Consider the following 142690-nt stretch of genomic DNA (forward strand, 5'->3'; position numbering starts at 1 on the left):
CTCCAGCCAGGGGGAGCAGCCAAGCCTTTCCTACCCAGAGAAAAAATGAGATTTTGGACACCAAGGGACCTTCTTAACACTGGATTCCAGAGGAAAGCCAGAGCTTTCCACATCATCCCTGCACCTTCAGAGGAAACTGCACCTTCTCCAGGAGCACTGCTCCAGCTGAACCACATCTGCCACTGCAGGAGGATGCAGCCACCATTGAATGGGATTGCTGCCACCACCCTGACTGACTGACGGGTATCAGCTTGGATTCTGACTCTGACAGGGTTTGGGATTGTTCTTTGGAATACTGCATTTCTATTTTAATTTTCCTAGTAAAGAACTGTTATTCCTGTTCCCATATCTTTGCCTGAGAGCACTTAATTTCAAAATCATAATAATTTGGAGGGAGGGGGTTTCCATTCTCCATTTCAAAGAGAAGCTCCTGTCTTTATTGGCAGACACCTGTCCTTCACACAGGGCCCAGGGCAAGCTGAAAGGAGCACACACAGAGCAGGTTTCTGGGCTCTGGTGGCCCTGGCCCCAGCAGCTCCTCAAGGAGGAGCAGCCCCAGCACTTCTGGCAGCCACACCAGCAGCATCTGTTTCTGGGGTACTTTTGTTCCCAATTTATCCCCTGTCTCCTGGAGCTATTATAAGCAGGTACAATCTGCATTGCCATTGTTATTCAGATGATGTACAGATAATTTTAACCTTTCTGTTCCATTTGTCAAGGGGCTTTTTTTAGCCGGTGCGCCTGCCAGGTGGAGCTCTGTCTCTCCAACAGCGAAGGCTCCCCATTTTGCAGCACCAGTTTCCCTTGGGAGGGTGAAGCTCTGCCTCTGCATTGCTCTGGGTATCTTCTTCATGACTCCAGATATTTTAGGGAATTTGGGGAAATGTGGCAGAGGTGGCCAAGCACTCGAGTAGCTGCATTCACCACTCATCCTCATACGAGCATCCAAGGTGGGGTTCCATGGGATGCCCATCAGAGACCTGCACACTCCAAAGGCTTTCAGAGCTTTTGGAGCAGCTCATATTTAAAACAGTCACTTCAAGGAATGTTAATGCAGCACTTCTGGCCCACACAGGAGGACATCCTCTCCTCAAACTGCTTCCAGCAGCACTGCAAAGTCCTCAGTGCTGAAAGTGGCATCACCACCCTGCAGAGCTTTCCCCACAGTCAGGGCTGCAGATCATTTTTTTGGCTATAAAATGGGAACTTACTTCCCAGCCTGAAAAAATGCTGGGCTGTCATTGGATTTGTCGCCTCGGGAAGTGCTCTCAAAGCTGGGCCATCTCCTGGAGCTCTACACTTCCCACTGAAAACTTTTCATCACTTCATGAGCCAGAGAAGTGAAAAACAGATTTGTCAGCATTTTGGAAATAAAGGGAAATTCGCACAAAGTGAAGGGCAGGATAAAACCAGTTCCTATTACAGGTCATTTGGGCTTAGTCCTTGGTGGCACCACACTTGTGAAACACACAGGGTAAGCTCAGCTCAAGGTGGTCCAGAGAAGATGACTGCCTTCATCCTTCCCCGAGCTCTTCTTGGCACAGTACTGGGTAAGAAAGAGAGTGTTCTTGAAAAGCCATAAACCATCTCTGTCACCTGAGCTCAGCCTGGAGGCTGCCACAGGCTGCTGCCTCACCTCTGGCTGCTGGAGAAATTTTCATACTTCAAACACACACACAAAAAAAGGAAATATAAGGCGTGACTGCTTGACAACTCACCCACGAGCTTTGAACCAGACAACAGCATCTGCATCCACCTGGCATCTCTCGAGTGCACACATGGAGGGGTGGCCAAGCTGTTTGGATGCCCCAAAGGCATGGGTCCCATCCCATCCCATCCCATCCCATCCCATCCCATCCCATCCCATCCCATCCCATCCCATCCCATCCCATCCCATCCCATCCCATCCTTTCCCAGCTCGATGGTGCTCCCTTGCATTTCTCCAGTGATACGATGTCACCGTAATGCTCTTGGCTTCCCCAGGCCAGTTTGCTGCAGTGCCACCACTAACAGCTCCTCCAGCTCCTAGCCCTGGCTCTCAGCTCCCCCAGACCCCAGCACCCCTCAGCCCATGTGTCTGGAAGCAGCCAGCTCCAAGCCACAGCTAGCCCAGGATATCTCTATGCCCCTCTCCTCCACAGCCCCCCACCCTGCGTGGGGTTGCAGAACGCCCCATCCCAAGTGATGGCAGTGCCAGCACGGGCTCTGTGCCTCCCCTCCCTGCCATGGGGACCTTTTCAGGGGTCCATGACTTTACCCAGAGTCCCCACGGCCCCACCAGCATGGGGGAATGTCAATGAGACCAAGTCTGCAGCAGTTCTTTACAACAAGGTTTTATTTTTTTCTTTCCTTTTGACAAAAAACATTGAGGAGTTGTACATTGTTGGTGGTCAGCTCGGTGCCCCGTTTGGGTCCAAACGAGCACATTATGTTACAACATCCTGCCCCAGAGCCTGGGGGATGAAGGCAGAGCATCTCCCACCCTCCCTCCCACAGCCCCAGGAGACCCCAGCCCCACACCGGGGGGGCTCTGCCATCCTGTGGGGACAGGAGGATGGTGCTGGGACAGCCAGCCTGAGGGGACAGCGGGGCTCTGTGTGCCAGGGCTGCCACGCCTATCCAGACACCCACCACAGCTCCCCCAGGAGATTTGCAGGGCTTTGAGTCCAGTCCCAGCACCGAACTGGGAACCAGTTGCATGCTACTGGTGAACTCCTGCCCGGGCAGGGCATGTCCTATGCAGGCAGAGGTTGAAATTCATCCCCCTCCCCATGGGCACGGCCAGCAGCCACCGGCGGCGAGTGTCTTGGTGTCCGGGAGGCGGAGGAAATGTCCAAAAATCCACAGAGGAGAGATTGTACAGCAGCAAAGCCGAGTCCAGCGCCTTGAAAAGCAAGGCACGGCTGCAATGGTGCCTTCGGGCTTGCCTCCCCCCTCGGCACAGTCCATCCCGTGGTTCTGGGGGCTGTTTTTGGTTTCACAGACGCTCTGCAGAGGTGCCACCGTGTCCCCGGGGTCCCTGTCCTGTCCCCCGCGGGGGCTGCTTCACCAGTGGCAGAACGGGGCGTTTTCGGACCCTTTCCGGGTAAAAAGGGGCTCTGTTTTGTTCCACACAGTTTCTGTATATTAGTTAAACACAGGGCTGACATGCCGAGAAGCTCAGGTTCGGGCACTGCAGCACGAATGCGCCCCGGGGGCTGTGCCACCCCTGCGGAGCATCACCAACACCGCTCGCCGGCCCCGCGCCGGAGTTGAGGAAAGAAAAGCGCCCAAAAAGCTCCAAACCCGCATGAAACGTGCCCCCGCTTCGAGAGCATCGCTGCCTCCCTCCCACCCGCCAGGCACAGACACAAAAAGCCGCCTCCTCCCCTCCCCGCGGGCTCTTACTCAGAGCCCGGCGCATTGTCAGACACCTTTCCGCATTTAGAAGGAGACGATGCCGACACCTATATTTAGAGCAGGTACGGCATCGCCTTCTCGGCCCCCAGCAGCACCGTGTCCCTGCTCCCCGATCCCACGTTCCCTGCCGGACCCGGCTCTCCCAAATTCCGCCACAAGGAATTTGCAGTTTCGGGGTGAAGCCACAAACTGCTCACGGATGTTTGGAAGGAAACGGGTGATGCCCGTGCCCCCAGCCACCAGCAGGGACCTTCCCCACGGCTCCATGGGACACGGTTTGTCCCATGGGGGAGATGCAGCATCTGAGCCAAAGCTAGAGGGGTCTGCCTGTGGAATTTTTGGACCAAAGTGTCTGTCTGGGAAGCAGCGGGGACAGCAAAGGTGCTCCTCACCATCAGGGGCCACTGGAAGCAGGAGGAGCTTTGGGCCCTGTAGTAGGTGCACTGAGGGCACTTTGGCCATTAGAAAGAGGGGGTTGGGTCCATGCACGAGCCCTGGAGCAGGAAGCCTTCCCTTCGGAGGCACTGGGATTTGCTTCTGACAAAGCATAGCTCCTTGGGGAGCTCGCAAAGCGATCGTGGCAGGCGCTGATCTGCACATGCAGGAGCAGGGCAGTTTATGCATCTCTCGGGCACGAGAAGACAGGAGCTACCCAGCACCGAAGCAAAGCCTGGCCAGAGCTGCTGCTCAGCTGGACAACAGCCCCAAGGACCCAGAGCACAACAACCTGCAGCAAAGCAAAGCCATGGGCGGGAGGAAGGGCAGGGCGAGGGCTGTGCTGCCTTTGCCTGCCCATCCCCACGTCCCATCCCCACACACGCCCGGTCCAAACACACCGAGCAGCCCCCAGCCCACAGAGCAAACCCATCCCTGAGGCTCCAAAGGCACAGCAGCCCCAGCCCCCCAGGACCACGCTCGGGCTGATGACAGACACAACTCACGGCAGAAACACACCACTGGTCACCAGGGTGAGGCACCCAGCAGCACTGGCCACCAGCAGCACCTCCCCGGGTGACAGGCACAGCACTGCACCCACAGCGTGGGTCGTTGGGAGCACGTAATTAATTAATGACAGGCGCTGGGAGCTGGCTCTGTTCTGCACTTTCAGTGTTTGCAGGAGGGCTGAGCCACTCTGCTCACCCTCTGGACGATGCTCCTTCCCCAGCTCTTGGACACCCTCCTGCTCCCACACCGGGGCTATGGGGTTTTCACACCCAGCGCCCCACGGCAGCCCTTCTCCAAAGGGGTGCCAGGCCCCAGGAGAGGGGCTGCAGGGGAAACTGAGGCAGGTCTGGTGCCAAAGCCAGCCAGATCTGCCTGGAGGACAGATCTTAAGGTACATCATGCACTCACAACATCTTCACTCCCCTGCTGACATGGATATCTTCCTTTCCTGGGAAAACAAGCAAAGAGGCCTCTGAGAGGTTTGCCACCACCCCTTGGCACTGCTGGTGCCAAGCGAGCCAGCTCCTGGGGACAGCCCTCATCCTTTGCGCATCCCACTCCTGCAGGCACTGAGCTGCCCAAGGAGCCTTCGTCACGGCCATCTCTAACAGAGAAAATGCAATTCCCACCGCTGGAAACACCTGGGAGGGAGAGGGAGCAAGGTGACATTCCCAATGCTCTGTACAGCAGCCCCCCGGGGAGGCTCAGTCCTGCCCCCACCAAGGCAGGGTGCAGGCAGCAGGAGCCCCAAGGGGCTCCCCAGCATTGTCAGGTGATTAAAACAAATCTATGTATGTGTATATCTTTATATATACAGCATATAAATATATATACACACACACCCCTATATACACACACAGGCACACCTAGAGTTCTCTGTATATAAATAAATATATGTCAGTGGGAGACAGGATGCATTCGGCAGCACTGAGCCCCCCAGCCCCAGTACAAACCAGTTTTGCCCCCTCTGGCAGCCAGAGCTGCTCTGGTCTGTCTGGGTGCATCCCAACCCCTCATCCCCTGCTCCCCGCCATCGCATCTTCCCCCTTCTCCGGGCAGGATGAGACTCTGGGGGAGGGAAATTCAAAGCCACAGCAGCACAAGCCCAAGCGACAGAGCAAAGGGGGTCCCGTGCATCCCTTTGCTGGGACTCTCCGGCCATAGGGAGCAAAAAAGCCACCGGGAGGAGCTTTCCCGGGGATCTCTCTTGGAGCAGGGAGCGGGGCTGCGGCTGGGGGCGTCTCCCTTGTCCCCCAGCACACGAGCCCGGCCGGGCTGCTCTGCTGCCCATCAAATGCTTCTCTGTGCAGAAAAAAAAAAAAAAAAAAAAAAAAAAAAAGTGATAGTAATAGATGAAAGTCGACAGATTTTAATTTTTTTTTTTTTTTTTTTTTTTTTTTTGCACAAAGACTTTTTTTTCCCGTTTCTTTTCTTTTTTGTTGGTGGGTTGGTTTTTTTTTTTTCCCTTTTCCTTCCCCCTCCATTCCGGTCGGATTAGGTTGGGGTGGTTTTTTTGTTTGCTTGCTTTTTGTTATTTTTTCCCTCTTTCCCTCACCCCCCACCCCGCTGCGTTTGGTTTCTGGTTTTTTTTGTTTTTTTTTTTTCGTTTCATTCCCAGGCGTGGCGAAGAGCATGCATTGGAGAAGGGCAGGGCGGGGGGTCTGGGGATGGCGAGGAGGGGGTTGGGGGGCAGCTTCTAGCACTTGTCATCCTCCTCGGTGTCGCTGAGCACGTCGATGCTGGCCCCGCACATCACCCCCTGCGCCGCCCCTCGCCGCCGCCGCCGGTAGTGCCCGTTGGGCATCTGCCAGCTGTGCCGCAGCGGCGGCGCCGAGCCGATGGTGTTGGAGCGGCCCAGGCTGGTGGCCACGGCCGCCTCGAAGGTGAGCGTCTCCTCCTCACCGCAGTCTGAGGCGTGCGAGTCGTCGTGCAGCGCCAGGTAGGGCTCGGAGATGTAGCGCTGCGGCGTGGACTGCCGGCTCTGCTTGCCCGCCGGCGAGCTGGAAGACTCTGCCGGGCCGGCGGCGCTGGGATCCAGGCTGGAGGAGAGCAGCGGGGAGCCCCCCTCGCTCTCGTCGGCAGGAGGAGAGGCGTCCCCGGCGTGCCGCAGCATGGAGGCGTAGGACAGCAGCGGACGCGGCTTGGGGGGCACCGGCGGCAGCTGGCGGCGGCCGCGCCGGGGAGTGCTGGTGTCCGAGATGGAGGGGATGGAGCTTTCGCTCAGGGAGCCCATGCCCTGCAACGCAGCGACACGCTGGGGGATGCAGGCAGCGCCGCGCCGCGCCGCGCCCCCTTCCCCCGCCCCCACACAGCATCCTCTGTCTTGAGAGTGTTGGAGTTAGGGGTCTCTCGAATTATTCAGAGTGCAGGGATTGAGTGAGTCTTAGAGTGCGTTCTGATGTTTTTAGTAAGTAAAAGGTCTCAAATGCTACAGTAGCAGTGAGTGTTCTAGTGAAGATTGCAAACATACTGGTATCTTCAATAAAGGCTCCAGGCCCACAGTTGTAGACAGGACTTAGACATAATAGAGTTATAGTAAGAATATTGCTTACATTTGTTAGATAGAACATGATAGATTGTATGCGTGGTCTTACACATAACCTGGTGTGCTAGGAAACTGGAATTCTAATAGGTTAAAGAGTGGTGGCCTGAGTTTGCATCTTAGCTTGTTGGAAAAATGCTATATAACAGTATGTATTGGGAGAGTTGGTGCTTTTAGCTACTGGCTTTTGCCAGAGCTTCTAGCCATTCACTTATGTCTTATTGCTAACTGCTTTGCCATTGCCTTTTGCCATTGCTTGTCTGTGTACTGTTGAGACTGATGTGCTTTGTAATAAATAACCTTTTTAACTATTAGCTGCTTGCATATTTAAGATTACCTGACAAGCAGGAGCCTCAGAGCTCTGGAGTTTGGTGCCTTAGAGCACCGGGTGTCAGAAAGAACCCCCACAGGAGGGATGATTCTGCCCCACCCCTGTCTCAGGGTTTGATGCTCGTCGTGGTGTGCAGCTTCCTCGCAAAGGGAAGCGCCCTGATCTCTGCATTGACTCAAGGGACCAGCGTGAAGCTGTGGCAGGGGAGGTTTAGGTTGGGTATTAGGGAAAAGTGCTTCACCCACAGAGAGGTGAGGCACTGGAAAAGGCTCCCCCAAGGCAGTGGTCACAGCACCAAGGCCAACAGAGCTCCAGATGCATTCAGACAATGCACATGGTGGGATTCCTGGGGCTGTCCTGTTCAGGGACAAGAGTTGGACTTGATGGTCCTTGTGCTCTGTTCTGATTTGGGATATTCTATGATTCCATGCTCTTGGCAGTCAAAAGCCAAAAGCACTCCCAAATCCTCTGCAGGAAGAGCTGACACCTCGCCATCTGCTGCTCTCCATGGGTGGTGGCTCCATGGGTGGCCTCAAGCTCACTCAAGCACCAGCACCTCCAAGCTTGTGCAGCTGGGGCACCTTGACCTTGGCAGGGAGCGGATGCCACAGCAGCAAGAGGATCAGCATGACACCCACCCCTGTCCCCAAACACTCTGCAGGGTGCCCAAGCAGCCCCAACCTGCTCAGCTCATGGGACACAGAAAGATGCCACCACCAGGAGATGAGACACTTCAGAGCTCCCAGAACCGGGGCTTATCTTCCCGGTTTTGGCAAGGAGCTTTTTCAGTGATGCTTAGGAAGGGATCTGTGCCACCCACCTGCCTGCTGGGTGTCTGTGACCTGCCCTCGCTGGGTGACCGGGACTCGCGCCGCCGCTCCGGGGACTCTTCCTGCGCCTGGGGACTCCTCTCCTCGGAGTTGCAGCGGGAGATGTCAGGGGACAGCAGGTGCTTGCGCTCTTTGGATCGGCCCCGCTCCCTGCCCGAGCGGTGCCCCTCGGACCGGTGGCCTGCGGGATGCCCACGTCAGTCCCTTCTGCAGCAGCAGGGAATGCTGGGCTGGAGGGATTTTTGGGGGTTTTTTGGGCTCACCCGAGTCGGCGTTGAGGCGCCGGGCGGACAGCTGGAGCGAGGAGTGGTAGCTGCGCCGGCGGGACTTGTAGGTGTTGTCGCTGCTGCGCTCCATGGAGAACTCATCCAGCCAGGAGCTGTTGGGCCGCTTGTCCCGGATGGTGGAGAACGATCTCCGCATGGAGCTGGTGTCTGTCACCACCTGCAAGCAGCCCCGGCCGGCCGGGGACAGCGTTAGCGCCGGGCGGGGCCGGAACGACCAGCTCACCCCCACCCTGTGGGATGGGGAAATCCGGGGTGGGGGCAGCCAGCCTGAGAACAGCCCCCCCAGATAATCTCTGCACAAACCAGGGGTGGGAGGAGAGTGGGGTTCAGCCTTGGAGCTGGTGGGGTTTAGTCTTCCCCAGCTGGCTGGAGCTGTGCTGCACAGGCAAAGCCAGCAGAGCCAAGCCCAGGGGCTGGGGGAGAGCAGCAGCACCTCCTGCTGTGTGTGGGGACACGGAGAGAACCACACGACTGCCCTCCAGGCTGCCTCCCCAGCACCTCTCCCCACTGGGAAAACAGGGCCCACAGGAGTGATCATTGTTGGCAGAGAGGGTCCCCCAGTGCCACTTGCTCTGTGTTCGTTTTTCCAGCTGCCACCACTTTTCCACACGCCTCCCTACTCTTCCTTTATTCCCACATCCCTTTCCCCTGCACTCATTCCCTATCTCTCCACTCACGCTGTTGTTTTATCTTCCCTTTCCTTTTCTTTCTCCCTCCCATGCTTCTCCTTCCTACTTTCTCCCTGTTACACTGTGTTTTCACGTTCTGGGGAAAACATCACCTCCTTCCACACTTCCTTTTTCTAATTCTAGCAGCTCTTTGCCACTGCAGCTCAAGCTGTTCTACATCTCCTCTCACCTTTCCTGCTCCTATCCCCTCCTCCTGGTCATCTCCTTTGCTGATGAATGGCCAAGAAAGCCCATGAGACAAAGCCTTTGTCTTTACACCCACACAAAGTGCCACACTAAGACTTGGTGCCTGCACCAAGGTGACCAAACAGACCCAGAGACTCCACAGCAACGCCAAACCCCAAAAAACATCTGCCTCTTGGGGGAGGCTGAGCACAGGACACAACAACAGAGAAACCAGGCAGACAGATGAGGAGGTGAGATGTGTCCTGGGTTCCTCTGGACAGACAGAGAAGTGCACGTGTTGGGACAATGGGAAAGGACAGAGAAGGTGTCTCATCACCTGTGCTCTGCTGGGCTGGGGCTCCTCAAACCTCAGCCAGTGCCCAGGGCTGGAGGAAAGGAGGGGTTGTCCCACCTGGACCTCCCCACGAGCCAGGAGATGGATCCCCCAGGCTGCTCTCTGCTGCCAGTGTCCCCCTTGTAGGACAACAGCAGCTCTCCTACTTGTGCAGCAGCCAAAGAAGGGCAGAAACTCCGATTTTGGGGATGCCACGGGGCTCAGCACAGAGAGAAGCCCCAGCATTATCTGTCAGGCTTTGATCAGACCCGGCTTTGTGGGGGCTTTGCTTGGTTTTACCTGGGGATCCACAGTGAGACGAGGCATGGAGGAGGCCCTCCCAGAGACAGCGTGGTCCTGAGTGTCCACGGGAAGGTAGCTGCCACGGTTAGAGGGCTGCACTCTTTGAAACTCCCTAACCTCTGGCTCCTGGAAACAAACACACAGCCAAGCTCTTGGGGTGGGCTTGGAGCAGGGCAGGGGACAGCCCTGCTTGCTCAGCCAGGGGCAGAATTTCAGTTGGCCAAAAACAGGTGGTAAAACACTGGCACAGGTTGCCCAGAGAGGTGGTGGATTCTCCCTCTCTGGAAGTGTTCAAGGCCAGGTTGGATGGGGCTCTGAGCAACCTGATCTGGTTGAAGGTGTTTCTACCTATGGCAGGAGGGTTGGAACTAGATGAGCTTTAGAAGATCCCTTCCAACCCAAACTATTTGATGACCCTATGAAAAACAGAGTCTAAGCCATTAGAATTCATCACACTGCCACTGAAAAATGCTTCCCAGCTCACAGTCCCCAGGTGAGCCCTGATGTGGCTGCTCTTGCACCACTACAGCAACAGTGGAAACCCTGCCTGGATCTAGGGACACCCTGACTGCCCTCCTTCTTTTGTCAGGAGGAGACAAATGGATGGGGTTTTGTTTCTGACCCTGCTGCAAAAGCTTCCTGGCCACATCCCTGTTAAAAGAGCACACACTGCCCATAGCACTTACATGCTTTGGTTAATTCCCAGTTTTTAGGGGACTCTGTGGATGTTCACATTCACTCATGGCATTGAGGAGATGGGCACAGAGTGACCCTGGGGTTCACTAGAAGGTGACTTTATGGGGGCAGGGGGATTCTGATCTGCCACCTCTTCCTGCAGGTGAGGCAGGGGACGCCTGCCTGTGTCATGCACAGGTGACACAGAGCTACAGAGCCTGGGGACATGGACTGGGCTGGGTACCACACTGCGCCGGGAGGCACACGCAGACATGGAGATATATAGAGATGTGTGATATATATAAACGTGTGATATATATAAACGTGTGATATATATATACACACACACACACAGACAGGCCAGCACATGTGTGAGGCCAAGAGGGCTGCTCCTGCTGGAGACAGCTTGGCTAGGGACTGGGGACACCACCACTGACAACAAAATGGACACGAATCCGAGAACATCAGATACCATCACTCAGCACGGGGTAACCCACTGACATTGAGTGCTCAGTGGAAAAAACAGCCTGTGGAGAGAAGGATATTTTACTGCAGGACACTGGTTATGGCTCTGACCCCTAAAGCAGGGCAGGTCCAGGGATGGCTGTGTCCCCAGTGCCAGAGGAGAGGGGCAGAGCCCCAGCTGGAGGACATCAAGGGATGTTTGTCCCATTTTGGATCTGTGCATGACCCAGCAGCTGCCATCCCTGTGCTGTGCTCGCTCCCCACACCTCCCCGTGCCCACCAGTATCTGTGCTGGGCCTGCAGAGGAGCAGTGCACGACTTTACCAGAGACTGGTGCTCCTGGTACTGCTCCTGGGCCGGGTCCATGCACGCCAGCTGGAAGATCTCCTGTGGCGAGAGCGGGCTCAGCGAGGGGAACCCGCCTCGGCTGCTCCTGCAAACACAGCCGGGCTTCAGGGAGGCCAGCAGCTGGGTGCTGCCATCCCTGGGGTCACCTCCCCAGCAGCTCAGAGCTGGGGAGCTCCATGACTGGCCCCCCAGGCTGATGAGATCCCATGTTTGAGACAGATCATGTTCCCTGGAGAAGGGAGTGGTGCCCCAAGGCAAGAGAGGACACCAGTGCCCCTAGTCCTGCAGCAGCAGTGGGACATCCCTAGAGCAGTGATGGAAACTTGTATCACCTCATTCCCAGCACCAGAGTGCTGGAATCCCCACTGACCCTGCACTGCACAGCAGCTCCTGGGGCTCAGCTTCACCCCCAGGTGAAGACTGCCAGGATGATCCTGCAGGAAGAGCATCCACAGGACCCTGGCCATCCCCTTTTGCCACCTCAGCTGCTGCTGGCGATGCTGACACACACCAGGCACCTGGAATACTGTGCCAGGAGATTTCTCCCTGCTCCCAGCAGCAATTTAACCCTCTCTGCAGCCCAGTGCCAGTCCTAAGGAGGGCTGCAGGACCAGCAGAGTGGCAGTCAGTACTCACAGGCCTGAGAGAGTGTCTTGCTGGAGGTATGGCAGAGCCTTTGCATTGGAGATGATTTCCTGTGGCAGGGAGGATGGCTCCATGCGCTGGAACATGGGGGCATTTTTCTGCATTGGAGAGAGGAAGAAACTGAGCCTGTAGGAAACGTGGATGAACACCCAGAGCTCCCCCAGCCAAGCTCCCACCACTCAGAAAGAGAACACAATGCTCATGTTCCCTGAGGATGGTCACAGACACTCTTTGTAGTCCCCAAACCCTGACCTGCAGCACTGCTTTCATCCCAGCTGGCTGCATGTTGGGGATGGGAGGTAGTGGGAAGCAGAGAGGATGATCTGAACGTGCCCATCCTGCCCTGGCTGAGCCTCACCTGCTCCTCCAGCTGCTGCCGCTGCTTCTTCGCCTTGCTCTGCTTGTAGTAATCCATGATCATCATGGCTGCATATATTTTCCCAACAGTCAGGTCAGAGGCTGGGAGCATGAGAGGGAACAAAATGGGGTCACTTGTGTTGTAAGAGAAAGCACCAATGTGGATCATGGGAAGAGCCCTGCTCTGGGATGCCCTGGTGACATTTAAACTCTTCTCACCGTTCCAAAAGAGAGAGTGCTGAGCACCCAGACACTCCCCATGGAGATAAAATAGATGGAGGTGGCTGGAAATCATCATTCTAGGCCACCAAGGCACATGTGCTCATCATATCATCAGATGTGCTCAGCCTCCCTCCCTGCTATGCTCCAGAGAGGATTTACGGGAGACCATAGCTTTGGCAGGAGTAGATCCCTGCAAACTGGGTGGTTTTCCAGAGAGTTCCTAAGCAGAACAAACCCTTTCCTCACGTCTCCTCAAGCTGGGGATGGGTCTGGCCAGTCCCCACCACCCTTTGGGAGGAAGCTGCTGTGGGGATGAAGGGAATTTGAAAGCAAGAACAGTCCCCCCAGAGACTCACTTTTTGGCATGGGTACCAACAGGTCAAGCATCTTCTGGGACAGGTGAGGCCAAATGGTCAGGATCTCCTTTTGAAGCTCAGAGTCCAACTGCTGCCAATCTGCACCACCTTCAAGAGCAGGGAGCAAAAATGGCCCACACACATCAAACCTTGGCACCAGGGTCCAACCAACCCCCCTCTACCATGCTGAAGTTCCACCTCAGCATCCATCTCTCTGGGCTGGGAGGGCCATCTTGCATCAGCCAGCCTGGTCTCCCACAGGGAAACTTTCCTACCATCCCCTCCATATGTGCCTCCATCTCCCCATCCCCTACCCTCCCACTCAAAGCTGCCACCTTCGAGCTTGCCTTGGGTCCGTCTCTGCAGCTCCAATCCCACTCCAGCCCACACACACCTGCTGCTGCCCCACTTTCTTTGTGCTGGTGAGCAGATCATGTGCTGGTGGACGAGCAGATCCGCTTGGTGAATCCTGAAATGCTCGGGGAGGCTGTGCATGGAGAGCAGAGCTCTCTGGCCAGGGGTTTGGGAAGCCCTGGGATCATCAGATGCTGACAGTGTGCCCCAAGAGAGTCACCCAAGCACAGGGAAATTTGGGTGAGCTGCAAGAGACCCAGGTTCAAATCTCTGCTTTGTCTAGAGGGGCTTGAACCCATTGTTGTCTGAGCACTGGGCTTGGGATGATGTCTTGCCCTGGGTTGGGTTTTCTTCCAATAGCTGAGCTGTTCCTAGGGGATGTTTTATTGAAATTGCCATGTTTCTGCAGGAAGTTTTTGATCTGATGAATCACAGCCTTTCTAGCAACAACAACAAAGCAGGTTTTCCTGCTCTGAACATTTTATCTTCCCTTAGAGAGAGAGAGGCTTCTTTCCCCTACAGCCTAAGCACATATTTTCCATCCGTGGTTTGGCTTTTTACGTAGGGAGGAAGGGGAATTCTCTCTCCTCCATTATACAGTGGACATCAAGCTGTTTCTTTTCTCTAGAAACAGCTTCTGGTGAACAATTCTCTACCCCTTCCCTAAAGAAAGAGATGATTATTTTTAACAGAAAGTGGCAGAAATTTGCCTGTTCCAGGTACTTGCTCCCATCCGTGTGCATCCAGGCTCTTGGCAAGCCAATCCCAAATTAGCTGTGAGGTCCTCAGCCCAGCTGAAGAGAAAGGGACTTTTTGCAAGGTGATAGGACAAGGAAGAAGGACTTTAAACTGAGTGAGGGTAGACTGAGATTGGATATTAGGAAGAAATCCAGAAGGTGGTAAGGACCTGGAACAGATTGCCCAGAGAAGCTGTGAATGACCCTGGAAGTTTTCAAGGGATGGATGGGCGAAGGTGTTGCTGCCTGTGGCAGGAGGTTAGAAAAGAATGACCTTTAAGGCTCTTACCAACACAAAACATCCTGGGATTGCACAGAAGGACAATGGTCACTCTGCAACTGTCTTGGGTTGCAATACAGGATGTGGCCAGCAATGTGTGTTCTGTCCCCATCTGTTGAGCTGGGTGGGACAGTGACCCTGATCTCCTGGCACATATTACCTGCTAATGGGCCAGCTTTAAACCAGCTGGGGCAATCATCTTTATCTTTCCACAGCCCATACTCCCTCCAGGCAGATATCATCTGCTGCTGGCCCATTCAGTCCCACTGCATGACTGATAAAATTCCATCATCCCACTGGGAGATGCTCCAGCCAGGGGGAGCAGCCAAGCCTTTCCTACCCAGAGAAAAAATGAGATTTTGGACACCAAGGGACCTTCTTCCCACTGGATTCCAGAGGAAAGCCAGAGCTTTCCACATCATCCCTGCACCTTCAGAGGAAACTGCACCTTCTCCAGGAGCACTGCTCCAGCTGAACCACATCTGCCACTGCAGGAGGATGCAGCCACCATTGAATGGGACTGCTGCCACCACCCTGACTGACTGACGGGTGTCAGCTTGGATTCTGACTCTGGCAGTGTTTGGGATTGTTCTTTGTAATACTGCATTTCTATTTTAATTTTCCTAGTAAAGATCTGTTATTCCTAATTCCCATATCTTTGCCTGAGTGCCCCTTAATTTCAAAATTATAATAATTTGGAGGGAGGGGATTTACATTCTCCATTTCAAAGAGAAGCTCCTGCCTTTATTGGCAGACACCTGTCCTCCAAACCAGGACAGCAACCCTGCTGGCCCTGTCCCTTCTCTAGAGGCCTTCAGCCTTTACCTTTGGCAATTTTGATGTCCAGGGCCGTGCGGATCAGAGCCATGAGGGTGGAGGTGAAGTGCACTGTCATGTCCTCAGCCACGGGCATGTTCATCAGCACCAGTCTCTGCGCAAGAGAGAGAAGAAAACAGCGGACGGAAAACAATATCGAAAAACACATCGACCAGGCTGGAGGAAAAGAAATTAAACATTAAACAAAAGGGGAAAAAAGAATCGAAATTAAAGAAAATAATAAAAAGAAAAAATAAAAAGCAACAAAGAGTGTCAAAACAGCACAGCCAAAAAAGAAGGGCAAGGATCACCCCGCCGCCCCCCCACCTCCCCGGCTCCTTCCACCCCAGGACACCGGCTCACTGCCTTCCAGGGCTCCTCCTGCACCCCAGGAACGGCCCCTGAGCCCCCCTCCCCACGGCACCGGGGCTGTCACTGCACCCCTGGCACTTTAGGGCAGACACACCCGATCCGTGGGGGATGCGGGCGGATGGGATGTGCGGGAAGGGGAGATGGGCTCAGGTTTCCGTTCCCGGGTGGTTTGGCTTTCCAGCTCTCAACCCTTCCCAGCTGGGGCAGGGGAGAGGAGGGTCCCTAACCTTCAGGGACTTCAGATTGGCTGGATTCCTCTAGCATGCTACATCCTGGCACTCCCTTTTTGCGTCTTTCAGAGATGAAGTTTGCCAGCACATGCAGGGGTCCAAATTATCCATGGGTGGGGAAGGGAAAAGAAGGGAAGGGGAGGGTAGAGAAAGTGCAGAAGGAAAGAGAAAAGGGCAACCAAGGCAGGTTAGACACGCCATGCTCCTTCCCCACCCTGGGCAGGTGGGGTGCAAACCGAAGTGACCAGATCCACTTTCCAGAGAGTATATTTTGCTTTGTGAATACCTTGGGTCAGCCCTTCCCTGCCCATTCCTTTTCACCTAGCTTCTCACATCCCTTTCCTGCCTTTTTTCCCCCTGGAAGAGTGTGATGGTGGATGTATGCTTGTGTGAAAAAACACACGAGAGCCGGGGAGGGTGGAAGCGTGTTTGGAAGTGTGCAGGAATTCCTTTGTGCTAGCCCTGCTAAAAGACCATGAAAAACCCTGATTTCCTCCAGGAGAACAGATCCTCCTGTAGCTCTAGGCCTTGTCCTGGCAGCTGGTGGCCCCAGAAAGCCAGGCAGTCCTACAGCACATCCTCCATGGCTTCCCATGCTCCTGATCTGTGCCTACACAGCTGGGACCTGACTGACGGCCACCACGCCGGGTGGGACAGCTCAGAGCTGCCTATGGAAGCCCCCTGGCTTTGCCTTGCCCAAGCCATCCCTGGGATAGCCCCTGCTGCTGGTCCTGGCTCCTCAAACATGGCAGGCCTGCTCCTGCAGGATTCGGGATTTGTCCCCACTGCCCACTTGCTCCCCATCTCCAGCGGCTTCTGCATCTGGGAAGAGGATGATTCCAAGTCCCTGGGGATGAACTCCTAAGGACATCTAACTGTGCTACAGGGTTGCTCCTCACCTCACCTCCTCCAGCTCCCCCATTTCCACACTACAGCTGATCCTGCCCCTCCTTTTCCCCTCGAAGTGACCATGGCAGCTCAGTGCAGCCCAGCCAGCGTGGTCTTGTGGGCACGCCAGGCTCCCCAGGAGTGAGCCAAACACACTGGGCACCCCAAAAACTCCCCAGCTTCCCCAGTCCCACCTCCCGCAGGTGCCCCGGCTCCTGCTGGGCTCTAACCCCCGGAGAAGGAAGGGTTGATCTACCTTATAGGCCACTTTGGAAGGACATCTCTTGCCGAGGCCTAGCGGTGGTGACATAAGAGTCAGCATTTCATACATCTCAGTGTAATGGATTCGGCCACTGCTCATGGAGGGGGAAGGGGAGGGAGGGAGATGCAGAGAGAGGAGGCATTCCCAGAGAGCGGAAAAACGTACGAACGAAAAATAGTACAGGAAAAACAGGAGAGAAAAAAAAAACAAACAAAAACAAAATAAAACAAAAAAACGAACGGACAAACAGGAAAAGAATAGGAAACCCGTTAATCAAGGCAAATCATACGTGAGAGACTGTCCTGATGTGGATTTATAGCACTGCTCACACAGACCCAGGAATGCTGGCGGAAAGCAACTCACCCCTCTCCTCTCTGCTGCTGGCCTCAAGCGCCTGTCTCGCTACCAGCCTGGGACGACTCCTCTGGTCTCAACCCCTCTCCTAAAGCCCTCCAGCAGCCCCCACCTCGTCCCACAGGTTCCAGGGCTGTGTGCGAGTGGTATAAATCAGATACACGGCACTCGAGCCATGGGTTATTTGAGATAAGGGTGGTTTGCACCACGGTGCTCTGTGGCCTCCGGAGCGTCTTCCCTCCCGGGGGGGTGCCTGGTATTGCTTGGCATGGCCACCTAACCCATAGCCAAAGGCTGTGTATCCCCAGCTCGTGGGGTCTATGCAATTGGGAGGCAGCATCTTGCATAGAAGGCAGTGGGCCAGGGTCACTTGTCAAAGGAAGATGCCCAGTTGCTTCCGTCTGGCTCTGCGGATGGACCACTTTCCCACCATGCACCAGTGCAAAAGGCATGCTGAATCGGCTGGAAAAAAAAAACCGGGAGGAAAAGTCGGGCATGCCATGCTCCCGCCCTGGCTCTCTCCCACATGCGGCTGCAAGTTCCACCAGGTTGGAGTTTAAAGAGTCTCAGCAGAGGCAGCTGTTTGGGCCTTCCAACATTGGGGCTCGTTTGGGTTTCCCACAGGAGCAGTTAGGGCTGGACCCACCCCCCTCTCCTTGCACTCCTCTGCTCCGTAAGGACCTGCCTGGGGTTGATGAGCAAGGAATGCCACCAAAAATGGACCAGCTGGGATTGCCCTCTGCCAGGCTGGGGTGGCTGGGCTGCGTCTCCCTCTCTCTGCAGGTCCACATCTCCCAGGGATCCTGGGTTTGGTCACCTCTTCTTCCCCTCGTGCCAGGCTCCCAGACTGATTGGGGATGGTCAGTGGGCCGGGGCAACCTCGTGACAACAAAGGCATTGACCCTCGCTGCTGGACAGGAGCCCATCTCAGCTGGGGTGCCCTGGGAGAGAGGGCACTGCCAAAAAAAATCAAGCACCCCCATGGGATCTTGGCTTCTTCCCTAGAATATGCTCAGATCAGCATGGAAAGGGGAGGTGAGATCTCCTCTCAGGGTTTGGAAGGAGCCCCCGGGTCAGAAAGGGCCCTACCAAGATAAGTCCTGGGCAGAACTGGTGACAGGAGCTGTTTGGGGTGCAGGTGCAGAACGAGCTGGGCCAGTCACACCCAAAAGATGGTTGATAACAACATTGGAGAATGATAAGCAGGATGATCAAGAGGAAATACCCAGGAGTCAGCACCTTGGCAGAGCTGGATGCCCACCAACTCAGGGTGAGATGACTACAGTTTTCATGCATGAATTCAGTGCAAAAAAGAAAGCAAGACAGTGATCTTCCAGCCGTCCTTCCTGGCAGGGGGAATTTTGGGGAACCCAGCACAAAACAGGCACTGCCTTTCACACTCCACACAATGAAGGAGGAATAGAATCCGTGAAAGGAAGACTTAGTGTCAGTGACCAAGACAAATCACGAGAGAACTGCACACTTTCCTGCTCCTCAGAGCAGGGATCTTGGAGCTTTCTGTGCCCAGACACCACTTCCCCACAGGGTGAAGCACAGGCAGGCATGTGGAATGACATCCATCTGAGCAGGATGACTCCCAGGAGCTGGTCCAAGAATGAGTACATACAGGATGGAGGATCTGACCCATCCATCTGTGTCTGGGCAGAGATGTGACCCACGGCTACAGCACAAGGTGGCCTCTAAAACCACCAGGGATTAATGGCTTGGCCCTGAGAGAAGCCTGTGAGTAGCAGAGGAGGGAATGTGTCCTCCTGTGGCTAGGAAATAAGTACTGTGCCATACAGGCTGTTAGGAAGGGAGGACCAGGAGTGCTGTGAGAGTAGATTCAGGAAAAGGTGATGGCCACAGGGACGTTATCTGTGGAGCATTCACCTGACAGGCAGGGCAGGCTCACTGAACTGAAGGGTGTGCAAGCTGACTTAGCATTTTGGGATCTGGGAAGATGTAACAACCACATGGACTTTTTTTTTTTACATCTTTTGGGAATTGTTCCAGAGCAATAGGAACCCCTGAAAAATCTCATGTTCTTGAAATATCTCCTGCACAGGGAGGAGGAGATTGAGGTAACACAAGGTAGAGATGGGGATGGTCTCCCCCACAGGACAACAGAAGCTGTTCTCAGTACTCTTTGCTTCTGCCTCTCCTTGAGTTTGTCCACCTGCACTGTTCTGCCCATCCACAGCCAGCAGAAATCCCATCACTCCAAGACTCCCTCTTCCAAGGAAGCATTACAGTCCCCTTCTGAGGTCCAGGTGATTCAGCTTAGGAGAGCAGCATCTGCCAGAGGAGCCCTGTTGAGAAGGCCTCACCACTCCTCCTGAAGGAGTCTTTTGCCTGCAGGGACCTGAGCAAATGCCCTCAGCCAAGCTGCCACCTTTTGCCAGGGATGCAGCAGCAGAGAACAGTGGAAAGACTCCAAGGAGCCCTTCCTGGAACAGATGACCCCATCTGAGATTCTTGCAAGAAATCTCCTGTTCCTAAACACATCTTCCTAAATAAGATCACCAATCATCCAAAGAAGCTTGTCTTTTTGCGCTGCTCTGCCTCTGGCAAAACCATCCCCACGTCCAGCTGTGGAGGGTGACAGAGCTGTTCCAGGGGTGCCAGCTGGAAGAAAAGCCTTTCTGATGTTTCCACAAGCACGCTGCAGCAAGGAGCCCTCCTCCTCTGCAGAGGCAAGAACAAGGGCTGGGGAGGTCTGAGTTGCTTCGTATGCCTCAGACACCATGAGGGATGCAGAAGGAAGAGCAAGCTCTGTAATTCATCCTTTTGTGCCCTGGGCACAGACAAAGGTGTCATGGAACTTCAGAGAATGTGGCAGGTGCAGGATTTTGCTCAATTGCCACCCCAAAATAACATTTCATAAAAACAAGCCCTTCAAGTCAGAGAGACCAAGGAGATCCAGTCACTGCCCTGGACTCATGGCCAGCAGCCAGGAACTGAGCTCAAGGGAGAGGAGCTGCCAAGCTCCAGAGGTGTGCCATGGTGTCACCATCTCCCAGGCAGATCCAGCAAGCTATGTGCAAGGCTAGCAGGAGTCCTGCTCCTCAGAGACACGGCTGTTTGTCCTCCAAAGTGCCACACTCGAGCACAGGGCTGTTTGGTACAGCACAGCATCCCCCAGGGACAGGGGTCACCCTGGCCTCCTCATCCTCTCCCAGCCTTCACTGTCCAAAACAACAGTAACATCCTCCTTCCTGAGGAGCAAACCCTCCCAAAAACCTCTCAGTCCCACGGGAGGTGCTTTGGGAAGCTGAGCAGGGACAGCCTGGCGCCCCTCAGGGCTCTCTGCAGCGGTGGAACTGGGGCAGGGGGCTGGCTGGGGGGCACAATTTGTCCAAACCCACCCTCCCAGGAGGCTCTGAGCCCCCCCTGGTGCCTCCCCTGCAGGGGAACAGCTGCTGGCTCTGGGAGGCAGTGGACCTCTTTAAACTCGGAGGAAAGCAAGGTCAGGGTTCCCTGGGGAGGCGCGGTGGCAGTGGAGCGGGAAAGGAGGGGTGGATGGTGTGTCCCATGGCCAGGTTGTGGCGGAGGACTGGGAGGCAAACCTTGCACGCCACCCTGTAGGGGCAGTTCTCTCCTAGGCCCAGAGGAGGCGAGATCACCCGTACTAATTTGTACATATCCTTATACGAGATCCTGCCGCTGCAAAGGAAGCACAGGTGGGTTAATAGGACACTGAGAGGGTGCGGGGGAGGATGGAGAGCTTAATGGGAGGGCACTGGGGCCATCTGTGGGGCAAGACCCCCAGCAGAACACAGCTCTTCTCCTTCTGGCTCTGCCAGACCCAGGGAGGAGAAAGCTGTGAGCATCAGCTACTGCCTTTTCCACCGTGAGAGCTGGCTCGTATCTCCTCACACTGTCCCATCTTCACCCTGGAGAAGGACAGTTTTGGTGGTGGACACCATCCCATGACCCTGATCCCTGCGCCTGGAGGGAGGGGGATTTTGGACAGGGTGAGCCTGCAGCTGGGTGGAGTTCTAACCCATGGAGTTGTGCCCCATCACGTCACCAGAGCCCCTGCCCTCACTCAGCCAGCTCTCTGAGGCCCACGAGGTCCCAGTGAGGTTGGCAGCTGAGCCACTTGCGCCTCCAAGATCTGGGGAACCTGAGACAGGGAGGGATAATGTGACCAGCCGCTGGCTGTGGCACCTGGGGCTCTCGAGTCCAGTCCTGTGCTCCAACCACCAGCCCAGCTCTGCCAAGGGTGCACATTATTAGAAGCAAACCTTCCCAAACACACGCCCCCCTCTCCTCCCACAGAAGCCCAGAGCCGGTGCAGCCATCCCAGGATACGGCCGTATCCTCCCGCTCCACGGACACAAGGAAGCAGCCGAGGCAAGGAGCTGGCAGGAGGGGGTGCAGGATGCTGAGCTCCCCACTCTGCTCCAGCCCTGTGGGAAGCAAGACTGTGTGGGGTGGAAGTGCTGAGGTGCAGCTGCTGCAGCCTCCTGGGCATCCTCAGACAAGCTTGGAGGGAAACCACGCGGGGAGGCAAAGGGCGGTGCTGCCGTCCCACCCAGTGCCTTTGCCTCTGGTTTCCTTCTCTTTGCTCTTCTCCCATCCCCTCTCCATCACTGGCCAGAGATGAAGGACCAAACAGAACCCAACCATCTGGACAAAACCCATCCCTGACCCCCCTGGTGCTGGGTGTGGTCCCCACGAGAGCTCCGTGTGGTGGTGCCGCTGTCGGGATGTGGTGGGAGCTGTTGGGATGTACTCACCCGTGTACTCACCCCAGCACCAGGCCAGGGCTGCCACCACTGTCCCCTGTGCCCCCTAATCACTGGCTACAAGCATGGCTTGCTCAGGAATCAGAGGGGCATATGGCAAGGACAGGACAGCTCAGGCTTGTTTTACAGTGGCTCCTGGACACTGAGGCCACCACCATGGGCAGTGAGGGTGAATCAAGTGCCTGGCATGAAGAAACCCAACCTACAGTGAGCAGCTGGGTGTTTCACTGCTCCACCTCCTCTCCTTTCTCTGGTTGGAGCTGACACTGGGCATAAAAACAATACCTTGGCTGGGGCTGGTCCCTAGAGGGCAGGACATGGGGGGAAAGAGTCTCCAGAAGGAGTGTGTGTGGTTGCCAAGGGCCCTGGAGTTAAGATGGCCACAGGCTCCCTGGCAGTGGAGGATCACAGCTCCAAAGAGTCCCTGGGCTCTGGAAGGGGCCACACAAGGCACCCTGGTGATGCTGGAGCTGAGTGAAAGGCAAACATTCCCAGAGCTGCCAAGGGTCCCCCATTGCCCTAGGGGTGCTTGGGACCACCCGAGGAGCAGGAGCAATGGAGAACAAGGCCTCTGCAGCAGCAGAGCCAAAATCTGGCTACCCAGGGTGTGTATGGGTCCTGTGAGCCCATCCCACTGCTGGGAACAGGCTGCTGCCTCCAAATGGGAGCCCTGCTCTCCAAAGTCTTCATCAGCAAGGGCAGGAGCATAGACACAAAGCCCTCTGATGTCCAGAGGGGTGAGTGGTCTGGCCAGCACAGAACACAGTCCCAGTGTCCTGTGCAGGGGATTTGGCAGGAGCCCAGCAGATTCCCATGGGTGGGAATAAGCCCTGCTCAGCCCTGCTCTTATCAGGAGCTGTGGATGCTGGGGAACAAGGGATGGAGCCAGCCTCAGGGCACAGGCTCCCAGCTGGGGCATGGGGATGGGAAAGGAGGCTGAGAGGGAGGGATCTGCCTGCTGGGTAGGGAGGAGAGGAAGAGCAGGAACGTCCAGCACTCAGGATGAACACCCCATGGCAAACTGAACATCGCCCAAGACGCCTGTGCCACCAACCAGTGCAAGAACCAGCTGCTGCCCTTGTAGTGGCCACTGATGACAGCAGCACATCCCTGACTATCCCAGACTTCAGTGAGAACTACAGTTCCAGCAGGAGAACAGAGACCCTGGTTTAAAACCACCTCTGAGAGGTTGCTTGGGAGACAAGGAGCTAGCTACATACCACGCTGCTCGGTCATACTCTGCCCAGATCCGGACAAACTCATCCAGATGGTGAGGGCCCAGGATGGAGGAATCCCGTGTCAGGTATTCAAAGTTGTCCATGATGACTGCCACAAACAGGTTGAGCATCTAAATGAAAGGGGGAAAGGCATAGAGAAAGGAGAGGGAGCAGAGAAAAGGAGAGAGAAGAGTGATTGTGGGAAGGTGGTGGAAGATGACCTGACGGCTGGGGTGCTGACAAGGGGGATCCCCAGAGCCCCGAGAGGGGGCAGCTCACCAGGAAGGAGCAGAAGAAGATGAAGGACACAAAGTAGACATAGGCCAGGTCGGTGCCGCAGCGCTCGTTCTCGTTCTGCCCGGACGTGGCCGTGGTGTCCGGCTCGCAGCCTTTGCCCTCCAGGCAGGACAGCATGATCTCCTGCCACGCCTCTCCAGTGGCACTCCTGTCCCCAACACAGCCTGTCAGCAGCTCGTGGTGGCACGGATGTACCCAAGAGAAACCTCACCACCCCCTGCCCGAATTAAACCTCTGGCATGGGGAACATTTGCCAAGGCTGCTCACCTGAAGAGCAGCATCAGGGAGCCCAGGAAGCTGCGGAAGTTGTTGTGCCGGTTAATGTGGCTTTCCTCATCCAGTTTGATATTGCCAAAAACCTACAGAAGGGAGAGAAAGAGCTCAGCTCTTCAGGCAAGAGATTGTCAGCCAGGGAAGCAGCTGCATGTTCACATTGCCATCCTGGAAAATGTTGAGGGTCAGGTTGGACAGAGTGCTGATCTAGCTAAAGATGTCCCTGCCACGGGGTTGGACGAGGTGCCCTTTAAAGTCCCTTCCAACCCAAAGCATCCTCTGAGTCTGTGGTTGCAGAAAAGTGTCCCAGCAAACACGCTGGGGCCAGCGTGCCAAGGAGCTGGCGCCAGGCAGCCATCGGGGAAGGAGACTCTCCCCTCCTTGGCAGGGATTTGCTGTGGGTGGCAAAGGCTGCGAGAGGCTGAGCTGCCATGGAAACAGGAGCACGGAGGGTCTGGGATCAGCTGAGTGCAACCATTCCACATCCATCCCTCGATGCCATCTGGGCACCAAGTGGCACCCAGAGACCCCAGCTATGCTGGAGGTGCAGGGACAAAGTCCCACCATCCTGGCTGGGTGCTGGACAATCCTGGATAATCCCAGGAGTTTGGTGGAGAAATGGCCTGTGATGCTGGAGCCAGGCACTGCAAACAGCCTGGAGAGGAAGGGCTCAGGGAAGGAGAGACAGACCCCACCACCCCCAGGGCCATGAGAGGCACCAAAGATCAAGCTATGGACAATATTCTAACAACAACCCTCAGCCAAGGCTGCGGTAAGACATACAGAACATTCGAAAAGTGTCTCAAATTGGAAAAATGCGCTGTTATTACTGTTAAATATTTATTCCCCTTTCCCTGAACCTAAAAATACACCAACTGCAGAGTATTTTTTCCCTGTACAGGTTTTTTGGAATGTGTAATTGTAGAATATTTTCTGCCTCCAGCTATTTTGCTCAAATAACGCCCACAGACTTTACTGCTTGGGGATTTGTTCACAATGGTGTTAAAATAAAAAAAAAATTAAAAATAAATAAATAAATCTAATACTACCACCCAGCAGGGAGGGGGGCTGAGTCAGATGGTGGCTGTTTAGGAGAACACCTGGAGCTGGTGCCGAGGTGTGTAGGACAGGGTGGCAAAAACCAGCCAAGCTGCACAAGCCAGGGGCCTCTGTCACCCCAAAATCAGCTCCTGTGAGGCATTGGGTACTGAGGCAGCTCATTGGGAAGCTCCACATCCCCAGTGCTCCTCGTCGAGGACGCTTTGTCACATCCCCAGCGTGGGATTTAGTCACAGCAGAGGCGAGCCAGCCCCGCGGCATGTGCAGGGTTCAGCTCACATGCCTCTTATTCACCAGCTGGAGCTGGCAAAGCTGAACCTCCCTGTGCTCTGCAGACCCCTCACCAGCTGGGTGACACCCAAACAGACTGCCAGTGGTGCAGCTACAGGGACAAGATGGATGGCAGACACCCAGCTGAGTCCCCGAGGTCACATCTCCAAAGGCACCAGTTGGGAAGGCAGTTGTGGAGCTTGACTGAACGAGCCCATGACAGTTTCCTCAGGGCATGTGGCCCTGCAGCTCCCAAAGAAGCTGTTCCATCCTCAGCACCTTCCTGGCACTGTGACTGGGCGCAGCAATGACAGGCAGACTCAAGGCTTGCTCCTGTGTGCCATACTGGGGACGTGCTGGTGTCACTGTCTGTGCCAGAGGGACACACAGGGACATGTCTGTCTCACCTGCATCCCAATGATGGCGTAGATGAAGAAAAGCATGGCAATCAGGAGGCAGACATAGGGGAGCGCCTGCAAGAGAAGCAGATGAGTCATCTCATCTATCACAGGTCCAGCCCCAGAGGAGTATAAAAACACGCAGGTGAGCTGTGCTGGTCCATCCTACAAGGCCTTGGGAAGCAGCAGCACATGCCTGTGGCCTGGGAAGAGGTCAGAGCACATGAGACTGACCTTGAAGGACTGCACAAACGTCCAGAGCAGGATGCGGATGGTGTAGCCCTGGCGGAGCAGCTTGATGAGACGAGCAGCCCGGAAAAGCTTCAGGAAGCTCATGTTGAAGCTGCTGGTGTTCACCAGCTGGGAGGAGGAGATGAGAGGGTCAGAGGGAGGTGGGAACCCCCACCACCACCCCACACCCTGCTGCTCCCAGCCCCTGCTTCACCTTGGTGTCCGTCAGGATGATCTCCGTAATGCTGCCGATGACCGTGATGAAGTCAAAGATGTTCCAGGTGTCCCGGAAATAATTCTGCCAAAGAAAGAGGGAGAGAAGGAACATGGAATTGAGCGCAGGGATGGCAGGTCTGAAGGGTGCTGGGCCACAGGCCAAAGCTGCTCATGGACAGTGGTGGAGACCTCTCAGCCCATTTGTATGCAGCCACGGTCCGGAACACCATCCTGTGTCTGAGACAGTGTCAGACCTGAGCATGTCTGCAGCAAGCAGCTTCTGCTGGGAGATGATTCATGCCACAGACCACCCTGGCAAATGAGAGCAGGAAAAGCAGCCCCAGCCTAGGTCAGGCTGCAACAGCTTGGTACATTGACCCTCACAGACAGGAGGCTGCTTTGCCCTCCTCTTCACTGAACATATCTCAGCCCCAGTATTTGTGCAGCAGCTGGTACAAGACCAAACATGACCGTAACAAATGCTACTGGGAGCAAGGAGGGTGGCTAGAAACCCTCCTGATAGTGAACTCTGTCTCCCATAAGCAGCAAAGAATAGCTGAAGAGAAAGCAATCCCGTGGTTTCAGACCTCAAATGAGCAGCTGGGAGCTTGAGGACTGTGAATCAGTCAGGAAGGTCTCACTGCTGCTCAGGTCTGGTCCAGCTGGTACAGCCCAAGGACAGAAGTGCACCAGCACCTCCTGACTTGTGGGGACAAGGGAGCACAGCCACCAGCATGTGCAGCAGCAGTGGGCTCTAACAGAGCAGCAGCACCGAACATGAATGGTTCAGGCACAGAGCATAAGGCAAGAATTAAAACAGCAGCGTGGCTTCTCCCAGAAGCATCCAGCACTGGGAAGTGCAATGAGAACCAAAGGATTCCAGCCCAAAAGCAGGGTCCAAAATAAGTAGCAGCAACCTCACAGTATTAACACCTTCCCTTTGTGATCTGTACACCCCCGAAGTCCAAATTAAAAGCTCATAAAGAACAGGAGCAGGCACTCACCAGGAAGCCAAAAGCGATGATCTTGAGGACACACTCCAAGGAGAACACCATGGTGAAGGCAATGTTCAGGTACTTCAGGGCCAGCTCATAGGTGTATGGAGCAGAATAGTACTGATGGAAACAGAGACAGCACTAGCCAGGAGGGGGCCTGCCAGCCTCTTGGCTGATGACTGTCCCAGCACTGACCTGACATGGCCTATGTTTGCTGCCCTGGCTGCCTTCAGAATTCCTTTCTTTCCTCACCCCTCCCTCAGGACAGGCCTGTGGTGGTCTGTGCTCCTTGCCCTGAGGGCATCAAGAACATCTCCTCCTTACTCTCTCCACCCCTCTCCCAGGACAGATGCCACTTCTAAGAAGGGAGCACAGAGGAAATCCAGATCTGCCAGCAATAGCTGAGAGGTCTAAATAATTTGGGTCACTTCTTTTAGAAAAGGTGACACCTTGGGTCCTGTGTTGTTTCAAGCAGCTGTGCCAAGGGAATACACGGACACTGTCTCAAAGCATTTACACAACCAAAGCACCCTCTGCTCCCACCCTGATGGATCCTCACTCTGAGCAGCAGCTCACCTTCATCATGAGCACCACGGTGTTGAGCGCTATCATGGCCATGATGGTGTACTCGAAGGACGGGGACACCACGAAGTGCCACACGCGGTACTGGAAGGTGTGTCTGTTCTGGGGCATGTACCGCGTCAGGGGCTTGGCGCTGATGGCGAAGTCAATGCAGGCCCTCTGCAACACAATAACACCCATCAGACCCCACGGACACCCGGGAGGTGCTGGCTGCTGCAGTTCTTTCCTTCATGATCTGGAAAGGCAGCTGGCTCACGGGTTTCTCACCTTTTCAACAGCAAGGGAATTCCCAGCTCCCACATTGCTAAAAAACCCTCATGGAAACATCCCCGTTTCCCATTCCCAGACCATACCTCATTCTTCTCCAGGCTGCACTCCTCCATCATTTTGTCTCCTTGCTCTTGGAACGTGATGATGATGAGAGCCACGAAAATGTTGACAAAGAAGAAAGGGAAGACCACAAAGTAGACGACATAAAAAATGGACATTTCCATGCGGTTGCTGCGGCTGGGCCCGCGGTCCTCCTCCGTCACATCCACCGAGTGCTGCAGCACCCTGTGGGCAGAGAGGTGAAGAAAAGCAACCAGGGATACATCCACCACTTCCAGTGGGACCCAACTCTGTCTGTCTCTGCATTGTATTGTGAAGAGAAGCTCTGTCCTAATCTGCTTTCATGGATGACCCTTTTAAATGGCTACAGCTTGTTTTATGGCGCTTTGCCACATCCCTGATGGAAAATGGATTTTCCTGCTCTCAAAAAATATCGCCCAAACTCACATGAGCATTTAGAGAGGCCCAGTCCTACCGTTATCTTTAATATTGACCTAAAATATATCTCCAGGACACACAAAAAAGAGATTATCCATCACTCCCTCCCTAAGGAAGAAGCCAACCCCAGCCACTGCCCCAGTCTCAGAGCGGGGCTAAAAGCTCTTTTGTGCTGGTATAATTTGTTACGTTCTCTGCCTCCTGGCCCAGCAGCTCCTCTCTCAGTCCCACTGGGTGTAACCTGACCACCCCAACAAGGATATGACCACCCCTATTCAAGGGGACAGACCCAGCAGAATACTCACTGGGGCCACCCCTCACCGGTGGACACCGTGAACAGGGTGAGCAGAGCCCAGATGATATTGTCATAGTGGAACTCGTGACGCTTCCACTCCCGGCATTTCACCTCCATCTTGTTCTTCTCATGGTCCACATAGTTCCCTCTGCAAGGTTGGAGGGAGCAGTGACCTTGGGTTTTTGGGTTACCAGAGTATGGGAAGGTGAGTTTGAACACCGTGGGTGTGGGGGGGGCATCATCTCTCCTCCCACAGGGAAAAAACTGGGGAGAATCTGGATAACAACAATGAGGAAGGGGGAAAGAGAATAGAGAAGGAGGAAAGAACAGGAGCAAATTACGGGCTCTGCACCCCACAGAAGGATGGGCCACAGCACTGGGGAACAAGGCTCAGCCCATGCTGTCCCCAGGAGCAAGTCATGGCCAAGGACTTAATGGGGAGTCACAGCAGACACAACCCAGCACCCTGCCCTCGCCAGAGGGGTCAGCAGCACCAGACCTACTGCACAGGGCACCTACATGCAGTCCTTCTGCGTGTCCTTCGAGCTGTCAGTGCAGTAGAAGAACTTCCCCTTGAAGAGCTGCACGGCAATGACGGCGAAGATGAACATGAAGAGCTTGTAGACAATGAGGATGTTGAAGACGTTCTTGAGAGATGTCACAACGCAGTCAAAAACAGCCTGGAAGGGAGGGCAGAGCTCACCCTGGGGAGGCCACAGCCCTGGCAAAGGGCAGGACCAAGACAGTGCTACTTGCTGGGGAAAGAGAGAAAGAGCTGAGTCTTCTCCCAGGCCAAAAGGCATTTTGTGAATGAGGTTAACACCCAGAGTGCCCACAGCACACGTGTAGGCACCATGCAGCCCCTGAGACAGCACCAGGGATGCATATTTGTATCCTCAGTGTTCTCTGCAACCAGGGAAGTAGATGGAGGACCATCCTAATTATGCAATTAGCAGCACTCGAGACTAATTAGTGAACACTTCATCATTTCGCATCACCCCAAATAACAAGGCAGAGCAAATACCTCTGCCTGCCACAGCAGCACGTTCCTCAGTGCTCTCAGCCCTGATTCTCACAGCACTTCAAGTGGGGATTGTCCTTGTCTCTGTTCCATGATGGGGACAGCCACTTCCAGAAATGAACTGACATGGGCTGACTCCATCCACTGATCAGGAAGAAAAGTTGGGGTCAAACCCCATGTTTCTGGGGTGCCACTCTGGGTCTCATCAGCCAAAACACTTACAAGTAAAAAAAGGGCTTCCTTGGTCTCATACTCTTTTTTGGCTCTGTACCACATCAGCTAGGGTAGGCAAATTCATAATCCTACCTGTGATGCAGAATTAATCCCATTATTGAGATGGGAAATCCCTCTCCAGTGCAACAGCGTGACAGCACAGCACACAAAACCCAGAGCTGTTTGTGACCTGTTCTGGTGGGAAAGATCAAAAACTTTGGAAAGAGATTTGAGCTCTCCAAAACCAGGGCAGCCTATTTTTCAGGAGAACATCTGGGCTTTGCTCCCTTTTATCCACTCAAGCCCCACTTTCCCTGGCAGAGTATCTACTTCTGGCCCAGGCTTGCTTTTAAAATCTCACTGCACTTCCAGACACAAAGCAGCCTGAAGAGTGTTGTGGTTGCAGACAGGGCTCCTAAAACACCCCAAAAGCCTTGAAAACTTGTTTATTGCTCACAAGCAACTCACTGTGGTGGTCCCTGCTCCCAGAGAAGAGGAGAAGAGGATGTAAGGCAGGAGATGGAGCTCATTACCTTCAGCTTGGGCAGTCTCTTGATGGTTTTCAGGGGTCTCAAGACCCGCAGCACACGGAGAGACTTGATGGTCTTGATATCCCGGCCCTTGTTGGTCCTGCCACGTTGGAGGGAGGCACACGCACCCAAAAGTGGAACAGAGAGACAATAACCTTGTAGACCTGGGTGCCCTGGGGAGCTGAACTGCCCACAACACCCTCCCAGCACGTGTGGAGATGGGAACAGGAGGGGCACAAACACTGCTGAGTGCTCAGCCCACCTGAACACGGCTCCTCCAACAGCCAGCAGGGATGGAAAACAAGGTAATCCTCTCTGTCCTGAGCAAACTAGTGCCAGGGCTGGGGCAGGCAGTGCCAGGAGGTTTGCAGGGCACAGGCAGCACCAGGAGGTTTGCTTCCCTCCTTCATTCACATGATGTTTGCAAAGGTCACCATCCCTGCAAATCATTTCCTACCAGTTGCAAGAAATTCAGAATGACACGAGGGTGGTTCACTCAATGGGGTCTGCATTGCCAGGGAAATTGTGGGTGGCCCATCCCTGGAAGTGTTCCAGGCAAAGTTAGATGGGGCCCTGAACAAACTGGTCTAGTGGAAGGTGTGCCTGCCCAAGGCACAGGGGTTGGACCCTTGGAAGGGTCTCTAAGGTCTCTCCAAATCAGGGCTGCTCTTTCCCTCACCCCAAGTCAGCTGAGGGAGAATTCTTTAGAAGAGCCCCCTCATGACCCTCATTTTTTGAATGTGATGATTATTCTCCTACCAAAATACCAGGGATATTTTCCTTGTCTTTTAATAAAGACTGGATCTCAGGGTGGAGCAGCAAGGTCCTGGTGAAGGTGACACAGCTTGGATCCACCAGGCACCCTTGAAAAACGTCAAGGAAATTACTTGCAACAACAGATGCTCCCAATTACACAGCTCCTTGGCGAGGGTTAATGCAACAGGGAGTACAATAATGGGCTTAATCATTACGAGATGTAAACAAAACCACTAATTAATAGTCCTCCCTAGGAGCACAGCCCTCACATGCATGGGAAGCAACTGTACAGACAGACCTAAGAGTCACTTTGAAATAGAGCCTGGATAAGGGCCTGGGGCATCTGGCTGAGGGTTTGAGGGCAGCACTCAGCTGGTGCAAGCTGTCACCAAGGACACCCCAACTGCAGTGTCTGGCCCCTGCTGAGGGGGGATCCTCCAGCCCTCAGGAATGCCTGCAGAGCAGTGTGCTGAAAATGCAGCTAAGGGCCATCCCAGGTGCTGGACAGACTGACCTGATCCAGCTGCACCCACCCCCTGCACCCCCAGGAACAGCATCCCCCAAGATCTCGAGCGCCATAGTTACCCCAAAGCATTCCTGTCGGCGATCCAGCCCAGCAGCCACCAAGCACCAGCAGCAGAGAGATGGAAAAAGAGAGAGGAGGAAGGTAAGAAAAGTGTCAGGGAAGCTGCATGGGGACCCTGCAGCTGCTGCCCACCACTCCAGACCTGGGGTGGAAGGCACAGTGAGCAGACCATGTTGTACCCTTCAGCATGGGGCACATCTCCAGGCAGGGACTCACCCAGAAGCTCCTCCTGCCCTCCCTGCTGGAGGTTTTGGGTGGGAGGCACATGGAGAAAGCTCTGCTGCAAGAGGAGCCTGCATGGAGTGGGACAGTGGGCAACAGCATGGAGGCACATGGTGCTCCTTAGCCAAGAGGGGTGGGGGTCAGTGGGTCATTTCCTACAGCACACAAAACTAACCCCAGCTCCTGGCTGTGTGTTAGTCCAACATGTGGGAGGTGTGCTGAAAAGGTGACAATTTAACTTTGCAGCACTTTTGTGGTGGGACCTCTGCACTGACTTGCCTCACACCAGGTTATTTTACAATACCTACAGGTCCTTCTTGCTTCCAGGCCCTGGTGCCAAAGGGCACAAGGAGATGCTGCCAGGAAAGGGGCCCCTCTGCTGGGTAATCAGCCCCTGCACACCAAGAGCTCCACTCTGGCCACTCAACCTCCCCACCAACCTTTCCACCACCCCTGGGCAGCTCTGCACAGCTGCTGTGAATGTGAAATGCCTCCTTGGAGAGATGCACAGGCAAGCAGGGTCTTTAGTTGTGGTTCTTGTTATTTCAACTAATTTAATTTGAACTCTTTGGAGATTTACAGCTTTTTATTTACTCTGTGTATGGATTGATGTATTAGCTTTCCATGTGGAGAGCTACGGATGAATAGAGACAGCCTCTCTCTCAGGATTTGTGGCCTCCCAGGGAGCTGTGGACAAGCCACAATGGCACTCAAAGAGATGGCTCTGGGGCTGGACACTTGGTTATCAGTGATTTGGATGTGGCACAGACAGCCTGTGGGTGATGGTGGCACTGCTGAACCAGCTCAAAGATCTCCTGCTGTGCCCACGGCCACCCAGCATCCCTGTGGGAACACCAGAGTGCAGAGGGGAGGCAAAAGGGGCAGGAAACCTGCATGGCACAGCCCAGCATTCCTGCTGGGAAGTGCAGGACTCAGCCACCAGCTGCTCTCATCCAGGAGAAGAGAAGGAGAAGGAGAAGGAGAAGGAGAAGGAGAAGGAGAAGGAGAAGGAGAAGGAGAAGGAGAAGGAGAAGGAGAAGGAGAAGGAGAAGGAGAAGGAGAAGGAGAAGGAGAAGGAGAAGGAGAAGGAGAAGGAGAAGGAGAAGGAGAAGGAGAAGGAGAAGGAGAAGGAGAAGGAGAAGGAGAAGGAGAAGGAGAAGGAGAAGGAGAAGGAGAAGGAGAAGGAGAAGGAGAAGGAGAAGGAGAAGGAGAAGGAGAAGGAGAAGGAGAAGGAGAAGGAGAAGGAGAAGGAGAAGGAGAAGGAGAAGGAGAAGGACTTCCCCTGCTCTGGCCCCATATCTTGGAGGGAGAAGAAAAGCAGAGGGATTGACACATCACCACCAGAGCTTCCCCTGGAGACCAGGAGGGAGGGTGGGAGGGAGGGCAGCAGGCTGGGACATGGAGAGCTGGCAAATATCCTGCAGCTCCCATGGCAGTGCTGGGCTGCTGAGGGGAGAGGCAGGTGTTCTTATAAATGCTTTATAATGTATGAACCCATCAGAAATCACCGTGGTGCCTTTGTTCCCTTCAATCCCAAAGCCATGAGCTCATCTCCTCCAGCAGGAGCTACGCTGGAGGCAGGGCAGATGGACAATCCTGCGTGTTTGCATTATTAAAAGCCCCATCCATGGCACAAGCAGCTCAGTATTTCCCCAGCTGTGGCTGCAAGGAGACCCCAGTACTTATGTGTGGAGATGCCAAGGGCTTCTCCACAGGAAGGATTTTGGTGCCAGGGCTGATGGGGGTGCTCACCCTGGAGAATTCAGCTGTCCCATGTCTAGAGGGAACATCCTTCCCTCTGGAGGAGGGTGGAGGCAGGCAGGTGGCAAAGCAGGTCTGGAAGGTGCCAGGCAGCTTCCCCACATGCTCAGTGCTGGGCCCTGCAGGAATTGTGACACCCTTGTGGGGTGAGGGCAAGGAGACAGTAAGTACACTGGTGAGGACACCCTTCCACCCAGGAGCAGGCTGAGCCAACAACCTGTGCTTCTTCAGCCATCAAAATTCTTGATGGAAGTTGCCTTGGAAGGAAGAGGCTCCTCCTAAACCACTCAGTGCATCTTGAGGCTGCTGATCCCTTGAGCCCTGCCCCTCTAAGGGGCTCTCCTGGCACAGGAGGGACCAGCCAGACCCTGGAGAGGCTCAGTCCACCCTCCTGGTGGCCTGTGTGGCCTTCCAGAGGCTCAGAACATTGTTCCCATCCAGCCAACCTGCCCCAAGCCCCTTCCCCACGCCAGGCTGTGCTTCATCCCCGAGCTGAGTGAGCTGAATTCTCCCCTGCTCTGCCCGAGGAGAGAGCAGGGGCTGGAATGGGGTGAGGAGGGTGAGGAAGGCACAAGCAACAAGCCAGAGGGGTGCAGGTGGGTGAGAACCAGGAGAAGGAGCTGCTGCCCAGTCTGGGGTGAGATGGATTACGGACTGTAATCCACTGAGGGGCCTCGTGGCCACCCCAGGGGACCTTGTGGCCACCCCAAGAGCCCACACAGTACCTGAGCTGTGGACAAGGCCAAGGGTCCCTGCATGGCTGCCAGGCTCTCCCCTGTCACCAGCCACTGCTGCCAGTGTCACAGGCACAAAGAGAGAACAACAGTGTGACAAAGGAGCCTGAGCCTCTCCTCTCTCCTCCTCTCCCCTCCTTGGGCACCAGTGGGGACCAAGGGATGCCCCTTCCCTGAAGCATCACCTTGACACCACACATCCCACACACTGCACCCCCTGCACCAGCCAGCAGCACAGGGGGCATCAAAGCAGCAGGAAACTCATCCCTGCGTGCTCCTGCCCTCCATGGCATGGGCACCATGGACACCCCAGTACCCACAGTTGCCACAAGCTCAGTCCCAGAGCCCAGTCTCAAAGCACTGCTCACTGGGGACACTGCAGAGCAAGCACACAGCCCTCTCAGTGATGCCACAGAAGATGCTGGCACAAACCCCACTGGCCTCATCCCCTGCACTCCTGCAGGGCTCCAGAGTGATGTCCCCCCAGACCAGAGGAAAAGTCACCAGCCAGGGATACCCTTTCCAGCACAAACATGTTCAGAGTGCAGCTCCACCTGGCAGGCTGCTGCTTTTGCTGTCTCTGTGCACTCCAAGATTCACAGCAGGTGCACAACTCCAGCTCTGGCACCTTTAGGGAATTTTCTCCCTCTCTAACAGCCCCTTCTGCCCTGTTTCAAATCCACTTTCACCACCAACATCTTCCTAGCATCTCCAGCTTGCCTTGCCCTGCTCCCTGCCTGCTTTCTCACCAGCTTCTGACAAACAAGGAGAAACACATCTCTGGAGCAGCCACACACCACTGCCAGGAGCTGTCCCAGAAGCACAGCAGAAGGGTGCAGAGAAATAAAATATGAGAGCAAATCAGAGTTTAGTAGCCGTAAGACACAGCTGCACCCTCCTCCCACCCCAGCTCAAGGAAGGCAGGGAGCCACTCACGCCAAGGCAAAAGCCACCAGCGCTCCCACCACCACGATGAAATCCAGGATGTTCCACAGGTCTCGGAAGTAGGAGCCATCCTGCAGGATCAAGCCCTGATCAATCATCTGGAGGGGAGATGAAGAGAGAAAAACAGGCAGGGAATGAGCAGCTCAGACATCAAATGGACAAGCTGGGGGATAGGGGCACTGCAGACACATCCCGGTGCCCTGGGTGTAGGATTTCATATTTTGTGGAAGCCTCAAGGATCATAAAGAAAGTGCTGAGCACTCTGGAGCACCACTGCTGAGAACCAGACTTTAAGGGCTCTACCATTTAAATTTAGGAGCAGAACTGCAAAATTGAGCTATATCTCAGAGATGCTGCACCCTGTCAGGGCTCTTACCTTGATCACCATCTCGAAGGTGAAGACACCAGTGAAGACGTAGTCAAAATACCTCAGCACCTGCAGAGAGAGGGCACAGGTGCTCTGCAGCTGCTGCTGAGCAGACACACAGCTACAGCAGCTCGCCTGGCTCAGGGCAAACATACCTAAACCCAGCCTTGTCCCTAAGAGTTCAGGAGAACCCCAAACCCAGCCCATGCAGGCAGGAGGGAATCATTGCCCGTACAAGTGGCTGGGAAATGACCCTGCTAGCCAGGATCATGTGCCCCATACCAGTGACTGTACCAGTATCTCCTCAGTTCAAACCACTTTACAGCTGGCCAGGCATCCTGATCTCTTCCCAGGCTCTAAATCCCACGTGTGGGAAGCTGAGAGTGACTCACATAATGGAAGGTGATGGGGAAGAAGCCAGATTCCAGCACACAGCACAAGTGCCACCAACACCTGCCCTGATCCCACGGATCCTGCAGAGCCAGAATCCCACAGGAGCTCTGCTGCCCTGCTGGGGGGAGCGGGAGGGGCTGCAATCACCTTGTTGCGGTCGGAGTTGGTGAGGACGGGATCCTCGGCGGCGAGGGCGATGCTGCTGGCGGCGATCACCAGAAGGATGCACATCTCAAAGTAGCGCAGGTTCACGATGTAGTGGCAAGCCCTCCTCACCCTGCAGGGACACAGCCCACCTGTGAGTACCTGGCAGGCCACAGCTGCAGCCCACATGCACACCCCATCCCGTATCGCTCCCTGCCAGGGTGGGGAGATGGGCAGCAAAGCCTGAGGAGAAAAAGAAAGGAGCCCAAGGGGAATTTGGGCTTGTTGATCCCTCTCCTCAGCTGTCTCAGCCCCACAGCCAGGCAGGAAGAGTCCCTAGGGAGCTCTGGTGCTTACTCTTCCAGGCTGCTGGGCCTGGGGAAGAGCTACAGAGCAGCAGAAAACTGCAGGTAAATATAACAAACAATGAATAAAAATCCCAGCTTAGCAATCAGCAGTCAGGAGAGAGAGTCATGAGCGCAGCTGCCATGTGGGGCTTGGGGAACATCGTGGCTGCTTATCAACCCTCTTTGGGAGATGCTCCCTTCTCACAGGGATTCCCAGATTTTGGAGATGTCTGGGGTGCTTCCCCTTGCAGACCTCCCCAGCCCCAGTGTGGAAAATGTCTCACGGGTTGGTGGTGCTGAAGATGAACATGGAGCTGTGCGGCACCATCGCTTTGCCCGTCTCGCTCTTTTCCTTCTTCCGCTTCTTCTTCTCCATTTCTTCCTCATCCTCCTTGGTCTCGGCCTCCTTTAAGGGGCTGGCTTCACCATCTGTCTTGTTGCTAACTGCAGGAAAGCGAGAGCCTTTGCCCGGCCTTGCACCCAGACAACACCCTGGGGTGTCCTTGCCACCCAGGCACCCCCCTATTCCTGCTCTGAATCCCTGTGCTGTCACGGGAAGAGGGACTAGGTAGGAAGAAATCACACCAGCTGCTGGGATGGAGCAGATGAAATGGGTTTAACAAGGCCAGTTTTCACCTTGCTGGTTAATTAATAACACTGTTTAAAGCAGCTCACCTTGACAGCGAGGATGCTGCTAAGGGGTTTGAGTGACAGTGAGCTGCCGGAGGCTACAGATGTTCCAGGAAAAACAGGGAATAGGAGAGTTTTGCCCAGGCAGAGAGGAAGAGGAAATGATGGATCAGATGAAGGGGAGGATGGAAAGAGGTGTGAAAGGGACAGGGGCCCCAGGGGATGCTGGTGCGTCAGCATTCGGGCTCCCTGCAAAAGTGGGGTGAGGTACTGCAAGGAGCAGCTGACGGATGCGGACAGGAAAAGCCACGCCAGCGGCTTTCCATCCCCTCGGGGTGCCCGAGGGCTGGGAGGGGGGCTCAGGAAAGAGAGACGGGCGCTCACTCTGTACCACAGCGGAGTCGTGGACATCGATCATGATGGCCGTGCTCTCGGTGGCCTTGTCGGCGTTGGGGGCGATGGAGGAGAGGTCGGGCTCGCTGCGGCTCACGGTGCGGCCGGGCTCCAGCAGCGCCTGCTCGCTCGTGTCCGGGCTGCTGCACTCCTGCTCCGCCACCTTCCCCGGGCGCGGCTCGGGCGCGGCGTGCGCGGGGCTCCCCTTCCTGCCGCTCCCAATCAGATCGGCATCGCCTGCGGGGACCCCGTTCGTCCTGCAGGGTAGAGAAAAACGTGTGAGGAGATACGGGGGTGGGAGAAGAAGAGAATACGAGGAGCTGAGGGGATGGCAAGATGCCCTCTTGTACCAACCTAATGGACTCCCCGCTCGCCTCCGGCTCCCCTGGAATGAGTGCCTCTGCTGCAGCCACGTCCCCACGCCGGTCCCCGTCCTGCGCCCCCTCGGCAGCGCTGGCCTCCTCCAGCCCCGTCTCCTGGCTGGCTGAGCGGCTGCCCAAGATGCCAGCCGTGTCCTTGCCCTCCATGCGGGCTCTGCGGTGCCGGCTGCGCCGCTGGCTCTGTCTCATCCTGGCTCTATCCTCGATGCTGCCTCCCGCCCCGTCCTGTTCCCCCGGCTCACAGTTCCCATGGCAGGATTTCTGCTGCCACATGTCCTTGTCCCGCTTGGCCTCGCCACCGCCGGGGTTGGCCCCTGGGACCGGCTGCTCGGATCCCTCGGCCAGCTGCCGCTCGCCCTTGCCCTGCTCCTCGGCACATTTCTCCAGGGTGATCCCTTCCCCGGGTCTCTTCCTGCGGAAGATGCTGGCGTGGGGATTGATGAGGGGCGGCTCGTCCTTGTTGATGCCCTCCTGGCTGGACATCTGCATGTGCCGGCGCAGCTGGCTGGTGCGTTGCTCCCATACCGACATGTGGTGCCGCCGCCGCCGCTCCCGCCTGCAACCGTGGGGGGACAGCGAGGGGTCACCAACCATCCCGGCTGCCCACAGCATCCCCCGGGGAAGCACCTGCCCTGGATTGGATCTGGGAATCCCAGGGAGAAGAAGCGCTACCGCCAGGGTTACAGGCGTGCTAAGGCTTCGTCACTGTCCCTTGGAAATGGGGCTGACAGTGCCTGTGTCCCCTCAGAAAGCGTCAGGCTGATGGATGAAGAGCCCCAAAAGCCTCCTCGCTGCCCTGAAGCTTTCAGGCAGCACGTCCAGCTTCTGGGAGCAGCCAGCATCCTGGCTTGCCCTGTGCCAGACAGACAGGGACCACCATCCTCTGGAGTGACTGCCTGGGGACAGCTGAAATACAGGCAAAGCCCTCTTGCTGCATCCAGAGACATGTCCTTGCCTCTCTCCCAGCACAGAAAGTCTGCCTTGAGGCTTGAAAAGCAGCGATTTTGACTGAGGGAAAGGAGCTACACTGGGCTCCTGGGCTGTGCCACCAAGTCGTAAAAATCAACACCATGGAGAAGACAGATGTGCCCTTCCCAACACACCCGCGGCACAGAGAAACACCCGAGAGCACACACGGGCACGGGACGGGCACTACTAACACACCCACGGTACACCCACAGGCACACAAGCACTGCCCACACCCACACAGGCACTGCTCACACACACAGAGCACTGCTAACACACACACACAGGAACTGCTCACACACACACACAGGGCACTGCTCACACACACACAGGCACTGCTCACACACACACACAGGGCACTGCTCACACACACACAGGCACTGCTCACACACACACACAGGGCACTGCTCACACACACACAGGCACTGCTCTCACACACACACAGGGCACTGCTCACACACACACACAGAGCACTGCTAACACACACACACACAGGAACTGCTCACACACACACACAGGAACTGCTCACACACACACACACAGGCACTGCTCTCACACACACACAGGGCACTGCTCACACACACACACAGAGCACTGCTAACACACACACACACAGGAACTGCTCACACACACACACAGGAACTGCTCACACACACACACAGGCACTGCTCACACACACACACAGGCATGGCTCACACACACACAGGCACTGCTCACACACACAGAGCACTGCTAACACACACACACAGGAACTGCTCACACACACACACAGGAACTGCTCACACACACACAGGCACTGCTCAAACACACACACACACAGTGACTGCTTACACACACACAGGGCACTGCTCACACACACACAAAGGCACTGCTCACACACACACAGAGATTGCTCACACACACACAGGGCACTGCTGACACACACACAAACACTGCTCACACACAGACAGGCAGTGCTCACACACACACAGGGCACTGATCACACACACACGGCACTGCTCAAACACACACAGGCAGTGCTCACACACACACACAGGCACTGCTCAGACACACACACAGGCCCTGCCCACAGAGACACAGGGCACTGTTCACACACACACAGGCACTGCTGACACACACACAGGGCACTGCTCACACACACACACAGGGCACTGCTCAAAACCACACACACACAGGCACTGTTCACACACACACACAGGCACAGCTCACACACACTCACAGGGCTCTACTCACACACACTCACAGGCATTGCTCACACAGACACAGGGGACTGCTCATACACACACACACACAGGGCACTGCTCACACACACACAGGCACTGCTCACACACAGATAGGCACTACTCACACTAACACACAGTGACTGCTCACAAAAACACACAGGGCACTGCTCACACACACAGAGACACCTCACACACACATAGGCCCTGCCCACACAGACACAGGGCACTGCTCACACACACACACAGGCACTGTTCACACACACACAGGGCACTGCTCACACACACACACAGGGCACTGCTCACACACACACAGGCACTGCTCACACACAGACAGACACTGCTCACAAACACACAGACACTGCTCACACACACACACAGGGAACTGCTCACACACACACAGGCACTGCTCACACACAGACAGACACTGCTCACAAACACACAGACACTGCTCACACACACACACAGGGAACTGCTCACACACACACAAACACTGCTCAGACACACACAGGCACAGCTCACACACACACAGGCACAGCACACACACACACAACAGGCACTGCTCACACACACACAAAGGCACTGCTCACACACACACAGAGATTGCTCACACACACACACAGGGCACTGCTCACACACCCACAGGCACTGCTCCCACACAGACAGCCACTGCTCACACACACATAGACACTGCTCACACTAACACACACAGGGAACTGCTCACACACACACACAGGCACTGCTCAGACACACACAGGCACAGCTCACACACACACAGGGCACTGATCACACACACACAGGGCACTGCTCACTCACACACAGGGCACTGCTGACACACACACAAACACTGATCACACACAGACAGGCACTACTCACACTAACACACACTGTCAGTGCTCACACACACACAAAGGCACTGCTCACACACACACACAGGGCACTGATCACACACACACACAGGCACAGCTCGCTCACACAGGGCACTGCTCACACACACAGACAGGCACTGCTCACACACACAAATGCAGTGCTCACACACACACAGGCACTGCTCACACACACAGACACAGCTCACACACACACACAGACACTGCTCACACACCCACACAGGCAGTGCTCAAACACACAGTCACTGCTCACTCACACACACACAGGCACTGCTCACACACACACAGGGCACCGCTCAAACCCACACATAGGAAGGGCACTGCTCACACACACACACAGGCACTGCTCAGACACACACAGGCACAGCTCACACACACAGGCACTGCTCAGACACACACAGGCACTGCTCATACACACACACTGTCAGTGCTCACACACACACAGGAACTGCTCACACACACACACACACAGGAACTGCTCACACACACACACAGGCACAGCTCACTCACACAGGGCACTGCTCACACACACACACAGGCACTGCTCACACACACAGGCACTGCTGTCACATACACAGGGCACTGTTCACACACACACACAGGCACTGCTCACACATGCACAGAGCACTGCTCACACACACACACACAGGCACTGCTCACACACGCACAGAGCACTGCTCACACACACACACAGGCACTGCTCACACACGCACAGAGCACTGCTCACACACACACACACAGGCCCTGCCCACAGAGACACAGGGCACTGTTCACACACACACAGGCACTGCTCACACACACACACAGGCACTGCTGACACACACACAGGGCACTGCTCACACACACACACACAGGGCACTGCTCAAAACCACACACACAGGCACAGCTCACACACACTCACAGGCATTGCTCACACAGACACAGGGGACTGCTCATACACACACACACACACGCACAGCTCACACACACAGGCATTGCTCAGACACATACACACACAGTGACTGCTTACACACACACAGGGCACTGCTCACACACACACACACAGGGCACTGCTCACACACACACACAGGCACTGCTCACACACACACAGAGATTGCTCACACACACACACAGGGCACTGCTCACTCACACACAGGGCACTGCTGACACACACACAAACACTGATCACACACAGACAGGCACTACTCACACTAACACACACTGTCAGTGCTCACACACACACAGGCACTGCTCACACACACACAGGCACTGCTCACACACACACACAGGCACAGCTCGCTCACACAGGGCACTGCTCACACACACAAAGGCAGTGCTCACACACACACAGGGCACTGATCACACACACACAGGAACTGCTCACACACACAGACACTGCTCACACACACTCAAAGGCACTGCTGTCACATACACAGGCACTGCTCACACACACAGGCACTGCTCAGACACACACACAGGCCCTGCCCACACAGACACAGGGCACTGCTCACACACACACATACACACAGGGCACTGCTCACACACACACACAGGCACTGCTCACACACACACAGGCACTGCTCACACACACACACAGGGCACTGCTCACACACCCACAGGCACTGCTCACACACACACAGGCACTGCTCACACATACACTCAGGAAAAGCTCACACACACACAGGCAGTGCTGACAAACACAAAGGGCACTGCTCACACAAACACACACAGGCACTGCTCAAACCGCCCCACACACACAGGGCACTCCTCACACACATACACACATGGCACTGCTCACACACACAGACAGGCACTTCCCCCCCCCCCCCCCACAGGTCACTGCTCAAACCCCCCCCACACACAGGGCACTACTAACAACCACACACACACAGGCACTGCTCAAAACCACACACACACGGCACTGCTCTCACGCACACACAGACACAGGGCACTGCTCAAACCCACACAGACACAGGGCACTTCTCACACCTACACACAGGCACTGCTCATACACACACAGGCATAGCTCACACACACACAGACACTGCTCACACACACACAGGCACTACTCACACACAAACACACGGGGCACTGCTCACACACACACACAGGCACTGCTCACACACACACAGGCACTGCTCACACACACACAGGCACTGCTCACACACACACACACGGGCACTGCTCACAAACAGTCACAGGCACTGCTCACACACACACACAGGGCACTGCTCACACACACACAGGGCACTGCTCACACACACACAGGCACTGCTCACACACACAGGGCACACAGTGAAGGGTAGCACTGGGCACACAGATAGAGCACACCCACACACTCACACACAGAGTTAATTTTAGCCCGTTCCCTGCCGGCCAGGCCGGAGGGTTGCGGGGTGTGGGTGTGCCCTGGCCCCGCGGACGCACAGACAGCACAGGAGGCACAGACGGACACGCGCCCCCGCCGCCCACATACAGGTGGCTGCTGCGTGGCTCCCACATCGACATGTGGTGTCTCCTCCTCCTGTCTCTTCTGGGGAGGAAAAACAAACGGGTTCAATGCCCTCCTTCCACTCGTGTGGGCAGTGTAGAGAGCTGTTCCCCCTCCCTGGGCAGCCAGTCGTCCTGGCCCAGCACATCCACAGCGAGCCCCAGGGCCACGCTGGGCACGGGCTGCCAGCACTCACTTCCAATACTTCATTCCCTGGGAGCCTTTCCCACACTGTGCACCGGGAGGGCAGTACAGGCTCCAGCCCTTCAGAAGCTCCAAGACACCCTTGGATATTGAACAGCTGTCTCAAACTGCTCCAGATTCACTTCTCCCAAGCAGCACATGGCAATTGGAAAGAGGAAGCAATGCATCAGGCCATCCTGGAGCTACTCGGAGTCATCACTCTGAGCTGATGCTGCCCTGGGAGCGTGGAGTTCCCCAGCAAACACAAGACAGAAGGCCAGGCTGAGATGCCATAGAGTTCCTGTCACCTGAGCAGCCCCCACACAGAGCAAGTTAACAGGGCTGGCAAGGTCCTTCACACACGTTAGCAACTGGGGAGATTCCAGGCTTTAACCTTTGTGTCAGCATAGAAAAGATTCAGATACACACAGCTCCAAGAACACGGCCCTGAGAATATGCAATTACAGAAATACAGAACATCCTCAGTTTGAAGGGATCCGAGAGGAATCCAGCTCCTGACCCTGCACAGGACAACTCCAAGAATCCCACCATGTGCCTGAGAGCACTGCGCAAATGCTTCTAGAGCTCTGGCAAGCTCGCTGTTGTGGCCCTTCCTAACAGTTTGAAGACATTCCCCCCATCACTTGTCAAAAAGCCACCTTGTCCAAAGTCCCTCTTCAGCTCTCTCAAGGTGCTCTAAGGTCTCCAGGTTTAACAACTTCAATCCTCCCTGCCCAAGCTCACGGGAGAGGTGCTCCAGGCATGCCAGTGATTATGATCTCCATAAATCCCTGTGCCTGGGAAGGGCCCAGTGCAGGGCTGGAGCTGCAGGCACCCACAGCATTCCCACAAGTGCCTGAGTGTCTTGGGTTGCAATTCAGGATGTGGCCAGCAATGTGTATTCTGTCCCCATCTGTTGAGCTGGGTGGGACAGTGACCCTGATCTCCTGGCACATATTACCTGCTAATGGGCCAGCTTTAAACCAGCTGGGGCAATCATCTTTATCTTCCCACAGCCCATACTCCCTCCAGGCAGATATCATCTGCTGCTGGCCCATTCAGTCCCACTGCATGACTGATAAAATTCCATCATCCCACTGGGAGATGCTCCAACCAGGGGGAGCAGCCAAGCCTTTCCTACCCAGAGAAAAAATGAGATTTTGGACACCAAGGGACCTTCTTCCCACTGGATTCCAGAGGAAAGCCAGAGCTTTCCACATCATCCCTGCACCTTCAGAGGAAACTGCACCTTCTCCAGGAGCACTGCTCCAGCTGAACCACATCTGCCCCTGCAGGAGGATGCAGCCACCATTGAATGGGACTGCTGCCACCACCCTGACTGACTGACGGGTGTCAGCTTGGATTCTGACTCTGGCAGTGTTTGGGATTGTTCTTTGTAATACTGCATTTCTATTTTAATTTTCCTAGTAAAGATCTGTTATTCCTAATTCCCATATCTTTGCCTGAGAGCCCCTTAATTTCAAAATTATAATAATTTGGAGTGAGTTTACACTGTCCATTTCAAAGAGAAGTTTCTGCCTTTATTGGCAGACACCTGCCCTTCAATCCAGGACACTGAGCCTCCAGATGTGTCCACGCAGCGCGTCCGGCACCAACACGTGCCCATCTGGCAGCCCCAAGCCATCCATACCTGGCTACAAACACAATGCTCCAGTGGCCACCACGGCCACCCATGCCATCCCTGGCCGTGTGGGAGCACCCATTCATCCCCACACTGCTGGATCTCTCCTCCAGCAGGAACATCCATGCCAACCTGAATGCACCCGCGTGGAAATGCAGCCGCCTGTGTCCACACAAACCAGCTCTGAGCTCCCAACTCCCTTCTGTGCCAGCTCTGCTTTGCCTTTGCCACCACTGTGTAGTCCCCACTGTCCCTCCACAAGCTCAGCACCACCAAAATCTGAGGCATCAAGCCTAACCCGTGGTGGTGTCGTACTGCCTGGTCCTGACCCCAATCCATGTCGGTGAGTGGGTAAAAAGCCTTATGAATATTAATACCTCCCCTTTCAATGCCACCAGAACAACAAGGGAAGGTTGAAAAGATCTGTTTTGCCAACCAGCTCTATCTGACAATGACTAGAGAGCCCTATCAGGGATGTGCAGTGTGGGCAAATCCTTGACTGCCCTAATATATTCCATCTCCCCCTCTTCCTCTCTCCTATCTGTCCATTCCTCAGCCTCTTCCACAGCCTAAAGCTCTCTATTCCCTCACTTTATCCAACACATTCCCACTGGTATCCAGGAACAGAGCCAACATACAGACTCCATCACTCCTCCCCTAAACCCCCCTAGTACTTGGGCAGACACAGATTTTTATGAACATCCCATCAGCCCCAATCTGGGGTAAATATGGGGGATCAAGCACTGCTTGTTCCTGCTGCCCCTAAACCCACTCAGGATGCAGGACCACAGCATCCCATCACTGCCAAACCAGGGAGGGGACCATTCCCTGACCCCCCAGATCAGCACCAGCCTGAAGACAGCAGTTTCTCTCAGCAAATCTGCAAAAGATTTGCTGCCATGTACAAGCTTGGCTGGGTTTCAAAGCATAACGAAACCTAAAATTCCTTGGGAAGGGATTCTATTTAAAAAAAAAAAAAAGAAAAGAAGACGAGGAAAAAAAAGAAAATAATCCCTTCAGCTGTACTGAAATGTACTGTTTTGGGAAACAAATCAAAACGCCTCGTTCCAATGTTGACTTTGAAAGTTTTATGTGATTTAGACCATATGACACCGCAAAATAAAGAGAAAAAAGGCAGCTAGGAAGGAAAAAACAGAATTTTCTCCTGCTGAAATGCAGAGACAAGGCTTCTTAACACCATGCTGGAGGTTTATATGGTTTGGGGCTTTTTTCCTCACCCAAATCAAATTTTTGTACAATCAAACACGGTTTCACAAACCCGCTCCATATTTCCTAACTGCATTCGCTCCCAAGGAAGGAGCCCGAGGGAGATTTGTGACACCACTGCTCCCTTCTCCCCCAGCCCTGGCTGCTCTCCTGCAGCTCTGCCATGAAGAAACACTCCCCAGGAACAAATATCACCCCTCCTCAAGCATAACTTGAGATACCTTCCTCCTCGCCAGCCTCCTACCATCAGCCCTGAGTGCTTGAGCTCTATATTTGGGGCAGAAAGCCTCTTCTAGCATATTTTCACCATGCCCAAGCACTGAGGCTGCAGCTTGGTGTGGAGGTTGGCAATTCCAGGGCCACCCTGGTGACCTGCTCCCCACGTTGTCACCTCTCTACAAGCACTGCTCCTCGTGGGGAGCACACTCCTAGACCTCCATCCATCTTCAGGAAGATGATAAGACAGGGAGTCACCCCATGTGGGGACCCCTTTTTCTTGTTGGCAGCCACCCCAAGCAGCCATGACAGGCTCTGTTGCAGCTCTGTGCCCTCCTAAGCCTGGCTGGGCTCGGGGGGTCACCAGGGTGGTGTTGGGGAGTCACTCACTCGATAGCAGGCATGTTTGGGGCAGACATGGGGCTGACTTCTTTGGCTTTCTGAAGGGCATGCTTCTGGTTGAAGGCCTCCTCTTCCTCCTGCTCATCCTGCAGAGAAAAAGGGACATTGCTCAGCGGGATGTCAGGGCTCTGAGGGAATGCTCAGGCATCAGGAGCAGTGAGGGATGTGCAGGGCAACCCTTGATGCCAATGCTTGAGGGATTGAGGGGGACCTGCACTTCTGATGCCTTGGAGTGGCCACCTAGAGCAGAGGCTCAACAAGATTAAGAGAATAAAAGTGGGGATTGATTAAAGACCTTGAATAGGTTCAACTTGGGCAGTCAAAAGCCTCTGAGAGGGGATACATCCAAGATGGAAGTGGTCACAAGTTTTTCAGACAATTGCAAATTTGGTTCATTTACATATCAGGGGTTAATCCTCCAAACACAGCTTCAGGTAATTAAGTCATATACCCCCAGTTTGCTCCCCTATAATTCGCTTTTGTTTATGCTTTTCAGGGCCTGAGGCTGTAGGGTGTCCTTGTATCACAGGCCCAGAGGAATTGCTTTGTCCGACCAAAATGTAAAGACAATTAACATTTTATGTGGAGTTTTGGAGTAATGCAGTAATTGAAAAATATAAAGGCTAAAATCTTAAGGCATCACTTGCAGAGACAGTTCATTTCCCTCGTGCTGTGGGGATGCAGGCTCACCACCAAATCTTCCCCAAGGCATCAGTGCTGCTGGAGTGAGTGAACCCAGCCCACTCCAGGCGAGAGCTGGGCTGAGCACGGTGGGACAGCCCCAGGCAGAGCAGACCAGCTCAGCCCTCCCTTCTTCACAGCCACAGGGGCCAGACAGCCATCCCCCAAACTGAGCAGGGGGTAAGGCATCCACGAATGACCGGGTTGCTTTAATGAGCATGGTTGTGTCTCCAGAGCAAAGAAAGTCATTAGGAGTCATTAGCGAGCATTCAGCCTTTTCAAAAACTCAGCGCTCTCTTAATTGATGCTGCTGGTACCCGTGGGGCTCTCCCATCCCTCTCAGCCCCTTTCAGTGCCATCTGCATCCCACCACCATGGGAGGAGCCCGCACACACCCCTCAGGCAAACCAGCACCATGCCCCGTTTAGGGTCAGATTCACACCAGCGTGGATGCCACCCAGTGCGCCCCAGGGGTGTGAGTAATAGCACACAAAAATCTGGGCACCGCAGGATCACTGGTCTGCTCCACAGAGTGGCAACGACCCTTGCAGCTCTCTCCTACTCACCGTTTATCCAGATGGTGCCCCAACAATTCAGCATTCCCCAAATATTCCCCAGCATGGTCTTAAAAGCAGCTAAGCACCAGCCTAAATTGCATCCTAAATCACATCTGCTGCCCAGTAGGCAGATGGGGAATAAATATTGACACCACTGGAAAATGCTTCCCACTCCACACCAGATCCCATCCAACAATGAGGGTTATCTCCATCTGACTGATGGCACACAGAACAGGGAAGTTTAAAGGGAGAAATAGTTGAAGCCATACTTGAAGTGTGGGTGTTCCTGGAAAGACCAGCAAGTTTAAGCGTTTTCCTAATTCAAAGCCTAAATGGCTCTGCCCCCACTCTCTCTGCAGGAGAAGGAAAAGCAGCAGCAGGAAGGTACCTTGGTGAGCTCCTGAGCGTTGGCCAGGTTGTCCACAGCAATGGCCAAGAAGACATTCAGCAGAGTATCTGAGAGCAGCTAAGGATGCACAAGCCGCGTGTTAAGGACATGTGTATCTGCAGCTCCCAAGGGAGGGTGGCCTGGATGGCTCCTCACCAGCTCAAGGCACAAACTCCCCACCCACCCCACGAAAACAGCCCTCAGTGCACCTCCCCACAGCTCCTTCTCCTTGGGACACCCAGCACTGCCACACCGTGTGACGGGTCTCCCTGGGCTGGGAGGGGAGGAAGGAGCAGCCCAGAGAGGGTGAGGAGATGGGTGTCAGCAGGAAAAGCACAGCAGCCTGGTGGATACAGTTCCCAAACAAGGTGAGCACGATGAAGTAGATGGAGGACCACATCCCCGAGCGCACACCTCCCTGGGAGCGGATGCCATTGTACATCACCTCGTTCCAGTCCTCGCCCGTCAGGATCTGCAGGGACACACGGCAGCAGCTCTGTCACCTGCCCCTCCCCGTCACCTGCACACCTGTGCCACCAACACACAGGAGCCCCCTCACAGTGGAAAAGCCCTTCTGCAGCTGCAGCCCTTGAGGCAGATCCCGTTGCACACTGATGAGGACTTAAATTCACAAGGTTGGAAGAGACCTTCAAGATCATCGAGTCCAGCCCATGCCCTAACACCTCAACTAGACCATGGCACTGAGTACCACATCCAGTCTTTTTTTAAACACACCCAGGGATGGTGACTCCACCACATCCCCGGGCAGACCATTCCAGTACTTTATCACTCTTCCCATGAGAAACTTTTTCCTAAAATCCAGCCTGTATCTACCCTGGCGCAGCTTGAGACTGTGTCCTCTCATTCTGTCAGTGCTGCCTGGAGAAAGAAACCGACCCCCACCTGACTACAATCACCTTTCAGGAAGGTGTAGAAGTGATAAGGTCACCCCTGAGTCTCCTTTTCTCCAGACTAAACAGCCCCATCTCCCTCAGAAGAGTTTTGAAACTCCTCATCTCCTGTAACAGAGGCGGAAGCGTTTCCATCTCTTTCTATCCACTTTGTTGTACAGGAGAGGGAGGAAACAACAGAGGGGAACTTGTTTGGTGTGAAGAGCCCCTCCCAGCCATGAGGAGTGAGCAGGTGGTCCCAAGTCCCCTTGTTGAGTCTCCTGGCAGCCCAGCTCCTACCTGAAACACCGTCATGATGGCTGCAGGGAAGGTGTCAAAGTTGGCCGATGGAGTCCCATCCATGAAGTTAAATCTGGAAAGGGAACCAGGTGAACATAAACAGGATGGAATACCAAGGTCACCAAAGCCCTGGCTGCTGTACTGTCAGTTATCTTGTGTTTAGGAGGACCTTTCCCCACACGTCTCCTGAGCATTTGGTGCCAGAAACCAGAAGGTCTCCTGGCCAGAAGGACCCACACAACCCAAAGGCAGCCCTCAAGCAGGGATTTTTGTGTAGGAGGAGACTGCTGGGCCCCTAAAGAGGGTGTCATCACTTCGCTTTAACACCAAGAAACTCCTGTTCCTCAGCCTTGAAACTACATACCTGCCTCCAAACAGCTGCATTCCCAGCAGGGCAAAGACCACAATGAAGAGGAAGAGGAGGAAGAGCAGACTGATAATAGATTTCATGGAGCTCATCAGCGAGACCACCAAATTCCTCAGGGACGCCCAGTACCTAGAAAAGAGAGATATTGCTGGAGCACGGGCATGGATGCTGATGCCATCAGCAGGAGAGCAGGAGTGACTGGACCTGGGCTGCAGCCACAGTTTGAGATGGAGAATGACAGGCACTGGTGGTGGGTACGCACTTGGTTATTTTAAATATCCGCAGGAGACGAAGAGCTCGTAGGACACTGATCCCAAAAGAGGTTCCTGGTCTGAATATAGCCCAAACCACTTCAAAGATGCTTCCCACTGTCACCTGAGAAGCAGACACAGCCACAAGTCAAAGACAGGCTCAGGATGGGCTGTTGCATGGAATATCAACATCCCCAAAGATGAGGCACCCACTACCCCATCCAGGACCTGGTGTTTCAGGATGTCTTGGCTGAAAGTGCTCCCTGCCCACTCTGAGGGCCGTCCTGATCTCCTCTTCAGTGCCTTGCATTGCAGACCCTGCCAAGCATCTCCCCCCACACCCACAGCATCCCTGGGGCTGCTCACCCCACAGTCGAAGCAGTTGAAGGAAGAATGGAAGTAAAGGCGTGGCCCCATCCCGTACATCTTTAAGGACATCTCCAGAAGGAAGAGCCCAAGAAACAGGAACTCTGCATAGTCTGGAAGACAAAACCCAAGCATGCTTGAGGCACCAAGCTGTGGGGAGCACACTGCATGCACCCACCAGCTGAGCATCCAGCACACCACAGAGATGGGACAAGTCAAGGACCATGTTGCATTCCCAAACTCAGGGTTTGGGATGAGGGAATTTTATCTGTGAGGAGCTAAACTGTATGTAACAGAGCATCAAGCCCATGAGTTAATCATTCAGGGAAGATACACCAGTGTCCCAGGGGATTGAGAGGACCAGAAATGGCCAGCACAGAGCAGAGCAGCACTTTGGCATTAAACCACAGCAGCTGAGGAGCCTACAAAGGCATCAACCACACAACACTGTAGTGGAATATTATCAACCTGGACTAAAATCATTGCATGGCTGGAATTTGGCCAGGGAAACAGAGCCAAACAGCCAAGAGCCAGTGAAAAGCCTTTCCAGCTATTTCATAAACATTTAGCAGGCAAGAGCCTTGCTCTTCACCTTTCCCAGAAGATGCTTCTCACCACGACTAGCTGCCATACCTTACCACATCATGCTGGGAGCCCAGCAGGCCTGAGCCTACTACTGTAGATTTGGGTAGAGCTGGGGCTTGGCAGGGACATTTTCATGGTGAGGAAGAATAACACATCTGAGAAAGCAGCGCTGTCCCCACTGCAGCAGCTCAGGAGTGACACATGGCAGTGACCATGCTGCTCTGCAGTAGCCCACGCTGCAGAGGACATAGCCCCAGTGCTTCCAAGACCTGACCTTGTGCCCCGGCCCATGCTGGGCTCAGGGAGGCTCCATAACTGAGAACCTCCAAGCCTGGGATTCCGTCACCATGCTCTGCACAAAGATTTTAATCAGGGTGTTCTGCCATGACCAGTCCCATCCCTAAAAATTCACACCTTTCCAGCAATAGCTTGTGCACATTCAAAGGTGGTTCTCCGGCCAGCTCTCCATCACCACTGTTCACAATTTTGGGATAAACTCCACTGAGACAGGCAGCGTTTCTCTCTCAGAACATATCAGACCTGAAGGACACAGAGCCAGCACAACTCCTCCATGTTTGCTCACAAGGCTGAGACAGCCCTCAGCGGCCATGGGGTCAAGGGCAAAGTTGAATTAAATATCTGTACGTGGTCCTTTGTTATCAACAGTGACTGGAGCTGAGGTTATTCCCCACCCAGCTCCACACCAGCACAGCTGTGGCGGGACTCATCCCTGTGTGCCTCAAGACAAGCAGTGAGGGTGTGCTGCAACCTCCAACCACTGGAGACAAGGAGGGTTTTCCTGCCCAGGCAGAGCTGTCCCACTCACACCAAACCCAGGGACTCACAGAGGAAGTGGGTGAGCCAGGCTGGCTGGTTGTGATGGACGATGGCCACACAGGCAGTGTTGAGAGCCACCAGGCTCAGGACGATCCAGTAGAAGACCTGGGATTTCACCATGTGGCGAACGGAGATGCGCAGGAGTCGCTCCTTGTGCCGTAGGTAGGAGGCACCGTCCACCCTGGCACCTTTGAGGCCAGAGTGACTCGAGGGGTTACCTGAAGGAAAAAGAAGGGGAACAAGGAGTTGAGTGTTCCTGCAACATGAGACAGGACAGGTGGCTCACGGACATTGCTCTTGTGGAGCGCTCATCCAGATAATTTTTATACAGCACAGGAGGTTTGCTGCTAAACCAGCAGAGATGGCTGGTCTGTGACACTCTCCACGTGATGGGTGTGACTCTGGGAACCCAATCATCTGGCAGAGGTTTGGGGGAAGCAAGCTGCAGACTGCACTGACCCAAGGTTGGATGCAGAGGTCTTCTCTGCGCCAGCCTCCGCTCGCCCACAGAGGAGATGTCAACGCAGTGCTCGTCACCCGACATGGCATCCGTCCGGTTCCGCTTGATGGTGGCTCGCCTGAGCACTGGGAAGGCAAGAGGAACAGCTGCTGGAGTCTCAGTGGCCCAACTCAGCCAGCAGCCACCTCGTTGGATCAGGACCTGGTGATCAGTGCTCAGGTCTGGTAGGAGGGCAGAGGGACCCAGGTGATCCTAGTCCAGAGTTATCCCTCGTGTGGGACCTGACATCTCCCAGCCTCCACGCTCTCTCAGGAGTTATGGTGCCCATCCACCTCCCCTCACCCCTCTGCTGGGCTGCAGACCCCGCTGTGGCCTCCCCAGACCTCCCACCACAGCTGGAGGGTCTGAGCCTCCAGCTCTAGGCAAGCAGAAGGAAGGGCAGGCAGATTTTAAGGGCATTGCTAGTCTTACCTTCTAAGGCTGAGGTCCCCGAATTTTTGTTCTCTTCAGCCAGCATGACTTCCTCTATGCAAAACATACAGTTCAGCATCAGGAGACAAGGCACTGTCACATGTCACTGCCTTGTACCTCAGAACTTCCCCCAGCCCAGAGCCTGGCTCTAGACTGCAAACTTCTACCAAGTATTGGTTAAGGGCCCAAAAGCGAATTTTGGAGGGTGACAAGTGGCAGCTACCAAACATTTCATTAGAAAGAATAGCTACTTGTGATCAGCCCTTCTCCCTCCACTGTCATTAACCTCACAAAAGAAAGAAAGGAGCTTAAAATTGTAGGCAGGTCTGGGGCCAAGCCACCCAGCCCAGGACTAAAGCTGAGGTCTGGTGCTCAGTATTCATTTGAACACACCCATCTTTTACAAATCTGAAAGCTGGATGGAAGTGTAAATCTTCCCTTCCCAGAGCTGAATGCACTGACCTGATTCCTACAAGGAGCAAGCGAGGACATGGGCTGTGGCAGTTTGGGAACCAACACCCACGGGCTGTTACGCCTGTGTCAGGAGGAAGCCTGGAACCTCCACCACCCCCAGCCCAGGTCCAGGAGTCCCAAGGTAGGAACCAGTAAGTTCATCCCCTCCAGATGGCTTCAGGAGGAGATTTAACTGGAAAACCCCTCTCCCTGTTCACTGCTCTTCTTCCCCACTGCCCGCCACTGCAGGGGACTCCAGCAAACACCAGGAGAGAGGGAGCCATGGCAGAGCATGTGCTTCATGCACAGAATGTGACAATTTCACACAGCTGGAGGATGGTGAGTCACCCAAAGCCCGGTTCGACCATCACACCAAGCTCACCCATGCACTCAGCATCACCATGTGAGCACCTTGGGCACTCTGGGGATTCCTTCCTCTGCCCAGCACCACACACCACCAGCAGCCTGTGTCCCCCAGCCCCCCTGGCAGTATCCTTTACCCGCTTTGTCTATCCACGCCCGGTAGCCGTTGAGCTCCCGCTCGATCTGCTGCTGGCGCCGCAGCTTCATGAAGGCTCGGCGGTTCTCCACGCGCTCTCTCTCTTTGGCAAACTCCCTGGGGAAGGGCAGGAGGGAGGGATGAGAGCAGGGCCCAGGGGCAGCAGCGTGCCCAAGGGGCTGGGGAGCCCCGGCACAGAAAGCAGGGACCAAGCTCGGCCAACCCCAGCCACCAGAGGATGGGTGAATGGTCAGGGAGGAGAAAAGCAGGAATGGATGGATGGGAGTAAACACCCTGCTTGATTGTTCAGTCCTGCATGATGCAGCTGGGAGCTGCTGCCACTCAGGGAGAATGCTCCCAGTGCCACCCAGCTCCAGAGCCAGCTCAGCTTCTGCATGTCCCTCCAGGGAATAGAAGCTGGGCACGGTGAGAAGGCAGTGGGGAGATGGAGGAGGGAAGGTCCTTTGCCTTCACCTCTTCCTCTGAATCCTTTTCCTTTCCACCCTCTCCTTGGAGTATTTTCCCAGAACTTGAGACTGCCCTCCTCTGGATCTCAGGGTCTCACAAGAGCTGTCCAGGTGTGATGACCAGCACAGAGACTCCCTGCCCCATCCCCTAATCCCAACATCTACAGAACTCCACGCCCTCAGCCCCTTCCCAGTCCCAGGAAGCTGAGAGGCAAGCCTGATCACAAAGAACAAATGGCATTGCTCTCTCTGTGAGAGGAACATCTCTCCCCAGAGACCAGCAGCAATATCAGGCCTCAAAAAACAAAAAACTATTCCAAAGAATGGAAAGAGCTGGTCTGTCTGCTGCAGAGAGCCTTCAAGTGCATTACCCCAGCTGAGCTATTACACCCTGATGCTGTGTGGGCTTTTGCATGTGTGTGTGTGTGTGTGTGTGTTTGTGTGGAAAGCCCGGAATGTTCCCTGCATCTCTTGTTTAAGATCCCCAGACAATTCAAGCGCTTTTAATTCCACCCCAGGAAGGTGAAGTTTCCTGCCGCTCTGGCATTAAGCGTCAGACTCCCCCTCCAGCACTGGCTTTCAGACTGAAATGAGATTTTCTTCCTGGGGCAGGGAAAGGGGGGGTGAAACAAAAGGCAAGGAAGAGAAAAGCAGCCTAAGTGAAGGGAAGGAGGGTGGGAGGAGATGGGGGAGAAGGAAGGACCTCCCCAGCCAACAGTGAAATGCAGTCTCAGTTTTGGGCATACCATGCCAAAACACCTTCTTGCTCTAGCTCAAGGAAAGGCAGGAGAATTTTGGCTGTACTATCACTCCTCATCAGCCTTTGCAAATTTGGGGTGTCAAAGAATGAGAAGATGCTGTTTAGAGTCACAGGGGAAGTTGTCTGTCCTCCTCTGGTTTGGTCCTCTGGTCCTCCCAGCTCTGCCCCATGGGCCATATTTCTGGGCAGCCTTGGCAGCACTTTTCCCTGACCCCACAGATATAAAATCCTAGAATTATTTGGGTTGGAAGGCACCTTAAAGATCATCTCATTCCTTGCCATGGCCAGGGACACCTTCCACTACCCCAGGCTGCTGAGAGTCCCATCCAACCAACCCTTGAACACTTCCAAGGAAGCGGCAGCCACAGCTTCTCTGAGCAGCCTGTGCCAGGCCCTCATCACCTCACAGGGAAGAATTTGTCTCTAATATCCAATGCAACCCTGCTCTCTGTCAGTGGGTAGCCATTCCCCTTATCTTGTAACTACACAGCCTTGTCCAAAGTCCCTGTCCAGCTCTCTTGAAACTTTAGGCACAGGAAGGGGCTCTAAGGTTTCCCCAGAGCCTTCTCCTCTCCAGGCTTGTGGAGTTGCTTGTGAGCAACTGGGAGAACTTGGGAAGCTCCTCCTGGTTTGTATCAGCTACCTGGCTACTCTCTGCTGCTTTCTGCTTGCCCATCCCTCTGTCCTCCAGCTCCTTTTGCTGCACGGCAAGAGAAACTATCATCATGTGCCTATGGTGGAAGCCACCCAGCAGGACCAGCTGAGCCTCAAGCCACCTTTTCCTGCAGAAGGGAATGGGGCATTGGAAAAGATGCTCCTCAAGCAACACTTTCCCCCTAGCCATCCCTTTTGCTGGTGGAGCACTAATTTACAGGAGGCTGGTGCCAGGGACAAGGTCCATGCAGCTGCGGCAGAGTCTCTGAGGGAGCCACTTCCCACTCACTTGATCCCTAATGGAGCTTAATTGCTTTTGTCCATTAGAAGGAGGAAGGGGTGGCAGAAAGGGGAGGAGGGGGGAAAAAACAAAGTTAATCTCAACTTAATGAATTATTACATTTCAGAGAGACACGTTCCCGAGCAGGGCAGCAGCGGGGGCTGGTGACATCTGAGAGTGGGTAGGCGATGCTGACAGATCAAGGATTGCTCAGAGCCAATTTGCAGCAGCGGGTAGAGATAATACTGTGTGTGTGTGAGAGAGAGCAGGGCCAGCCATGGTGACTGACAGCAGCTTGGGAAGGCTCCAAGTCACAGGCAGGGCAGCCTGGCATCGCCCAGAGAGAGGGTGCCTGCCTCCCATTGAAGGGTTCTGCTCCTGCTCTCTTGGGGTTGCATCACCAGGAACAGCCCAGTTCTGCCCTGCAAAGAGCCCAGGGTGGTGCTGCCCACTGAGCAACAGGCCTCAGAGCACCCCAGCAGATTGCACAGTCTCCACCAGCAGCACCTCAGCTTGTCCACCTGGGTCTTCTGACCCCAAATCCCAACAGCTCCAGCTCAAAAGCATCCATCCCCGACAGCCAAAATCCATGATGCCAACCCCGTGTCACTGCAGCCCCTCTCTGCCCAGCCTCATGGAGCCAAAGGCACTCAGAGAGCTCTAGAGGCAATTTCTGAAAGCCCTGGTAGGGTCTGGGGATCCTTGTGCCATCTGTCCTCCTCCTCCCCAGGGCACCATTCCCCCACACCCTGTGCCCACCAGGGCAGTGGGAGCACAGTTGCTTCACTCCTCCTCTGCCTGCAAATTCTCCTCCAGAGCCTTGGCATTGCCCTCATGCGGCCTGAGAGCATCTCTGCTCCTGGCAGGAGACCCTTGGGGACACCACCATGCTCAGCCACATTCCTCTCCAGGCCCCCACAGTGATGGTCTTATTCCAACATTATCTACTCTAAGGACTGGAAAGCCCAGGTCTGGTTTCAATGGGAGAACCACTTGTGTAAGCTTCCAATGGGTTCCCTCTTAAAAAAAACAAAACACAGGAAAAAAAAACCCAAACAACCAACTACAAGAAAACCAAGAACCAAAAACAAGGGAAAAGAATATCACAGCTACTGCAATCCATTTTTCTGCTTTTTAAACCATCTTTGAGTTCAAAGCAGGTAAACAGTGCTGGTCACATCAATGTTGTGGCCTCCATGCTTTGAAATGACAAACCATCTATCTTCAAACCCATCAATTCACCACCTCTTGCCTCTGTTAAAGGTATTTTGCTTCCAGCAAACCAGTTATCAAATCAGCCTTAAAACAACTTGAGGCAGCAGAAAGGACAGGATGGGAATCAGAGAAATACTGAATTACACATGGGATGAGGCAGCAGCTATGAAAAAAAAAAACAAATATAATGGGATGCATAACAAGAGAGATCATCTGTAAGACATCAGGTAACACTTCTGCTCTCCTCAGGTCTCTCTGCTCATGGCTCCACTTGAGGTTTGAGCACCACAATCTGAGGAAAAAGTGCCTCTGAGACTCCAGGAGGGTGTCAGAGAAGGTTATGGGACAGAACTGACAACAGACGGTGTGGCAAACACAGCTGAGACAGTTGCAGACCGGGGGGATCAGATGGTATTTACCCAAGAGGTGTAAAGGAACTGCAGTGAGAGTGTTGAACTGACTGTGCAGTCTGTAACCTGGAGCCTCAACTCAAACAGACGGTGACAGGCAGAGCTGGCACTGCAGACTGGGATTACTGCACTGAACCCATGGCAGAGGCAGGAGCAGGGTGTCCAGGAGGTACAAAAACCTCTGCACGGGGAAGGTGGCCTGCTTTGAAGGACACCACGAGCTTTTCAGTGAGGGTAACTGCTTGATTTGAGTTCACTTGAACTGCCAGAGTCAGAGGAGATTCAAGGCCGGCTGGATGGAGCTCAGAACAGCCTGGTCTGGTTGAAGATGCAACCTGGAACACCTGGTCTAGGGGAAAGGGTTCCTGTCCGTGGCAGGAGGGGTGGAATGAGATGATCTTTACAAGGTGCTTTCCAACCCAGGCCATTCTCTGACTCAAATGCAAGGTCTTGGATATGAGAAAACAAAATCCAGGAGGGCAGCACAGGCTGGGACCTATCCAGCTCTGTGGAAAGGGACCTGCAGGTCCTGAGGACAAGTTCAGTATGAATGAGCAGTGTGTTGCTGCAGCAAAGAAAGCCAACAGAGTGCTGGGCTGAATCAACAAGGGCAGAGAAGAGAGCCACAAACATTCTAGCTGCAGACTCTCAATTTCATCTTTTTCCCAAGGTTTGCATCACTGTCCCACTGCCCAGAGAACTCTGCAATGCTGCACCAAAGGCAGCAACAGCACACTCAGCCCACGCTGCAAAGAAGCTGCAGAAGGGTGGCAGAGGGTCTGGCAGCCCCAGCAGCAAGGAGCAGAGATGGGAGCTGGAGATTGTGTTTCACTCTCATCACGCAGGGCTGGCATGAGCAGCGCAGCTTCAGTGCTTCAAGAGCCCCGGGCTTTGTTCACAATCACTCCCACTGGCTCATGCAGTGCTGGGAAAATGTCACTCCTCCCTTTCCCTCCTATGCTCCAGTTTTTATCCCCTCTGTAAGCAGAGAATATCTTTATAGTCTCCTTTTGCATGTGACAGCAATCCGCAGATGAAAGGTGTGTGGTCAGTACTTAAGGTGAGATGGAGTACGGACAGAAAACCCCATATCAATTTTCAACCTTTCATCACATTAACTTCCCAGGAGCTTCCAGCACTCAAATTGACACCTCCTTCTTCATCCAACAGCAGTGCCCAGCACCCCCTTTTCAGAGTGGAGGAACTGGGCACCTCCAGAACCATCCACCAGCTCAAATCCCTGCAGCCACGGCCACGCCGTTGCTGCCATCAACCAGGAGGACAGAAATCACCATAATCTGGAACAAACAACTCCAAATGCAATCTGTAAGCAAGCACTGTCTGCTGAGTGCTTTGTTGGGAGGATCAAAACGGAGCCTTTTCACCCACAGCCACAGACCACAGGCAGACCATGGAGCAGATTTGCAAGGAGGCAGGAATAAGAGCAATTTTGAAGCAGCGGAGGGAGACATGCTGGCAAATAATTTGCCAGGAGAAATCAAAGGGGAAAGTCAGCGAGTCATCTTTTTGTTGTGGATTTTTTTTTTCCCTTCTCACCCAGCTGGCTGTAAGAGGAGTCATTATTCCCTGTAACAGCAGAGGATCCGGCACAGCAGCCACGCACGCCTCTTGTCAGGCAGCTTGTTTGCATGGGGCTTGGAGCCCTTGGCAGAAAGGTGGCCCAGCAGAGCACAGCAGAGAGGCATGAACACATGAATATGGATGCCCACCTGCCTGCTGAATAGAGATGATGGTCCCCAAGGTTTGCCTGGCCTGTGCTCAAACATCGCGGTGATGACAAAGCGACGAGCGTGGACGCTTCTCACGCATCCCATGGCGGTGCTGGGGGACCTGGGAGGGACAGCACAGCCTCCTCCTCGTGACACCCACTCCTCTGTTCAAAAGGGACCTCAGCTGCTGAGTTCCCAAGCACAACACAAGTGCAGACATTTCACATCTCATCTGATCCACGCCTTGAGATCCTACAGCATTACAGGAAAAGCCAACGTGATGCTTCCAAGCTTTCATGCTTCCAACTCCGTATTTCTTGGGCTTAGAATGACAGATTCATTCAGGTGAGAAAAAATGAAGATCCTCAAATCCAACTATTAACACAACAGCACTATGTTCACCACTATACAATGTCACATCCATGTGTCTTTTGAACACTTTCAGGGATGGTGATTCCGCTGCTTCCTTGGACAGCCTGGTCCAACGCCTGACCATTCTTAAGGCAAAGAATTTTTTTTGTTGACATCTTCCTGGGGATTTATGGTCTCTCCACAAGCTTTCCTTTACTGTGATGTGTCCCCCCACTCCTTGAATCTTCAAGACATTAATCATCTTCCCAATGTTTTTGTCTCCAAAGCACCAGATCCCGCTCAGCCGCGTGGGGCCCGGGTTTTCGTGTGGAGCTGGCAAGAAGAACCCTCTCTCCATTGAAAATATACACTTGTTCCCTCAACACCCTTATTATTAATTGCTATAAAACTTAATTTTATTCATCGTTTGTTATGCATCCAAATTGGATGGGGAAAAAAATTCAAATGAGCTGAAGTGAAAAGATTTCAGAAGATGGTACAGAAGGCTCCTGAAGGAACTGAAGAAAACTCTCTGGAGACTGGGAACGCAGTGCTAACCCAACCTGAAAGAAAGATCTTAAGACAAAGAAATCTTGCCAAATTGATCCTTTAATTATAACATTAGTCTTTTCTTTCAAAGGCTTAGTGTAAGAGCTGGGGGTGGGGGGCAGAAAAGACTTAAAGGGAGAAAAGACTTAACATCACCAGGATGAGTGGAAGCAATTAGGAGGATTTAAATTACTCTCTTGTTTGGTACAAGGCAGATAGGTTCCATTTTCCTTGCCATTGACTTCTTGCTCTGCCATTAGCTTCTAGAGGTCTTCTCCTTGGCTGGCCTGAGGGCCCAGTCTTCCCAGGCCAGGCAGCATCTCCTTCCACTCTGCACCCACTCAGAACCAGAAATACCAGTGATTATAACAGCTCTGACACTCTGGAAAGGGGCTGGATGCACAGGACTGGATATGGGGATGGAGTCTCCCAGCTCTCAACAGAAGGATGATGCTGCAGTGAATGGAGGAGGGTGATTGCAAACCAAATTTTTTCTGCAGAGGCTGTGGAAGGGGAGGTGGGAAAGAGTCAAAATGCAGCCTGTGTGGTACTGAAGCTCTGTATGAGTCCTCAGGAAGTTCTGCATGAGTCCTCAGTGCTACACCACCAAGCACAGCTTATTTTTTATCTTCACTCTTTCATCTTCTTGCTACCAGTGACAAACTAGACCCATCTTCTTGCCAGGAGGGACAAAGCAGGCAGGCATATGCAGTCAGCAGGACAGGACACCAGTCCTGGTGGCTGTGGTCACTCCTGGGGTGGCCAGTGGCCACTACTGCCACTGACACACGACACCAGCAGCAGGACAGGCCAGCACAGCTCTCATCAGGTGTCTGCTCCTCTGGGGACAGAGCCCAAAAACACATGCTCCAATTGTTTTATGTGAGAAACAGTTGAGGAATAAAACCCCCAAATTGCACAATTTCACAAAAAAAGGGAGAGCAGATCTTTGCAAATCTCCAGCACATGCAACTCCTCAGGCCACAAGGCAGCCTTTTAGTGGATGCTCCATCCTCACTTGCTCCCACTGACTGTCTTCTGCCAGGATTATCTCAGTAGCTCGTGCAGCTTTAAAAGCTGAGCAGTCACATCTCCTTGGGCTCTGTACCTGCTCCCAAAGAGGAACGGGGCCAATTTTTTAAAAAATCTTTTTCTGCTTTCAGTCAGAATTAATTGATCCATAATTGCACCCATGGAGGGGGGAAGTTAATAGACCCAGTAGCAAATGCCAAAGCCACAGCAGAGCTGGCTCTCCAAGCCCCTGCCTGGAGCAGCTCCATCTCCTCTTTACAGAGTCGCATGCGATTCCAGTGCGTGTGTGCCTGTTCGTATTTAGGGAGAAAAACTGAGGAGCCTGGCGATGATGAAAATCATTTCTTTTCCTCTCCCACATACTTTGTGCTCAAGGAGCAGATGGATCCAGGCTGTTTACATCACAGAGGTCATGCCTCAGCTTAACAGTTGGGGAACTGACTGTTGGGAGAGATGCTCATCGCAACCAGGAGATTGCTAAATCTGGGTTCTGGCAAACTTCTGCTGGTGGCAAGCGAAACACACAAATGTCCTCCTGCAGCCTCTTTGCATTCAGGACCAACCCTGGGTGTTGGGTTGTTTCCCCAAAGGGAGCCACTGCCGAGACCAGGCGAGGGCAGAGGCAGCTCAGCAGCAGCTCCTGGGCTGATCCTTGAGCAGAATGCTGGAAATCCCAAGGGCACCTTGTTATCCACTGATGCAGATGGTGTGGTTTGCAAGCTACATGGGCCAGGTCTCTCTGCAAGGAGGCTCCCAGTGGCCATGATTTCAGCTGGGCACAGCCTGGCTTTCCCAAAAGCAGTGGTGTAACTGCCAGAGAAAGAATTCCTTCAGAGGAGGTGTTTCCATGGAGCTCATTCTCAAAGTGACCATCTCTTCTCAGTTCAGCACAGCCACGGGACAAGTGGGGATATCTGGCCAGGCCCTGTCCATCCAGCTGAGAGCTGGGCAATGGAAAGGTCACACCTCCCATCCCCCAGCAGAGCCAAGCACTCTCTTCCAGCAGCAGAGGATAGCAGAGAGTGCTGAAAACAAGAAGAGCTCAGCAAGCAGAGCAAGGAACGAGGCCCATCCTGATGCACTCAAGGACACACATTATTTGTGTGCACAAGAACCTTCTCCTGCCTCAGGTCCTACTCCTCCATGGCTCCAGCAGCAGCTTTGGGTGATCCACCCAGCCAAGGTGCTGCACCCACTGAGCCACAGGGGATGTGGCTGTGCCCAGGCAGAGGGACACACATAGTGGCCATGGCATGGAGTGGCAGAGCCCAGCTGGCCACCTGAGCTCACCTCAGCCCTCCAGGGAGCTGAGCAGTCCTGCTTTACCCTGGATATCTGCCATGCCACAAGAGCATCTCCATTGCCAATTATGCCACCCACCCACTTGCATCCTTCCCCAGTACAAACCCTATTAGCAATAAACAAACAGTGGAAATGCCAGCCGGTGCCTGGGAAGAGTTCTAGACAACTGCATCCAATTCAGCAGGCATGGGAACAGCTGCCCCAGGCAGTCCTGCTGCAGGGAAGCACCAGGTTGGGCCAGGGCATGGCCAGGAATTCACCAGCCTCACTGTGGCTCTCTGGCCAGTGCCTGGCTTGTGTCCCCAAGCTGCTTTCAGCATCACCCCAGCACCAAAAGCCTCGGTGTCCACACAACACACCACACTGACACGATTCAATGTTGTAATAAGGGGCTTTCCCAGCTTCCTAACTTTCCTTCTCCAGGCTTTTGTAGGAAATCTCCTGCTTGACACTGAGACCCAGCTGGGCTTTGCCCAAATGCCCAAGCTGGATGTAGTGTAAGAAGCACAAATTCCACCCAACACTGCTTGGATGTCTTTATCCCCCACAAGAATTCCCTCTCTGCTAGACAATGTGGGGCCCAGGGACTCAGTTAGACCACAGAATGAGAGCTGGGAAAATTCAGCCCAATAACAGACCCCAACCTGCCACTCTAGAAACTCGTGAAATCACCATCACATCTGAACTTCCAGGGACACTCAGGAAAGGGACAAAGATGACCAAAGCCATTCTCCACCCTGACACTTGCATGTAAGGGCTTTCCATCTGGCCAAACCAGTGCTACAATGACTTTTGTATTTTGCCATGATGTGTAACTAACTAAAAATTTGCCTGCTTCAGTCAGAAAAGAGGAGCCCCCATCTTCCCCCAGTGCAGAAGAGGGCACGCTCTTGCCATTCACCAGCCCCTGCCAGCAGCTGAGGATGTGCTGATGCAACCACAGTTCATTGTCATGGAGACAAGAAGAGTTTTTGTCTCCAAACCCAGCTTAATGGCTTGGATTAAAACTGCCTTCCCCTTGGGAAGTGCAGGACAGGGACAGTTGCTTTGTCCCTCCTTCCTTATCTTCTGTGTTTATCCTCACCAGTTTGCAGGGGACATCCTCCTGGTCACAGCACAGAGGTGCTCTGTATCACTCCCCCAAACCATCCCAGCCCACACACCCCACCACAAACAGCCTGGACTCAAACACATTTTCACAGACCATCCCCCATGTCTCTCCCTTCAAGCAGCCAGAAGACCCCAGGGGAGACCAGAAGCACAAGATCTTCACCAGTGGGGCAGGCAGGTATGGAGGGGATGGGGGACACAGGGTCCCAAAAGGTGTGTCAGGCACAGCTTGGAGGGAATGACCACACTGCTTACCCTGACAGCACTCCCAGGACAAGGTTGAGGACAAAGAAGGATCCAATGATGATGAGGGGGATGAAGTACAGCCAGTTCCAGGTGGCTCCTAAGGCATCATTGGTCTGGAGGGGAAAGAAAAAAAAACATGACATCACCTTCAACACCAGCAACAGAGGAAGGGTGTGTTAACTCCAGTGCTCCAGGCTGACCACACCAGGCTCCTCAGGGTGACATGGCCATGCCTGCCAAGCCTTGGTAGGCACCCTTCCCCACCAGAAGAGCCCTGGCACCCCTCAGCACCCTGCACCAGCCCTACTCTCCACTCTCCAGCCCTCACCAGGCAGGACTGCTCTCCTCCACCCTCTCCAACCATCCCTGCAGACACTCTGAGGGATGGGTATAGCTGGAGGTGCAGGGTCCTGCAGCCCAAAACTGGGGTGCTGAGGGTGAGGGGTGACCCTGAGCATGTTTGATTTAGGGCTCCCATGCACACCCACCAGGACAGGGCAAAGCAGCCCCACACTGCGCACAGATTTACAGGGTGCATTAAAACCAGGGAAGGTGGCATCTAAAGAAGAGGCAGCCAATGTTTGTCCCTTCATGCATGGTGGGAAACCTCCAAACAGGCATTTTCATCACTAGCACCTTGCAGACACCCTCCCAGCACAGGTACATCCCCCAAGGCAAGGAGCTGAGATCAGACGGGAGCTCTGAGCACTGGGCACAGCCTGACAGCTGCAAAGGCTCCTGCTCAACACCTCCAGACATTAATTCACCAGAGCTTTTAATAAAGCAGTGCCCCTCTGTCCCTGCCAGGCCCCATTTGTCCTCTGGTGTCAGGCACAGCGCGCATGACGCCGGGCTGAGGGTGATGCGGCAGAACGTGACTGTCTGGGGGAGGTGGTATCAATCTTCCTGCAATGAAAGACTCTTTCTCTTTTCTCTCCCCGTGCTAATTAAACCCTCATCTTCATCTGAGTCATTGGCACCACATCTCCTGGTCGGCCAGTGCAGGAGCTGAGGCTGTGCGGCGGCAGAAGCGCGATTCCGCGGAGGAAAAAAGTCACCGTGCTGGAACCTCCCTCCAGTGGACACCTCAACTGGGTGTCCCCATCACCCTGACACGAGCCCAGGCTGGCACCAGCACAACCAGCACAGGCACTGGCCACAGTACTGGGACAGGGGATGAGGGCAGTGATCTCAGGGGCAAGGAGCGCACGTAGGAGCAGACATAAGGGCATCTGGAAGGACTCGCTGCTCTCCTCCTGGGGCACTAGAGAAACTACACACATCCTCTCAAGATCCTGCTCTTTCAAGAGCCCCAGTTCACCTCCACGTGCCTTTCTTTAGGGCCACAGGAGAAGCAACCACAGGGAGGGAGGAATGGTGTTTGGGAATCCCAGACTGCCCTCCAGAGAGGGCCATGTGCTCTGCTCTGACATCTCCCATGGCCTCAGCCTTCAAGGCATCACACAAGCCTCAGCCCAAGTTTGGCTGGGCTTCAGCTCCCTGCCAAGATGCCACTGGGTACCTGCCACTCATGTCAGAATTGCTTGCCTGGCTCCTGCCCAAAAGGCTTTCCCCAAGGTCCTTGTCACAGGGAATGCAAAACAGGCAAGCTCCTTTCCTACAGGAGAGCAAGACATCTTTCCCCGGAGCTGGGCCATCACCACCCCTTCTTTAGCCATCTCAGCAGGAGAGAAAGGGGGAAATGGGCAGTTTCCCCAGGGTTATCAATGCCCAGACCACCTCTTCCCTCTGCATTTTTCATGCACAGCAAAGCTGGTGGCACTGGGGACCTGCAGCAGGGTAAGCTGAGGCAGGGGCTGGGCAGGATTCCGATGGCATGGGTTGACTGTGATCCCAACCTCTGTGCATTTGAGTGCCTGGCTCCCCTGGAGGTGGAGGCAAAGGGGGTTGGAGAGATTTTCAAGGGGATTTGGGAGTTCACAGCATCACTTGCACCCAGCAGCTGCAGGAGGGGCACTTCTGGGGTAGAGGAGGAGATGGGGAGCTGTGGCCATGGACCCACATACTCAAGGACACAGCACTGGCCATGGTGAGCTCAGGGATGGCCTCAGTCACCCAGGCTGCCACCAGCAGCCCCAGGAACAGCACTGCCATCAGCAGCCACAAGGGTCCTCCTGGCTGGTGCCAGCATGGCTGGCATCTCCCAGTGCCAACATGAAATTTCTCAGGGGACATCCTTGAGATGCTGCCTACAAACCCAGGAACTGGTGATGCCCAGTCTGGATGCAGTGGCTCCAGACCATCATCTGGTACTTGTTCAGCCACTCAGACTGCCAAAAACTCACTATCCCCACTGGAAGCCTCCTCAAGCAGATGCTCCAAGGGCTGCTGCAATTTCCAGCCTAAATTTATTTGTGGTCATTTTCTATACCACTCCCTTCTTTTGCCAGCACTGGCCTTTGGCTGAAATAGCTCTTTTCCTTTCTGTTTCCATCCTGATCTATTTCTAGACAGCAGACACAGCCGTCTCCAGCCTCTGCTTTGCTGGCCAACTGGCTCTCCTGCCCTATTTTATCCAGTAGCCCTTTCCCTGCTCCAGTCCAGCCTCAGCTCATCCTTCTTGGGCACAGGAGACCTGAGTGAGCAATTTGAGGGGTCACACTCCATCCCTGCATGATGCCACAGTGACTTTGCCATCCCACCTGCATCCCACCATCCTCCCTCCTCCTTCATGACACCCCTGCCCTGCAGCCACCTCGTGGTCACCCCAATATCACCTGTCACTCCTCCTCCACACCACTGCTTCCCAGCCAACAAGACCTGCTCCTCAGCAAGCACTTGGCTTTCCATTTCTCACTACACCACACATCTCTTCCTCTGTCCCTCAAATGCTTCCCAGTGCAGGATGGCAACCTCTGCCCCTCCAGCTCTGGGAAGCCAGTGGATGCTGGAAGGAAAGCCCATGATGCATCCCCAAGGCCCCCACGAGACAATGACATCCCCTTTGTCCCCTCAACATCATCCTCACAGAGCTCCTCATCCCCTTCCCCTCTTCCCTTCCCCACTTTCCCATTTACAAACCTTTTACTACAAGGAGCAGCTCCACCATATCCAGGCCTGCCATGCCAGGTTAGCCTGGCATGACCTACCTTTGACAAAGGCATGATTCACTCTCCTCCCTTGCCTCCCAAATCTGTGGCATGCCATCGAGGTCAGCCTCTCACTCCTATTCCTGCCTGCCTTACTTTTGCTCCCCTCCTCCCCCCGTTTTTAAATATAGGCACCACGCTCACTGTGCTCCAGTCAGATGGTGCCTCCCCCAACTCCATGGAGTTGTTAAAAATACTTGTTTCCAGACCTGCCATTTCATGTGCCAGCTCCCTCTGAGCCTGGGGGGAAACTGTCCCCAGCACCCAGGCTGGTGGCTGAGGTGGTCCCAGCCTTGGGCTCCCACGGTGGCTGTGCCATTCCTGAAATCCCAAAGCCTTTTGTTGCTTTGTGCTGGCCAAAAGTGGGGCTGAAATGTCCATCCACGCCCAAATCTCTCCAGATGTCATTGCACTGGGCCTTGCTTCCATCTGCAGAGGTGGGGAACTGCTCACTGCTCCTCCAGGAGGTCTGTGTCAACACAGCTTTGCTATGGCCCTCACAGCTCTTCCCAACATTTTTGGCACCAAGATGTTGTTGTCTTGACTGAGCAGCCTCTATTCCCATTCCTTTGGGGCATCATTGGTTCTTGATATCCCTCTGTAGGCAGCAGTTCATCATCTTGGTCCACTGTGCCTTCCCAAAGGTTTTTTTCCCCTTTGTTGAAGGTACCAGGAGGTTGTTGTTTGCAGAATTCAGGGCAGACACAGGAATTTTAATCCCTAAATTACACCAACTCTTTTAATAAAGAAATTCCAGGTTCCTGCCTTGCTCCCTGCACAGCTGAGCAGGTCCAATCACTCATTCAAGCCCTTTGGGACAGGCTTTTTATATTCCTTTGGGAAATGGCAGACCTGCTTGGTGCCAAATTTTTGCTGCTTCTTCCCTTCCCTTTGAGAGACCTCTTTCTCATTATGCACCCCACCACCCCTCAACCTCTTCTGTGGCCACCAGACCAAGAACCATCTCACTCACATCTTGGCACAACCTATCCTGCTGCCAGGAAAGCCCTCTGAGGCCATAAATGACACCACCAAGGTGTGGGAGCGGGACCCTCCTGAGGGAAAGAGCTCCCACCAGCTCCTGCTTCTCAACCCCCAAGAACAAGGTTATTCTTTAGGCAGCTCTTGTGGTGTTTGTTTGGTTTTTTGGGTTTTTTTTTTTTTTTTTTGGTTTTTCTTTTTTCCCCCCAAAGGGCAGGAAAAGGCACGGGAAGCTGCAAAAGCAGGTCTCACTGGGGGGGCCAGAAATCTAAAGAAATCTAAATATATCCTCAAGTTGAATGCACAGCACAAGCTCACAGCCCACACGTCCCCTCCCTCAGGCTGCGGCGCATGGGAACCTTCAGGATTTCTTTGCTATAGGGGAAGGGAGGGGGGAAAACCTCAATAAACCCCTCAAACTCAGCCTCTCCTGGTTAAAAATAAACAGAGAGCAGGTTCAGTCTGTGCAGGGAGCCTTAATGGACACTCATGGCTTGGGGAGGGGAGCTGGGGACCTCTGGGCACCAAAAGCTTCCAGGGAGCAGCAGGGTGTGGATTTTATTCTCACAGAGGTTTGGGGATGGTGGGAAAAGCCATGGAACTCCAGGATCTCAGGGGCCTTTGCCCTGGGAGCTGTGCCTGCCTTCCCCAGCACTTCTTGGCTGCTTGCAGAACAGGACAGTTTCCATGATTTGCACTCCAAATCCTTGGCTTGACAACTTCTGATGGTCTTTGCCTGGTGGTGACACCCACGGTGATGGTGTCCCCCCAGCACCACCTGCCCAGCCCCTGACCTGCTCCTCCCTGCATCCAGCTGAGAGCCACACACAGGCCAGCAGCCACCTCCCAGCCCAGCAGAAGGGGAGGAAATGAATTCCAAAAATACCTCTCAGCAGATTCCCTGGCCTAAGCAGTTCCCTCCAGACGCCGACACCCGCTGCTGCTCTCCCCAGCACAGTAACAGATCTCCTTGTTCCCTCTAATAGCACTAATTGAATCTCCTGCATGCAGGGCCATGCTTCACTCCCTGCCTGGGATCCATCAGAGACCCTGGCACTGGACAAGATCTGAATGGAAATGCTTTGCTTTCCCAAATGAGGTTAATGAGGAAATGGGTGCATTTCCTCTGCCAGGCCCAGGGTGGGACACATCCTGCCATGGCCAAGTGTCAGGGTCTCCAGGACCATTCCCTTCCTCCAGTACTGCCCCACACTGGCCCTGGGAAGCTCTGGAATAATGCCAGAAGGGGACAGAAAGCCCAGCACAATCTTCCCTCTGAGGGTGTGCAAGAGGGAGTGGGGAAACAGGAAAAGATCACAACGTGTTTCATTTTTCTGTTTCCTAGATGGAATGTAAAAAATGTGTTGCTGGAAGATATTTGAAATAGACACTGAGATCAATTTTGGTGCTGTTCTCCTCCAACCCAGCAAGAATTTGCACCCAGATGCCCCAGTATAGATGCACAAACCCAGTCCCTGTGTGTGCCTCCCACAGTCATCCCTCACTGTGATCCTTCCACTTTTGCTCCCAAACTTTCACCTTCCCCCACCCAGACCCCTCCTGTTCCTTCCCCAGCACCCCCCTAATCACTCTGCAGGCAGGATGAACTTTTCCTGGAGGAGCATTTGCAAAGCTTCCCAGTTCTTTCCAGTGCAGACCGATGTGCCAGTGCTGCTGGATCAGCTGGACCCAGACCCTGATCCACAGATCAGCTTTGGGGCTGTTTTCTCATGGGGCATGGATCCCTGCTTTGTTTTGGGCATGCTGCAAGCCCAGAGAGGCAGCTTGGGCCCCATTATATGATTTTCATTGTTGTATGACACTCTTGAGTGAAGGAACATCCCCAGTTTCAGCTGTGCTGCTCTGGGACAAAAGACCCCTGCACAATCTCCCCCATGGTGCTGCCTTGGGTTTTAGCTTTTATATTTTTCAGGATCTCTGCTGCTTAGTGTGTAACTCTGAAACTTTATATTAGGTGTTGGTAAGGTCTCTTCACAGGGGAGTTAGACAAAGCAATCCCATCCCAGCTAGAGAATCAAGGACACCTGGTACCCAAAAAGCAGAAATGACAGGAAGGGAAAGGGGGTTGAGACGTCATAGCCTGGGGCTGTGGTTGGACAATTGACCCCAAGATGCAGATGAACCAAAACTTATAAAAGTGCAAAACTCATGCCTGGGATCCATTTTGGATTTGATTTGGGTGTAACCCTGGCTGGGCTCTTGCACTGCCCAAGGTGGATCCTTTCAATAAATGCCTATTTTACTCCTTTTGCTCTGCTCCAGCTCAGCCTGTCCAGGCAACAATGAACCCCAACAGCCCCATATCCCCAGCACAGGAACACATTCCCCAAGAGGTCTGGAACCAGCTTTCCAACACCTCCCCAATGCTATTTCCAGCACCAAACCTGCTGATGGAATTACAAGCCCTGATCTTAACAAGGATGAGCAAGGCAGCACTGAGACCCCCCTGCCACCTCCCACCCTTGAGCCTGGTACCTCCAGCAGCCCCCCTGAGCTCCCCCAGTGCTTCCAGCAGACCTGGAGTCTCAGAGTGAGACTCTCCCGTGTGGGCAGGGAGCTTTTGATAGAACATGCCTGAAAGCTGGGATCCAGCAGACACAGTTTGTTTCTTGCTGTGTCATTTCATCACATACACACACACACAGAGGGAAAGGGGAAGAAGGAAAAAAAAAAAAGGCAGGAACATTTGGCAAGCTGGTGAGGGTCTGGCTTTGCTGAGTGCAGAGAAAAGAGGTTTTTAGGAAGTGAGGAGAGGGGAAAGCAGGCTGGCTGCCACACGTGCCTGGCAGGGCACCAACTGAGCCATTCGAGGAAAAACAGCTCATTTTTTGAGCCCCAAAAGGTTTGGACCTTTGGGGTGGAATCTGAAATCTCCTCTCAGAATTTGCTCTAAATGCTCTCAGCCATGCTTACAGCACACAGCATTTCAGAGGAGGGAGGAGGGAAGGGCTCTGTCCCGTGGTGTCACAAATGCTGGGGACATTTTGGCAGCCCCCATTCCTGCACCCTGAGGCAGCAGGAATAGCTGCAGAGACATCACAAGCTGTGCTCACTGGAGCTCTGGGTGCTGATTTGATTTTCATACCTCCCCACCAGGATATTCTGTGTGTGTTGTGTTTTAATTTAAAACACATAGGAAGGGACTTCTGTTCCCTTCACAAGTGATCTGGCTGGGGAGCCTGGCGCCATCCCAGAGCACAGAGGGCTAAAAAACCAGGTGGTTTCCCTCTTTTTGCCATCCCTCCCACCTCTCCCACTCTCTCCCTCCTCCTCCTCCTGCTTCTCCTTCTCCTCTTCCCAGCTCCTTGCTGGGAGCCACTGCTGTGCATCACACTCCCAGCCTGCTGCTATCCTGAGCTCCTCCAGGCCCTCAGTGTGGTGTCAGGGCTGCTTTGGGCATCTTTGCACCACAAGCAGAGTTCTCAAAACCCCTTGGTGGATGGCTGGCACTGCTGCAGCTCCTGCCCTGGGGTCCTAGGAGACAGACACCAGTGTCCAGAGGATCTGTAGCAGCTCCTGGAAGTACTGGGGCTCAGGGAGGTTTCCCAGCTCATCTCAGATCTGAGCAAACCCCCCCAAAAAGAGGGAAATACTCCCTGGTCAAGTCATAAATTTTGCTGCCTCCTGGCTGCTCTATGGAACTCCAGGCTCTGTCCTCACTCTCCAAATGCTGAGGAGGAATCTATTCAGAGCTGCACCATGCTCAGGTCTCTGAGCAGCTGAGCACCCCAAGGGATGGCTGTGAAACCCCAGGAGCTGATGCCAACACACAGTGACCAATTTTGTACACACACTCAAGAAAAAAAAAACAATTTTTCTGCAACAGATTCCTTCTCTGATCCCCTCCAAGGCTGACTGGGGGAAATGGGGGTGAGGCAGGAAGCAGAACAGCCAAGCCCTGCTCACATCTCTGAGCCATGTGTTCCAGCATGACTGGTGATATTAACACACCTCCCTTCCCCAGCTTCCCAAATCAAGCTGCCTTGAACAGTCCCTGTTTCAAAAAGGATGGAGGTGCCCCTGCATTTCAAAGCCAGGCTCCAGCAGAAGACCTTCACTTCTTTAATGGGGCTCATAGGGAAGATGAGGACAAACATTTTAACAGGGCCTGTTGTCACAGGTCAGGGGGTAATGGTTTTAATCTCAAAGAGATTGAAATTAGATATAAGGAAAAGCACCAGAAGCAGTGGGTACTCTCAGCACTCAGCCCTGGCATCTCCTAAGGCTCCCTGTGCTGTTTGGCCCTCCCTGCTTCCCTGTGGTCCCAGTCCCTTGTGCCAGCAGAGGATGAGGAGTTCAAGCTGACAGCCAGGGCAGCAGCAGCTGGCTCAGAGCCTGGGAGCAGTGCCAGCAGGAATCAGAACAGTGTTTGGGCTGGGAAAGCCCTCTGAGGTCATGGAGGCCAGCCATTAACCCAGCCCTGCCAAGGCCACCACGTCCCCAAGTGCCACATCTGCACATCTTCCAAATCCCTCCAGGCATGGTGACTCCAGCTGGTGCCAGGGCTTGATGACACTTTTGGAGAAGTTTTCCCTGATATCCAATCTGTATCTCACCTGGTGCAACTTGGGGGCAATTCTTCTCACCCTGCTGCCTGGGAGAAGAGACCAGTCCCCATCTGGTCCAAACCTCCTGTCAGGGAGTTGTGGGGAAGTGACAAAGTCCCCCTTGTGCATCCCCTCACAGAGCCCCCCTGCCCCCAGCACATCCTTGCCACGGGTGTTTTCCTTCCCATCTCAGAGGAGAGTGTCAGATCCTGGCAAGCCAGGCTCCTCCTTACTACCTGCAAGCACAGCAGCTGAGCAATTCTGAAGGGGAACACAAACAAACAATTGCAGGGAATAAATGCAGCCTCTCGAGCTGGCATTCTGCAAGAAATACCCATTTCAAACTCCTCACCCCTTTGCTCCCTGGGTTGGTGGGAGCCAGGCTGAGCATCCCAAGCCACCAGGGTCACCTGTGCCCCTCAGCAGCACTGCCATCCCCCCAGAGCCAGCAGCACTGTTTAATGACAAAATGCATCCCTGCCCCACGCCAGCAGGGCTGCAGAGGCAGGGAAGTAGGACAGTGAGTCTCTTTGCCAGAAGTGTGCTTCCCTCTGGTCCCTACAGAAATCAGGCTTGGTCTGGAGCCAGCCCAGGGAAGGGGTGTCTGCTCCAGGAGAAGAAAAAAACCAAAATACTTCCTAGCCCCTGTTTCAGACCACAGAGGCAGTCTCAAAGTCAAACCCCTCTCCAAAAGAAATCAAAGTCTCCCAGGGACAGGAGCTGGAAAAGCCACAATACCCTACAATTCTTTTATTTCAACCCATACTGTGAATTTCTACTCCATGAAGGCAAAGCTGACATGAAGAAAACACAAAGCAAGCACAGGGATGAAATAATCCATGTGGAAATTAGCCTGTTGTAATGCTGCCTGCAAATTCCAGAAGCCACACTCCCAGATCTGGTAGAATTGTGGAAAAACAGATCTTAAAATCATGATGCAGTCACACAGGGGAATTCTATAGTAAGCAATTTCTTTGAGAGATTGCTAAAGTGGTTTTGCTGCCATCTCCCTCTCCCCTGCAGCGTTAATCCTCAAGGACACAGCCTCCCATGGCTCTATCCTGGTGGGAAAGCAGAGTGCCCCACTGAACCCCCCAAACCTGGGGCATGGGCTGGCCAAGCTCCATGCTGGTTAGCAGCAGGAGCCTGCTCTGCCTTGCTGCCCTAGCTGATGAAGGTGATGGCAGAGCAACCCTGTGGTTTTCCAGCCCTCCTCCTGCATCCCCCAGGGAGTGCATCCCTCTTTTTTTTATTAAAAATAATAATAAATATCAATTTTTCTGTCTCCAAGTAGCAAAAGGACCAAGAACCCACAACCTGAGGCCCCCTGAGAGTCCCTGGGGAGGACAGGAGGTGCAGCACAGCACTGCTGGGAACACCAACTCTGGCCACCCCCTGAGGTGAATCAGCAGCATTTAATGATACCAAGGCCCCAAACTCTCATTCAATTAAAAGCCAAGGAAGCTCCTTTCCATAACTGGTCAGTAACAGCTGGTTCTTTGAAGAGAAACAGGCAAGGGAAGCACCTTATTTATGGTCCTGGCCATTGGGAATGTGGTGACAGAGGGTTACAGCAGCATCAGTGACAGAGCACATCTGCCCAGCTTTGCTAATCATGCTGGGAAGATGATTTGGATCCCCACAGGGGTCCCAGAGAGCCCCCAGTTCAGCAGCTGGGGTAGTAAATAGGGGTTCCTGTAGGGTAGGTGCAGTTTTCAGAGCTCCCAGCTCCTGGGTGATGAATCAGCAAATCCCAGACACTGAAGGGATCAGCTCCAGCCTTCCCAGCAAGGACACCCTAAGCAGCAGGAGACCAGACTCACTCAAACCAGCCCCTAAAAGACCATAAATTGCCAGTCTGCTCCCCATCCCCTCAAGCACCACCAGCAGGACTCCAGCACGGGCAGTGCTGCTGCTGATTGCTGCAGGCTCCAGGGGCTGGGAAGAGACATGGGAAGCACTGATGGAAGCAGGTTTTGTAGTGATTAGCACAAGAGCAAGGCTCAGAGCAGGTGCCTGGCACCAGCCACAGGCTACATGTGCAGATACATGTACAGATATGACAGTGGGAGCAGCTGCCCAGGGCACTGGGGAAACACCTTCCCTGATATATTCAATTATAGCTGGGCAATAGGTGCTGTGGGTAAGTCTCTAATCCCATTGACACACCAGAAACAGACACAAAATTGAAATTTTTTGGTCTGAACGCTCAGGTGGTTCAATCCTGCTTAATTCCCACACTGACACAGCAGGATCCTGACACTCCTTTAAGGAAGAGGAAAACCAAATCCTTGTGGAAAGGTCAAGCCTTTGCAATGAGCTCTTCCCTTTCTATTCCAGCCTTGGTTTCATAACCCATCTGTCCAAGCATGGCATCCTGCACCCCCAGAGGTGACAGACTGAGCAACACAGGGGCCCCAGTGCTGACAGCCTGGCACTGGCCTGGGGTTTAGCAGCCTTTCCCAGTGACAGAGCCCCTCCTGAAGCAGCTTCCCCACCACATGCCATCCCATTTGCCTCCCGCAGAGCAATGCCACTCTGCAAATCTTCGGGCGTTATGGGAACCAGGGTATAAAAACATTCCCAGTGCAATGACGCCAAAATTGATGCTGAAATTAGGCTGGGAACAGAACAGGCACGGTTGTTCTAGCCCACAAACTCAAACATGCTTCCATGGCCAGTCGCCCACGGCCATGTTGCACTCTGGGATCGCCTGGAGCTTTTTTTCCCCAGCTTTGCCCTCAAGCTTGGGGCATCAGCAGCTTCCAGCAGCTGCAAACCATGAGAACTCAGCCCAACCACTCCCTGCTCCATCCCCACAAAGATCCCAGCTCCCTGCTGGGCACTGATATGCTGTGCCTGCCCCAGAGAGGGGGTCTGAGCCCTGCTCTGAGGCTTTCCCAGGCCACCAGACATCCTCTGCCTGCTCTGCAATGCCCAGACACCACATCCACTCTCACAGAGCTGCCCTGGGGAGCACAGGAGGAGCAGGCAAGATGCCTCCCCAGGAACAGCCTTCATGCAGCAGGATCACTGCAGGACATGCCCACGAGGTTTTGCTCTCTGCAACGAGGGACCAGACCCTTGGAGAAATGGAACACACCCCTCTGTCCCCCATCTTCTGGAGGGATTAACCCCATTTCCATCACAAAGGAAACTCTGGATCGTCTGAGCTTCCAGCACACAGCCCCCAGCTCCCCACCCCCAGAGAGCCCCCAGAGCAGCAGTACTCACATTGTACAGGACTGTGGTCCACCCTTCCATGGTGATGCACTGGAAGACAGTCAGCACAGCAAAGAGGATGTTGTCAAACTGGGTGATCCCGTCGTTGGGACCGATCCACTCCCGGCACTCATAGCCCGGGGGGCAGCCCTGCACCCCGCAGGGATGGGGAGGGTCCAGCTCCTCCAGTTCACCTGCAGGCACAGACACAATGGAGGCAGAGGTAAGGGGCAGCTCATCCCAGCTTTTTTCCATTCGTGGGATGTGAAGAGGGTGCTTTGTCCCCACCTGAATTGTTTGTGTAGCAGGCTCGATGCAGCTTCCCGCTGTAGAACTCCAGGCCAATGATGGCAAACATGAGGATGGCAAAAAAGAGCAGCAGGCCAATCTGGAGGAGAGGCACCATGGCCTTCATGATGGATTTCAGGACAATCTGCAAGCCTGGCAGAGGAGAGAAAGGGCACAGCTCAGAACAGCAATGCAAACCCCCTTCCAGGGACACATCCACCCCAGCTCTGGCAGGAGGAAAACAGGGAGCAGGGAGGATGGACAAGTCAATAGAGAGATGCAAGAGGCCAGCACAGCCTGGAGGATCCCTCTGGGCAGGAGGATCCTGGAGGAAAACAGGGGAGAGAAAGCCAAGCTGCAGAGCAAAGCTCCAGCAGAGGTTGTTTCTGGTCCCCACTCCAATGTCCTGCCTGTCCTTGCCCCACCTGGACTTGGTGGGATGTGGCTTGTGCAGCTCTGTCCCCCTCATGGCCCCCTAAGGCATGGATCCAGCCCTGCCAGTGCCCAGGGCACGAGGGACAGGAGCACTGGTGCCAGCAGCAGCCTAGTTTCTTTATTTACCTCTGTGCCAACAGACAAAATCTTACAACAAAAAGGGAAAAAAAACCCAAAAAGATCAAGCAACCTCCCCTGAATAAACTCCAGTCCTGAAAGGATCCACCCACTGCCTTCTGGCCAGGGAAGAGGAGCTGCCAGCGGGCTGTGCCAAGCACAGAGCGGGCTGGGCAGGGGACAGTGCCACCCGGGGACACCAAGCACTGCCACCTTTGAGCTCCCACTAGATGGAGAGGGGGGATAAGGTGGCACAAGCACCCCTCACACCCCAGGGACATCAGGGACGGGTGCAGACATCCTGGGAGGAAGATGAGGAGCATCCAACTTACTGGGGATGCCTGAGACGAGCTTCAGAGGCCGGAGCACGCGCACGGCGCGCAGCGTCCGCAGGTCCACGTGGGTGTTGAAGTGTGTCCCAGCCGTGGCCAGGATGCTGTGGGCACACAGGGACAGAGCACAGTTATCCCAGGGAAAGCCCTTGGCCACTGAAGTGCCATGTTGTCACACCAGGCTGAGAAGAAGAGCCATGTCTCTGGGCAGGTGCAGAGATTCGACTCCTCCCAAAGGGCAGTGAGCCCCATTTGATTCTCACACCCAAGTTCATGAGTCACTGTGACCAGAAAAAGCCACACAGCAGCCCCCCAGCAGTGCCCCCACACCCCAGGATGGCTGGGAACAGCCCTACACCACCCATGGATCCCATCTGGGGTCTCAACACCACTAACACCCCGCTGATCCCAGCTGCAGAGGAGGGACCTCCCTCCCAGGAAGGTGTGAGCTGCTCCCCTCCGTGCTCCTGTGCAGCACCTCCAGCCAGCAGCTGCCCTGGCTTTTTCCACACATGGAGCTTCCTCAGAGTCCCACCTCTGGGATTGTTGAGAAGGAGCTGAGAACCTCAGACACATTCCAAAATCTATAGTAATGAAAGTTTGATGACCTTGGAAGGCAACCAGCAGGCACAGGAAGGACTCCAGAGGTTTTCTTTTAAAACACAAAGATTTTTATTTTTTTTCCCAAATCTCTGGAAAACAAATTGGGGCAGAAGAGAGCTGGTGCACACTGAATCCAGCATTGGAAACACTCAGGGCCCCTGCACCTGCTGTGGGAACAGGGATGCTGCACCTCAGGGATGCTGGCAGAACCGTCTCCCGTCCAAGCTTGGTCCCCAGGTGCTGGGCAGAGCAGCAGGGGGTGGGAGAGGAGGGGATGGGGAGGAGAACGGGACAGAGGGAGGCAGCAACCTCAGGGTTGTTTGCAGCAATCCAAAAACCGAGGGAAATTGGGTCATTGTTCCACTAATTCATCTAATTACAGGCCAGAGCAGCTCTCTGGCGTGCTGAGCAATTAGCACTCTTTCTCTTACCCTCTCCCTGAGGTACAGCAGGTACCAACCTGTCCCTCCAGAAAGGTGCCTGGGTTTCCTAGGATACCCTGGCAGCAGGAACGCTCTCACATCTGCAAACCAGGTTGTTTCAGCCCCTTCCCCCAGTCTCCTCTTCCCCCCTGCCCCAGGGCAAGGGGTCACAGCAGCAGCTGGGATGCATTGCCCACAACCCCCTCTGCATCACACTGCTTATCCCTGATATTTACAGGGATCTGTTACCCTTGCTGGCATTTTCCCCTCCCCTGAGCCCTTTCTACACAGTCTCTGTGCCCCAGCCTGTGCCCAGACCCCACAGGGCTGACAGGAGAGCAGAAAAGGGACTTCATTAAATCAGGAGCACCCAGAGGCTGGGGAGAGCCGTGCTTTTAAATTGGTTGTAAGATCAAAATCAATAAGTGCGATAAAGCACGGCCACTTGGCAATGCAGGGGAGTGAGAACAGCCCTGCCAGTGCCTGTCCCTTCACACACCCTGCCAACGAGAGCAGGGGACACCAAATGCCAGCACAGGGGACACACTGTGCCAACAGCATGATGGAAACCCCGGGACCCTCCTTCAGCTTTTATCCTCATGCGGCAGCCCTGGAGTGCCAGCAGCCTCGCAGAGGGGCAGGAGCAGCCCCAGCGCTGGCTCCAGCCGGGACTGAGCCCCTCCAGGGGATGCTCCTGGGCGGGATGCGGGCTCCAGCCCCTCCTTCCCCCGAGGGCTCGCCAAAGCCAGCCCGGCTGGAAGGCAGCAGAGCCGGGCTGGGATGCGCAGCTCTCTGCTCTCCCCACGATGGGAGATGGAGGTGGAGCCCTCGCAGCCTCTCCACACCTCACCGGAGCAAAGTCCTCGGCTAACCCAGATTTGTTGGAAGGGCTGCGGAGCCGGCGCGCTGAGCCTGCAGGCAAGGCTCGGGCGATTCCAGGGCACTCCTTCCCTGCTCTAAATTAGCTGCTAAGAATGGGACTCCTCTGTGGCAAGGTGACATGCTCCTTGTCCTCGCTGGGGGACAGGGGACATCACGAGCTCTTGCGGAAGGAGGTTTGGACAGATCACCGGGCCGGGGTGGCTGCGCTCAGACCTGTCACACGGGCGGGGACAAAGGGCTGAGCCGCTGCTGTGACACAGGTGAGGGCACAGCCTCGGGCAGAGGCACCGGGGCCACACCGCAGCTGCTCCCAGATAAACCAAAATCCAGCCCAGAGCCGCGGGGCACACGGTGTGAGCAGCCCCCGGCACCCCCAGACCTAATAAAGAGGCTGGGAAGAGCGAACCGAGCTCCAGGTTGGATGCTGGATGCTCTCCCCGAGCCGTCCTGTGGCTGGAAGTTCCACACATCCCCTCTCCTGGATAACCTGGTAGGCACAGACACCACCACACCACTGCTAATTATAAACCCACTGCTCAAAGCACACACCTTGAGCTTCAGACTTCAGCACATCTCACCTGGCAATTGTTTTTTTACCCTCTAATCAAGCCTTTCATTAATTTATTTTTTTAAACATATCAGCCAGAACTTCCAGTTTCTGAATTAAGGTTTCTCACAGCTCCTAAGGGAACTCAGGCTGTGACAGACCTTTGTGCTACCACAGGGCAGCAGCTCTGGTATCTGTAGAACAATTTAAACCCTTTTCGATCACTTACAATATCCACGTCTGATGTGCTAATAATTATTCTTTATTTTTAGGCAAGGACCCAAACTAAAATTACATCTCACCATCCAAGTTATTTGAAAAAAGCTGCCAGATTTAGGCTATAAAAATCCCAATGATCTCATGCTTTTCATCATATGTACTGGAGGAAAAAAAGAAGGGAAAAAAAAAAAGTGAAGGCGTTTTTATAGGTCACCCAGGCAAAGGGGTTAGTTTTACTTCAGAGGAAAGGGGGAAGAGAGACTTCAGGTGGAGAAAAGAGCAGAGAGGAACTTTTGGAAGGATGCAAATGAGAGAGGAGGCAGGATGGGAAATATATGCTAATCCCCCAAAGTATAATTGAATAGTGAGCAATCACCAGCAGACAAAAACACTCTTTCAGGAGAGGAAAAAATAATAATCCAATGCTTTGTGTTTGCAACCAGGGTGATTATTTTATTTTATTTATTTGGAGGCTCCAGGGAGGAGAGTGAGCTCCTGCTGGGGCCACCATACCTGTGGGCTTTGGGGCTGGCAGAGCCAGGCTCAGCCCCTTGCACCTTTAGATCTCTTCCCTCAGGGGTCAAAAGAAGGGGAAAAAAATATCTGGTTTTAAAGGATTCCCTGCTCTTTGGGACCATGCAGAATAAAGCACAAGTGATGCTCAATGACACTGGCAAAATTAACACTGAATTGGGGCACTGTCCCATTGTACAGCATCCATCATGGCCCTTGTGCCAGGGGCTGTGCATTGCTGGGCTTTCATCCCCATCATCATCATCATCCCATCCCATCCCACCCCTCAGCCCCAAGGGACAGCACACAGCTCAGGCCACACTGCAAAGAGCTTCACACCAGAGACCACAGCCAAAGGGCTGAACCCCAAATTATCAGATCCCCCCTTGATTCACCCCCCCTGACCCCAGACTGAGCCCCTCTCAAGCATTCCCCTCAGGGAGCACTGCTGAAGCTCATGCAGACAAACTGTCCCAGCAAAGGGTGTGCTGGGTGGAGAGAGGCATAGGCTGAGACAGACTAATCTCAGCCCAAAATCTGGGGCAGGCAGGATGCTGGCTGGCATGCAAATTAATATTTATAATTAAGTGGAAAGGCCCCTGAAGGCTTGCACTGCCACCTGACTCTATGAGGGAGACTACTTCATAATTAATACACTGGTCAAACAGCTCACAGAAAGTGAGTTACCTGATGAATTCACCCCATTCCTGCCCTGCTCTGGGGGTGAATCACTGGGGTGAATCCATCCCTGCCCTCTCTGCAGGCAGCATCATGTGCAGCAGGGCATTCTCACAGCTTTTGGGTCCCAGCCTGGCTCGAGCAGGGCCAGCAGGGTCAGGTCACCCACTCTGAGGATGCCACAGCAGAGCTCAGCCTTGGGGACACCAAGGGACAGGGACACCAGGGCCAAGTCCTGCCCTTGGCACACTTCAGAGCAACGTCAATGCCTCCATCACCTCCTCTTGCTCTTTCTAGGTTTTGGGGCTGTGACCCAGGTGGATTGAGCTGCTGCAGAGCTCCTGCTCCACCCCTCCCAGCAGCTTGGAGAGGGCTGGACGGGCACAAGTGACTCCCTGAGCAGTGTGAGGAAGCTGAAAGATGAAACTTGCCTTTACCAGCCTTTGATCTGGAGGGTGACATGATCCCCCAAGGCCACCCCTTCCTGGAGAAGCCCCCAGGATTTGGGGGATGAGGGATCATCCCCTGTTCTGGACCCTGCGGGTCGGCCAAGCCCCATATCCCCCCCTGCCTCCATCCCCACACTGCCTCTCAGTGGATACAGGATTTGGCAGGGTGAGGTGATGCTGATAAAAGTGCATTTGCACATACAGGACCTGGTGGACACCTAAAGCCACTGACAGCAGACAGGAGAGCTGTCCCCATGAGAGAAACAGAGAACAGGTGAGGGCAGAGCCATGCCAAAGGAGGAACACAAGACCCCAGAGCATCCACCTGTCTGATCCCACCTTCCCACCGAGGATGAGAAGGAAACAGCCCATTGCCCCTCCCCTCAGGTCAGGCTTACACCCTCACCCCATCTCCCAGAGCAAGGTGCAAAGAAGCTTTACCCCCACAGCATAACGAGGGCATGCCCCCAGAGCAGGAGCTGGGGTGTCTGGGGTGCCTGGAGAGGAGGCAGTGCCCCCAGGGACCGGCAGCCCCGTGGGAGGGACTGACTCACTCTGCCGCTTCGGGAAGCCGGCGGGATGGAAGAGGAGCAAGAGAGATGGAGCAGGAGGGATGGAGTCGGGAGGGATGGAGTAGAGAGGGATGGAGCCGGGAGGGAAGAGGAGAGGGAGGGATGGAGCAGGAGAGATGGAGACGGGAGGGATGGAGACGGGAGGGATGGAGCAGGAGGGATGGAGCCGGGAGGGAAGAGAAGAGGGAGGGATGGAGCAGGAGCGATGGAGCCGGGAGGGATGGAGCGGGAGGGATGGAGCAGGAGGGATGGAGCGGGAGGGATGGAGCAGGAGGGATGGAGCAGGAGGGATGGAGACGGGAGGGATGGAGCAGGAGGGATGGAGCAGGAGGGATGGAGCCAGGAGGGATGGAGCGGGAGGGATGGAGCAGGAGGGATGGAGCCGGGAGGGATGGAGCAGGAGGGATGGAGCCAGGAGGGATGGAGACGGGAGGGATGGAGCAGGAGGGATGGAGCCAGGAGGGATGGAGCGGGAGGGATGGAGCAGGAGGGATGGAGCCGGGAGGGATGGAGACGGGAGGGATGGAGCAGGAGAAATGGAGCAGGAGGGATCGAGACGGGAGGGATGGAGCAGGAGGGATGGAGCAGGAGGGATGGAGCCAGGAGGGATGGAGCCGAGAGGGATGGAGCAGGAGGGATGGAGACGGGAGGGATGGAGCAGGAGGGATGGAGGCAGGAGGGATGGAGCAGGAGGGATGGAGACGGGAGGGATGGAGCAGGAGGGATGGAGCAGGAGGGATGGAGCCAGGAGGGATGGAGCCGAGAGGGATGGAGCAGGAGAGATGGAACCGGGAGGGATGGAGCGGGAGGGATGGAACGGGAGGGATGGAGCGGGAGGGATGGAGCCGGGAGGGATGGAGCCGGGAGGGATGGAGCGGGAGGGATGGAACGGGAGGGATGGAGCGGGAGGGATGGAGCGGGAAGGATGGAGCAGGAGGGATGGAGCAGGAGAGATGGAGCCGGGAGGGATGGAGCCGGAATGGAAGAGGAGTCGGGAGGGAAGAGGAGTCGGGAGGGATGGAGCCGGGAGGGATGGAGCAGGAGGGATGGAGCAGGAGGGATGGAGCAGGAGAGATGGAGTCGGGAGGGATGGAGCCGGGATGGATGCAGTCGGGAATCCCGTGAGCGGCACGCGGGATGCCTGGCTGCCCCAAAGGCAGCGCTGCAGCTCTGCCTGCCTCTGGAAGTCTTTTGGGGGACAAACTCAGGGGCTCTCCGTATTCTGGTCTTGAAATTTTATTTGTTTATTATGTTTATTGCATTGGGCGTGGGTGAAAAGGGCTCAGCTGGGAGCTGCCAGCAGAGCAGGGCAGAAAGAGAGTAGGGGTAGTAAGAGTTCTAAGAGGTAAGAGAGGGAAGTAAGAGACATATTTTCCCATTTACAACACAATAAATCTTCTTCTATGTTGAATATTCTAGTTCCCACTGACCAATCTAATACAAGATACAAATTCTCTAACGTTTGCATGCAACCTATAGGAATTGCTACATTACCATGTTTTACTGCTTTCTTATCTCTAAACCTTATCTGGGACCCTTCCTGTCATGCCTGGAGAGGATCTTTGCTGGCTATTTGGCATTTGCAGTATCTGGAATTATCTAAACAAAGGAAGGAGTCCTTCAAATATCCACATTGTTGCTCTCAGCCACACAGTCGAAAACTGCTTTCATTTCAATCTCACTCATGGTTTCCATATTCTCAAAATCTTTTGCTAGGCACTCATATTTATAAGGTTTTCCTGACACATCCTTCCCAACACCGGCCCAGGGATCTCCACCCCCATCTCCAGACACAGGAAGCCTTTTCCCTCCTCACCCAGCCAGGGAAGGGGTGCTGCCCTTTGTCAGAGGTGCACGTCCCAGGGCTGTGGCATATGGCACACGAATCATTCTCTGAGCTGGGAAATTAATTATTCATCCAAACGAAGCACCAAACATTGTACTAATTGTCCTGAAAGGAAAGAGCTGGGAAAGGAGTGGAAGAGGGGCATCAGGTTGGATACTGCCAACATTTGTGAATGGAAATGAAGGGAAAGAAGGGGGAAAAGGTCTTGTGTGGTGTGATCAAAGTATTGCTGGGCTTTTGGAACTGGGCTTGTCTCTTTGCTGGTTTATCCCTATAGGACAGCACTCCTCGCAGTGGCTCAGGCTGCAGCAGGATAAGCACATCAGGATGCTGCTCTGGATTCCACACTTGTGCTGATTCCACACTTGTTCTCCAAATCTCTTATCCATTCCCCCAAGCTTCCCTGCCTGGGTGTGCACTGTAGTCCCTGGGTTAGGGAAATGCAGGTGTGGGTGCCCTGGGAAGAGCCTGTTCCCAGCCCAGGTGTGCTTGTGTGTGCTCTCACATCTGTTTGGTGAGCCAGACACCTGTGGGGCCAGCACCCCACACCACCAGGTGTGAAACCAGTGCATAAAACATGTCACTATTCTCAGATACAGCTGCTGCCAGTGTCTGTTCAAGGATCCCCCTTCCATCTCTGGAACTCTAAGACTGAAAAGAGCACCCAAACACACAGAACTGGGGTTGTGTACTAAATACCTGAGGGCAAAACATCCCTGCCTCTCCCACAGGGGAACTCAGCTGTGAAAAGGAAACTTTCCAGGCTTTCCAGCACAGGCTGGTGGCCCTCTGGCTGGCTCTGGGTTTGCTAAGGGAATGGAGTCAGCGCCAGCAATCCTCCTCTCCTGCTTTCCCTTGGCCATGCTCCACCCCACAAAACCCTCTAATGAAAACCACCATGCCCAAGGGCTTCACAAAAGGCACCCAGGTGTGCTGGCTGTTATTAAACCCTCCCAAACCCTGACGGCAGCTCTTCCTTTGAGTGACCCTGGCCTATTGATCCAGCTCTTATAGCAGCTGCTTCCCCAGCTCCTGAGCAGAACTTCACAAGGGCCTTTGATTCCCCTTTGGATTCTTTTCCCCATTGTGAGCAGTGTTCCCCCACCCCTTCACCTCTCACGTGTTATTGTATTGCTGCTATTAAAAAAAAAAAAAAAGCCAGTGGTGCTTTGATACTGCTCAGGCACGGGAGTGTGTGAAGCACACACCCACCTGGATATTTGCAGAGGGAATTTAACCCTTCCTGTTCCATCAGGTAGGGTGTGGGACAAAGGCAGCTGTAGGGTTCTTGCTCTTTATTCCTAATGGCACCCAGGGAGCAGGGAGCTCATGCTCCAGTTACTGGTGGCTGAAGCTCTGTCAGCCTCCCTTTCTCACAACCACCAATTAAGAGGTCACCAACCTTCCTCTGACCTTTCTGACCCACTATCCCCTTTTTTGGTCCAGGTCACACTGCATCAAGCAGGTCCCAAGTCCAGCTTCAGCACCCAGCTGGCTCTGGTTCACACAGAGACAAGGTGAGCATCCCCAAACCCCATGGAAAATGTAGATGTTCACCTCATGGTTCTGCCTCAGAACAAGTAAAGGTATTTTTTGCACACTCTCCTATAAAATTATTTTTAGCTGAGGAAGAACTGGCTGTGGTTTTTTGTTTGCTTTTTTTTTTTTTTTTCAGGCAGCAATGATGATTTGGAAACCACAGGTTACAAACAGAGCAGGTTTACAAATGTGACTATTAGTTCCCCAGTGGAAGCTTTAGCATCAGGGAGTTTTAAGTGGGTGTTGATTTCCACTGAGATGAAAAAAAAAATTGATTTATTGACAGAAGAAGCAAACAGCAGTTGAACCCTAGTCAGTGCCATCCACTCCTGCACAGGGTCCCAGGGGGCTGCTCATGGGAGAAATCCCTCGTGAGGCTTATTTACAGCAGGGAGAGGGTGAAGAAAATCCCACTGTGCATGGAAATCCCAGCATGGTGTCTGTGACCATGATGCCACCTGCATAAGGACCTCTCCCATCCATACACTGCAAAAAATAAGTCCAGCCATGAGCAGGAATATCCTGTGTCACAATTGGAGGGGTGAGGGCCAGTGAGTGTGATGGATCCTGGGGTGGATCCTGCTCACATGGACATTTTCCAAACCCACCAGGCACATCCTGAGGCCAAGCACTACCCCGCACTCCCAATCACAACATCCCCTCCAGCACAGCCACAGCCTCTCCATGAGCCACAAGATCCCCAGGGCCAGCGAATCTCAGAAATCTCCGTGCAGACACTGTGACATTCGCCGGGTAGAAGGGCTGAGTCGCAGAGGCGATCCCGAATTGCCGGCGCAGGCTCTGCCGCCCGCCTTACGCAACACAGAACGAGCCGCCAAGTGCAAACCTTCTCCCACAAGCTGTTTGCAAGTCATTTGCCAGCCAAGGATTATTTGCTGCAGGAATTTGCCAATAATTCAGCAGATTAAACAGGCGAGAGTTTCCTCCATGGGAAGCGCAGCCGTGGCACCGGGGAACAGCTTTGGCACCACTGCAGGGCGAAAGCAAGAGCTGAACAGCACGGAGGAGCTGCAGCTGATCCCAGTGACCCCAAAACCAGCCCGGGATGAAAATCCATGGGTTTTCTCCTCTGCCCACCATACGACAGAATTTGCCCCAACAGGTCGGTGATGCCACGCCAGTGGGAACTGCTGGGGCAAAGCCAGCAGGTGATGGAGCATTCCTTGGGCAGGGCTCCTCTCTGCTGGAGCAAACATCAGGGTCCAGTGGGCAGTGGTGGGGCAGCAGAGGCTGGAGGGCTGTGCCCCGTGGCTGGCAGCCCTGGGGGGCACATGGGTCCCTCCTGTCGGGGTGGCCAGCGCAGCTCTTTGTGGACAATTGATTGCCTGGCACGGGGCCCGGCTCAGCCTGGCACCGAGAGGAGCTGGCGAGGGTTCTGCGAGTGAGTAATCGCCGAGCGCTGACTCAGCACCAGCTCTGCTACAGCAGCGAGCCCAGAGCGACGGGAGGGGTCCCTGTGAGCCCCTCCTCCCAGCCCAGCGCTGCCCCCTGGCCCATGGCCCGCAGGGTGCTCAGGTGGGGACACAGGTGATGGGCATTTCCCTGCCCCCGGCTGCTTCCTGCACACTCAGCCCAGCCCAGCACACCCTCCACTCCCAGGTGACATGGTCCCACCCCCCAGCAAGGCCATCCCGGTCCCCACTGCACCAAAAGAGTCAAAATGTCCCCAGCCACACTCTCCTCAAGCCTCCTCTCCTGCACAGTCCCAAGCAGCACCCACCACCACACCCCAGCAGAGGCAGGCTCAGCATTCCCCTTCCTCCTCCAAACACCCAGCCAGGTGTCACATCCCACGCAGTGCCACCACCCTGCAGGCCAAGAGCCAGGACTGTGCAGCAGCAGGAAGCTCTGTGGAGACCCCAGGCATCCTGCCTGGTCCCCATGCCTCAGTTTCCCAGCCAGCCCTGCAGCTGCTCCTTACCCAGCAAAGCCCATGGAGCACTCAGACCCATGGGCACCATCTGTTTGTACACATCAAACCAGCTCCTCTGAGCATGATGTTTCCATCAGCAGGCAAAAAGAAATATCCACAATCCAGGCACAACCTGTCTCCATACAGAGAGGAGCTCACCCTGGGTGGGCTTTGGCTCAAACTGACTGCCAGTGTTGGCTAGCACAAGCCCAAAAAAGCCCCTGCTCATTTCTGTGTCACTAGGACAGCCCAGCACACTGCAAGCAGGACTCAAATCTGGGCCATGTCGCTGGCAGGTGACACCACCAGTGACACAAGCAGCACCCGTGAAGCTCTGTGTGCTACCACCCCCAGCCCCACTGCTGCACGCTGGGGTGATGAGCACCCTGCCCAGACCTCATTCCCAAACCCCCAGCACCAGGACAAGCCTGGAAAGTGCTTGGGAAGGCAAGAGAAGAGAGTTTCCCCCTCCCCATGTAGGGTTTGACCAGAATCTCTCCCAAACCACATCCAGGTGCTCATCTAGATCATGCCACCACCCTGTCCTCACCTTGCCTTGTATTCAGGTGGGTGACAGGCCACCAAGTGAGGAAAGCTAGACATGGTGGCCTCAGGGCCAGCCCTCCTGCCCCTATAGGGAACCTCATCCCACCATCAGGGACCACAGCCAAGCCAACACCTCCAGCACAGAACCATCCTCCCCTCCCTCATCAGGACAACAAAGCACCACTGACAGCAGCAAACCAGGGGCTTTCCCCACATCCTGGAGCTTGTGTCCTCACCAGGACGAGCCCTGCAGCCCAGCCCACCCCACCAGTGGCCCCACAGCACCCCACTCACCCGCTGAGGACCACAATGAAGTCCATGACGTTCCAGCCGTTGCGCAGGTACGAGCCCTTGTGGAAAACGAACCCCAGTGCCACGATCTTAATCCCAGCCTCGAAGCAGAAAATCCCAATGAAGTAGGGCTCTGTCTTCTCCTGCCAGAGTGAAATCAGTGACCCAGTGAGAGGGGGAGACTGAGCTAACACAGCACCAGGCAGTTCACACTGACCCAACTCACTTCCCATCCCACCTTCCCTGGACCCATCATCTCCTCTGGGGGCTTTCCTGGCTCTTTCTCAGCCAGCAGCAACCTCAGAAATAAAAAGAGGGTGACTATGACACACTCAGGTCCTTCCCTCCCCTTTTAAGGGGTTTAAACTTTCCTGAACCCTTTCCATAGAGAAGGAATATGTTCCAGCAGCCCCAGGAAGGCTGGAGGAGCTAGACCCAGAGGAAACCCCCTGTCCAGCCTCCCCAAAATCAGAAGAAATTGCCTGGCAGGATTGGGTGGCTGCCCCTGGCTCCTCCCCCAGCCCAGCAGCACAGGGAGAGAGGGATGGACACGGGGTACTCACTAATCTCCGTGACATGGGCGTCTTGTCATCCTCAGGGAGGTGCTGCTCCAGGGCCAGCACGATGCAGTTGGCAATGATGGTCGCCAGGATCATGTACTCAAAGGGAGTGGAGGGGAGTTAAGGAGCAGAGAAGAGGTAGGTGACACCCCCAACCCTCCAGCCCACCCCTCATTTCAGCTGTTTTCCCCAGGGGAACATGCACACACGCTGCTCTCAGGAGGGTGAAGCCCACCTTGGTGCTGCTTGGAAATGAGGGATGAAGGAGAGATCCTTTCTCCCTAAAGATCTGGGCCCCACCACCTCCTCCTTGAGCTCACAGAACATCAACCAGAGGTCTTTGTTGGGATGAAAACCACCCTGGGAGAGAGATGCTACTTGTGCAAGGAGCCCAAAAGGTGGACACAAGGCTTGAAGCAGGACAACCAGGCTGGGCTTTGGCTGGAAGAAGGTTTGGCATGATCCTTGGCATGATCTCCCTGGCATGGCACACTGCTGGCCAGGGTTGACATGTCCCTGTTTTCCTTCTCTTTTCCATCCCCAATCAGCAGGAGATGGGGCTGAGAAAAGGGAGCTGTTACAAGGTATCACCAGCCCTTGTCCCAAAACGTCCCCATGGGAGGAAGCCCTGCACAACCTGAGAAGGATGGAGCATCCCTTGCAAGTCCTGGATCAGTGCATAGTGTGCCCTTGCCAAGCACCCTGTGGGCAGCAGGATGAGCCCAGGTGGCACAGGGAGCTGCAGAGCACTTGGCTGAGCATTCACAGCTCGAGGCACTGATGGCACCTGGCTCTGAGCTTCACTTCAGGCAGGGTGGAAACTCCCTGTGGACATATCCCAGCTCAAAGACCCCAAGGGGCAGCATGCCCTTGTCAACAGGATGTGGTTGGACCCTTATGGGCAATATTTAACCCTCCATCCATGTCTAGGTCTCACACACCCCTTCTCCAGGAGCCACCCTGAGCCAGGACAAGTGGCAGCAGGTACTGGTGTCTGAGGAGTTGAGGAAGGAAAGGGCAGGTTGATGCCCAGGAAAGCACCCCAAATTCACCTTCCTCCTGCCTTTTGATTCATGGCAGGGACATGGAGCACTCTCCTGCCTGGCCCACTGCCGAGCTCTGGAAACAAAGCACTTCCAAATGACAGGATGGCCGTATCTTTCCAACTTGCCATCCATCTTTCCCAATTCTTCACAATAAAAGCTCAGTTGTCCTCAATAACTAAATGTGGAGCAATACAGCAGCAGGCAGCACACCCCTGATTCCACTCCCTCTGTGCCAAAACAGCTCTATTACTGGCACCACTGCCACCAGCAGCCACCCAGGGAGAGGACTGCTACCTTTCCAAAACTCCTGTCTGTGGAAAGGGGATGTGATCTCACACCTGGGATGGATCTGCCCATGAAGGAATCATCCACACTCCCACTATCCCAAGCTGGCTAAGCCCTTCCCCACCTCACCAGGCTTCTCCAGACCCAACACTCTCAGGCTGAGATGTTTCAGGCAAGGAGGTGTCCAATGTTTGTCCCATCAGCCCTGGGAAAAGGGGTGATTTTGTCTTTTCCAACCTCATCCTTTGGCCACCAATTACAGTGAAATGCTTTCAACCAGTGGCCTAGAGCCCATAGGCTAGAGAAGACAGCCCAGTTTCCCAGGAAAATGGGAAAGCATTAAGTGATCCCAGCAGCAGCAATGCTGGGCACACTGACAAGGTAGGAGCAGGGATGGGCATGGAAACAGGTCTGCAGAGAGATGGCCAGGAGAGGCAGGGATGGTCATGGAAACAGGTCTGCAGAGAGATGGCCAGGAGAGGCATCCAAGGAGAGCCCGTGGGAGCTGGGATGTATTTAACCTGGTGGGAAGAAGAGCCAGGAAGGATACATCCAAGGCATTTAAAAGGCCACTCAGTGAAATTAATGGTTGCTAAGTTAGAGGCAAACCCAAAGAGAGGCTGCAGAGCTCCCTGCTGCTGGCTCAGACCTTGCTGCCAGCCAGGCACGGAGCAGGAGCGGCTCCCTGTGCTTGGGAAGGGGGGCCAGACTCCTCAAGTTTTCCTCTGGGGCTCGACACGAGGGAATATTTCACTGCACGGCTCCGGCAGAGGCCACATCCCCTCCCTGCATCCCACTCTGGCTCCAGCGGCCGCGGCGCTGGCCCCGCGCCACCAGCCAATTTGGGATCTTTTCGTGTCCTTTTCCTGAAAGTCTGCGAGCAATTAGCACCGGCTTAAGAGACAAACAGCGTGTTAGTGGGGCGGGGCAGCAGCTCCCCAGGCACCAGGCACATTTGCCTAGATGAGAAGTGTGGGAGCGGCGCGGAGAGTCCGTCTGTCCGTCTGTCCGCCCAGCATCTGCCACCGCCGCTGTGGGAGAGACACCCGGGTGGGAAAAACACAACTGAGGCAGTGTGGGAGCTCAGAAGTGCCTGGGGGGGTCAGGACCACCTGTCCCCAACATCTGGCTCAAAGCACGGGGACGGTGCACATCTGTCACACCCCTGCACGGGACCGCGTTCCTGCCCCACCTCCAGCAGGTGGGTGAACAGACACCATGGAATCAAGGAACAGTTTGAGCTGGAAGGGACCTTAGAGACCATCTCCTGTCATGGACAGGGACGCCTCCCACCGGGCCAGGGTGCTCAGAGCCCAGCTCAACCAGGCTGAGCCTGAAAGGGCAATCGCTCCCCAAAGAACCGACCTAAGCACGAGGTCATTGCCAAAAGTGATTCCCCAAACCCCACTGGCCCAGTTTCTCAAGGAGCTGAGCCTGGTTAGTACATCCAGAGCTGTGTGAGCCATCAGCGCCGTGGAAACCAGCCCCCACAGCTCCAGCTGTGCCAGGTTCTGATGGAACAAGAGGAAAAGAACCTCTCAAGGGACAGCAGGAACATCTGGCTGAACTGAGGGATATTTTATCCCCACTCTTTACTTCTGCCAAGTATCCTCCCTCGGGGCTGGAGCCCACCAGACAATCCTCTATCAGTGCTTTGTTTGTTCCTAAATCAGATGAATAATTACACAAGCTCACCCAAAATGCAGAGTAGCCCTCACCTCCCTCCAGGCCCAGTAACAAGAGCCCATCTCCCTCCAGCCTCCTCCTCCTCCTCCTCCTCTTCCGTCTGGCTTCTCCTGGAGGATCATTAGGGAGCCGATAAAAATAGGTTTTCTTATTGATTTATCTCCTTTACTCCATGCTCTCTCTCCTGCACCGTTGACTTGTTTCCTTAGCAACTTGGCTGATCCCTGTGCACGCCACACCTGCAGCTCCACGGGTGCCTTTGGGGTGGGGACAGTGACCCCAGGCCATGGGGGCATCCCCCACAGCCCAGGAGCAGGCACTGTGGGCTCACCCCATGCCTGGAGCTGGAGCTCCTTGGCAGGGAAATGTTCAGCCACCAGGAGATCTTCCAGCTCTGACCTTCCTCTTCACCTTCCTCCCCAGCCAGAGGCACAAACCAGCCCACTCAGAGCACCCATCTTGTTAAGACAGGGAGTGAGCCCAGCTCCAGAGCCTGGAGATGGGTTCTGGTGCTGATGGGACATTGACACAATCTCCACAGGAGGCTGGGTACAAGATAAATCCCTCCCCAGATGCCAGCAAGGACAGGAGCTATGGACAGCTCCCCTCCATCCCACCATTTCCCAGTCCCTTCACTCCTGGGCAGGCAGGTGGGGAAGGAGCAGAGAAGCCAGAGGAGTGAGACCACATGGGCCTTGGGGCATCCTTCCTTCCAGTGCCACCAAAAGAGCAGGAGCAACTTAAATCCTGTCCATGCCTGCACCATCCAGGTTCCAACATCTCCTAGAAAGTCATGTCTCTATTTCCCACCTCTCCTCACACCTCCCCGTGGAGCTGCTGCTCTGAGGGGCTTTCTCTGCTCAATTCCTACACCTGCAGGCTTCATCTTGCTGTCCCAATCCCAGCACTGCTGTCTGTCCACACAGACATAGCATGAAAGGTCCACATCCTCAGCATCCACCCCTGGGATGCCCTAGTCCTGCTCCTCTCAACTCCACACCCCAGCAGGAAAGAGAGCACCTTCTCTCCAAGGCTGTATTCACAGAATCATGGAATGGTTTGGGTCAGAAGGGACATTAAAGGTTATCTGGTTCCAAACCCCTGGAATGGGCAAGGACACATTCCACTTGACCAGGCTGCTCAGAGCCCCATCCTGCCAGATCTTGAACAATTCCAGGGCATCCACAACTCTGCGGGCATGTGAGGTTTTTGGTTTCTAAGAAAAAACAAAAGTGCCAAGTAGAGCAAAGCCTGTCAGTGGCCCTAATTCAACTCTGGGATACCCCATCCCCACAGTACCTCCCTGGCTTGTCCCTGAGGACACAAGGGATTTCTGCCCACTGGTAAGTCCATCATCCACAGAGCTGTGGTCCCTGTCTCTATCCCTGTGTCCTGTCACCCAGTGCCCCCAGCCCATCCATGCTGGGGGGGATTAAAACAAAGTGACATCCAGACCTCAAATCCTCCCACTCTGAACACAAGCTGCTGTGTGTCTGCTCCAGAGAAGCTCATGAGAGTGAATGTGGGCTTGGATTGTGCTTGTGTCCTGGAGCACCCAGCCTGCCCTAATCCCTCTGCATGGACATAGAGACCACACTCCCTCTCTGCAGCCACAGCTGCTTTTATGGCTCCAAAATGCAGCAGTTTGGTTTCCATCAGGGGTTAAAGCAAAAGCAGCAACAGTCAGGAGTCCAGGGCAGAGCTGCCCACACTGCTGCTGCTCCCATAGGGATGAGGGATGCAGGATGTGGGATGCCTGCCTGCCACGTGCAAACAGCTCCATGGAGAAGCGTCTTCTTCTCCCCCACCTCACCCTGGAAATCAAATCATCTCTCCTCTCCTCCTCCTTTTTTTTTTTTTTTTTTTCCTCCTTAAACAAAAAAGGACCACATCATGTGATTTTCCTGCCTTAACATCAGTTTTTTAACTTTGGTTGCCACAGCAACAGGATGCAACTTGGCATCACCATGACAACAGCTGCCTCTGTTTAAATTCACCATCTGACAGGCAGCCTCGCTCTCCCCGGCTGTCAAAAAGATGGACCTGCCATTACACCTACTCGCCCCTCCCAAAAAAAAAAACCTCCTAAAATCTGATGAATGGAGGGCACAGAAAACAGGCTGGGAGGTGGGGAGGGGGAAAAGCTCTAGGGGAGGGTGAGGATGGAGCTCCCAAGGATGGCACGACATGGCGCAGGCTCTTCCCTTCGCAGGCAGACCTGCTGGAATCCCAGCTGGGGAGAAGCCAAGGTGCAGGAGATGCTTGGCCAGGTGGGGTGTGACATCACCAGGGCTCCCAAGGGGCACTGCCCACGCAGCATCAGGTCACACTGAGAGTCCTGGTGAGCAAAACAGCTCAGGCACTCAGGAGTGTGCTTCCCATGGAGCAAAATCCTCCTGGCTGTTGGGATGGGGATGTGCCTGGGGTTCTGAGCACTCCAGCTGCTCTAGGCCAGCCCAACACCAGATTTGGTCCTCAAAGGGGCTGAGATAGGTGAAATCCCTCACCACAAGGAACAGCAAGGTCCTGATGGACCATCCTCTTTCCCTGCCACACTGGGGGTAGGTGCAGTGGACAGCCTGCAGCCAGATGCTGTCCTTGGGGACACAGTCAGAGCCACACAATGTCATCTGGCCTTCCTGGGGCGGGAGAGGGATCTTATCCAGGTCAAATGTGATTAAGTGGATGAGGAACGGAGCAGATCTAGATGAGCTGCAGCCCATCTCATGTACTAACTGAATTGGAGCCTTCCAGGCAGCCAAATAAATGAAATCAGGGTGAAAGGCCTGGCCATCAGCAGGAACAGAGCAGGCAGGAGGACAAGGCTGCATTTCCCAAGGAGAAGAGAAGGAGATGTTCCTACAGCCAAAACAGCAGGTGCCCTGTGGTTTGGGCAGGACCAGTTTTAAAAGAGCAGCTCCAGTGGAGGCAACTGGGCTTTCCAGAGAGGAACTCGGCAAAGATTTGCCTCCTGTGGAGCTGCATCCCCATCCCAGTTGCTCGTATTTCTCCTCCTTCTCCTCCATGCATCATCCCTATTTACACTGGGAAGCCAAACTGCAGAGGCTGCTGGTTATAATTACACAGTTACCCAGCAGATATCCAGGCCTGAATCACCAGATATTTTTAGCCCTATTACCTAGTCAACCAGAGCTGGATGAAGAAGAGCCTCCACTTCGCCCTGTGCTCCTCTCCAGCCCCTTTGACTTTCCCTGGTGCTGTTCCTGCCCTGACCCATAGCACCAGCCCATCACTCTCCCAGCAGCTCCTGCTGACTATGGCCAAGATCCAGAGCTCTCTTCCCCAAAATACCCTCGCCCAGGAGCGATGCCATGGGCTCCAGGCCAGGCAGCTGAGGTGCTCACATGGTTTTCCTGGCCCTACCAAATGGCACCAGCTGCCTGTGCCAGGCTACAACTACAAGGATGGGAACAACTGGCCTGGCCAACCTAACCAAACTTGTTACCAAAAGGCCTTGCCCGTTCCCAAGCCCTCAAAACTTCAGTGGTGCAGAGAAACATCCAGGGTGGATGCATTTTTCTGGGAAGGAGATGGCAGCAGGGTGGGGGATAGGCAGGAACACTGAGCTCCCGTGCCTGGAGCACGCCTGTTCCCAGCACTCACACGGGAATATGTCACTTACTTCTGGAAAAAAAACCCCACAAAATGAGCCTATCTTCCTCATGCATTGCAAATTCCAGGGGAGAATAATGCTGGGGAGTTCTGCTCATGTGGTGGTGGAGCTCCAGTCTCTAGGAGACAGCGGCTGCCTGGAGATGAGACATCACTCCGGCACGGGACCCCAGCCCACGCCGGGAGTGCCAGGCCAGAGGCAGCACCCCAGCTCTTTCTGGCTCCCAACAAAGGCTGGAGGGGCGAGAGCCCTTCCCACACCACACTGGGAAAGCACAGGAATAATTTGGCATATTCTGGAAAAGCCTGGCCACTGCCCTGCAGGGCTGAGCCGAGCTCGCCGCCGCACCAGCAGCCCTGCAGCCACCCTGCCAGGAGGGGCAGATTCAGGGATACCACGGGGAATTCAGCCCCTCCAGCCCAGGTCACCCTCTCAAGCCTGGAAATGTCACAGCTCCCCAAGCAGGACCGGTTCCTGCTTGGCAAAGGCTTGATCTGACATGTGGGAGCTGCAAAGGGACAATTCCCCTGCGATGCTCTGCAGGGCAGGTAATCCTCACCAGGGGCTTTCCCCCGAGGTACCTGTTGCACCAAAGCTAGGCACTGCTGCCTGGCACCAGGGAAAGCTCTCCTGTGCCCAGCAGAGGAGCCAGGAACTCCACCAACAAGTTGCAGGGAGGGAAAGCGGCAGCAGCGGGAGCCGCATGGAATCGCTGCTGCAGAGCCCGGCACGGGGAGGCTCCTACAGCCAAAGCACGGCCACCCTGAAGTTCTCAGGCTCTGCTCCCCCTCGGGGGCAAAGCCCAGGAGCTGCCTCGGGGAGCAGTAGGCATGGAGCCCAGGTTGGTGTGGGGCTGAGAGCTGTGGTGCTGGGCAGCAGCCAAGGCGCCCGGGGCACCCACAGGCAGGGTGGGAGGAGAGAGAGGCGCGTGGGGAGGTATGAAAGGATGGAGGAGTGGGAGAGATCTGCACCCTCCACCCTGCGCTAGGAGAGGGGTCCCTGGGATGAAATCAGGGCTCCCCCTGCCAAAAAGGGCTGTGGGGCACAGCCAGAGGTTTCCAACATCCTTCCCTCTGCCGCAGGGAGGGGGCAGCCCGTTCCCAGAGCCACCGTGGGGGGCCGGGGGCTGCAGGGCGAGGACGGCTGTGCCCCTGGCAGGCGTGATCTGCAGCAAAGAGGGCACACACAGGAGGGACAGAGCCACCACCCAGCAGGGACTGGAGATCCGTGGGCTCCCGGGTGGCTGCGGGTGGGGTGCGGTGACAAAACTCCACAAGACATCGAGGCACAGAGAAAAGGCCACTACCCCCCCCCCTCCCCAGGCGCACACACAGAGCATCCCACAGCACGCAGGGATCAGAGCACCCGTCCCTATCAGCACGGGGGGGGCTAATAAATCCAAACCTCAGGAGGGGCTGGGGGGCTCCCAGGGGGGAGAAAGGGCTCAGCTCCTGTCAGGAGCAGGCAGGGAGCCGAGGGCAGAAGGGGAAGCAGCAACAGGGCGAGGAGAGCACCCCCGGGGGCCGGGGCACCCCTCCGGGCACACCTTACCTGCCCGATAGTGCCACACGCACGTGTCCTGGGCGGCCACCGAGGCAAATCCGGGCAGCGCCGGTGGGGGCTCGCAGGGGCTGCAGAAAGGATATGGCCAGTCGATGAGCTTCTTGGCATATTTCCTGACTATGTTCTCTTCCCCAAAGAGGAAGAGCGATCTGTTGACGGTGAAGCAGTTCTGCCGGACGGGGATGGGGTTGTACAGAGCCATAGTCCGGGCTCTCTGAGCTTTGGTTTGCTTGAAGGCTCCCGGGCTCCCTCCCGCAGGGGCAGGAGCTCCTTGCCGGCTCCGGTTCTGGTCGGAGCCCCCATCTCCAGAGCCCAGCCTGCCGGCCACTGCCTCCCCAAAGCGAGCCATCCTGGAAGAAAACACACAGGTGAGCCAAAGCAGCAGCACCGAGGCGGCGGGGGGAGGGGGGTGGGAGAGAAGAGGGAGGGGGTTGCGGGGCGCAGTCCCAACCACAGCCCCCTCCTCCTCTCCGGGTGATGCTCAGCTCCGTCTCTCCTCCATCCCTCGGGGGAGCAGGGACCCGCGTGGAGGAGAGGTGGCAGCGTGCGGCAGCGGCTCAACAGCTCCGGCACGGCACGGCACGGGGAGCAGCCGAGCCCCCGGCCCCCCAGCACGGCCACCGGGCAGTGGGGCAGCGAGCCCTCCTCCGTGCCCGAGCCCCCCGCTCAGCCCCTAAGCGCCTTCCCCCCCGAAGCAAGGGGTTAAACCCAGCCACATCCTCCCCGCCGCTCTGCCCGCCAGCCCAAACCAGCCCCTCCGAGCCCCCCAGCCCTGCCGCAAGGCGAGCAGAGAGCAGGCACGGCAAGGGCAGGGATCCGAGCCCTTCCAGCCACCCCCCGGCAGAGCGAGGAAGGCACAATTCGGAACAGCACCCAGCGCAGAGCCGCGGCCGGGGGAACAGGTTGCAGCGCGGTCCAGCCTAGTTGGAGCCAAGTGTCCAACTCCTTCCTCCCGACTCCATCTTCAGCATCCTGCGGGAGCCCGGCCGCCCATCTGCGGGCTGGCTGGGGCAGGGCGGAGGGCTGAGCCCCGGGCGGGGGGGATGTCCGGCCCTCGGCTGCCGGGGCAGGAGCGCGCAGGGCTTCCCGCAGGAGCCGGGCCACGGAATTAAAGGCTGCCGCGCCTCTGCAGCTCGGGGACAGCTCGCTTTAATGAAGTCAGTGGCAACACAGGCGCGCACAAGCGCGCACACACGCGCAACACGCCCGGCTCGCTCCCTCGCTCCATCCAGCGCGTTCTTTTGGCAAGCACGGGAGCTGCCGCAAAGGAAAATCAGAGGCGAGGGGTGGGTCTGAAGGGAACAAAGGCGATGGGGGAGCCCCCACCCTGCCAGAAGCACACGCACCCCCCGCCCTGGCTGCAGAGGGCTTTCCAGCACGCGGGTGCTCCTAGGTGAGTGGCTAAATCGGGGAGCAAAGGGGGGCTCCCCTCCCTGCGTCTCCCCCACCCCACCTCAGCCCTCACGGAGCATCTCTCTCTGGCCTCACGCATCATCCTCCTCCATCTCTGGGATTCTTGGAGGCTCCCGGCTCCCTGCCCGATGCCGGCGGGTGCCCGGGGAGTGCCCTCCTGCTCACTCGCATACAGATGAGCCTCCACACCTCGGTATTCTCCTTCTGACACGCGATGCTGTCTGGACCAAACAGCGGCTCATCCAAGAGGTGTAAGCAACCCGGGCTGGATGTGTCCCTGCAGGCGCTCCCGTGGGGGTGGGGGGATGTCTCTGACCCTGCTCGCCCCCACCCCAGGCACCCCAACAGGGCAGGGGGCTGAGGACACTGCTGATGCTGCAGCCACGCGTGTGCCAAGGTCACCCGGGGATGCCCAGGGTCCCCTGGGCTGGGCCGTGCCCTGGTGGGGGGGCTGCCTGCCCACCCACCCTGCCCTCCTGGCACACACAGGGGACCCCCAGACCCCCAGGAGTGTCCCCAAGTCCTCTGTACCCACAGGGCACAGCACACAGCACACCTTGTGAACTGTTCACAGGCAGAGTCCCCCACCCCTCCTGCTAAACCCCGAGGCAACAGAGCTCCCCAGGGCCTGTGACACTCACTACCTGCATTTCCCACAAGGAAACCACCCATGGCTCCAGCCAGCAGCACAACACATCATGTCCCTGTCATGCTTTCCCCTCTTCCACCCCACCAACAACCTGCTCTGCAAACACAGTGACTGCTGCCCTGTCCCTCAAACCTGCTGTGGGGCAGCCAAGACTGCTTGGGGCATTAAAATAAAATAAAATAAAATAAAATAAAATAAAATAAAATAAAATAAAATAAAATAAAATAAAATAAAATAAAATAAAATAAAATAAAATAAAATAAAATAAAATAAAATAAAATAAAATAAAATAAAATAAAATCATACATACAGAAATCCAGTTCTTAATCACATCAATCACTAACTCATTTGGGCCAGTTCCTCTCCCTCTGTGCAGTCTGGCAACACCTGACCAGGGACTTTCCCCCTTCACAGGCACTACAGTGGCTGAAGGGCCTTTTTCTGGCCCAGACTCTCATGGGTGCACTGCCAGGAGCCCTTGGGTGGCTGGGTGAGAAAGAGGAAGGTTCAGATCCTCCTCAGCAAGATAACAGGAGTGTAAAAAGGGCTGTGGGATCATTGCCCCAAACCGACCCAGGCACTGTGAGTCCTCTCTGTGACACCCAGCTGCTGCTTCCCTTCTTAACTCTCTCCTTCCAGTGATCTTTATGACCAACATGGGCTGTCTGGGGGTTTTCACCAAGTGCCCAGCTACCTCACCACCACCCTGCAGCACAGAGTGGAGCACAGATACTCAGATCCCTCCCAAAACTCTTCCCAGGCCACCAGCAAGCCAGCCAGAGTGACCCTGGCTCTTCATTCTATGAACAACAGGCAAGGAGGTGGCCACAGCAGCTACAGACTAATTACAGTCCCTTCGATTCAGTCCAGGCAAGACATTGCCCTAAACGAATCAATTATTATTTGTAGCTCCCCCACCTCCTCCTCCTCCCCCCCAGCACCAACACAGCTTCGGCAGAGATTCCACTCTTCCCACCTTTCAGCCCCTTAAGCCAGTGATAATTAAGCCCAAGGTTGGGCCCATTGCCAGGAGCAGATCCTCAGCTTGCAGAGCTCCTGCTCCCCCCAGCCCTCTCCCATCCTTGCCTGCAGGGCAAGGCCCCACCCAGCCAAAATATTCAGGCTCTGTGTGGTACCCAGAGCATGAGGAGGATGGGGAAGGCTTCACCCAGCACTACCCCTGCATCCCCTGCCTGGCTCAGAGCAAGGGGCTGAGGGGGGAGGAAGGCGGCCTGCCTCCTCCATCCCCTTACAGCAGGGGTGCACCCCTTACCTGGACACTTCTGCTGGGACACTGAACCCAGAGCTGGCTCTCATCTCTACCCCACACTCACTGCTGCAGAGAGAGCAGAGAGCAGGATGACCCCACTGGGAGCCTCTCTCCAGCTCAGACAGTGCTAAAGGATGGGATATTTATGAGAAAGCAGCTCCTTAAGAGAAGATTGAGAGCCAAAAGGAAATAAAAAAGTCTCTGGCTATGCCAAGAGATGCAGGCTCTGTTTCCCAGGATGTTTATTGCCATTCTCATCTTGACCCTCACCCAGCACGCTGGGATCTGTGAGTCAGGGAGGAGAAGTGTGGCTGATGCCCACATGATTCAACATGGCACAGGGATTCAGAGCCAGCCATGTGGGGCTGTTTGGGTTTTTGTCAATGGAGGAAATTCGAGAGGACAGGGAACAGCTGCTGCCAGGACAGGAAGGCATTCAGGATGCACTGGGTTTTACCAAGACACTCCTCCAGTCTCCAGCACAGCTCTGAGAAGGAGCAGCTGAGGGAGCTGAGGGGAGCTCAGCCTGGAGAAAAGGAGGCCTGGGGGAGATCTTATTGCTCCTGGAAGGAGGCTGTATCAAGGTGAGGGTCGATCTCTTCTGTTAGACAACAAGGGACAGGACAAGCAGGAATGGCTTCAAGTCACACAGGGTATGTTCAGACTGGATATTAAAGTCACACAGGGGATGCTCAGACTGGATATTAAAGTCATCCCAGGGGATGCTCAGACTGGATACTAGCAAAGGTGCCTTCTCCAAAAGCGTTGCCAAGCCCTGGAACAGGTAGCTGGAGCCACCATCCCTGGAGCGGCTTGGGAGATGTGCAGATGTGGCACTTGGGGACACGGATGAGTGGTGGCCCCGGCAGTGCTGGGTTAATGGCTGGCCTCCATGACTTTAAAGGCATTTTCCAACCTAAATGATTCCACGATTGCCGCACCTCCTTGCTTTCCCCCGCCTCTCCCAGGCACGCCGCCACCCCTGCAGGGCAGGACACCGCCGGGGACGCGGGGCTGTCCCCCCCGAGCCCCTGTGCCACATCCCCCCCGCCTCCCCCTCTCCGCCGCTCCGGCATTGCCATCTAGTGGCAGCTGTCCCCTCCCTGCGCCCCCGGGCTCCTTCGGCTGGGTTCCCCCGGCTGACCCTTCCCGAAGGATGCTCGGACTACACGCGAACCCCCCGCGCCATTCCCGCATCCCTTGGCACAGCCACGGCACCCCAAAATCTCAGATCTGTGCAGTGCTGGGTACAGGCACCAAAAAAAACCACCACCAAAACTGGGAAATAGCCTTTAAAACATCCTCTGCCAAGCCCCAGGTTGCTCAGAAAGCCAGAGCTGCTCCTCAGCTTGGAGGGAGCACCAGGCAGGGAATGAATCCCTAAGGAGAGGCTCAGAGTTGGGGTTGCTCAGCCTGGAGAAGGGTTCAAGGAGAGTTTGGAGACCCTTCCAGTGCCTAAAGGGACTCAAGAGAGCTGGGGAGGGGCTCTGGACAAGGGTTTGGAGTGACTGCCCATAGCAGAGGTGTTGAAGCAAATGATCTTCAAGGTGCCTTTAAACCTAAACCACTCTATGACTCTAATGCAGGGTCTGGAGAGGGAGGACAGGCTCCCCTTCCATGACTGATATTCCCAGGAGATGTGATGGACTGCACTCATCTTAGAAAGTGGCTTTTGGCATCCTGATTTATTTTTTAAATATGGCTATGCTGAGATGAAAAAAAAAATTAATAATAATAAAAAAAAGGATCAAATGAGAATCATCTACAGTGCACTCTGGCCAAATTTCAAATTGGGACTGAGTAGCTGTGACTCAGAAATGTGTTTATAACCATGCAGGAATGCAAGGTTTTTTTCCAGGAACAGTTCCATTACCTGCTGGATTAGAAGGAGGATGCTCTCCCCACTTGCAAAGGAGAAGTCCTGCTGAGCCCAGCACCTCTGCAGTAGCAGAGACAGAATCCCTGGGCTGGGACTCACCCAGGATGGCATCTGATGCTCATCTGTGCAGATGTTGGCAGCTGTGGCACAGACCAGGGCAGCCCTGGAGGCATTTCTTGTGCCAACAAAGCCCTGCAGAGGCTCTGTACCACCTCACAGCAAGGCAGCTCTCACCCAAGCCAGGGAAAGTGTTTCCTCTCTGCCATCTGCTCCCACTTTATTCCAACAACCACTGCCAGAGATGGGCACCATCATCCTCACAACCACCAGGACACATTCCCAGCACCAAGCCAGAGGTGGAATTCCCAGGGTCAGCACTGGCATTTATCCACTGAGGGCTGGAACAGAAGTGAGAGCCAGCAAATCCCACACCAGGCTGTGTATTCTGCCTCCAGACTGAAGCCACTGCCAGCACTTCCTCACCCTGCCCTGGCTGCAGCAGCCACCCCAGGTGTCACACAGCAGCCATGGGATGTGTGAGGCTGGAAATGGAATTATCTGCAGGCTGCTGTGGTGGAACATCCCCACAGGCACTGCTGTTTTCATTACCAGGACCCACGAGCGCAGCAGCCAGCCTTGGCATCTTCAAAATCAACAGGAAAACAATGTTGTACAGCTCTCTTTTGCTGGGATAAGGGAATAATTCGCTGCAAAAAGAGATTTGGGTGGCTGTAGCTCCTCTCAGACAAGCTTTTGCAGGTGATGGATGTACAGGAGAAGCAGATGTGTGGTGACATCTTTCTGTGCTAGCATTAATGGTGTCTCAGGTGTCATGACAACTTTTAAATATTTCTTTATATTTTTAGTGGTTTCAACATGCATAATTGTTAATTTTTAAGTTTAATAATTTAGCCTAGTTTTGATATTTTCTTAAGCTAAAAACCCAAACATCTTATAAAAACTTCACTGTCAGAAGCTAAAAAGTCTTACATCATTTTGAAAAACTAAAGTTTATTTTAAAATACATCTTACAAATGAAGATTAAACTCATTTAAGGGAGATAACCCACCCCCACAGGCTGCTCAGGACTTTGTACTCCCCAAAAACACCCAACCAAAACCAAACCCACCTTTGTGGCTGCCAAACGAGCACAGGGGGATTGCTGGCACCTCAAGCAGAGGCAGATGAGACCCCATCACCCCCAAATCACCAAGAAAAGGGACAGTGCTGGCTGCAGGGGTGCTTCCCCAGCCTGACACTGTCTGCTCTCCCCTTTCCTACCTAAACACCCCAATCCTGGCAATTCAGAGCTCCTCAGGCTAACTCTGCCTTTGGCCAGGATGCTTTTGTGCCTCAACTGAAGGGCCCTGCAATAACCACCCATTAATAAATTGCCTGGAGTGCCCTGCTGCTTTATTTAGCTTTGCCAGCCCGGGCTCTAATTAGCATTTGCAGTCACATCCTGGCTGCTCTGGGCAGGCATGCAGCAATCCCACCTCTGAGGGAACAGCTATCCACCCTCCCCTGCTCTGCCATCACATTAAAGCAAATTTCCATCCCTGCTTCCAGCCCCCAAATCCCTCTACATAACCTCTCCCCTCAGCCAAAAGCTGTAGAGCATCCCAGCCTGACACTAAACGAGCTGGCAGGAGGTGAGATCACACCTCTGCATCCTCCTCCAAACTCAGACAGGTCCAGCTTTGGGCAAGGCACTTCCAGAGAGATCCACTTGAGAAGATCCAATGGGGGGAAAACAGGGATATTTGAGAATGGCCCTGCCCAAAACACTGGGACTGAGCAGCATGGATAAAGGGAGAGCAAAAAGATGAGGAAGGGACAGGGGGGTTGTTGTTCCCTTTCTTGCCACCAAAGCCTGCAAGAGCCAGACACCAAGCTGCCAAACTCTACATGTGTGTGGGAACAAGCTCATCCCCAGATCCATCCATTTCTAAAAGCAGCTTTCCAACCACTGCACTACCCAAAGCAAGAGAAAACCCACAGCATCCTCATGGTACAGCAGGAGATTTTCTTCTCCCTTGGACCTCCTCTTCACCCCTCCAGGAGGCAGGTCCATGCCTGAGCACCATCCAGTGCTTCCTCTGATCCTCTGCCTGCCCTGCAAGGCTTGAGCTGGATAAAAACAGCAAGACATCCACTGTCAGGGGGTGGGATGGCAGAGGAGTCAATTTTGGGGCTGCAAATTCCCCCTGCAATAAAAAGAAAGTTGGACCAAAACCCACCAACTCCATCTCCAACCTGATCAGCTTTCTCCAAAGCAGCCTTCTAGCAAACAGGGGTGGCTTTGACAAAACTACATTGTCAGGACAAGTGCCAGGAGAAGATGGAGCTGTTGAAAATTTTCTTCCAGCAGGTCTGAGCTTGCACTGAGCAGCTGATGCTCCAGACAGCCAGAGAAGCCCCATCCCTGGCACACAGCCAGGAAGGAGATGCTGCTTCCCTCTCCCAAACCTGTGAAAGAGAAGAGGCCAAAGAGCAGAACCTCTCTTGGAGAGCTCCTCAGTGCTGGGAGGTGTGAAAAAACGTCCCCCTTGCTGCAGCACAGGCAGCTCAGCAGCCTCTGTGAAGGCAAACACCCTCAGCAGCCAAGGCTGAGCACAGCTCCCAGATTCCTCAATGGGAAAAAGCCCATTGAAGAATTTTTAGGCTTAATTCTGCTCAAGAAAATGCACAGAAAAAGCAGTTACAGCGCACCAGGTACTGTCTCACGAGTGGTGGAGAAAGCAACTCCTCTGATGACAAATAAAGGAGTTGGGATTTGGGGCACAGGTTTCATCCCAGCATCATCCAAGCTGGTGGTGTGCTCCAAGCTGGCAGGAAAGCTCCTTCCCACCAAACAAACTGGTTGGCATCATCCAGGGAAGACAAACACCAGCTCTTTAGGTGGGTTTTGGGAAGGACAGTGCCCCACTGACCTCCTTCCCCACAGCTAGGATAAGCACCAGAACATTTGAAAGCTGCTCTAGTACAATGTCAGGGACCTTCCTGAAGTTTTGCAGAATCATGGGATGGTTTGTGTTGCAAGGAACCCCAAAGATCATCTCATTCCACCTCTATGGGCAGGGACACCTTGACCAGACCACATTGCTCCAAGGCTGGATTTGGACAACTTCAGGGATGGGACATCCACAACTGCTCTAAGCAATCTGTTCCAGGGCCCCACCACCTTCAGATGAGTGAATGCCATTTTGGGAGTGCACAGTCAGACATCCTCTCTATTTTAAAATGGAAAATGTTGAGCTAAATGAAAAATAAGTGATTGTCTGATCAAACTAGATATCTCCTGAGGTCCCTGAATTAACCTTTGTCATCCCTGGAATACAAACAGTATGGGAGGGTGGAGGGGCAAGGCAGGTACTGTACTTAAGAAGTTAAAGTAGTAAATAACATTATCCCTACAAACTGGAGAGGCTGGAAAATGCCTCTGTCACAAGCCAGCCTCCAACCAGAACCAAAGAGGGACAGCTGGGAGAGAGGAAGAGGTTGAATTATTCCAGGGGACAGGACAAGGATGCAAACGAGCAGGAAACATCAGAAGTTTTGGTGTCTGCAAGCTGCACCAAATCCCACTCTGCCAGTGCAGGGAGATGCTGAAAAGCAGGGATGCTGAAGCAGAGGGCTGTGCTGCCATCCAGAGGGACTTCAGCAGCCTGGAGGAACAGCAGAGGAGCAGCACAGAGCTCAGCTCCACGGGAAACACCAAGCCCTGCTCTGGGGAAAGAACAAACCCAGCACTGACTGGGCAGGGAGAGCCCCAAGGGACCTGGGGGCCACCAGCTCTGGAAAAAAGTGTGCCAGCAGCCCCCTGGGGTGTGTTAGGCAAAGGCAGTGGATCAAGGAGGTGGCCTGTCCCCTTCATTTAGCCCTGGTGACACATTCAGAGTGCCTCACAGGACAGGAGACACATTTCAGCCAAGGTGACTGGAGGACAGGAGCTGGCAGTGATCAGTGGATCTCATCAAGGGTGTGATCAATGCACAGAACAGTGGGGGAACTGCAATAAACCAAACTCTTCCTCTACAGAGGAATCAACTTTTTCACTGTGAGGGGAACTGAACATTTGGGACAAGCCACCCAGAGAGGTGGTGGACTCTCCATATCTGGAGTACTCAAAACCCACCTGGACATGCTACTGGGAGGGACTTGGAGGGCTGTGGAGCCTGCCCTAGGTGACCCTGCTCGAGTGTCTTTGCCACTTCACTGCCTCACAATAATTCTGTTTCCCACTTGTGAGCCTGCACTGGCTCAGCCATGCAGGAAAGCTGGGGCTGCCCCCGAGTGCCCACCCCCCTGGCAGCCCTTGGGAGGTTCTGAAATCACTGGAATTAGCTCAGGGAATTCCTGCAGGGTGTGCCAGAAACCCAGGCTTTGAGGAAATTCGGTGAGGGATGCTGCTGTTTCCATGCTGTTGCCAGGATATTCAGTGGAACTCGAGTTCATGCCAGGTCAAAAAGCAAGCTCCTCCCCAGGATGCAAACCTTGATCTGCACTAAAGGGAAGCAGGGGGAGCACGGGGAGGTTCAGGGCAGATACCTGCTGGAGAGAAGTTTTTCTGCTGCCCAAGGCAAGGTGCCATGACAAAATCCATATTTCAGTGCACCCATTGCCAGGTTTAGCACATCCACAGTCCTTCTCACTGCCTGCATTGCTCCTCATGCAGGGTACAACCAAACAGGCAGAGCCACTTAACAGAAACACTCGTTATGCTCAGAGAAGTTAATTGCTTTGCAGGGAGTTGCAGAAGATCTACAGGAAGGATCCTCCACATCATCACCTGCCATTGGGATCTCAGGGCTTTGACCTGCAGAGCTGCCCCAACACTATTTCCCAGCCCTCCCAAAGCCCTGGGGTCATGGCAACAGAAATCTGAAGAGAAGCCCATGGTGGAGAAAGACAGACCCAGATGGTGCTGGGGAATATTCTGGGAGGCAGCAATGGGACTGGCAGCACACACCAAAAGCACACCAAAAAGGCACTTTGTCTCATTCAGCACCAGTAAAAATAAAAAAAAAAATCCTGTTTCATTTGTAATCTGGGATGCAGAGCGTGCACATAACCAGTCAGAGGCTGCCAAGCTGTAAAAAAGATCTGTGAGCAGCACCCTGTGCGTTTGCAGCCTGTTCTGTTCTCTCCCATCCAATCCCAGAGGCAGAGCTCCAGCTCCAGGGGCTCCCCTCGGGACAGCCAGGCAGCAGCACAGAGCTCCCTGTGCTCCCAAAAAAAAAGGAGACCTCACACATTCACAGCCCCAGAGACAGGAATTTAGATGCTGCAAGGCAGGACATCACTTTTATCCTTATCCACATCATCCTTGTATTACACTCAGACCCTCCACCCATCACTCAGGCTCCCAAATTACAGGATCCCACTTCACACTGTGCCACGAGTCTGCTGCTTCCCCCCCAGTCTCCTCCATTCCCTGCCCAACATCTGCCTGGAATCAGGCTTTTCCATGCATCCTGGCTGTAAATACCATCCCAAAACGAGGGCACAGCTTGCATTCCCCGAATTGCACAAGCTGAGCTTAACAAATTCCCGTGCACACCATGTGGGTTTTGGCCATGCAAAGCAGGCTTGGGTCCTGTCTGATTCAAATTCAGCCTGAAGATTTCCTGGGATGTGTCTCCTGTGTGGCTCTGCCTGTCCTTACCATCAGCTAAGGAAGCAGCTGCTCCTCCTGGAGAAGCCACAGGAGGTTCCCTGTTTGCTTATTTTGATGAGGAGTTTTAAGCTGTCTCTAAGCTCGACATTATCCAGAGGATGCACCCGGAGCAAAGACAGAAAGATTCAACCTTGGAGCACTGCAGATCTCTCCAGATACCCCTATCCCTGACCCCAACATGTGGATGGAAGGCAGGGCAGCAGGGTGGGACTCTGGAAAAACAGGATTTAGTGTCTGCCCTGGGCAAAAGTCCCTCAGAAAATAACAAGGTGGGCTGGTACATTCATTTTTCACCTTAAAGTTAATCCTTCCCCAGAGCCACTGCCCCACAGGCACTTTGTGTTTTCTGTTCTCTGCCTCAGTTTCCTCTTAGGGGGAAAAAAAAAAAAAAAAACCACAAGGAAAAGATCCTTTTACCCTTCCTATTCTTATTCTACTTGTGGAACTGTTTCACTGGCAAAAGGCAGCAGAGGTAGAGGTTAGTGAGCAAACCAGAGAGAGAGCAGCTAAACATCTGCACAGCAGGAATGGCATATCTGCAGAAACAGGGCTGCTCCAGGGGCACAGAGGGCTCATGCAGCATCTTTTGCTGTGCCCAGCCACAGCCTGCAGCTATTCTGATATTTTCCATGGTTCCCAAGTCCCATTTAATGCCCACCACAGTGCTGGGGCTGTGGGAGAACACCCCCCCTCACTGCTAACCAGAGCCAGAGTGTCCCAGTGAAAGCCCCCAGGGTGATCTAAGGCATGTGAGATGAGCCCTTCTGAAAATGAAATCACAGGGAAATTGCATTATTACTAATAAAATTACACATAAGGAAATTAATTTGCTTTTTCTCCCCCACAGGGTATCCATCTATTGCCAGAAAACATCTATGGCACTGGGGTTACTAGCTCTGCACACCTACCTCGACCTCAGCAAAGCTTTTTGGAGAACACTGATGGCTTGTCCTAGAAGGATAGAATGGTTTGGATTGGAAGGAACCTTAAAGATCATCTTGTTTCAGCCTCCCTGTCATAGGCAGGGCCACCTTCCACTTGACTAGGTTACTCCAAGCCCCATCCAACCTGGCCTTGAATGGGGATGGGGCATCCACAGCTTCTCTGGGCAGCCTCACCACCCTCACAGTCAAGATTTCTTAACCCTAAACCCACTCACTTTCAGTTTAAAGCCATTCTTCCTCATCCTTCCACTGCATGACCTTATCAAAAGTCCCCCTTCTCCTGATGTTTGAGTCTGATGTTAAAGCAGGAACCCTGGCATGTGGATTTTGCAGGTTGATGGGGGTGCCAGGGCACAGAAGTCTAGGAAAGGAGCAGATCAGCCCCTTGGTGCTCCCCAGCTTCCCAGGAAGGCCTGGCAGAGGCAGGGAATGGGGATCCCTGGTTCTCAGTGGGACACTGTGGTCTGCAAAGCCCCAGGACCAGAGCCCAGTGTCCTCCTCAGCACCAGAGGCTTCCCAGAAAACCATCACAAATGACAAACCAGACCACCCAGGAGCTGGGAAATGCCAAGGCAGGATCCTTCCAGCCTGGGGAAACATCCTGTTGAACCACACTGGGATGGCAGCACTGCATTAAAGACCGAGATGTGGGGCTCTGTGTTTGAGCTGCTGCTGGATGGAGCAGCTGAGGGCAGCTGGGGGGACACATCCCACCACCAGGAGCAGGAAGGACTCCAGCTCCACATCCCTGCCACCAGGATGGAGCTGCAGGCACTAATTAGTGCTCCTCCAGCCGACAATTAACGAGGCCACCCCTCTGCTTCCTGCCCCAGCCATGATTTATTCATCTGGCATCCCCGGAGGGCTGCACAAGATAACGAGGCTCCGAGCGCCTGCCGAGCCCATATGGCAATTTATTTCCCTGCAAAGCTGCCTGAGTGGCTGGCCAGGAGGTTCCCTGGGCACAAAGGGATGAGAGGGCCAGGGAGAGCCTGCCTCAGCCATGGGCTGCTCTCCAAAAAAAGCAGGAGCAGCCTCAGCGTTATCACAAGTAGCTTTATCATGGAAACCAACCCAAAGAAACCCTACCAGGCTCACAGGAGCAGAGAGCTGACCTAGATCTTGCCAAAGCAACATCTAATTAATACAGGGGCTCCCATCTCCTTTGGGTGTTTTATTAAAAATTATTCCCTAAATCAAGTTCTGGAGGCAGGGAACTGCTCCAGACCAGCGACAGTGGAATAGGAAGTGCTGCAACAGCTCATCCCAGAAAATCTTGCTGATTGCTAAGCAGACAGAGGGAAGGGAATCTTGTCACTTAAATGTGGGACGTGGCTGCAGCCTTGTCACGTAGTGAGTGTGGGGTGACAGAGGCTAATCCTGGACTTGGGCTTTTCTCACAGCACCAAATGATGAGAATAAATTAATTAAAGGAAAATAATAAATAAAACCGGTGGGTTATAGCTCTGTCAAACACTTCTGTTTTCTCAAGCTTGCTGTGATTCAGAAAGACTTGGATGCTTTTTAGAATTAAATACAAATCATGGAATCATCGAGGTTAGAAAGACCTCGAAGATCAAATCCAACCATTAGATACAGCCAAGGGAAACTGCCTCGAGGACTTCCAAAACCTCCAACTTGCCCATGCCACTTTCCTCTAGCACCCTACAATCTGGGGACATGCCAAGGGATCCCATTCCCACGGGATGCCACCCTCCAGCTCAGAGCCATCCAGCAATGCACATCCAGCACTCCACAGGGCACCAACAGGACAGCCCTGTAATAGATGTTATAAAATAATTCGTGTTTGTGTGAAATTTATGTGGAATAAAACATGCTTGTATGAAAAAAATAAATATCTTTAGAATACACGCAGCTGGGTGGCTTAATAGGAATGTGAAACCAGAGCTGATGACCTAAATTAGCAAGTTAATAGAGGTGGCTCAAGGGAGATGGGCACAGGAAACGCCCAAGCTATGAACATCTGATAAGAATCACCAATCAAGATAACCAGAGTCGTCAAGGAAATACATCTCAATACTGGATTCCCTGTAAACTAAAATCAGCGTCCATTCATTGCTTCCCAGACATGGTTTATGTCCAGCCCAGCGTAGAGAAAGAAAACCACATGAATATGCGAAACTATGGAAGGAAAGAAGCACCTCTGCCCCAGACGGAAAAACCTGTATAAAACCAACCCGACCGAGAGGACATTTGTGAACAGAGGGGATCCTATATGATTAAACCCACTCTGTTTAAATCCCCTGTTATGAATATTGTGTATACCAGTTTGTAAAAGAAAAAAAAAAAAAAAAGGGTTTTCCATAGTCAGAAAGTTTTTTTTTTGCAGAATCATATTTTCTGCCTTTGTGTAATCAATCACAAACTATCTGCTAAAGATCAGACTTCCCACTTCTTCTGTATTTTATCTGCCAAGACCAGATGGTTACATGACCAATTGTCCCAAGAGCTGTCCCACTGAAGTTTGGAAGTTTCTTTGACCACCACTGCTTACCTTGCAGAATGACTACAACAAAGCAATAACAATTATTGATTACTACAAGGAAAACCATCTTATAGAAAGGGAGCTGCAAACCAAGTTCAGTGGAAGTGTGGAGTGGGCGGTGACCCCTCACGTTTTCCCCAGCGCTGCTTGCTCTGTCTATATAAAATAAACCAATCGAAATTTTGCTGAATATCGAGACTTCGTTTCTCATTTATAACAACAGGGAAGGCTCCCCCTCCCCATCTGCCCACCTGGGCTCTCCGGTACTTACTCCCACTCCTTCCTGCGTGCCTGGGGCGTGCTCTGCATCTTGTGTGCCTCGTGTGCCTTGATGATGTCCCTCTGCTCGATGAGCCCCCCTCGCCGGCGCTTGATCACGTCGGGGCTCACGGGGCCCATTCCCATCCCCATTCCCATTTCGCCGTCGGGGGAATGGCAGAGCGCGTCGAAGGAGGCGGCGCGGGACACCAGGGCTTGGGCCAGGCTCTGGGGCTCCAGCAGGTTGCAGGACTGGGTGCTCTGCATCAGACCCAGGCGGTGCTGGCGCCACGTCTCCTCCTGGGGCAGGGCCAGGATGCGGCGGGACGAGGCGGCGTCCAGCTCAGCCGCCCCCGCCGCGGAGCGCGTCCCGAGCCCCAGCATGGCTGCTGCTGCTGCGGCTCATCACTCTGCAAGGGGGCGAGACACAGGGAGGCTCAGGGGTTGGCTCTGGTCGCCTCATGACTCCCTCCCTTCCTCCCACATCTCGGTTTGTTGGGTTGGACCCTCTCGCATCACGACCACCGAGGTTAGGCAGCACCTCCTGCCTCCCTCATCCTTCCCAATTTGGGCATCCCTGAACCTCTTGCAGCTTCCTGACTCTGTAATCAGCCCACACTGCAGCTTGATGAGATGGGAAAAGAAGTTTGGGACACCTTGATCAGAGCACCCCAGGCTCCTTCCATTTGGTTGTTCTCCATGGGGAAACCCTGGCTGGAGCACCCAGATCCCCCTCCAGCCCACCCTTCAGGAACAGCCCTTCAGGAGGTTGGATGGGGAAATACCAGCTGGATTTTTGCTGGGAGCCAAAGACACAGGAACAGTGCCAGGAGCACCACACCGAGCAAAGTAGGTGATGCTCTACAGACAGGAGATGCTCGTGTCCAAGACTACACCCAAAGCCATGGTGAAATGCTTTACTTTTGTGTTGGAAAAGCTCTGTTCAGCATGTTACTGCTGCAGGAAAGGCTTTGATTTCTCAGAAATTCCCCATACAGTGTTTGCCCAGATGAAGGTGAAAAAGAAGATAAGAGAAAACAGAAGGCAGCCAAGGCCATTACTCCCTTCCTAACTCCTCCCCTAATGCAGGAGAAAGCAAACCAGCAAGGAAAAGGAGCTCAATCCCCCAGTCATGCAGCAAACTGAGTTTACCATCATCTTAATCCCTTCCCGGGGCATCATTTGGAGACACCTCCAGAGCAAACAGTGAGAAGAGAGGATGGGATAAAGGCTGGGGAACACCACACCAGAAGCAAAAATAAATTTAATATAGGGGAGAAAAAAATTAACAGCAACTGAGGGGACAACAGGGAACATGGCCTCCATCCTAGCTAAAATAAGCCTGATATTCCTGGCAGAGGGAAAGGATGGAGGGCTCTGGGGAACACATCTCCTTCAGGTGCATGGTGCTGCCCTGTAAATAGAAATCCCTCAAAGTCACCCTCAAATTTAAACCAGTCCAGCCCAGGGGATACTCAGCCCTTGGCAAGCTCTCCAGAAGGAAAAAGGCAACTGCCAGCAAGAGCCTCAGCAAATTAATTAGCACATTGATAAGAGGAGTTTGGCTGCTCCCACTGAGAGCTATAAACAGATCCTTCACTCCACTACTTTGCTTACCCATGCGACTTTTTTTAGGAGCATTAATTACTTCTTCAAGTCAGTTCTGGACACATTCATCATATCTCATTTTCACCAACTTCTGCTTTTCCTTTTCATATTGCTCTACTCATTTTCAACCCTCCCCTCTTAAAGTTTAACTCCAGATTTCCTTGGGGTTTGGGGGCACTTTTTGTTTTAGTTTTTTATTATCCTGTGGTTGGTGAGCTTTTTGTTTTGGCTTTTTGTTTGGCTAGGTTTTGTTTAGCTTCTGTTTGTTTTGGGGTTTTTTATGGGTTTTTTTTTTTAACAGCTATTAGCCCTGTTCCTTTCCTAAACATTTCCTTGGCAAGCACAGGAGGATTTCATGCACACCAAACGTGAACACTGCAGGTTTCAGCCACGCCTGAGGACAATTAGCCAAGAGAAAACGAGGATAAATCCCAAGGGGAGGTCCAGCATCCACACAGACACTGGCTGTGCTGATGCCTCCCAGTGCATCTCCCACTCCAGGCTTGGGAGCAAGTGGAAAAGCTCAGGCAGAGCCCTCAAACAAAACACTGAGAAAGTTTGAGGAAATAAACAGAAATAATTAGCTCTGCCTCCGCCCAAGCAAACAGGGCTCGTGCTGCCAGCAGAACAAGCCACGTTCCCTCTGGAGAAGTGACAAGGGGAGAAGGGAGGATGCCAGAACATTTTGTTAAGAAAGCTGATGAGGTTTCACACTAACGAGGGTGCTCGAGGGATAGCACATGGCAGGTACAGAGCATCTGGCACCAGGGCCCCTGCCCCTCTCCTGGCCTCTGGACCCCTCCTCACACACTGAAAACAAACACTTTATTTTTACCCAAAATCGGAATTAATAGGGAAAAACACCACGTTGGCTCGTGCAATTTGGTTTCTGCTGTTTAAATGCCAGCCCTGTTTCTGTTGGTGGGAATCCACAGCTTGGGCTGTGATGGGAGAAGGTGTGGCCATGGAGGCACCCAGCAGCCCTGCCTCAAGCCTGGATTTTCTTAGTATCACAGAACTTGTCTACATGCATGTCACAAAACAGCCTGGGTTAAAAAAATCCTTTAAATCCATCCCATTCCATCTCCCCTGACAAAGGCAGGGACACCTTCCACTAGATCAGGCTGCTCCAAGCCCCATCCAACCTGGCCTCGGGCACTGCCAGGGATGGGACAGCCACGCCCTGTGCCAGGGCCTCCTCATCTTCACAGGGCAGAATTTATTCCTGATGTCTAACCTAAACCTACTCTGTCAGTGTGAAGCCACTTCCCTTTGTCCTGACACTCCAGGCCCTCATAAATAGCTCCTCTCCATTTTTCTTGTAGGCTCCCTTCAGGTTTCAGTGCCTCTGAGCCCTTCCAGCTGCAAGCCAGCCCTTTCCTGGGAATAAACCCAGGTTGCCACAAACAGCTGGCCAGAACATGACTTCACACCTCCACTAGTGAAAATTTGAGGTTAAAATAGCAAAGGAAAACAGAATATCCACCTGTGTTGATCCCCCTGTAGTCCCACAGGTGATCCTGGCTGGTGCTCACTGTCTGTACCTCTGGTAGTGTGACTGGGATGCACTAGGGATATGGGACAGCCCCTGCCATCCCTGCCACAGGAACAGGGATGTCACTGCCCAGCAATGGAAGTCTGTGTTTGATACAGGAGACCCAAGGAACTGCTGCACTGTGACACAAAGCAGGCTTTCAGTGCATTAAAATGAAGCCTGTAGAAGCTCTCACCTCCCAAACTTCATTCTAAATGCAATAAAAGTCTGGAAATTCACTGCTTGCTCCTGCTGTGGAGAAATCATCTGGATAAAACCATGACCACAGGGCACTGAGAGAGCAGCCAAACTGAATTAGAGAGGGGATATTCAGCAACAAAAACATTGGCACTTGTGCTTTCCCCTGCACAGTGGCTGGGAGCAGCGTGGTGCTCCCTGCTCAGCCCAGGGCACAGCTGCAGGTCACATCATCTATCTAGGTCACACCTCTGATCTCCATCACAGCTGGGCCTCTCAGAGAGACTTCATCCATCCATCCATCCATCCATCCATCCATCCATCCATCCATCCATCCATCCATCCATCCATCCATCCATCCATCCCCTTATCCTCTCCCACATGGAATTTACGCAGCCAAACGGGCAGAATGGGCTGAAATGGGTCACAAAGGCAGCGTGCCCACCCCACAAACCGCTGAGAAAAGGCTTTTCAAGCACCAGAGCACAAGCGATGGAGGAAGAAACGCGCACACATCCTCCCTACAGCATCCCCAAGAGACCCAACCCTGTTATCGCCACCCCAGCAGGCAGGAGACCCTGAGATCTCACACCATTCTTAAATTCCCCCCCTCTGGCAGCTGATTAACTATAAAAAGAGCTGCAGGGAGGAGCAGGCTCCCAGCAGCAGCGCTGCCCTCCGAAGAGGAAATTCCTTGTAGGGGTTTCGCGTGTGTGTTTGTGTTACAATGGCAGCGATCAAGCCTTTAGCCAAGTAACGATGTATTACCATAATAACTACACTCAGCACTTAAGGCGCCGGCTGAGCTCTTTGCTTCCATTATCTGAACAATTTTTACCAAAACCCCCGGAGTTAAAGCAAAAGGTTTGATGCTGCGCTGATCCACGAGGCTGATTTTCCCCAGGCAGCGCTGCAATGCTGAGCTCCAACCTGCCACAAGCCCCGGGGGGAGAGCAGGGACACAGAGATCCCTTCCCGGAGAGGGCAGGATGGACAAACCCCGGCTGTGGTGTATTCCAATCTGCTGGAGCCCTCCAAGCATGGTTCAGCACCCCAGCAGCCTTCCCTGGGGATTTGGAGGATGATTTTGGCAGCAGCATCAGAGCAAGAAGCTGTTAAATATGTATATAGATGAAAAATATATATGATACTATCAATCTATACATGTAATATGAATCTATATGAGAGCATCTAGGATGCTGCTCCCCAAGCACCTTGGGGACACCCCAAGTCATGCAAGAATTCACCAGCCCACAGGGGATGTGTCCTCCCCAGCTTGGGAACACACATGCTGGGGTATTCTGGCCTGGTTCCCCCCTTCCCAAAGCACAGGGATGCTCCAAATCCAGCTCCTGCTGCCCTTTCCCTCCAACTCCCTGACCTGCTTCTCCCCAGCATCACTTGGCTTCCAGGACAATAAGAGCCTCTCCCCAGTGAGCCATGCTTGCCCTGCTGCCAGTTCCAGCCCCTGCTCCAAGGGGGAAGGGGAGCTGAGCAGCGTGGAAAAGCAAAGCACCAAACCTGTGAGTGCTCAGAAGAATTTCAGCGTGGGGCCCTTCCAAACAGAGACAGATGGGCTGTGAGAGAGGCTGATTCATCCTCGTGGCCTTTTCCTCTCCTGCCACGTGCACTTCCCCTGGCTGGGACATGGATGCTGGGCTGGGTGAGCCCTGCCTGGGTCAGCTCTGGGCCCCTCCTGGGTGCTCCAGCCCATCTGGGGCTGTGCAGCACCCTGGCTGTGGGAGCCAGCTGGTGAGGGGGGTATTTTTAGTCGAGGCATTTGAAACTGGGCCAAATTTTGTGGGATTAAACCCTCCTCCCAAAGCCCCCAGCACTAGTGGATTTGCAGTGGCTCTGCTGGGAAGAACATCCTTGGGACCCAGTGAGAGCTAGGGCTGCATTCCAGGCTTGGGAGCATTGTGTACCAGTAACAGAGGGACTTAAACAAGGTGGGAAGGAAAGAAAGAAGGAAAGAAGGAAAGAAGGAAAGGAGACATTTACAGGCAAAGGCTCCTTGCACAGATTTAGTCCTACACACAGCAAAAGGTATAGATGAAAGGGTCAGGATAAATGTACCAAAGTGTGTTGAGAGCAGAGGGACATGGTGGAATCAAAGAAAGGCCACTAGGCTCAAAAAAAATAATTTTCTCATCATCCACTCCTATATTACACACTATTTTTTGGGCTGTTGTGGTACCAAATCAACACAACAAAGACCCTTGGAACACCTGCAAAGATCAGATGCAGGGAAGAGCAGAGCTCAGGACACCCAGGAGCTACTTCAGGCCAGGAGAAGCTTCAGCAGCAGACATCAGACATCCTTTTGTCTGGGAAGCAGCTAATGTTCTGCCACGACAGGGTTACCACAGCTGGAGTGATGCTCCAGCAGCAGAGTCCATTCCTTGGGCTCAGCAGCACTTCTGCTTCCCAGGAAAAGCTGAGCACAACCCTGAGCACAGGAGCACCACTCCCAACAGGATCAGCTTTGGGAATACCTAAACATGAAATCATCTCATCTCTCCTTTAAGAGCAACAGTTAAACAACACCACTAACTATTTATATAAATGTATGTGAAAGAACTCAGCATTTCTCCAGCACAGAAAGCCAGGAGTGACAGAGACAGCAGGACCCTGATCCCAGGAGCACAGCAAGCAGCAATCCCCAGCCCTGAGAATGCTTTCAGAGCATGGGCAGGCACATCCCTGCTGGGGTGGCAGTGCCTGGTACAAGGGCAGAACCAGGCACAGCAATTGGGAACACCCATCCCAACAACCCAAACTTCGAGACAGTCTCATTTCAACCCTCCTCCTCTGCAGCTCAAGGCAGGATACCCCTCCTCACACATCACACAACCTGCCACCCCCACTTCCAGCTCCACACCAGCCCCCAAATGCCCAGGAGAGCAGAGCAAGGGTGCACAGACAGACCTGAGGGGGCGTGTGCCATCCGCCGCAGGCAGAGTGGGGAAGAAGGGACAGTTTCCTGCACAGCTCAGCCTTCCCCTTCCACCAGTGAGCTCCTCCAGCCAGCAGGGGAGAGGGATGTACTGGTGGGAGCAGCTCTGCAAACAGCAGGGACCAAGCTTGGCAGCAGGAGTAATCCAGGCTGGGAAATGCAAAGGGATCCGTGCTCCAGCAGTGCCCAGCAGTGCTGAGCACAGCCAGAGAGCTCACCCTTGGAGTTTGCTTTCCAAAGAAGGGCACAGCCAGCACTCCTTAAGATAATTTCCAGGCCACCCTCCAGGAATTAGCTCTGCTCCTGCATAGGAGTACTGGCTGTCACCCCAGTGGAGCTATGCTGCCCTTCTCCCTCTACTCCAGCACGAGGAGATTCTGCTTGGGAAGGTGGCACAGCCCTCCTGGGCTCGCTCTCTGCCCCAGCACATGGCACAGGTATGGAAACAGCCCCAAGCTCCTGGGCCTCTGACTGTCCCCTTGCCCAGCCACACACACAGGGACAGTGGCACCTCCACAGCCCAGGCCACTCACATTCCCTGGATATTTGGTGATCTGAGAGCCAGTGCTTGCAGGTGGCCATGGACAAAGCCCCACCACCCCAAGGACAGCATAAATCCACATTTTATCTTTTTTAGTGCACAGCAGCAGCACTGACTCTGCACATCACACCTCAGCTGCTCCCACACCCAAGGAACGGGAATATGGGAAGCAGCACTGCCAAGCCTGGTAATTCAGCCTGAGCTGGCACATTTCAAAGGGGACAGGAGAGCCCACACAACATCAGAGCTCAGCCTCAGTCCCCATCTCCCTGAGCCCTAAAGCAGCTGAAGAATTGCCAAGGTATGGAGAGGAGCAGGAGCTGCCTGCACGAGCCAGGGTGTGTTAGAAGTTGCTGTGCAACAGAGAAAGAAAATGCTTTTAAAAATAAATAGAGCAGCCTCTGGGAAGCACTGCTGGCAGAAGGCAGCCAGCCCTGGCTCCTTGCTGTGGAGCACCTGCAGGAAGGAGCTGAGAGCAGGGCATTGCTGCTGTGCTGAGGGACACCAGGTCAGCTTGAAAACACAGACTTAAAGAGGATTTGATGCAGACAGAGAAGGAAAAACAGGGAGCCATGCGTGAAGCATTCAGCTCTGCTGTGCACTGCCCTGGGAGAAGTTTGTTCACCTGTGTCAAGGCTGAGCACAGGTGGTCCCAGGATCCCAGAATGATTTGGCTTTACATGAACCTTAAAGCCCACCTAGTTCAAACTACCCTGCAGTGGAAAGAAGAATTTTTTCCCAATATCCCATCTAACCCTGTCCTCTGTCAATGTGAAACCATTCCCACTTCTCCTGTCACTTTGTGCTCTTCCTATAAATCCCTCTCCAGATCTCTTACAGCCTCTTTTAGCATTCAAGGGGCTCTAAGGTCTGCCCAGAGCCTTCCCCTCTCTAGGCTGGACATCCCTAGCACTGCCAGGCAGTTCTCACAGGAGAGGTGAGTGCAAGACCCTGGGCTCCCCAGAGGGTTGTCCCACTGCATCCCAGGCATCACCAGCACTCATCCCAGTCCTGGCTTCATGCTCCAGCTCATGGCTTCTCCAAAAACACCTGCCTCAGCCAGGAGCTGGCACAGGGCAGGAGGGACACAAAGGGACAGCATCCCATGGCCAGGGAATCAATGTTTAACCTGGAAAAGACAGGGGAAACAAGCTCTCATTTCCAACAGCGCCTTGGATGAGGTGACTCATGAACCACAATGTGTGTCAGTGCTTAATAGACCTGCACAGGTAATTATTCCATCCTGGAAACAGCAGATTCCTGGCAAAAGGAGTCACAGCACTCCTGAGAGGGGAAAACAAAGGGATGCTACGAAGGTGAGCGACAGCAGGCTTTATTCTTCTTTGACTTCTGCTGCCATTATGCACCTTGCTGAAAAGGTCTCATTGTTTGTGCCAAAAGGAAAGCAATCTCTTGCACAAATTGCACAGTAAAGAAGGGAAGGGGATAAAGGATGAGTCTGGCCTGCCATGATGGGGGGGAAGGAATTCCTCCCAGTGAGGGTGGCCAGACACAGGCTGCCCAGAAGGAGCTGTGAATCCCTGGAGGTGTTCAAAGCCTCTTTGAGGAACCTGGTTGCATGGAAGGTGTCCCCCCATGGCAGGGGGGGCTGGATGAAGATGATCTTTAAGGTCCCTTCCAACCCAAACCTTGCACGTGATACACATCTTGCATTGCAGGATCCTCACTAGCAGCTACAGCCACAATCATTAGGACAGAGCAGAGCCCAAAATCCCTGGTGAACACAGCAAAACCTTCCTGATTCCACCTAGAAGGAGGAAAAGCAGGTTTTCCTTTTGTTCCTTCACCCAGGCCTTCTATAACCAGTCACTGTTTACCTCGTGCACCAAGAGAACCAAGAGGATTTGCCATATCCTGGCTTGAGCAGGGTTGGGACAAATGCACAATAAAAAGCAATTTCTTGCCCTGGCAGCATCCCATATGCACAAAGCAGGGCCTGAGGACCCTGCAGCAGGCAATCAGATTCCCTGCTGGCTAGGAAAGCATATCCTAGGACACTCTGCTGCCTAGGGCCAATAGCCTGGACCAGCCCCTCCCCTTCCTCATCCTTCCCTGATCCTGCCATCCTCAGCCTCTCCCAGCTGCCTCACACCCCCAGAGCTCATCCTCTGAGCCCAGTTTCTCCCACACTTTGGGAGATGGGAACAAAACAAATAAATGGTATTGTGGAGCTAAAGAACATTTCAGCAATCCTGCTTCTTCCACCAGGACTAATAACCTGGGGCTCAGCAAGCACCCAATTCTCACCTCCTGCTCAATGCACACACTCCCAGGAAGTCCCAGAGGCCCCTCTCCTGCTCAGGGGACACCACCAAATCCCTCAGGAAAGCCTGGCTGCCCAAAGCTGGATCCTGCAGAGAGCCATGGTCTAAGCCTTGCTTCCTTACAGCCAGCAATTCCAGCACCTCCCTTTGGACCAAAGCCTGGCTCATCCTTGGGCTCCCTCTCCTCCTCTAAATGTTTCTCCTTTCAGCAAGGGCTCCTCCAGCTCTGCTTTCCCTTCTTTTATCCTCTCACTACAATCCTGGCACAGAGCTGCCACTGCCTTCCCTCCTTCTCTTTGTGGCATTATTTCATCTCTGCTGTTCCATCCCCCCTAAAGCACATTTCTCTGAATAATTTGTGCCACAGCAACCTTCCTGCCAGAGAGCTGCTTTGTGGGACACTTAAGCACGGTGCAAATGAGCTCAAATTGAGGATGAGACTAATTTGTGGAGCAGAGGAGGGCAGGCACAGCCAGGAATAACAGCCTAGCCCCAACCTCCAAGCTCCAAGCTGGAGTCTGGGAAGATCCAGCAGGAAAAGAGCAATGCACATCCCATTTTTACACCAATCTTTATATAAGACTTGCATCAGTCCAGCCCAACATTCTCCACAGCCCTGGCTGAGCAGCCAGCCCAGCCACAGAGCTAGAAAGAGCATTGCTCTGACCCAAGCTGCTCCACTCACCAGCTCCATCTCCCTGCTGAAATGATGCCCCACAGCTCAACCAGTTCCTAAATCCATCACAGAATTGGCCCTTTTGCAGCAGCCCTTGGACTTCACTGCATTTGCAAACATCAGCCCTCCCACAGTGCTGGCTGCTCACTGATGGCCCCCCATCCATCCATCCATGCATCCATCCATCCCTGGGAAGGAAAGGCTCCTCCACAGGCCACACACACACACACACACACAGAGCTCATTTTACACCAGGGAGCTGCCATCTGGAATTTTTAGACATCTCCAGGATGGCTGGGGCCTGGCAGTGTGAGACTGCTGGCATATGTCACCCAGCCTGCACACACCAGTGGGGCTCTCCCCAGCATGGCACGGCCAGCTGGCACTGCCCAGTTGTCCAGCAGGGCCCTGTGCTCACCACCACCCCCACACTGGACACCAGCAGAGCCCTTTGGCAGCTCCCAAACAGGCAGGGCTATTTCTGGCAGCACAGCTCAAAGAGGCAGCAAGCAAAACCCATCCATCCCAGAAGGGACCAGGCTGACACATCCACCCTTCCCAGACTGGCACTGATACATGACTGCCATCCAATGTTTCAGGTTTAAACCAGGTCATTTGCCTGCTCTGAGCCACTTGTGAGGGCTCCAGTCATCCTCCAGGGTCTGTGGATCAGCCTGGGGTGCATTCAAACTGTCCCATCCAGCCTGCCCTTGAACATTTCCAGGGATGGGGCAGCTGAAAACAGGTAAAGGCAAATGGTCTGTCCTGCTCCTTTTTCCAATGTGCCAACAAGGAGGAAGCAGGATTTGTGTACAGAACTCTGCTCTTCCCTCCTCCCCTGCTTATGAATGCCCCATCTCTGCTCATCTTTAAGCAGCCTGGTGTCATGCAAAGTGTCCCCCCATGGCAAGGGGTGCTAGACCAAGATGATTTTTAAGGTCCCTTCCAACCCAAACCATTCCAGAGTTTATTGAGGAAGCACCAGTTGGACACAAGACATAAATCTGCCTCATCTCCTCCAAAAACACCCTTGAGCCAAAGCAGTGGCACCTTCAAGCTAGAACTATTCCAACACATGAGCCAGCCCAATACAGACCAGAGCAGACCCCTCCTGCATTTCCCACCTCCCAGGCACATCCTCAGGATGGATCCCCAGCCTTGCACACACAGGCTGCATCTTGGCTGAGGTTTGTTTTGCAGAGAAAAACCTTTTTGGCACCACTGAGTGCTCAAGGAAGGTGTTGATCCACCTGCAAGGAGCTTCCTGAGCTGTCAGCACCCACAGTGGTTAAGGCTCTTTCCAGCCACCCTGGATTTCCAGCCAAAGTGTGCAATCACCCATAACCTGGTGGGGATCCAAGAGCAAGCCCAGGTATTCTACTCACTTCCAAGAGCCAAGGGTGTCCCACAGTGCCCCAGCAAACTGCCAGGAGCTCAGCCAACACCTCTGGGTCAAGATCCCTTCACCTCCAGTATTCCCACCCCAGCACAGACCCCAGCACACAGCCTAACCCCCAAAATAAGCCTTGGCTGAGGATGCTACACACCCAGCAACACATCTCTAAAAGAGGTTTGGGTGCTTTCCACATCCCACAGGAGCTGTAACACGAGGCCAGTACTGAGTGTTTCTAAAAATCTCTGCCTGCTGTGAGACGTGGAGCCCCATGCATGTGCTTGAAATGGCTAACAAATTGCATTTTTTTCCAAGCTTGCTATTTCCATATGCCAGGAGGAAAAGAAATAATAATAGAAAAAAAAGGCCTAAATCAGAACAGTGATAAATTTCTAAAGCTACTACAGCAAAGGGGGGAAAAAAAAACAAACCTGTAGTAGAAGCAGCCTCCCAGAAATTCCCCTGTGCTGCAAATACCAAATTAAGTCAAAAAGAAGAGGAGGGGGAAAACCCACTTCTATAACAACATGTTGTGGACAAAAGGACAGCAGCAATAACCACAGTCTGTCACTGCTGCCATCGAATCCAGCATCCCCTGCAGCAGCTCATTATTTAAGAGGTGAAACCTGCACTTCCAGGTGCAAAGCAGGGCATGGAAACACACTGCCTGGGAGAGAAAGAAACATGCAGCCACCAGATTGGCACCTCATGGCACCTAACCAGGAGTGGCAGGGATGAGAGTTCACCCCAAACCCAACAGGACTGGCCTGATTTCACCCTTGCTGCTGAATCCCAGTGAATCCCAACAGGCTGGTGCAGGGAGCTCAGACATCTCCTGTGCCAGTGCCTGCTCTCATGGTGCCCAGCAGGGAACAAGAGGCTCAACCCCCCCAGCCAAACCTGCACAGAGCTGCTCAGCATCCCCAGGGTCAGCTCTGACCCAGCCATAAGTTTTCCATCCAGGAGAATCTCAGGCACTCCCAGCACAGCCCAGGTCCCACTAAAGACACAGAGCCATCCCAATCCACCACAGAGTGCCCCAGGGACTCTGCAAACCTGCAAAAAAAAAATGCTTTATGGAAACCCTGGGGTCTGCAGGCAGGAAATCAGGGAAGATTCAGCTGACTCCAGGGGAAAGGCTGGCCCAGCCCAAGACACTGTGCCATGGAGATGCAATCCTGGCTCAGAACTGGAGGAGCAGCAGTGCCTGGCAATTCCCAGAGCAGCCACTGAGGCTCCAGGAAAACACACACCAAGCAAGCTGCTGCTGGTTTACTGAAGAGTCCAGAAAAGAAGCATGGTGTGGAATAAACATGAGTTTGGAGAAGAGATGAGAAATGCAGTTATCTGGCTTTCAGAAGATGAAATAGAGGCAACAACATCCTCAACACCACCAAGCTTCACTGACAGGCCACCAGAGTAAAATCTTCCACAACCAAAACAGGGCTGGACCAGAAGCCCCTCCCAGACCTCCCTCCTTGTCCCCTGTAGAAAACACACAGACCTGGAAAAGTTAATGAAAGAAGCTAAGAGTTAATTCAAGAAGCTAGTGTTTTTCAGCTATTTTTTTTTTTAGATTGCAAACTAAAAGCCTCACACATTTCTATATCCCAGTGCAATGTTTACATTCCTGAGCTGAAGGAAACAGCAGGAGCAGCCCAGAGCCTGCAGCATTCAACCTTTGAATCCACTAAATCACAGATCCACCCCAAAACAAGGGGAGAAAAGGGATTAAAAACCCAAAGACATTCAATGCAACCAGCACACAAGGAGACCTTTTCAAGTCACCCACACCCTCCAGCCCGTTGGAAACACATTAAGCACTCCCAGACAGATTTTATATATTGTGCTGAGAACCATGCATGGCTCCAGGGAGGTGATTTGTCTCCTCCTCACAGGGATGCACAGCCACAGCCACCGACAGCCTGGCTGATTTGATGGGTGCAGAACACGCACCAAGGCACCAGAATCACACAGGCAGCACCTCTGTCTGTGGCCACATCCACCCAGTCCAGCTTCAGGGAAGCCCCTAAAGCCAAGGCAGGGGATGGGGAGGTTATTCCCACCCCAACATGCCAGTGGGAGTTATCCCATTGCAGCAAAGCAGCACCACCTGGGCAGATGGAAACATTTCCCAATGCAATCCCATAGAGCAATAATAATAATAATAATATGCTGCAAGACAGGGTGATTAATTTCTGATGTAGGGTACTTGTGTTTTCTCATAGCAAGAATCCAATATCACCCAGAAAGGAGAACTGTCAGGGCTCAGTACTTACTCTGTAGCTCGAGGAGCCACATTCCACTTATTTGCCAAGTCTGGTCTATTTAATATAGGGAAAAAAAACCCTCCTGAATTATTAAGGGAACTGAGGAATAACAGAGGGAGATTAAAACACCATCAGTTGCTCCCTCTCCAATCTGCCCAACCTGATTTTTTTTCAAGCATTTAAATCTTTGCTTTGACTCTGCTCCTGCTGCTGGGCACTTCATTCACAGCATAAACCTTTATTAGTAAAATACATATTTGAGCCATCAAAGCAGCTTCAGCTTTTCTTTTCCTGGGATGAGCTGCACGGTGAGGGGAGCAAGGAAAACACAAGATCCCTTGGAAAAGCTTAACAAATTCAAAACAAAGAGAACAGCCCTTGGGGAAGAGAGCAGCATAATTAAAACATTAATTCAGGTTGCAGCTTTTGCTCTGGGTGAGTTCCAGCCACCCAAAAATCCCAGCAAGGGATAGCAGCAGGTCAGGGCTCAGCTCTGAGGCTCAGCCACAGCTCTCTCCACCACCCCCCTCTCCAAGGCAGAAAAACCACCTCCCTTCAGAGGGAATCATAGGGAAAACAAGCTCCAGCTCTCAAGAGGCAAATTAAATACCTGGAATAACAAGTAGGAAATAGGCTGCAAGGCTAATAAACCCTCTGAGCAACACTAACTGCTCCCTGCATGAGCAACACAGGCAAAGTGACTACAACAAAGTCACGACAGCCACAGGTGAGTGGAGTGAGATTTGGCAGTGAGTTTTGGCAGGTGCTGGAAGCAGGCAGGGCTCACTGCAGCATCCCTGGCCACACAGTGCTGGGAGAAGGGCCAGCTCAATAGTCTGGACCATAGCTGAGGGGGAGAAGGGTGAAATCCTGCAGCAGAGTGAGAAATTCTCCCTGCAAGATCTTTAATAACACGCCTGCCTAAGGTCTGGGGTACTAGCTGGGCACAGGGCAGGAGAGATCTGTTGGGGGTAAAAAATGCCAAGAAGTAGGGAGAAGAAAGAAAAAAAAAAAAAGTCATTTTATCTGGTGGGAACTATCTACTCCAACACAGCAGACACACTTTGCTTCAGTTTGTCATCCAACACAGGAAAACAGCACTAGATTTAAAAGACGGCTTTCAAACCTAAAGCCTCCAAACCTTCCTATTGCACACATCACCAAATTTGGATGATTTTAAAGCTTCTATCCTGTTCTCTCCCTTTTTACTTGTTCTCATGATTTTGCCTGGTGCAAACCAGCTCCACCCCACAGAAGCATTTCAATTTCAACCAAACTGCTGCTTCCAAGGCTGGGGGCACATCCCTGTCCCTGGTTATCAGACCACACTCAGGGTGTCCTGGATTCCCTGGTACACCACGCTGCACCCTGAGGAGCTGGTTTCCTCCCCTCCTTGCTCAGCATCACCCCAACCCACAAAAAGGCATTTTAGGGCATTGCTCACCCCCTGTGACTCTGCAAAGTGCTCCAAGACCCAGCAGTGCTTCTGATGCCCCAGGATCTGCAGAGGGCATGGCCCTGGGACAGCTCCAGGAGGAACAGCTCCCAGAGAAGTTGGGCTGGAAGGGGAAACAGCCTCTCCCAGAGCTCTGGACACAGAGAGAGGGAGCAGCAGAGGGTTTACAGGCTGATGTACAAGGTGCAAGACTGGTGGCTTTCCAGCCTGGATCAGAAGCAGGCTGGAAGGAGAGGGGGGAGCTCCACATACAGGTGGGAAGGTGAACCTGGATAAAGCAAAGCTCTCCTGCCAGGACCAGCTTCCCACAGGGTTACTGTGCCCATCCAGCTCCAGAGCAGCTGACATCCAGCCCATTCCTGCTGCCTGTGCATCCCAACCAACCTGGGACTCTGCTCCCAGGCAAGGAAAAGGGGTGGAAGGGCTGCACTGGCAGAGAGAGACCAGCAACCCAGAGCAGCCTCCAAGGATGGAATAGGGAGGCAGGAACACCACTGAACACAGAGCAAAGAGGACCAAAAGCAAGGACAGGCACATAAAGGATCCATAAATCCCCACGAAGATGTGGAAAAGCCACATGAGCACCACCTCACCAGAGGACACTGGTGAAGCAGCAGCCACAGAGCAAAAGATCAACCCAGTCCCCTCTTCCTCCTCCTCCTCCCAGGAATCTGGCACCCTGGAAAAACCTGCCCAGCCTTTGCATTCTGCAAACCTCAGCTCTAAAAATAACGCTGGGTGCCAGTGACACATTTCACGCGGAGCCGGCGAGCGCAGCCCACGGATCCAGACTCCCCTCATCAGGGACAGGTTTTGTAAACAGGGCTTTTTTTAAGGCTGCTTAGTAAGCCACAATGGAACATCCAAAGCCATCCTTGGGTGGGGAAGAATTGAAGGAGGTACCCCACCACAGGGAACAATCCCTTAGAGGGTGGGGAAAACTCGAGGGCTGGCCCCTGTTTCCCAACGCATCCCATATGCCTCGACTCACACTTGTAAGATTTTAACATGGAGATTCTCACCCTGGATCACACCACAAGAAGGGTCCCAGCTCCAACCATGCCCACAGCAACAATACTCCCCTCACCAGCTGCTCCCAGAGAGAAAAACTCCTATTTTTAAGGAAAGCAAAAGTTTGGAGGTGGCCAGACAGACAACTTCACTGCTAGAGGGCTATGCCTCACCTTCCAACCCTCCAGATAAACAGTGTGGTCCTTCCCTGCCTGCTGCAGCCCTCCCCAGGGGCCAGGAGGAGAGGCAGAGCAGGAGGAAGAGTAGCCCAAAGTGTTGCTCAGTTAATCACAGTAATTAGCCACCATCTTGAGCAACTCCAGTTAGTTACGGCCTGATTTTCTCAGGCACAGTCAGCACACGAGGTCTCAATTAAAACTCATCTCAAAACCAGCATGGAAGTCCCACCCTGACCCACCATGGGGCTCATCCAGGACATGGGGACATGCACAAGAGGTGCTCTTTTCCTTCAAGGACCTGGTTCAATTAATTTTAAGCCGGGTATGATTTCCCAGACCTGCTTGGGAAGCCTCAGCACCTTCTGCCTGCAGCCTGGCAAAAAAAAAAAAAAAAAGCCAAGGGGAATGCAAATGCTCTTGGCTGTACCAGAAAACTTCTCAAAAATATTAGCCACAGCTTAATGAGGTATCTCCAGGGATGTGCTGTCAGACAGGAGTAAGGCTCAGCATTCCCCAGGCCTGCCCACACCTCTGTGCTTTGAGGCACCTTTCCAACTGGTTTGTGCTTATTTATAGGCAGCAGTCCTTTGAGAACCACGGGAGCAGATGAAGCTCAGCCCCTGACAGCTCTGAGCTTTCTGCTGCCTTTCCCACAGAGATCAGGCTCAGACATCCCCCAATGCCAGGGGGCAGGTGCTGCACACCAGGACTTTGGGGGGTTTTAACGGGATCCCCCATTCCCTGCTTGTTAATGAGAGAAAATCGAGTGTTGTGGCACCAAAGAAAGAGAACAATAACCCTGAACAGGCTGGGAATCACAGATACCTGTGGATGACAAACTGCAGGAAGAGGGTGTTTGGGTGCCCGTGCTGTTTCGTTTAAACAACTGCCTGGAAAACCCAATATTGGATTTAAATGCACAGGAGGCTGTGAAGCGGGGAGCACAGATCCCAACACATCTCTGCCAAAGAGGAGAAAAACAGCCCTTCTGAGCCAATAAATAACACGACTGGAGGGTCGCCTTGACACAGGATTTTTTTGGGAGGAGAATTCCTCTCCCCTCATTTTGCCACATCCCAGCATCACAGGGGAATTGTGAAACAACTGATGCCGAGGAACACCTGACCTACCCTGGTGCTCAGAGCAAAGTCAGGATGATCCAAAGGTGTCAGAAGGGGAGAAAGCCCAAAGCCTTTGCCTCCCAAGCCCCCGGGCTCCCGCCTGCCCAGATCGTTTCTCAGCCTGACAGAGAGCTCAGCAGCCTCTCCCCAGGCACGAGGCCTCACGCCCGTGACTAATGGTGTGTTTTGACATCCCTGAAATACTCCAGCACTTCATTTCAGCCGCGGGGAGCAGGAAGGAAGGAGGGGACAGGCTGGTGGGGAGCCAGCACCAGGAGGGGAGAGCAGAAAGAGCTTTTTGCAAGAGCAACAGGCAGGGATAAAGCAAAGCAGCAGGGAAAAGATGCAGGAGATGGATGGTGGCAGGTTGGGACCTGGAAGGCACCTGGCAAGCCTGTCTGCTCCCCTCTGCTCCTGGGCTGTGCCTTCCCTGGAGCTCTGTGGAGCTGCAAGGCTCTGGATTCATTTATGGTCCACTCCAGCGGGGACACAGGGATGCTCCAGCCAGCCCATACCTGGTTTGGGAGGGATGCAGGATGGCTGGAATGCTCCCGGGGAGGCAGGAGAAGGCAGTGTCCTCAGGCTCCTCCTTTGGACTGTCTCCAGCAGAGGCAGGAAGGTGACAGACAGCGGTCCCCAGGGAGGTTAATTAGCGAGCCTCTTGTGCCTTCAAACAGGCACCTCCGGCCCCAGAGGAGCCAGCGGAGAAACAGCCCCGGGCTCTGGCAGGGCAGCAAAGAGCATCCCAGGCACCAGCCGAGCTGCTGGCCACCACCATCTGCCAGCCAGCAGCGGCGGGGAGAGGAGCAGCCGGAGCTCGGGGGGATCTGGCGCTTTTCCTGACGGCTCTTGCTCATCCCCAGCTGCTCACGCTGGGGCTGCACCCCAGGGGCTGGGCAGGGGAGAGCAGGGTGTCTGCAAGGGGCTCCACCTCACCACAAGCGCTGCCCGGAGAGGCAGAGGTGTAAAATGGAACAGCCTTGGGAGAGCTGGCCTACAATGCAGCCCTGCCCGGAGGGAACACCCCCAGGCTCACCCCAATCTAGCAAGCTGAGCACCCTAGGGACCAAGACACAAGATGCACTCCTGACAGCATCAGCCCAGTGTCCACCCCTAAATCCCAGCCAGGAGCATCCTCAGTGGCACCCACGGGATGCAGAAATGAGCAGGAGCTCGGGCTGCCGTCACCCAAGTGCTGCTCGCAGAAGTTTTCTTGGGTCACTGGGAGCAAGGAGCCCGTCTGGCAGAGCAGAGGTGCTGGGGAGGGCTGGGGGGACTGATTTCTCTTTTCAGCTGTCACTAAAGTCATCGATGTGGCTGTGAGTGATTCACACCAGTGCATGAAAAGCCTGTGAGTCACACGCTGGATGCAGTGGGTGGGTGCATTGACTCAGCCACACCGGGGATGGGGCACAGGGGGCTGCAGCCTCACACGGCCGAGGGGACAGTGCTGTGTGCGTGGGGTCACAGGCACAGGTCTGCCAGGGATGTCACACGCATGCTCGAGTCCCCATGAGTGCCCTCAGCAGTGTGGGTGAGCCAGAGGGAAGCTCTGCCTCAGCATCAGCCTGTCACCTGCCCAAGAGGGGGGCCGAGGTGCAGTGGGGTTAGGCTGTGCCTTTACCCAGCCTTTCACTGGCTAAAGGTTTGCACTGCCCTGTGTGAGCAGTAGTAGAGGAGGAGGAACCCCCCCAAATACTCATGGGGTGCAAGCGCTTCCCAAATTACAGCGAACAAACTTTCCAGGTGTTCCAGGACTGCTGAAGAAACTCTGCCAGGCAGCAGCAGGGACCAGAGGGGAGCTCAGTGCCAAGGCCTGATACCTCCACCACCTCCTCCACCTCCCAGACCTGAAGTTCCTCACCCAGGGGAGCTCAGCCCACCTGCACAGAGACCTGCAGTGCTGCACAAGTGCCTTGGGGAGACGGGGCTGAAGGAAACCCTCCAAAACACTCCTATTTGGATGGCACTCGGTCCCTCCAGTCACTCAGGGGGTGGTGGCTGTGCCCCAGCCTTGGTAGAGCCGCCGGCAGCATCAGCCGAGGCTGCGAGCACATGGCTCATCCCGCTGGCAGCGCCTGCCGAGCTGCTCTGCCTCCTCTGCCGGGGATCGGGAGCAGCCCGGAGCATCCTCGGCACCCCGAGCCCGAAGCGCCCCGCCTGCAGGGCGGACCGAGCCCGGACAGCAGCGAGACCCGGGACGTGACCGCGGGGACACAGCGCGATGAGGGCTCCGGGTGGCACCTGGCACTCCAGGATGGTGGGGGAAGTGTTTGCTATGCCTGGCCCCGCTCCAGCCGCGAGCACCAAAACACCAAAACGCTCTGCAACGCAAGAGCAGCTGGGAGAGCTGGAACAACGAGGCAAACAAACCCTGATTTAGGACCCCACTCATCCATCACTGTCACCAGCAACACCCAGGCACTCAGGAGCAGCACCTGGACCCACAGAAAGCGGGGACTGGGTGCAGGGAGGCGAGACGGAGCACTGGGTGCCGAGGGCAGGAAAGGGAGAGGAGGAAAGAGATCCCGCTCATCTGGGAAGCCTTGGGCTGGAGGGGAGGCGGGCTGGAGCCGAAGGAGCCCAGTGCTGCCCTGCATCCCAGCCAGGCAGGGATGAGTGGGGGCTCACACCTCGAACGGGCTTCACCCACTGGGGGGTGAGGGTGGGCATCCCCCGGCACTGCCCTGCTTACGCACGATCCTTCCCGAGGGTGGCGGGTCCCCCGGGACCCCCAGCCCCCCAAACCACTCTCAGCAGAGAGCCGAGGCTCCCTCAGCACAAACTTTGCGAGAGCCCATCCCCGCACCTCAGAAACATGCGGAATGGGAAATAGCGAGAGCCGGGCTTCAAACTTGGGGTGCCGTCCCAAAGCGCTGCCGGAGCCCCCCGAGCTGCCCTGTCACAACCCACCGGAGCCCCCCGAGCTGCCCTGTCACAACCCACCTGTGGCCGCTGGCTGCCGCCGGCTCCTTCCCCCGCGCTCCATCCCCGGAGCCCCGCGCATCCCGGAGAGCAGCACAGACAGAAGGGAGGGGAGGAGGTGTCCACCGGGAATCGCTCAGGGAGAGGAGGAGGAGGAGGATGGAGACAGCCCCAACTGGCGTCTCCCGACCGTCCCCAACAGGTAGCAGCGAGCGAGAGGAGGAGGACACGATGTCCCCGTGGACTTTGGGAGAGCTGGCCCAGGGCCACCATCCCGCTGGGCATGGCTTACCTGGGGACAGAGGCATGGATCCGGCCGGGGGTTATTCCAGAGACATGGTTTGTAAAGGAAAAGGGAGGAAAAGAGCCGTGGGGAAGGGAGGGAAAAAGGAGGGAGGGAAGAGGAAGGGGGAAGGGAAAGACGAGAAGAGCAGGGAAGGAAGGAAGGAAAGGGGGAGGGGGACAAAACGAAATTTAAAAAAAAAAAAAAAAAAAAAAAAAAAAAAAAGGGAGAAAATAGAGACAGTTAAAATCTGTCTCCTGCCCACACAGTGAAAAAGAAATTTCTGACAATCGGAGGAAGGGAACTCGCATATAAACCAGAGGGGGCAGACAGGGGATAACAAAGGAGGGAAGGAACCGAGACAAAACACGGCGGCAACTATCGGGGCTCACAGCCCCTGGCACAGCCCCGGGGCAAGGCACAGCCTCCTCCCTGCCCATCCAGGCCACCCCGGGGTCAGCCTGGCCCGGCAGCAGCACCCTCAAACCCGGCACAGGACCCCCCACTGCCCCACCAGGGCTCCCCAATCCCTTTCTCCTCCTCTCTCCGCACCGGGGCATGGTGACCGTGACAACCAGCCAAAGCCAGCTGTGGCGACAGGGGGCACGGATGCATATCCTCCCCTCTCCCCACCAGCCAGAAATTGCTCCCACGGCGCCTGAGAGCTGCAGCTGGGATGGGTTGAGCATTCCAGGCTCTCCTTAACCCCGTCTGCAGCCCAGCTTGCAGAGGGGCATCTCCAATGTTTGGGCTCTGTTTGGCTTTCCCGGGCAGCACAGCTGGACCCGGAGGTGAGGGTGGAGGGGCTGGAGGTGACACAGCCGCTCTGCCTGTCACTCGAGCCCCACAGCCCTTCCCTTTGCCTGGGCTTTTCCCTTTCACCACGCTGCAAAGGAAACCTGCGTGGCTTGGCAACATCCAGCAGCATCCTGAATTTAAAGATTCCAGGGCTGGATACAAAGGCTGCCCCAAAGCTGCCCCACTGAGCCCAGGCAGGTGCTCCAGGGCACACAAGCCCTGCCCTGTCACCTGCACGGGAAGGTGGCACCATCTCCCAGAGCTGGGGCACCACTTCTGTCATTGTGCTTTGCCAGGGCATCTCTAGTGCCTTGCTGGCATCTCTGGGCTGGGAAAACAGCAGAGCTGCTCACCCAGGCACCCCCTGACAGGGACACTGTGCCACCCAGCCTGGCTGCTGTCTCTTTAAAACCTTCATCCCTAAATCTGAATGGAGAAAATCCTGGAGATGAGTGCTTCATTTAAGCCTTTCATCCAGCATTCTCTTCATTCATTCATTCGCATGCCCCAGCATGCTCCTGCCAGCACCTCGGGGAGGAGGTGCAGAGGAAAAACTCACATATTCCTGTTCTCGTTGGGATGGATAGAAATCCCTCAAACAGCTCCCAGGACCCTGCACACCAAAATCCAGCCCAAGCAAGACCATTCTGGCATGTACAGAAGGGTTCAGATGCTGCCACAGGGTCCACTTCTGTCAGGAATTCCCCCACTCATTCTCCTGTGTTCCCACAAGCTGGCACTGATAGGGATGAGAACATTCCCTGTTAGAACAGGGGCTTTGCCACCCTGCCACACACAGCCCTGCCTGCATGATGCTCCCAAATCCTGCTTTCCATGGCCTCTCTGAAACTGGGACTTATCCAGGTGGGAGCCAGCTCAAATGCTCCAAGACCACTTGCCAGCAACAAGCCCAGGGTGTGTTTATTTAAATATACATGTGCTGCTCCTCGGGGACCAGGGATGCCTTGGATGCAGATGTCTCCATGGTTACCTGCTCACGGTGGGAGCTGGGGGTAATTGAGCTCTGGGGAGTTCACCATCCACCACCCATCTCCCCGTGCCCCTTCCCCAGAGCTCCAGTGCCTTCCCAGCTCTCCTCCAGTGCAGCAGGAGGGGGAGGAGAGGCGAGGTTCTCCCCAAGAACTCGCTGCGTGAATAATTTTGCCGGCTCCTTGGATGATTGGGCATGAATGCAGATCAGCTTCCTCATCCCGAAAGAAAAGACATTCCTGAGACAAAGCTGAGCATCTCCTCCCACCAGCCAGAGCTAGACAGGAATGAAATATGGAGCCACAGCAGCAGCAGCAGCACCAACATCCCAGTGCTGAGCTGCTGTCGTCTGTGGGGAGCTGCAGGAGCTTCCTCAGCCCTGCAGGGTGAGAGTCAAAAAGAGCCAAAAATGCCTGGCTGCAAAGCCCAGCTAGGCAGAAACGAGCATTTGTACATCCAGGAGCACCTGACTTTGTGGAAGAACCTGCAGATGCCTGATCCCATTGTCCAAACCACTTGGACCTGATCCATGCCCTCTGCTGACCCTTTATCCCCATACATGAGCAACCTCAAGGACCTCCAAGTTTTTAACCCACAGCACAAAATTCTAACTGGTTTTCCTCCTCTTCCTCCCCACATATACAGCCACAAAAAATTCCAGGTGCAGACTAACAGGGGGCAGTTTAGAGGAAAATCAGAGGCTGGCAAAACACAAGTTGTTGGGGGAAAAAATCTGTCTGGAAGAACTGGATTTGTCTAGCCTGGAAATCAGAAGAGATTTGGTAGCAGTCTTCAATTATGTAGAGGGTTCCTGCAAAGGGTGTGGGAATAAACTGTTCTGCATCCCCACAGGGAACAGGACAGGCTGTAAATTGTAGATTACACTAGAAAAAAAAAAAAAAAACACCTCAGTGGCAAGGATTATTTAAGCTGTGGGATAGACAACAGGGGATTTGAGAGTAGGCAAGACAAACTCCAGTGAGGTGGGCTGGGGGAAGCAGCAGCCTTGTGGAGACTGGGAAGGGGCTCCCATGCAAGGTCATGGCTTTCAAGCTGATCTGTGTGGTTTTTTTCTACCAAATAAGCCTCTGGGGGTTTTAAACAGAGCTAAAGAGACAAGAGATGAAGCCCAGGGCTGGCTGAAAGCACCTTTAAAAACCAAGCCCAGTGTATTCAGCAAAGCTCCAACCCAGCTGCCAAATTGTGCTGAGGTGCTGAGAGCTGGAGAGACCCAGATATTCACAGATTCCATCAGGAACAAGTCCTGCTGCCCTGTAGAGAAAAGTTGCAATTGCTGTAGGGAAGAGAAATTGGGCAAGGGGTGCTGTGTGCCTTCCAGAGCTGGGAAATGCTCAGAATTCCACCCTGGGGTGAAAAAAGCACCTTCCAATAAATGCCACATCCTGACACTAAGGTTTGTTCCTGAGAGGACCTGCCTGTACCAAACTACACTTCTGTTTAACAACAGGGGAGCCCATGGAACTTGAAACATCTTTAATAATATTTACTCTCTTGCAATAATATGAACACTAACAAGGCCAGAAGAGAAAAAAATTGTCTGACATCTCAGGATGTTTATGTAAAGTGAGACTAAACTTTCTTGAAGTAGGAACTTTTCCAAAACCAGACAATCCTCCCTGGAAAAAAAAATTATAAAAAAACCCCAAAAAATCAGTAATAAATTTTTGAGATGAGATTGGAAAAGAAAAATACCAGAATGCTGCAGGAAACAGACAAAAACATGGAGCGTTCTCTTTTGGGACTGTACTTTTGGCCAGCTGAATCACAAGGAAGCTGCATCCTGAATGGGATGATCAAGAAGCACTAAATTTGCCTGAAAAAAAACTCCTAAAAAATCTCATTGACACATCAGCTATTGCAGACTGCAAGAAAAAAAACACCAGCAAATATCCCTCTGAACGCTCTGGCCAAATTTTGTCAACTGGGTTGTGATCAAACAGGCAGCAGTTTGAGCCTGTCACTGAAACCTGAGCACAAAGGAGATGCCAGCTGCTCCACCTCAGACCCCTAGTTTATATTCCATTTATGTAACAAGTGCTCTTCTCCACTTCCCAAACCCCATCTTTTAGCTGGAGCACGTATTTTCCTGGCACTTGTTCTGCCTCAGCACCCAGCCTCCTGTGTTTAAAATGTCTCTGCCATGTGGAAAGCACACAGGGACCTGTGCTCTTCCTCTGAGACTGCAGGTGCCTGCATTTCAGCACAGAGACATTTTTATCCACATCCCCACCCTCCCCATCAGTGCCTGAGCTGTTCGACTCAAATCTGAGCCATTTCTCAGGGTCTGTCTCACAACCCAGTCAACACAGAGGGAACCCGTGCCAAAAACCCATTTCTTTCTGATCTGATTGTTTGTTTTCCTGCCTTTCCAGTTTGGGATTTTTGACAGGGAGCCATGTGAAACCAACTGCTCATTGTTTACTGGGAAGCCTGCAGTAGCGTTTTAGTCATTTTGCTCACCAGAGGACCCGAGGAGATGATGGAAAGTCAATTAGCTCCCTGCAATAACCTCTTTGGCAAAGCTCTTTGGTGTCCACACACCCAGAAAAGCCAACCCAAACAAGTGCCCCGGGGTGTCACCACCAGACCAGGGCAATGCCCCAGCTGAGGCACCTCCCCAGGGCCACCCTGCTGCTCATCCACCCTGATCTGGGGGTTTGGAGAGAGGCACAGCAGGGCAGAGTCCCTGAGACAGCAGCACTGCCTCCAGCTCCATCATCCAGCAGCATCTTCCCAGCTCCTCCAAAAAAAGCTTCTTGTGCTGGGGCAGGGTGGGCAGATTAACTGTCCTGGTTTGAAGGACAGGTATCTGTCAATAAAGGCAGGATCTTCTCTTTGAAATGGAGAATGGAAACCCCCTCCCTACAAATTATTGTAATTTTGAAATTAAGGGGCTCTCAGGCAAAGATATGGGAATTAGGAATAACAGTTCTTTACTAGGAAAATTAAAATAGAAATACAGTATTCCAAAGAACAATCCCAAACACTGCCAGAGTCAGAATCCAAGCTGACACCCGTCAGTCAGTCAGGGTGGTGGCAGCAGTCCCATTCAATGGTGGCTGCATCCTCCTGCAGGGGCAGATGTGGTTCAGCTGGAGCAGTGCTCCTGGAGAAGGTGCAGTTTCCTCTGAAGGTGCAGGGATGATGTGGAAAGCTCTGGCTTTCCTCTGGAATCCAGTGTTAAGAAGGTCCCTTGGTGTCCAAAATCTAATTTTTTCTCTGGGTAGGAAAGGCTTGGCTGCTCCCCCTGGCTGGAGCATCTCCCAGTGGGATGATGGAATTTTATCAGTCATGCAGTGGGACTGAGTGGGCCAGCAGCAGATGATATCTGCCTGGAGGGAGGATGGGCTGTGGAAAGATAAAGATGATTGCCCCAGCTGGTTTAAAGCTGGCCCATTAGCAGATAATATGTGCCAGGAGATCAGGGTCACTGCCCCACCCTGCTCGGCAGATGGGGACAGAACACACATTGCTGGCCACATCAACCCAACACACACAGCATCCCCAGCCTAAAATGACAGTCCAAGAGACAGATGAAGCCTCCTCCCCTGCCTGAGACAGCCCAGATTCACCAGGTACATTGGCTGGGTGGCACTTTTCCCAACAAACCTTCAAGACTGATTTTTGAATCTGCTCCAATAACACTTTGCAGCATCCCCCTGACTGCAGAGCAGAACAGGGTGTTATCCCAAGGGAATAAATAAAAACAGTAGCTTTCAAATGTGTGTATTTTTAACATGTCCCTTGGCACCTGCTGGCAGCCCCAGGGCCCATCCAGGTGGTTTTAAGCCAGGATTTGATGGATTTGCCAAAGCCCCTCCTCCTCTCCAGCCACTGTTTTCCACCCAAATATTGTAACATAAGTTCCAGCTTCCCAAACACCCAACAGCAGCATTTTGTCATCTTCAGCTCGTCCACCAGCTGCAGACCTCACCAGCAGCTTTGTTGGTTTTCATATTATTAAAATATTAGTGAATTATTAAAAATATTTTTAACCAGCACAGCTTAGGGCTGGGCCCCAAATACTTCCAGAAACAAACATCTTGTAATGTTCCTCCACTTACAGTAACACTGAAAGGGACCAGAAAACATTTTACTCATTACAAGTTCTCCTGATTTAATTCCTATTCAAGTCAAGCATAGCTCTTAAATCATTGCTTTTATGTATTATCTTTGTGGTGTTATCAGTTGTATGTCCTTCCCTCATAAAACATTTACCTTCACCAGATGAAGGGGGGGCTCAGCACCTTCAACTACAGTAGGCAGCCAGTTTGTTACAATCTGTAAAAAGACTAAAAAAAAAAGTCAACATATAACAGTTTTGCCTTTTCCACACTGTTTGTGGGATGCCAGAGGATGAACAGGGATTTCTGAGGGCCCTGCCGAGAGCAGCACAGCAAATGCTGCAGGTTGCCCAATCTGCCTTCACTCCCCAAGCTTTTCCAGCCTGGCCTGGGCAGAAACTGGAGTTAGGCACAGTTTTATCCTCACCCCAACTCCCAGACCAGGGAACCCCAGGAAGCTCAAAAGCCATCTGATATCCCTGTTCAAACACATCCACCCAAACACCTGAAGCTCAGCAGCCCCAGGAATTTTCACAGGCTGTGCCTAATCCACTCATTTGGGATGTTCTGGGGCTTGGAAGCTCCAGCCTAATTCACCTGTTTGGATCAAGAGGAATTTAGCACAAAGCATCATGAAAAAGAACCACTGAGGTTGGAAAATACCCACAGGATCATCAAGTCCAAAGTAATCTGTCCTTTCTATCCACTTTGCTCTGCAGAAGCAAACTGGATTTTATTCCCCAAGCCTTTAACCCATGGACTTACAGAGACAGTGGCTCCTCCAGTGGGATCTGCCCCATGGATCTGAAGCAAAAATGACTTTAACACTGCAGAGATGGTCACAGCCACCATGCCAGGTCCAGCCACACTGCCAGCCTGCCCCAGATTCCCCTGAACACACCAAAGAGCAAAAACCCCCTGAACAAAGGTGATGAGCATCCCCAGGACTGTTTGCATGGGGGATGATCCTGCCCAGGGAACAGGGAAGCACACACCAGCCAGGCAGCCAGAATCCCCAGGGCTGCTCAGGCTTGCAGGCACAGCTCCAACACATGATAAACAACAATATTAGTGAAATAATGTCTAAACAGAGCCAAACAGGATCCTCTTGCCAGCCAGCAGGGAGGGAGCCTCACTGCAGGAGGCACCCAGAGATAAATATACAAGGGGAACTTATAATGCTGCAGAGATGCTTTTTGGCACCTTTCTCCTCTGGGTGAAGTTTCCTCTCAGTCTCAGCCTGTGAGCAGTCTCTCCTCTACACTGCTGCCTGGAAAGGCTGACCTGGAACAGAGACTAGACAGGGCAAAAGGAATAAAATAGGCATTTATTGAAAGGATCCACCTTGGGCAGAGCAAGAGCCCAGCCAGAGTTACACCCAAATCAAATCCAAGATGGATCCCAGTCACAAGTTTTACATTTTTATAAGTTTTATAAGTTCATCTACATCTTGGGGTCGATTATCCAAGTTTCAACCCCCTTTCCTTTCCTGTCATTTCTGCTTTTTGGGTACCAGGTGTCCTTGATTTTCTAGCTGGGATGGGATTGCTTTGTCTAACTCCCCTGTGAAGAGACATTACCAACACCTAATATAAAGTTTCAGAGTTATACACTAAGCAGCAGAGATTCTGAAAAATATGAAAGCTAAAACCCAAGGCATCAACACAGAGATTTTCCTTGCCCCATGGCACTCCTGGTGGGACAGTCAGGACTTGCATGGATGCAGAGTCACATCCTCAGAGTGAGTCTCTCCCCCTTCAGACAGGTGTTCTGCACAGTCCCCATTCCATGAAATGCTTTACCCCATCCCTGGGAGGGTTCCAGCCACATTGGAGAGGGTTGGGAGCAATCTGGTCTAGTGGAAGGTGTCCCTGCCCATGGCAGATGGTCTTTAAGGTCCCTCACAACCCAAACTGTTCTGTGATTCCCACCCCTGCCCAGAAATCTCTCTTTCAGCCCCAAGGACTCCAGGTTCAGGCACACCAGACCCAGGGTCCATAAAGACAAGCCCTGAATGCCTCCCCTCTCCTGGGCATGCAGCAGTGCTCAGGGAGAGGAGGCTGGAGCAGGATGAGGATCTGTGGAGCCACAGCTGTGCTCCCAGTGCTCCCAGCTAATCCCCAGCTGCTCACCTTAAACCAGCACACACCCTAAGCTACCCTGCCCTGATCCCTCTGCTTGCTGGAGCCACTGACTATGGGTATCAAATCCTTACAGCAGCAGCTGTATTAATGAAAGCTGGGAGCTCTGAGCTAGCTCTTATCAGCTTTAATACAGCTCTCCCGATGTGCCTGCCAGGAAAAATGAGGTTTCAAGGGGTCTTTGAGGAAATCTGGAACCAGATAATTCAGCTAAATCCAGGGGAAGCTGGTAACCCCAGAGGAAAAACATCAGCTGCACACATGGAAAGGCACCACTGCTTTCCTCAGCTAAAGGCCAGCATGCCAGTCCAGGTTCCAAGCACTTCCCAGAGACCAGCAGGATGCTGGAATGTCTTCTTGAGGCAGCCCAGCTGTGAATTCCTCTAGGAAAAACCTGGAGTGATGAAGTTGACTGTGCCCAGCTGTGAATTCCTCTAGGACAAACCTGGAGTGATGAAGTTGACTGTGCCAAGGAGACCCTGTGGTCCCAAAAGTAGGTGAAAAATGAAGATTATGAGAAGGCAGGGGAAACACAGAAACCAGGGCTACATGTACCAGCTTTGAGCACAGCCTGTTACCCAGCTGATGGGGAAGAACAGAAGCTACTGCACTATTTTTAAAATCTGGAAATGCAGACCTGGATTGAGCAATGGAATAAGGGGGGAAAAAATTGTTCTCATGAGCTGAAGCAGAGTCTCTGCTCTCACCTCCCTTCCTTCTGTTGGGCTCACCCTGACCCACCTTACCTGGGCAGGGCTTCTGAAAACTCCCTGTTTCCCTGAGGATTTCACCTCAGGGATGCCCAGGGCTGCCTGCACCTCCTCCTGTGGAAATGGTGCTCTAAAAACAAGAGCTTGTGCTTTGCTCTGAGGAAAGCAAGGAGAAGATTCAGCTTTTCAGCCCAGAATTTCAGCAGATTGAGCTGCACTGCCTCTCCCCCCTCACCTTCTCTCAGAGCTCACATTTGGGCAGCTCCAGCTGAAGGCAGCCAGGAGCTGAGGGAATTGTTGCTGGGAAACTGCTCAGGAGCCCTGGCTGGAGGAGCACCCACAGCACAGGGCAGAGGCAGCACAGGCTGCTGGCATTGGCCCCTGGATCTGGGAACCCAATCCCAGCCCAGGAAGCTGCAAATCAGACCCTCGTTTAGGATGCTGATGCCAAACAGAAAAGCACATCTGCTAAGCAAGCAGGATGGGATGACACGGCCTGCTGCATCCCATTAAAGGTTTTGTGGGGTGGCTGTGTTGGGTTGATGTGGCCAGCAATGTGTGTTCTGTCCCCATCTCTTGAGCTGGGTGGGGCAGTGACCCTGATCTCCTGGCACATATTATCAGCTAATGGGCCACCTTTAAACCAGCTGGGGCAATCATCTTTATCTTTCCATAGCCCATCCTCCCTCCAGGCAGATATCATCTGCTGCTGGCCCATTCAGTCCCACTGCATGACTGATAAAATTCCATCATCCCACTGGGAGATGCTCCAGCCAGGGGAAGCAGCCAAGCCTTTCCTACCCAGAGAAAAACTGAGATTTTGGACACCAAGGTACCTTCTTCCCACTGGATTCCAGAGGAAAGCCAGACCTTTCCACATCATCCCTGCACCTTCAGAGGAAACTGCACCTTCTCCAGGAGCACTGCTCCAGCTGAACCACATCTTCCACTGCAGGAGGATGCAGCCACCATTGAATGGGACTGCTGCCACCACCCTGACTGACTGACGGGTGTCAGCTTGGATTCTGACTCTGGCAGGGTTTGGGATTGTTCTTTGGAATACTGTATTTCTATTTTAATTTTCCTAGTAAAGAACTGTTATTCCTAATTCCCATATCTTTGCCTGAGAGCCCCTTAATTTCAGAATTACAATAATTTGTAGGGAGGGGGTTTCCATTCTCCATTTAAAAGAGAAGATCCTGCCTTTATTGACAGATACCTGTCCTCCAAACCAGGACAGTGGTTTCCCCTCCAACTACTCCAGGACTGGGGTGAATTTTCTCCCCCTTGGTCTCCAGCTGCCTGGAGATGCTTCTCCTCTCTGGCTTTTTTCCAGGGTGGATTCATGAGCACTGCATCCCTCTGCCTGGGGACAGCTCAGTGCCACCAGGGACATCATCCATTGTCATTCCACAGACTGGAGATAAAACCCCTGCCTTCTAATGCCCAGCTTTCTCCTACCTGCCCCCAAGAACATATCAGAGCCTGTAATGAGCTCTGCTTTCCTGCCAGTGCAGGCCTGGGGGATTTGGCTGGCTGGTTCCAGCCTCACAGTGGGAACCACGGCACCCCAGAGGATCTAAGAGGCAGTTTCCTACATGAAAAAAAACTCTCCTTGCATTGTCTTGCTGAGTAAACTATGCTGTATAACACTCCCAGGCACATGGTGTGAATTTT

The 142690-nt window shown here is 53.9% G+C and overlaps 1 protein-coding gene across 3 annotated transcripts; it reads right to left on the reverse strand.

Moving 5' to 3' along the window:
- Window positions 1-2329: 2329 nt before the first annotated feature.
- On the reverse strand, window positions 2330-112018 carry CACNA1E (calcium voltage-gated channel subunit alpha1 E). Of its 3 annotated transcripts, none has more exons than XM_079313871.1 (48): window positions 111867-112018; window positions 97338-97604; window positions 89044-89149; window positions 88484-88623; window positions 77441-77544; window positions 76557-76709; window positions 76281-76462; window positions 64397-64500; window positions 54283-54398; window positions 53330-53383; window positions 52858-52983; window positions 52407-52616; window positions 50977-51089; window positions 50622-50734; window positions 50357-50488; window positions 49993-50065; window positions 49157-49274; window positions 48803-48870; window positions 47165-47262; window positions 43492-43548; window positions 37938-38519; window positions 37575-37840; window positions 36845-37004; window positions 36217-36346; window positions 35686-35745; window positions 35301-35407; window positions 30309-30405; window positions 29061-29221; window positions 28552-28689; window positions 27832-28033; window positions 27473-27637; window positions 26906-27016; window positions 25900-25983; window positions 25689-25814; window positions 25464-25529; window positions 23722-23813; window positions 23437-23602; window positions 23161-23288; window positions 16827-16923; window positions 15090-15195; window positions 12894-13001; window positions 12317-12417; window positions 11950-12056; window positions 11290-11398; window positions 9823-9951; window positions 8311-8491; window positions 8038-8228; window positions 2330-6580 (listed from the first exon to the last, which is right to left on the reverse strand). In XM_079313871.1, the coding sequence occupies exons 1-48, from the start codon at window positions 112010-112012 to the stop codon at window positions 6041-6043; spliced, it is 6990 nt and encodes a 2329-aa protein (XP_079169997.1). In that variant the 5' UTR covers window positions 112013-112018; the 3' UTR covers window positions 2330-6040. The 3 variants fall into 3 exon arrangements, with proteins under 3 accessions (XP_079169997.1, XP_079169998.1, XP_079169999.1); XM_079313872.1 differs by lacking the exon at window positions 16827-16923 and adding an exon at window positions 20756-20852; XM_079313873.1 differs by lacking the exon at window positions 43492-43548 and having other exon boundaries at window positions 111867-111993.
- Window positions 112019-142690: the final 30672 nt, after the last annotated feature.

This window comes from Erithacus rubecula (genome assembly GCF_903797595.1).
Source record: "Erithacus rubecula genome assembly, chromosome: 10".
NCBI lineage: Eukaryota > Metazoa > Chordata > Aves > Passeriformes > Muscicapidae > Erithacus > Erithacus rubecula.

Coding starts and splice junctions, on each gene's coding strand:
- CACNA1E (XM_079313871.1), bottom strand. CDS start 112,012: ATGGGAATGGGGATGGGAATGGGCCCCGTGAGCCCCGACGTGATCAAG. Junction 48,871..49,156: donor GCTCACCTTGTTTGGGAACT/GTATCCACCAGG, acceptor AGCTGCTCTCAG/ATACTCTGCTGAATGTCTTC. Junction 8,492..9,822: donor GTCTCACTGTGGATCCCCAG/GTAAAACCAAGC, acceptor GGCTGCTTGCAG/GTGGTGACAGACACCAGCTC.